Here is a 144,179-nt window from a genome sequence, read left to right as displayed (position 1 = left end):
TTCAGAACTGAAAATAGCCTCTAGGTGTCTTCTTGTCGACGAGACACATGTCCCCGTCGATGATCCCATCAAGCGCGTTCGTCGATGAACGTGCTGTGTTTGTCGACGAGACCCCTGTTTGAATTTTCAAATTACAATTTACTTTTCTTTCTCTTTTCCCTATATTATTTAATTATTATAATTTCTTCAGATCTCTACATTCTCCCCCCATAAAAATTTCTTCCTCGAAATTTACTATCCATATGATTCACTATTTTCGAAAGGCAAATAGTCTACTTATTTTATTACTTACCTTCATTTAAGGCGGAGGAATACCATGATTACCTTCAGAGTTTTGGGAGATTACATATATCTAAAATAAAACTGTCCCAAAACTAAAATACTACTTGCTAACTAAATTATTACATATACTAACTAATCTGCAAAAGAAATATCTTATAACCACTTACACCTTCTTGATTATAACTAAACCCCACTAAATAAATGTGGATATTTCTGCCTTATCTATTTCTCAAGCTCCCAAGAAGCTTCTTTTATTGCGTGATTTCTCCACATGACTTTCACTAGAGGAATCTTCTTATTATGTAATTCTTGTTCTTTCCTATCCATAATCTGTACTGGTACCTCCTCTTAAACTAGTGAATCACTGAACTCCAATTCACCATAACTGATTACGTGAGAAGGGTCTGGATGTATTTCCTCAACATGGAGACATGGAATATGTCATGTATCCAGGACAATAGAGGTGGTAAAGCTAACCTATAGGCAACCGGCCCCACTTTATCTAGAATCTCGAACGGGCCGATGAACCTACGACTAAGTTTACCTTTCTTCCCAAATCTCATAACCCCTTTTAATGGAGCTATTTTCAAAAACACATGAGCGCCGATATCACACTCAAATTTCCTGCTGCAGGTATCAGCATAACTCTTCTGTCGGCTTTGAGCTGCACTAATTCTGTCTCTGATGAGCTGAACTTTACATATGCCTGCCACACTAACTCTAGCCTCACAACTCGTTGCTTACCCATCTCATCCCAATATAAAGGAGAACGACATCTTCTACCATAGAGTGCCTCAAACAGTGCCATGCCAATGCTGGCCTGATAACTATTATTGTACACAAACTCCACTAGCGTCATAAATTGGGTCCAATTATCCCCAAAATCCAACACGCATGCTCGAAACATATCTTTTAATATCTGAATTGTCCTCTCAGCCTGCCCATTTGACTGAGGATGGAATGTCGTGCTAAAAGATGACAGAGACCCTAAAGCTTCCTGCAAACTCCTCCAAAACATGGGTCCCGATTTGACACTATAGACAGAGGCACATTGTGAGAACAGACTATCTCCTAAATATAAATCTCTGCCAGTCTGTTAATGGAGTAGCTGATCTTGATAGGAAGGAAATGGGTGGTCTTAGTCAAGCGACCTATAATCACCCATATTGCATTCTGGCCATGCAATGCTGACGGCAACCCTGAAACAAGATCCATAGATATGTGATCCCATTTCCACTCTAGGATAAAAAGTCACCGCAACTGGCCTATCAGGCTCTGGTGCTCAGCTCTCACTTGCTGGCACGTCAAACACTATGCTACATACTTGACAATCTCCTTTTTCATATCACTCCACTAATAAGACTCTTGTAGATCTCTATACATTTTCCTGCTTCCGGGATGAACTGTGTATAAAGATCTGTGAGCCTTTTCTAATATGGTCTTTCTGATATCAGCATCAGTGGGAACACGTAATCTAGAATAGAATCATAAAGTTCTGTCATCTTTAATAAAAAATTCCTCTCCCTGACCACTCTGTACTTTGACCATTACCTCTGCTAATTTTGAATCCTCCTTTTAAGCAGCTTTAATCCTTTCTAGCAAAGTAGTCTGCACCACTAAACTGGAAATACATGTATGATGATCACTCTTAACCAACTCTGTGTCATGTCTCTCTAGATCCATCATGATTGGATACTAAATCTCCATAGTTACGAGCGTCGGTCCCACATACTTCCTGCTTAGTGCATCAGCTACCGCGTTTACTTTTCCTAGGTGGTAACTGAATCTTTAATAAGCTCCATCCACATTCTCTACCTCATGTTTAGTTCCTTCTGAGTGAAAAAGTACTTTAAACTCTTATGGTCGGAGAAGATTTTGCATCGCTTGCCATACAGGTAATGCCTCCAAATCTTCAATGCATGTACTACTGCAGCCAATTCAAGATCGTGGGTAGGGTAGTTCTTTTCATACTCTTTCAACTGCCTGAAAGTATATGCTACCACCCTACCATGCTGCATCAATAGACAGTCAAGTCCCTTTAAGGACGCATCACTGTAGATAACATAACCCTCACCCCTTGAAGGAATGATCAACACTGATGTCATGACAAGCCTTTGCTTCAATTCTTGGAAGCTCTGCTCACAGTTGTCGTCCCATTCAAACCTGGCGTTCTTCCTAGTCAGTCACGTCAGAGGCCCTGATAACACTGAGAATCCCTCAACAAAATGACAGTAATACCCAGCCAGTCCCAAGAAATTCATGATCTCTTAGACATTCCTCGGTCTAGCCCAATTCACTACCGCATCAATTTTACTAGGATCCACAGAAATTCCATCCCCTAAGATGACATGCCCCAAAAACACAACCCTCTCGAGCTAGAGTTCACATTTGCTGAACTTGGAATGCAACTTCTTTTCTTTGAGCATCTATAAGCTTTACCTAAAATGCGTCTTATGCTCCTCATAACTCCTTGAATAAACCAGTACATCATCAATGAAAACAACAACAAACTGGTCTAAATATTGGTGGAAGATTCTATTCATCAAATCCATGAATATTACAAAAGCATTCGTCAGACCAAACGACATAACGAGGAATTCATAATGCCTATATTTGGTCATGAAAGCTGTCTTCGTGACGTCTTCTGCTTTTACTTTCACCTGATGGTAGCTTGATTTGAGGTCAATCTTGAAATACACTTGTGCACTCTAGAGCTGGTCAAATAAGTCATCTATACGGGGTAGAAGATACTTATTCTTGATTGTCACCTTATTAATTTCCCTATAATCTATGCACATCCTCATGGACTCGTCTTTCTTCTTCACAAATAACACTAGAGCTCCTCATGAAGATACACTAGGCCGGATAAATCTCTTATCAAGAAAATCTTGCAACTGATTCTTTAATTCTGCCAACTCTGCTGGCGCCATTTAGTAAGGTGCTTTAGAGATCAGCACTATACCTGGAAGCAGATCAATAGGAAAATCTACCTTACGTTCAGGTGGCAAGCCTAGTAACTCATCTGAAAAAACATCTATAAACTCTTTTACTATTAGCGTACTAGTGAGCTTCCATTCATTCCTTGACATTTTCTTCACAAAGGCCATGAATCCCTGATAACCACTCAAAAGTAGTCTCCTCACCTAAATATTTGAAACTAACTAGGGTGGGGATTGCACTCGCGACCCTATAAACTTGAATTCTGATCTTGTCGAAGGTTTGAATATTACTTCTTTCAAATGACAATCTATGTTGGGGTAATTGGTTACCAACCAGTCTTTACCAAAAATTACATTGAACCGGTGCATATCCAATACTATCAAATCAGCTAGCAAGACTTTTCCATGAATATCAACTGGACAGCCTCGGGGCATTCTGCTACACCTTACTATAGACCCTGTCGGTGTAGTGACTAACAGTTCGGTGTCTAATAACTGTGTTTCTGGCCCATATAATCAAATACACTCCATAGACATGAACGAATGTGTGACTCTTGAATCAAACAATACAATAACTTTAAATGAAAACATGTTAATCATACCTTCCACCACATTGCTAACTGTCTTAGCATCCCCAGGCATCAAAGCATAGACCCTCACTGGAGCTACATTCCTTTACTGGCCTCCACGGGGTGCCTGATAACCTCCCCGATATGGTCTGGGAGCAAGACCGGTATCTGGTGGTGTAGGGTAGTCTCGTACCACATGTCCCTATCTACCATAGCGATAGTAGACAACTCTCCCCACAAGTCTAACAAACAAGAAAATTCTACACCGCCTGAACCTCACGACCTCCAGTCTCCTGCCTCTGTCCTCTACCATAGTTTCCTTTCCTCCACTATCCCTGCCTAAATCCCTACTAGGAGCTTGAAGGCATAGATCTATTCTCTTGTCCCTACTTCTATGCATCCATGCGCTCACTAGCCTCAACCAAGCTTGCTTTGTCGACTAACTCAACAAAGTCTCGTATCTTCAGCACTACCACTTGCTTGTATATGCCTCACCTCAAACCTCTTTCAAACTATCTTGCCTTCTTTACTTCATAAGGAATAATATACAAAGTAAAGCGGGAAAGTTCTATAAACCACGCCGCATAATGCTGGACCGACTGTTGTCCCTACTTTAAATTCAAGACTCTTCCACCTTAGCTTCCCTGAGAGTGGCTGGGAAATATCTATCAAAGAATAATTCTTTAAATCAGTCCAATGTCATAACTATCGGCATTGTCCTCTGCTAATCCAGAAGTTTCACTGCAGTCCACCACCTCTCAGCCTCCCCTGTTAGTTTATAGGTGGCGAAGAGAACCCTTTGCTCCTCCGTACATTGCATCCAATTCTCGGCGACTGCAAGATCAACTCCTCCTGAAAATGCTGGAGGATTTATTTTGGAAAATTTCTCTATCATGCTCCCATGGCCTGCAGACTGGCCTCCCTGCTCTTTGGAGCTCCAAGCAATCTCAACCATAACCTGCTAACCCACACTGCGTAATACCGCATCAAAATCAGTCCCGCCTGCACTCGAGACCCTTGCTCCATCGCTACCGCTCGCATGGGCACTACCTCCTCCTGGGTCCATCCTGAAAACAATAAACGTGATTTAGAGACCCTAGCCTTATAATTTACGCACCTAACATAGTCCCTTATCTTGACATCCTCATCTTATTTCTAGATCCAGTCCTACGTTTTAGGAACACAACTCGGTAATAGTTTACTATGGTTTTCCTAAAATCGTCACCCCAAGAAAAATGTGAAAACCACCATGGATGTCTTGCCTTTAGACTATATAAAAAAACCTTAAATCCTTTTCCTATACTTTGGTATCGTTTCCATTACACTCTAAAGTCTATAGAACCTAACCACCTAGGCTCTGATACCAAATTGTAAAGACCTACTTATCTTACCAATTTTTTTTCCATAATAATATCCAATATAATAATTCTAACAAATCATAATCAACCTAATAAAACATAACCCACTTGGACCCATGGGTACCAGGGGTATACCTGAAATACAATACTGATACCTAAATAGTGAGAAATGTAAAATCATATACATATCAAATTATCCATCCAACACAATACCAGAGTTTATTACAACCGTCATAAAATACACACATCACAAAATATCCAAAAAGTCTCCTAGGGTCGCCACCCAAAAATCTGTCTGACCCTAGCAAAATGACTTACCCTTCAGGTAGGGTAGGGCAATCGAACTCTAGCGCCATGGAGCTTTATTTGCACTCCTAACCGAGGCTCCTAAAATGTTTATATAGCTGGGATGAGACACCTCTCAGTAAGGTAAATAAACTAATACTAGTGTGTGGTAACATGAATATTTTCGTGTAATACATATAACAGCACAAAAATCATACTTGATAAAACTATTTGTGTCATAACTAGAAAAACATATTTTATCATAACATGGTATCATATACTGAATTTCTATACACATAAATCATCTCATATAAATATACATGGAAAACACCCTGGATGGATAGCTAGCTGGTGTCATGTCTTACCCCCACATAACTGGGTTGTGCGGCCCGAAGGCAAGACTTAGCAATGGTTGGCCGACCACGCTAGATCAACATAAGTCTGTAAGTACGATGGGTCTACCCCTCCTGGTCTAGACACCAGAGGGATGCCTGTGCTACAATAAACCACATCGACTGCCGATCTCCCACTGCCCCTTATGGCAAATGGTAGCACTAATATGAACATGATCGTGATCATATAGCTACGATATTATGCTTCGTGAAAGCCTAAACCAAGCCAATCAGGTTGTGATAACATATAACATATTTCCAAATAATGATACATGACTATTTCATAATAATATCTGTTATATTAATATCGTCATACAACTTTGCATAACATATCATATAAAATTTACGGCTCTTACGACGGCATTTTGTATTTTGTAAATCATGGCCCTTATGCCGGTATTGCATATCATAGAAACCTTCGGCCCCTACGACGGTATTTCATATTAAACCTCGGTCCTTACGCCGACATATCATATAAAATCCTCTACCCTTACGCCGACATATCAAATAAACTTCTTAGTTTGAAAAATCCCTGTATCATTTTAACATTTTCTTGAAAGCAGTAATAACATACTTATTTTGTAAATACAATATTTCATTATCATAATCTCCATGGTAAATATTAATTATGCCACACAAAAGAGATAATAACCTCATTTATGATATTATACATAAAACCCATATTTATGATCAATAGCATTATTTTCAACATAATTTTATAATATACATATTTATGTGAAATTAAATGCTATAAAATAATAAATACATTTTCAGGAAATCCTGGCTTAGTTTATCCCCTTACTTGATTTCTGGAAAGCCCCTAAAATGACTAGTCCTATACCCGTAGGGTTCCCCGTTGAACACCCTAAAAACAACATTACCCCGAACAAAACTTCAGTATTTTTTCGAGTACTACATTTTCTACAACTGTAGGAAAGCTAAATACTAAATAAAAAGTCTTACCCTGAATTTGGGATGGAGTCCAAGTTAGCCCTGCCAACAATCCACTCCATTAGACTTGAAGAGAAACTTCCCAGGAGTGTCGTGGCGGCTTCAGATCGTTGAATCGACGAGAGACCGGCCCAAAATCTTAGAGAGAACGGAGAGGGGATGAACAGGAGAGAGAGAGAGAGAGAGAGAGAGAGAGAGAGAGAGAGAGAGAGAGAGGTTCTTCGCGTGATTTCTACAGAAAAAATTGAGTTTAGTCTATTTATAAACCTGCACTTGTCGACGAGTCACGTCACTTCGTCGATGAGGCCACGAAGGGAGTTTGTCAACGAACGCTTATTTCTGGTTGAAGAAATTCAGAGTTAAAAATAGCCTCTTGGTATCTTCTTGTCAACGAGACACGTGTCCCCATCGACGATCCCATTAAGCGCGTTCATCGACGAATGTGCTAGATTTGTCGACGAGACCCCTATTTGAATTTTCAAATTACAATTTACCTTTCTCTCTCCTTTCCTTTATTATTTAATTATTATAATTTATTTTGGTCTCTACATATACTTTGATTTCTTAAAAATAATTTTTGAGAGTAAGTTTGAAGTTTTCTCCGTTTATTTCATTAAAAAATATTTTTGGGGAGAAATATTCATTTTAGGTTAAATCTTTGAAATATTCATTATATATATTTTTTTCAAAGATTTTTGAAAATATTATTTAGAAAAGCACCCTTTCTCTACTAAGCATTATTTCATATCATATTAGAGAGTGCATTTATTTGAGTTTAAACGTGTATATCTTAGCTTGTATTTTTAGAAGCATTATTTTGTACAAAAATTATTTTAATGTATCGGTTCGATTTAGTCTGGAAATTAAAATGGGGAGTCTCAGTCCCATAAATGAGACCGATTTTGTTCAACCCGAAAATTGAATTGGGGTTTTCGTTACCCCGTAAGGAGAGGATATAAATGGTTTCTACTCCGCCCGTTTAAGTGAGCAAGGATAGTGTAATCCTTGGGGTGTACGTCCAAGGTGGGGGCATAGGCTGGTTTGACCGAACATCGATAATAAATATTATGACGCCCCAATTTTCGTAAAATTTTTTTTCCAATAACAATAAATAATTACACGTCATCCACAACACCCACAAATCGGCCACGTCAACAATCCTACTATCATTCATACGACCCGACCCGCATTAGGTACCGGGTAAAAAGTTATTTTATTATACAACCTAACAGCGGAAGGCAGTATATACATATCAGTCATAATACAATGCCCAGAGTATCAATATGCACATATACACAATACTATCTCATACCCAAAAAAACAATACAACCCTAGTCCAAACTCACCTTGTATAACAGGGTTCCAGCTCCCTACTATCACAGAGCTTTATCACCTGGTCGGTCTCTGTTCCCTGAAAAAATTTAGATAAATTGGGTGAGACACATCTCAGTAAGAAGGAATAAATTATTTACTATGTGTCGCCATATGAGTTCAGTTATAACATGCTTTACTTTTCAAACCATCATTTCATCTGAGAAAATACACTGATATACACATTCTCATACTCATATAGATATACAATACAAGCTTTTATAAGCTTTAAAGCCATTTCTTAAATTCAATAATTTCAACACATAATCATCCACGAAGTTCTCGAGAATAAGGAAGATTACCCGTCCATACAGGTAGCTTCCCTTTGCCCTACCACATTATGCAACCACGTATGAGCACATCTGATACCTATCAGGGCACTTACCTTACTCAGTAAGCCCTCAGGAGGAGAGTTTCACTTCGCCTCATATATGTATATTATCAACTCATATGGTTCCATTTCTCAATTTTATCATTCTTTATTTCTCAATTTCCATTCTTTCTTTCATTTCTCAGTTTAGCCAGTTTTATCATTCCTTCATTTTCCATTTTCATTTTACTTTCCAGCTCATAAGTATCCTTGGTATCAAATACCAACATCGTGTCTATAACTCATGGCCACCCTGAGAATCTTTCTATCCACGCCATGCTTCCCCCCATGGTCAAGGTTGATTGGCCCGAAGGCTGGATCTAACTGCGATTGGCTGACCCGGTTAGATCAAATATCATATCACATATCGCATCTGTAGTATGACTGGCCGGCCTATAACCATGATCTGAACTCAAGGGGCCTAACAACCCTACAAAATGGCTCAGTCGACTGTCACGCCACACGCTCCAAGAGTTCGTGTGGTTGCACTAACACCACTAGCAACGGTACCGTGCTCAATATCATAACCATCCAATAGGGTTTACCACCACATACCCGCATTCATTATGCGGTATTAGCATTTCATCAATCATATTCCAGTATATAACAATTCAGTTTAATATAAATATTCTCATCATTTTCTGTGCACATTTCATCATCTCGTAATATCATATATCATATTTCACGTATTTTTCACATTTTCCCAAAATACTCATATCAACAATTTGTACAAACTCATTTCTCATGCAAATAATTTCCACTCACAAATAAATACCACATTTCATTATTTTCCAACATCAGTAATTCACAAAATCTAATTTTTCAGGTAAAACATTTCTACTCACATATAAATACCATATTTCATTATTTCTCACTAATCACATCAGTAATTCTCATTTCAATATTTTCTCAGAAATTACTCATCATTATATTTTACACTAAAAAATATCACAATTTACAATTACCCAAATGCCACACAATTTATCTGATATTTATATCATACTAATTTTCAGACAAAATATCATATGTTCATTTTCACATATTAATTCAAATAATAATTCTAAAAACACTGTTATAATTTATTCTCCTTACCTGACTTACTGAGAGTCTCGTTAACACCCAAATTCTAAGCCCTTGGCGCCTGAAATTCAACTCCTGAAATTTGTATTTTTCCTAAATTAATTAACTAATTTCCCCCAAAACAATACTCATCTAACCTTACCTAAGCTCCATATACCCAAAATTATCATTTAAACTATTATTTAACACCCCCACTTAATTTTCTGAATTTTACCTGCGGATCCCAAAATTACACCCACGGTGCTCACCCGGGCCCTAAATTCTAGAAATCCTACCTCAACTCCAGATGCTCAATATTTTAGCATTCCTAAATTAATCCTAATTAATTAAAAATAAGCCCCTTAATAATCCCCGTACCCCAAATTTGGGGTTTTGCCCACGACGACCCCACGAGAATTCCGTTCTGCTAGATTTATAGAGAATCATCCTTAGATTCTCATGGTGGTGTCCGTTCGTCGAATTTGCAATAAATTAAAGAAAAAAGGCAATTGGCTTACCCCAAGATATACGTTTATGCCGCTCCTACCACTAATCCGCTCTGGTAGAATTGACGGCAGCGAAGAATGGAATCCAACGGTATCTTCCGATTTTCGATCGGGCAAAAATTCGCCACAAAATCAAGGAGAGAGTAAGAGAGAATGAGAGGAGAGAGAGAGTTCAGTGGGGGGGGGGGGCTCTGGACTGTGTAGGAGCTTACCTGAAGAAGAAGAAAAAAAATCCTTCTTTCCTTCCTTCAGGATCACTCCTGAAGGAAGTATAATAATAATAATAATAATAATAATAATAATAATAATAATAATAATATATTTAATTAATATTAATAGTAATATATTTTATTAATAAAAATAAAAATAAATTTTAATTATTTTTTTTGTTTTTTTCATTTTTTAAAATCTGGTTAATTAATTATTATTATTATTATTATTATTATTATTATTATTATTATTATTATTATTATTATTACTATTTTTTTTTGGAATCATTCCACTAATCTTCTATATCCCTATTTGGGGTTATTACAAATATCGTGTGTTCCTCTCTCCCTATCTCATTTACTTGCCGCACTATAATTTCCTTATGTGTATGTTTGTCCATTTACAGTTATAATTATTCGCATGCACACATTCATTTAAATGAGATATGCTACATGTGTATGTTTGCACTCATAGTTTTATTATTTACATACTTATTATCTTATTAATAATAATAAGATAAGATATGCTACACATTCTTATTATCTTATTAATAATAATAAGATATTATTATTAATATAATTGTTTGTCGTTATGTTGAATGAGATATGATATGCGGTGAATCGGTGTGAATGTTTAAAAAGAAAGTTTAATTGTCCAATTCTCCTCCTCTTGGGATCACACCAATTCCAACAACTGGTTTCAGAGTGAGGTTGCAATAAGCTTAACCGATGTTTGCATAAAGATTGCAACGACTTGTTATTCGGTGTATCCTTGTTTTGAGGGTCAAATCTTTGCAAATCCTCCCTTGATTTTATTGCATAGATTTTACAGTTTGAAATTTGAAAATGCTTTTGTAAAATCAAATGATCAGAAGATTTGGAAAGTGTTTGTCAAAGGAAATCATATCCCAAAGAAAATATTTTAAAATGCATAGTCTTCCTATATCTGAAAATATTTTGAAAAAGCATGACATTACCTTAATGCATATCATTCTAGTGCCATGCATATTTGTTTCTCTTTGCCTTAGTTACTAATGCTCTTATAAAGCTTATTCTTTTGAGTGCTAAGGTCCTTTGGGAAACATAAGAGGTATAAGAAACCGAGAGAGAGAAGAGCACCACCTCGCGTTCAAATGCCTAAGAAGAAGCAAAGTTTTGGTCCTTTGGGAAACATAAGAGGTATAAGAAACCGAGAGAGAGAAGAGCACCACCTCGCGCTCAAATGCTTAAGTAGGAGCAAAGTTTTGGTATATTCTCCTCCTTCTACTTTATTGAAAATCTTATGTCATGATTTGTGTGATATATGTTGTGTTGTTTTTGTATAAATCATGATGTATTTTATCATGCCATCTTATGAGGTGCACTTATAAATATTTTTTTCTCATAAGATTTTTGGATATATATATATATAGGGTTAAAATACTTTAAATGATTAAATAGTGTTTTGTGTTTAAGAGTTTAAATTTTTAGAAAACGCTATTGTTATTTTGAGAACCCTAGGATATTCTAGCCAATTTAAGCTTAATATATACATATCATTATGATTGGATAATATATGATAATATTGGCTATCCCTTTCGAATGGACAAATTGATTTTAATCATCATTATATTCTTAATGCTATATATATATATATATATATGCTATAATATAAAAATCTTAAATATAGCAAAATTTGTCCATCACATTGTATTGAGTTTTAGGAAATTTATCTTACGGTATATAATGTACAATCCTAAAAATCATCATTGAGCTTAAATGATAAATTATTTTTTGTAATAAATTAAAATTAAGGAATTCATAAGCTCATCCCCATTTTAGAAAATATCAGTTATGCCAAATAATGCAAATTGAATATATAATTCTTTGTCTGCATAATTAAGGGGGAGCAGATAATTTAAAACTTCATCCAACAATTACTTTATTACATTATATTTATTATCTAGGGGTTGTATGTTGGAAAATCTTAGTGCTGAATGTCACTATCCTGTAGATGTTAAATGTTTGCATTATTTAATGGATAGTTTATTTTAGTTGTTGCCTACTCTACTAAAAGCATGCTTGATTTGGAAAGCCAACTGTGTTGGCTTTGGTGTATTCTCAAGAGAGGGGGTGAATTGGGTATTTAAAACTTCCTAGGTTGATTTCAATTCCACAAGTAGTAATATAGAACCTAAGGTCGGTCTATATACACATAAATCCAAATGCGCAAATAAATGTAAGATGCAGAAATTAAATCATGCGCAACATTCACACTATAACATACACGTGCAAGAATATAAATTGCGAAAATATAAAGTACACGCACAATATGTTATTGGGGTTTGGCCAACTATGCCTACATCCCTGCCTCTAGCTCGCAAACCCAAAGATTCCACTAATGCTAACTTAACGGGTGGAGCAGCACTATTTACAACCAGGTCAATTAACGGGATTGACCTCAACCTACACCTTACCAGGAAGGTGCACCTAGTTTTCCTAATAGGGTCTAAGTCAATCCGAGACTATTCAAAGAAGCTAGTCTCCCTCTTCAGGCCCACACCTGGAAGACAACAAATTCACACTATAATTTGCGTACACGTAAAATGCTTCTTACACTAAGCAGATATGTACCACTACACATAAGTACTAATCAATGCACACCAATAATGTAGGAACTATAAGCTCTGTGTAGTAAGTGTCCAACTACACTCTTACAACTGTCAATATGCAATAACCACAAAGAGTGTTCAATTAATCTATCTTTAAAATCAAGTATCAATATTGATCAATCATAGCAAGGGTTTCAAAGATTTGCAACAAGAGTGTTCAAAACATCTCACAAATGATTTTCTCAAAAATATAGCTCAAAAGATATTTGAAAAGCATGCTTGTAAAAAATATATTTGCACAATCAAAATACAAGCCCAAATGAAATGCAAAGACCCACTTAGCTATAAGATTTTTCCTACACTTAGATTTATCAAATTAAATCAGTGGAAAAATATTTGCTTAACTCTTAATATGAAAATCAAATATCAACAAATGTAATAAGAGTTTCTAGCAAAGTAGAACAATATATAAACACTCACAAGGCTTTGATTTCTTAAGAAAATGGAAGTGTATAGGTTTTGAATGAACAAAATAGGGCTTAGGAAATTTGAGAGGATTTTTAGTTAATCGTATTTGCTAATCACACTTAATCCAAGAAAATGAGCTCATATGTATAGAGAAGGGAAGGATTATGACCGTTGGGGGACACATAAGGTATTCTTAATTTTGTTTAAAAATGTTTAGGAAAATTAACCCTGTTTAACCCTATTTACCTTGGTAAAAAATTGGACCAACCCGAGAGTTTCGGGTGCCTGACTCACAGTTCGGTCACCCGAACAAATACTTCATAAAAGTCATTTTTGAATTTTGGGTGTCTGAATGTATGTTTGGTTTGCTGAACCGAGGCGATTTCCAAAAGGTCAGCGATTCAGTCGCCTGGTCTAAAGCTTGGTTTTCCAAACTTATGTGTTCGGTAGCCCAAGACATTTTTTAACATGAGAGTTCAGGTTTCCGAGTTGGTGGGAAAAGTCAGAATAGCGATTCGGTCGCCCGAGGACGCTACGGTCAAATTGGTTCGGTTGCCCGAAACCAAGTCAACTTTCTGACTAGTCAAAGGTTCGGTTGCCTGAAGTGTTGTGAACACTATGGGTTCGGTAGCCCGAAACCTCACAATTTTGGCCTTTAAGTCCTAATTAAATTGATTTGGTTTCCCTGATAATATATGTGATTTTGGATATTAAAACTAAGTGTAAGTGCAAGGACCTAGGATTATATATGTGATTTTGGAGATTAAAACTAAGTGTAAGTGCAAGGACCTAGGGTCTTTTCTAAGGCCATTTTGCTTACCAAAAAATTCAGCGTCGGTCGACCGAAGGGTGATCCCTAAGATCTTTCTAAGGTCTTGAGCTTATAGTCCTACATGTATGATATGCATTAATATTACAAATCTTTCCTATTTTACTATTACAGACCCGAAATGAACATACTATAAATTACTATAAATGAGTCTTCAGGGTCTTTAGTCTTCAAGTCTTCACATACCATCAAGCGATCTTACTAATATGAGCTTGCACACAAACTTGATAGACATTAAATACCAAAGTATTTGTCATAATCAAGATAGGGTATGACCCATAGGGTCAACAAGTTGTATGGCTAATGCACTATATTGTGAATTGCATGCTGGTAGAAAATATAGGTTCTTGCATGCTTAAACTGAATTTTGAATTGTTTGCTTAAACCTATTAGGTATTTGGTATATGGTAAAAAAAAAAAAAGAAGGAAAATTGTCCTACTTATAGACGGCATGCTGCCGAAATTTTGGTAGAATTTTTTTCCAAAAATGAAGCCATGTACTAGAATAGATTATGATAAAATGCATGTTAGGTGAACTTTATAATTATTTATATAATGCATGAAAAATAATTAAATAACTAGCTAGTGCATGTTGAATTTTAAAATGGTATGCGCTAAACTGAAAAACATGCACATTCTTCATGCTCATTGTCTAGGATGCTAGATAATTGAATAGGTCAATACGTGTAAAATCCAAACCATTAGATATTTTAAAGACATGTTGTAACGACATGCCTATTTCACCATATATATATATATATATATATATATATATATATATATATATTCCTTTTCCGCATAATAACATATATAATAATCCTACTAAACTGTCTAGTCGTGATCAACCTGGACCCATGGGTACTAGGGATATATCTGTCATACAACTTTGATACCTAAGCAACAGAAAAATATGAAATTACATACATGCCATAAAACACTAGAAACCATACTAGGGTTCTACTAAATCTGTCATATACATATACATACAATCATCCACAAAAAGATCAAAAAGTATTCCTAGGGTCTCAACCCAAAAATCCATCTGACCCTAGCTCATCCACTTACCCTGCAGATAGGATAGCTCAAACCACTTCTACTGCTGCGGGGGTCTGTCCGCCCTCCTACCTGAATTTTCTAAAATGTTTGTATGGCTGGGGTGAGACACCTCTCAGTAAGGGAGACAAATTAATATCAGTGTGTGGCAACATGAGTATTTTTCATGATATACATATAAACAGTACATAATTCATATCAGGGATAAACAATTGTTTCATATCTGAATAAAACATGATTTATCATAACATAGCTTAACATACTAAATTTCTATACTGCAAAATCATCTTATATAACCATATCATACTCGAATTATTACCCAGAATAGATAGTTAGTTAACTATTGTCATGTCTTACCCCTCACATGATAAGGTTGTGCGGCCCAATGGCAGGACCTAGCAATGGCTGGCCGACCATGCTAAGTCAAACATAGGTGTGTAAGTACAATGGACCTGTTCCACCTGTGCCAGACTACTAGGAGAACTACGACACTCCCATAAGGCCACATCGACTGCCATCTCCCACACTCTACATAAGATGTGTGGTAGCACTAACATAATCATAATCGTGAACATATAGCTACGGTACCATGGTTCATAAAACTGAATTAAGCTATTCGGGTTCTAATAACATATAATACATTCCATATTAAAACATAATTATTTCATTATTCAGAGTAATATTTGACATAAACATATTCTATGATTTCTTACATATCATACATAATCAAGTCATCAACGCCGACATAATTCATAACGTAAAAATCCTGGAATTTACGTCGGTATAATTAATAACGTAAAAATCACAGCATTTACGCTAGCATAATTCATAACGAAAAATCACGGCATTTACATTGGCATAATTCATAACATAAAATCACGACATTTATGTCGACATAATTTATAATGTAAAATCACAAAATTTACGCCGGCATAATTCATAACGTAATAAACATAATTTCTTACACTTTTCAACATAATTTGAAAACCATAGTTCCTATGTTATTTTTAGGGTTTCTGAAAATTGCTGCAGCATGTTTATCTTAAAAAACTCATAATATTTCAATATAACATAATTTTAATGAAAATATTGTACTCATGCCACACAAATGTGCATAACCTTATAAACTCATAATTAATTCTGAAATCATATTTCCATATAAAATGTGTTAAAATTGTTTCTCTGTTCAACAACAGTATTCCCAAACATAGTTCTAAATCATACATATTTTCCTGAAAATAAATGCTGCATAATAATAAATAATTTCATGGAAAGAATGACTTAATTTATCCCCTTACCTAACTTACTAAGAAGCCAACAAAATATTCCAAACTTACACCCATGTATTCCCCAACTCAACACCATGAAATTGCATTTTCCTCAACAAAACTTCAATATAATACTATCTAAAGCATTTTCCTTTGTTCACAAACACCAAATAACTTATAAAGTCTAAAATAACCAACTTACCCAGATTTTGGGATGGTGTCCAAGTTGGCCTAACCAATGAACTACTCCAGTAGATTTGAAGAGAATCTTCCCAGGAGTAGCATGACGGCTTCCGATCATTGAACCGGCAAAGGATGAAGCCAAAAACTTAGAGATAAGGAGGGGGAAAGGTTTTAGAGAGAGGGAAAGGGTTTTCTGAAAAAATTCTCATGCTGAAATCCTGAATTTGGCATCTTTATTCAGACGGCTTCGCGACGAGACACGTAACCTTATCAACGAGTCCAGAAAGGAATTTCATTGACGAACTCCTAACCTTCGTCGATGAATTTTAGGCTCTGCTATAACCTCTCTCGGTATTTTCCCATCAACGAGACACGTGGCTTCATCGAGGAAATAAAAAAGGATTTTTATCAACGAAGAGAACAAATTGGTCAAAGAACGTTGCTTAATCTCCTTGAAATTTATCCTTTTTCTCAATTATTTAATTATAAAAATTTTTGGGTCTTACATTCTCCCCTCCTTATAAAATTTCATTCTCGAAATTTACTATTTGTATTGAACACCATCCTTTGAGGAATATGGGCTACTTATTTTATTACTTACCCTCACTTGAGGCGGAGGAATACCATGGTTACATAAAAGTTCTCGGAGATTACAAATACATAAAAGAAAAAATTATCCTAAACCAAAATACTGCCTGCTAACAGAAAATTATTACATATACTAACTAACCTCCACAAAAGAAACTTAATATACTTACCTGCATCTTTTCCTGATTACTGCTGATCCCCTTTAAATAAATACGGGTATTTCTATCGTATTTCTTGCTTAAGTTTCCATGAAACTTCTTCCACAACGTGATTCCTCCACAGGACTTTTACTAATGGAATTCTCTTATTACGTAATTCTTGTTCTTTCCTGTGTAGGATCTGCATTGGTATCTCCTCATAAGCCAGTGATTCTTTGAGCTCTATCTTTGCATAACTGACCACGTGGGAGGGATCTAGGACATATTTCTTCAGCATAGAAACATGAAACATGTCATGTATTTTGAATAAAACTGGTGGTAAGGCCAGTTGGTAGGCAACTGATCCTGCTCTCTTAAGTATCTCGAAAGGGCCACTAACCAAGGGCTCAGCTTACCCTTCCTCCCAAACCTCATAGTACTTTTCAATGGTGGTATTTTCAATATTACATGGTCTCCTACTTTGGATTCCAATTTCCAGCAGCGATTATCTACATAGCTTTTTTACCGACTCTGAGCTGCACTGCTTCTTTCTCTAATAAGCCGAACTTTATTGTATGCCTGCTGCACTATTTCTGGTCCCAAAACTCATCTCTCACCAACCTCATCCTAGTATAGATGAGAACGACATCTCCTACCATATAATGCCTCATAAGGTGCCATGCCGATGCTGATATGATAGTTGTTATTGTATGCAAATTCTACCAGCGGCAGATATTAGGTCCAACTACCCCCAAAATCCAGCACACATGCCTATAGCATATCCTCTAATATATGAATCATCCTCTCTAACTGCCCATCTGTCTGAGGATGAAATGCTATGCTGAATGACAACTGACACCCCAGATCCTCCTGCAAGCTCCTCCAAAATTGTGACGTGAAACGTGGGTCCTAATTTGATACTATAGACACTGGCACACCATGTGAACGTACTATCTCTTGAATATATATTTCTACTAGTCTGTCCATGGAGTAGTTGACTTTAATAGGAATAAAGAGTGGTCTTTGTCAGTTGATCAACGACCACCCAAAAACCATCCTATCCCTGTCGTACCAACGGTAAGCTCATCACAAAGTCAATAGAAATGTGATCCCATTACCATTCCAGGATGCAAATTTGTTGTAGTTGGCCTGCCGGTCTCTGGTGCTCAGCCTTAACTTGCTGGCACATCAAACACTATTACACAAACTCAACAATCTCTCTCTTCATACCGCTCCACCAGAAATACTCTCGTAGATCCATATATATTTTAGTGTTGCTCGAATGAACCATGTATAAGGATATGTAAGCCTCCTCAAGGATCGTCTTTCTGATATCCACATCTGTAGGCACACAAAGCCTGGTACGGAACCACAGAGCTCTGTCATCCGAAATACTAAACTCCTCCCCTTGTCCATCCTGCACCTTCTCCATCAACTCCATCAACTCTACGTCATTCTTCTAGGCTGCTTTAATCTTTTCATATAGCGTAGGTTACACCACCAGGTTGGCAATAAATACCTGGTGATCACTCTCTACTAACTCCATGCCAAGCCTCTCTAAGTCCATCTGGATTGGGAGCTGAATTTCTACTGCTGATAAAGCTACTATCTTGGACTTTTGGCTCAGCACATCAGCCACCACATTTGCTTTACCTGGATGGTAACTGATGGTACAATCATAATCCTTAATAAGCTCTAGCAATCTTCTTTTCCACATGTTCAAATTCTTCTGGGTGAAGAAATACTTTAAACTTTTATGGTTTGAAAATATTTCACATCTCTCTCCATATAGATAATGCCTCCAAATCTTCAGTGCATGAACCATTGCAGCCAATTCTAGATCATGAGTAGGATAATTCTTTTCATATTCTTTCAATTGTCTAAAGGCATATGCTACTACTCTGCCCTGCTGCATCAATACACATCTGAGCCTTCTCAAAGACGCGTCACAGTAGATCACATATCCATCACCTCCCGATGGAATAGTCAATATTGGTACTGTGACGAGCCTTTGCTTCAATTCTTGGAAGCTCTACTCACAACTGTCATCCCATTCAAACCTACCATTCTTCCTATTAGTCGCGTCAAAGGCCCTGATAACATTAGAATCCCTCTACAAACCAACGGTAATAACCTACCATTCTTAAGAAACTTTTGACTTCCTGTACGTTTCTCAACCTAACCCAATTCACTATGGCCTCTATCCTATTGGGATCCACAGAAATTCCATCCCTTGATATAACATGCCTCATAAACGCAACTTTCTCCAACCATAATTCACATTTACTAAACTTGACATACAATTTATTTTCCCTAAGCATCTGAAGTACTAGCCTTAGGTGCGTCTCATGCTCCTCAAAACTCCTCAAGTAGACCAATATGTCATCAATGAAAACCACAATGAACTGGTCTAAACACTAGTGAAAGATTCTATTCATCAAATCCATGAATACAGAAGGAGCATTCATTAAACCAAATGACATAACTAGAAATTCATAATGCCCATACCTAGTCCTGAAAGCTGTCTTCGAAATATCTTCAGTTTTAACTTTCACCTAGTGATAACCTGACCTGAGGTCGATCTTGAAATAGACCCATATACCCTAAAGTTGATCAAATAAGTCATCTATATGGGGTAGAGGATACTCATTCTTAATTGTTACTTTGTTTATTGCCCTATAATCTATGCACATCCTCATAGACCCGTCCTTTTTCCTCATAAATAAAACTGGAGATCCCTAGGGTGATAAACTAGGTCTAATAAACCCTTTATTTAATAAATCCTATAATTGATCCTTTAATTCTCCCAATTCTATTGGGGCCATTTGGTAAGGAGCTTTAGAAATTAGTGTCGTCCCTAGAAGTAAACCAATAGTAAAATCTATCTTATGGTCGAGAGGCAACCTAGGTAATTCCTCTGAAAAAACGTCTGGAAACTCCTTAACCACTGGCGTACTAACATGCTTAAATTCATTATCCATCCCCTCCTTTACATAAGCCATAAACCCCTGACATCCATCCAGAAGTAATCTTCTCACCTGCATGGCTGACACTATTTGAGGTGGGGATTGCACCCGTGATCCCACAAATATGAATTTTGGCTTTCCTAGTGGTCTAAAAATCACTTCTTTCAGATGACATTTGATACTAGCATGGTTAGTATCCAGCCAATCCATACCCAGTATTACATCAAAGCCATGTACATTTAGCATAATTAGGTCAGCTGGTAATACTTTCTCCTGAATTTCTACTGGGTAACCCCTGAGCACTCTACGACACCTCACCACTGACCCTGTCAGTGTCGATATAGACAATTCAACATCTAATAACTATTTCTCAACACCAAAAAATTTAACATATCCCGCAGACACAAAAGAGTGGGTGAAACCTATATCAAATAAAACAATAGCTTGACATGATAAAGCAATAAAGGTACCTATCACGACGTTGTCTACAGCCTCTGTGTCTCCTGGCGTCAAAGCATAAACCATCATCAGAGCTGCATTCCTCTTTTGGCCTCCACGAGGCACTTGATAACCTCCTCAGTGCAGTTTGGGAGCAAGTACAGTACCAGGTGGTGTAGGGAAATCTTGTACTAAATGTCCTAGTACACCGTAGAGATAGAAAATGCCTCTCCCTTCTCGACACTCTCCCAAGTGTCTTTTTCCATATGTCTAACAAATTGGGTAGATCTGTGTACCCTAAGTCTCATGACCTCTCGTCTCCTACCTCTGTCCCTTGCCATAATTACCTCTCCTCCACTAGCTCCTACTAGATCCCTGCTGATAGCCTGAAGGCGTGGACCTCTTCTTCTATCCTTGCTCCTCTTCATCCGTTCGCTCACCAGCCTCAGCCACAACTGCTCTATCTACCAACACTACTACTTGCTTATAAAATTCTTGCCTCGGACCTCTTTCAAATTGCCTCGCCTTCTTTGCCTCATCAGGTATGATGTATGAGGCGAAGCGAGACAATTTTATGAACCTCACCACGTATCGCTGGACTGACTACTGTCCCTACTTCAGATTCAGAAACTCCTCCACCTTAGCCTCCCTGATAGTGGCAAAAAAATATTTGTCGAAGAATAAATCTTTAAACCGGCACCAAGTCATAGCTATAGGCATTGTCCTCTATTCCTCCAATAGTTTTACCACAGTCCACCATATTTCAGCCTCACCTGTTAGTTTATAGGTGGCAAATAAAACCCTCTACTCCTTCATGCACTGTAGCACTTCCAAACTATCTCTATTTCCTCCATCCAATTTTTGAAAACTGCAAGATCAACTCCTCTTGAAAATGCCGGAGGATTCATCTTTGTAAATTTCTCTATCGTACACTCATGGCCTAAAAATGGGCCTCCCTGCTCCCTAGAGCTTTGTGCGATCTCAGCCATGACTTGCTGAGCCACATTGCGTAATACTGCATCTGAATAAGCTCTGCTTGCCCCTAAGGGCCCTGCACCCTCACTACCATTGTCATGAGCACTGTCACTACCCGGGTCCATCCTAAAAAGATAATAAACATAGCTTAGGGACTCCATCCTCATAATATCCCTTCTATCGTGACATCCTTATCTTAATTTAAGATTCAATTCTACACTTTAGAAGCACAACCCGACAATAGTTTACTATGACTTTCTTAAAATCATCACCCCATAAAGGACACAAAAACCACCACGGAAGTCTTGCCTCCAAACTGTAGAACAAAACCTCAAATTCTTTTTCCTATACTTTGGTATTGCTTCCCCTGCACTTTAGAGTCTACAAAACCTAGCAACCTAGGCTATTTTACCATATATATATATATATATATATATATATATATATATATTCCTTTTCAACATAATAACATACATAATAATCCTGCTAAACTATCATAGTTGTGATCAATTTGGACCCATGGGTACCAGGGATATATCTGTCATACAACTCCAATACTTAAGCAGTGGAAAACATGAAATTACATACATGCCATAAAACACTAGAAACCATACTAAAGTTCTACCAAATCTGTCATATACATATACATATCCATACAGTCATCCACAAAAAGACCAAAAAGTATTCTAGGGTCTCAACCCAAAAATCCATCTGACCCTAGCTCATCCACTTACCTTACAGATAGGGTAGCTCAAACCACTTTTATTGCTACGGGGCTTTATCCGCCCACTTACTTGTGTGGATGGGGTGAGACACCTCTCAATAAAGGAGAAAAATTAATATTCGTGTGTGGCAACATGATTTTTTTTCGTGATATACATATAAATAGTACATAATTCATATTAGGGATAAAAAGTTGTATCATATTTGAATAAAATATAATTTATCATAACATAGCTTAACATACAAAATTTATGTACTGTAAAATCATCTTAAATAACCATATCATACTTGAATTATTACCCAGGATAGATAGTTAGTTAGCTATTGTCATGTCTTACCTCCCCCCCCCCCACATGACAGGGTGTGCGGACCGAAGGCGGGACCTAACAATGGCTGGCCGACCATGCTAAGTCAAACATAGGTGTGTAAGTACGATGGGCCTATTCCACCTGTGCCGGACAACTAAGGAAACTATGACACTCTCATAAAGCCACATCGACTGCCATCTCCCACACTCTACATAAGATGTGTGGTAGTACTAACATATTCATAGTCGTGAACATATAGTTATGGTTCCATGCTTCATGAAACTGAACTAAGCTATCCGGGTTCTGATAACATATAATACATTCCATATTAAAACATAACTGTTTCGTAATTCAGAGTAATATTTGACATAAACATATTTCATGTTTTCTTATATATCATACATAATCACGGCGTCAACGCTAGCATAATTCATAACGTGAAAATCCTGGCATTTATGCCGGTATAATTCATAACATAAAAATCATGACATTTACGCCGACATAATTCACAATGTAAAATCATGGCATTTACGCTGGCATAATTCATTACATAAAATCACAGAATTTACTCTGGCATAATTCATAACGTAATAAACATAATTTCTTACACTTTTCAACATAATTTGAAAGCCATATTTCCTATACAGTTGTTAGGGTTTTCCTAAAAACTGCTGTAACATGCTTATCTTGAAAAACTCATCATATTTCAATATAGCATAATTTTCATGAAAATATTGTGCTCATGCCACACAAATGTACATAGTCTTATAAACTTATAATTAATTATGAAATCATATTTCCATATAAAATGTGTTAAAATAATTTCCTTGTTCAACAGCAGTATTCCCAAACATAGTTCTAAATCATACATATTTTCCTGAAAATAAATGTATATAATAATAAATAATTTCATAAAGAGGCTAACTTAATTTATCCCCTCCCAGATTTTGGGATGGTGCCCAAGTTGGCTTAACCAATGAACTACTCCAGCAGATTTGAAAAGAATCTTCCTACGAGTAGCGTGGCGCGTTTTGATCGTCGAATCGGCGAAGGGTGAAGCCAGAAACTTAGAAAGAAGGAGGGGGAGGCATTTTAAAGAGAGAGAAAGGGTTTCCTGAAAAAAATTCTCATGCTGAAATCCTGAATTTGGCATCTTTATTCAAGCAGCTTCGTCAACGAGTCACGTCACCTAGTTGATGAGTCTAGGAAGGAATTTCATCAACGAACTCCTAACCTTTGTCGACGAATTTCAGGCTCTGCTATAACCTCTCTCGGTATTTTCCTGTCGACGAGACACGTGGCTTCGTCGATGAAATAAATAAGGTGGTTCGTTGACGAAGAGAACAAATTCGTCGAGGAACCCTGCTTAATCTCCTTTAAATTTATCCTTTTTCTCAATTATTTAATTATTAAAATTTCCGGGTCTTACACATGTACATATGTTTTTGTGTCTTAGGATGGACTTAGTTCATGGACACCATTTGGTCCTAACCTTGGGATATGAACTTCATGAAGGACCCAAATGGTCAATCATCATGTTATAATATTCAAAGTCCATGTAACTATGAGCAATTGCATGACTTAGGGGGAGACTTCGTATTGTACACACTCATTGTGTATTTTTGAGTTGTGTCATCCTCATAATTAATCCCCTATTGCATTACCTTTGGAGTATAACCTTGATTGGCTATCGTGTATTAAAACGAAATGCAATATGTCATGCGAGTATGTGCTAAATGCTTATATTTGCTGCATGCTGAAAATCCTTTGAAACGATGAATTTTTCATGAATTCTTTTAAATGACTAGCATCCTTGAACTTAATGCAAGTATGTATGCATGCAAATATACAGGGGGAGTTTAGCCCCACTTTTAAGAAAAATGAAATGAATGCCTATAATCTCCTGCATGTTAAGTAATATTAAGAAGGATGAACATGTAATGGATGTGCTTGAATGAAATTCATCCTTGAACGTTAATGCACTTATGTGTGTTTGAGACTATATCGTGGAGTTTAAGCTCCATCCTTGAGAAAAGGATAAAAAATCACCCGCCCTATGGACTCACATTATTACAAATGTTTCTACTTTTCGAGTCCTAAATTTTTGGTACCCTGAACATCATATCCTATCTTCATTGAATTATCTTTGATATGGATTATTCCTAGTACGCATGAACATTGCACATAACTTAATTTTAAATTTCTTGTGCTTGTGTGATCTAGGAATAGTTTTGCTGGTGAAAAACAATTGATTTAACATATATCCAGTAAAATCTATTTAGAATAAAATGTCGTTAACAAAATTTAAGCACATATTCAAATTGATAGGGGAAGCACCTAGAAATTAAATTCCTATCTTGTTGTGCTCACCAACTTTTCTTGTTTAGATTTGATGTTCTAAATTCATTGTGGCATATGCTTTATTGAAATGTTTTTATTGAATATCATAAATGATAATATTTTGTTAGCCACAATTCATTGTTTTGCCATATGATCTCTATTTTTAAAATTTATTGAATATCTTTGGATCTATATGGTTGCATTTTTCTGGTACTTTGTGATTTGTACTTAAATGATAAACCATAAAAATAATGCTTGCTTGTGTTTTGAATTAAAGTTTCCTTTTCAGCAAGCATAAGCCCTTGGCATTTATCGAAAATTATAAGGGAACATATATATATATATATATATATATATATTTATTTATTTATTTATATTTTTAAAAAACAAGAAATGAACTTTTATGAAATATATTTTATGTCTTGCTTGTTTGTTGTAATGCCTTCATGACTTGTGCTTCTTTGTCTTAAATTTGTATGTTACGAAATTTGTTTTAAAGGTGTTGCATAACTGGTTCATGGATCATACATGAAATGAACATGAACTACTTAGAAAAATTTTATGCTCAAACCTACATTTGCTATCATATGTCATGTATGTTAAACTCAAAACTTTTACGGGTCTTACGATATGTTTAAATTGTTATGGTTTGTGTATGCTTCTAATTTGACCATGTTTATCATGACATTTTTTTTTATAACAAGTTATATTGTGTTTTATGAAAAATAAATGCCAAAACCATAAGGGGAGAGTATTATCTAAACAAATTGAAAATTTTTAAAATATTCAAATATTTTCTACTTAGGTCAACCCTTTTTTCTGATGCCAAAAGGGGGAGAATTTTTATGAGCAAAACTTTTTTAACCAAAAAAGGGGAAATATCTTAAGGGCAAATTACATAGGGGCAATTATCTAAGCTTATGCTTAAATGCTAAAATTAAATGCATGATCATTTGAAATGTATTCTTTCGTGAATATGGCTGAACTTTACTATTTATATTTTCTATGCATATTATTGGGGGGAGCCTTTTCAGGCTGTACCCTTTACTCTTATGTGTTTGTCATCATCAAAAAGGGGGAGATTGTTGGCTTTTTGAGTTCGATCTCGGTTTTGATGCTGACAAACACACGTGCTTCTATGTGTGTGTTTTAGTGCGTGAACAGATATTATTCAGGTCACACATAATATCAAGAGAACATGGAAGCCAATGCTGGTCTTAAAGAACAAATTTGGTACATTCCATGATGTCAAAGAGTAAAGGAGAAGAAGAAGACATATTTTGAGTTGTAATTGCATATGATTTTCTTATTTTGGTCTGTAATAAATGCATGCATCTGCATGATATGAACTGTATGCTCAAACAGGACCATAGATTGATCGTAGGGAACCAAACCTGACTTTGGTCGATTGATACCGAATTTTTGGGCTAAATTAAAGAGCCTTGACCTTAGATAGACCCTAGGTCCCTACACGAAACTTTAAACTCAAAATAGGACCTAAAACTTAAAATTAAAAGGGATTCGAGCAACCGAACTAGGCAAGTTAAAAATGCCTCGGTCGACCGAATGGTTGAAACGTCAGAAGGTTGACTTGGGTCGAGCGACCGAACCAAATTGAACTGAGTGTCCTTCATTGACCAAACATGTAATACTAACTTTTACACCTTCCCCGTGCGCCCGAACTTCACATTCAAATTAACTTCAGGCGACTGAATCCTCAAGTTCGGTAGACTGAACTTAGAACCAGGTGACCGAACCTCATGCAGTTTGGAAATTGCATTGGTTCAGCGACCCGAACTTCAAAAAATTGCACTTTTTGTCATGTGTCTATTCGAGCGACCGAACCTAAAGTCCGGGCGACTGAATCTCTAGGGTTGCCCAGAATTAACTACGGTAATTGGGGTTAAAATTTAATTAAACTTTTTCAAAATCCCCAATATGTCCCCAACGGACAAATTTTTAAGAAAAACTATAAATAGTTGTTTCATTTATTTAATTAGCAACTTTGATCAACAAATATTTTCTCTCAAATATTTTTAACCTCTTGTTAATTAAAGTTCCCCTAACTTAATTTTTAATTGCAAAAACTATTTTTTGGGGCAAACTTTTACTCTCCAAAACTCTCTTTCCTTTTATTCATTTTAAAAATTATTTTGAAAGAGGGCATATTTGTTTTGGGTATTTATTTTTAGATCACTTATTCTCATATATACTTTGATTTCTCAAAAATAAATTTTGAGAGTAAGCTTGAAGTTTTCTCCGATTATTTCATTGAAAAGTATTTTTGGGAGAAATATTCATCTTAGGTTAAATCTTTGAAATATTCATTATATATATTTTTTCCAATCATTTCGAATATATTATTTAAAAAAGCACCCTTTTTCTACTGAGCATTATTTCATATCATATTAGAGAGTGCATTTATTTGAGCTTTAATGTGTACATCTTAGCTTGTATTTTCAGAAGCATTATTTTGTACAAAAATGATTTTAATGTACCGATTCGATTCAGCCCAAAAATTGAACTAGGGAGTCTTAGTCCCGTTGATGAGATCGGTTTGGTTCCGTCCGGAAATTTAATTGGGGAGTTTCAGCCCCGTAAGTGAGACTTGTGATGCCCCGATTTTTCATACCATTTTTTTTTTCATATAATTAACACATGTATCACAAATTGGCCACGTCAACCTCTGATACCAAAATACATAACCCGACCCGAAAGTGGGTATTGGGTATACAATCATATTTGTATAGACATACCTAACATCGAATATATATATATACATACATACCACAATGAATACACATACCAAAGCAATACCATCCACATATACAAGTCTAATACAAAACCTTTAGGGGAATCAAACCTCCTTAGCTGAAAACACTTACCTTGTCTACCCAAGGTATCTGCTCCCCCTCTATCTCAGAGCTCTATCACCAGGTATTTCTCGGTTTCCTAAAATATTTAAATGATTGGGTGAGACACATCTCAGTAAGATGGAATAAATTATCTACAGTGTGTGGCAGTATGAGATTCATTATATAATAGCATCATATATTCATTTCAGTAATAATATCTTCTGAGAAAATATACTATTTCCACAATCATAATTACATAGATATACAACACAAGCTTTCATAAACTTTTAATTTCATTTCCAAATCTATTTGTACACAACCCATCTTTACCAGCGAAGTTCCTGAGAAAAGGGAAGCTTACCCGCCCATACAAGTGGCTTCCCTCTACCTTGATATCGTTTGTAGTCTAGCCCGATTAACTCGAGTACAACTATAACTGGTACTTATCAGAACGCTGACCTTACTCGGTAAGCCATTAGGCGGTGTGTTTTGCTTCGCTTTAATTATTTATCAACTCATACTATTTCATTTCTTATTTTCTTTCTTATTTCATTTCCATTTTCATTTCATTTTCATTTTCATTTCCTTTTCATTTCCATTTCCATTTTCATTTCCTTTTTATTTCCATTTCCATATCTAGCTTGTGAGTGTCCCCAGTTACTGATACATCTGTGTCTGTACTCATGGCTACCCCGAGGATATCTCTCCACGTCATGCTTCCCCCCATGAATAGGGTTGTGCGACCTGAAGGCTGGACCTAACCGTGGTTGGCCGACTTGGTTAGGTCAAATATCATATCAAATAACTTGTATCTGTAGTACGATTGGCTGGCCAATAGCCCTGATCTGGAGTCAAGGGGCACAACAATTCTACTATACAGCTTAATCGACTGTCACACCACACGCTCCACGAGTCCGTGTGGTTGTACTAACACCACTAGCAATGGTACCGTGCTCAATATCACAACCCATCATTAGGCTTTCCATATCCATCAAAGTTATCACTGCCACATACCAGCAATCATTATATGGTGTTGGCATTTCATCAATCACATTTCTGTATTCCTATTTCAAAATTTCACATTTCAATTCTCACAATTTAATATTCATATTGTACAATTAATGGTGCAATATTCACATTTCTCATTTCCATATTTCAATATTTGTATTGTTGTATTCACATTACATTACCTACATTCACGTATTCTCAATTTCATATTCTTATATCAGTATTCACATATTATTATTCTCATTGCAGCATTATCATTGCAATGTTCACATTTTTAGTATACTCATAGCACATTCATATTGTAGTATTTTGTGTTACAATATTTTCATTTCTCTTTTTTCACATTTCAAAGTCTGCATTGTAGTATTAACATTGAGATATTCACATAATCAGTATTCTTAACTTAGTTTTCGCAATTCAATATTCACAACTCATTTCATCTCATATTACCATATACATATCGCATAATCATCATTTCTCAGAAGATATACATTTTTCAGTACATTTCACTTTCATCATTTTCCCTATTTTAAATCTCACATCTCAATTTACATTTCATAATCTCATATTCTCAGGGTAAATTAATTAACCCAGTTTAAACATTTATCAATATAAATCATATGCCACATAAAATTTCATCTGATATTTATATCATAAATAAATTTTAGGTAAAATATCATAATTCCATTTCTCATATTTATCAATCCATAATTTTCTGAAATAGACTGCTATAATTTATTTCCCTTACCTAGTTTACTGAGATTTCGCTAAAACACCCAATTTCTACGCCCTTCGGTGTTCGCAGCCCAAAAACCTGCAATTCATATTTTCCCAAATTATTCAACACCACTCCCAGAATAATTTCCATTTAAAACCTCCTACATTTCATATACTCCAAATTAACTTAAAAACCCTGAAATACGCCACTTACCCTGGTTCTGGAATGGTGCCTCAGAACCTCAACTTGAAAATCTACTCTACGTAGGTTTTAGAGAATCTTCCCAGGAACGTTGTGGTGGTTCTTGATCATCAATCCAGGCTTAAAGGAGGTCGGAATCGTAGAAAGATTGAAGAAGGTTCATGGGTTGCATGAGAGAGAGAGAGAGAGAGAGAGAGAGAGAGAGAGAGAGAGAGAATGGGTGTTTGATTAATAAATTGATGCTCTCGGTTCCCCTTATAGCTCCCACTACCTAAAAAAACTACCGCCCATCTTTTATTTAACTGGCCCGATTTTTACCATTTACCCGTTATCGCTCCATAGTAAAACCAAAATTGTCGCCGATTTTCTGGCTCCTCTAGAAACTGTCGCCGTTTTTCTTTCTTTTTAGCCAAAAATCATATTTTTCTATTTTCTTTTATTATTTTATTTTCCCGAGTCTCTACATTCTCCCCTCCTTAAAAAAATTTCATCCTCGAAATTTTCCATTTATCACATTTCCATTATAAATAACAACACCATAATTTTATTAATTACCCTCACTTATGGTGGAGGAATACCGTGGTTATATAAGGGTTCTAGGAGATTACAACCATTAAAAGAAAAATTCTCCCCAAAACCATTAAAACCAAAATACCACCTATACTAAAGTAGATTATGCTTTAACCCTTCAACCACTAGTACATTATCAATTATCAAGGAGGATTCCTTACATACTTTGTCGATGCCGATAATTCTACCTTTAGCATTATCTCTGAAAGTGACATGTCCACCTTTTTTTAGGGTCAACGAGGTGAACTTGGACTTATCTCCAGTCATATATATGCCTTGAGCATCTACTATCCAAGTATCACTTGTCTGTTAATGAAGTGGACCTAAAACATTCCTACAAAAAGGATTTAAGATGTTACTTTAGGTACCCAAACCTTCTTAGGTCCTTTTAGATTTGTTATGGAGGTATTTTTGATTCTCCACACCTTTTTGGTTTTAACATGTTTCCTTTTGAATGGACATTCAAATTTTATGTGCCCCTTCTCCTTACATAGGAAACATGTGGTGCGTGCATATGCATGACATTCTTTGAGATCTTGCAATGCCCCTAAAATATGCTCTAATATAATAAAAATAATAATAATCATAATAATAACGTCATCACATGACATCTCTGATACCGCAGTTGTAACGCCCCCATTTTTATTTTATTTTTCATTTTTCATAATAATCATAAAACATATATTCATAATATTTCAAATATTACATCTGTATGAATCTATTGCTTGCGGAAGCAAAAATAGGTCTTTCCAAAATTATACATACTAGAGTACTACCTCTCAACCATTACTATACCATTTTCCAAGACAAAACTATAACCAAAAAATTACCAAAAACATTTATATACGCTGATTCATATTAGCACTTACCCTATCTGTAATATCTACACCCCGACCTTGAACTCCTAGGCCTGGCGATCCTAAAATGTTGAAATATTTATTGGGGTGAGACACCTCTTAGTAAGACAGAATAAATTATTATCAGTGTGTGTCAAAAGAATTTTAATATAAGCATAATACATCGAATAATTAACTTTAAATGAAATAGTATTTATAAACTGTACTCACACCTATATAATTGCATAACACATATTTCTTTTCAGTTCATAATTTGGTTCAAAAGCCTTATTCATAAAAAAAAATATCTTCGAATTACATGATCCATACATATCAAGCACTCACTGAGATTGAGGCGTTTCGTATCGTTGTCCCCCAATTCAACTATTCATATCAAGAACTCGGTGAGATTGAGGCTTTTCGTATTGTTGTCCCCCAATTAAGCAATTCATATCAAGCACTCGCTGAGATTGAGGCATTTCGTATCACCGTTCCCTAATTCAGCAAGCCCTTAGGCTAAAATCCCGAGAATTGGGGCTTTTCGTATCGACGTCCCCCTTTTCCTTTCTCTACAATTACTTTAACAAACATCCATATGTCCACAATTTCCAATCATTCACGAGATCGTGTCAAACTATCAAATTCGCAACTCGGTATCAAAACATCATATCCATAACTCGGTATGAAACCGTCATTTTTATAACTTGGTATAAATTCACATTTTTGTGTTTAATTACAACTCAGTATAAAATCTCAACTTTGCATTTAATCATAACTTAGTACAAAATCACATTGCTACATAAAATCACAATTTATCTGTATAATATCACAAAAATTCCAACAAATTTATTTATGCATTTATAACCATTTATTCTCATGCCACACAATTTAAATGCTTAAATCATAATCTGATAAACTACCCGAGAAAAAATATATTTTACTGAAAAAAAGGTATGATCATCTCCACAATTTTACTTTAATCCATAATATATATTTTTCACGAAAAATGAGATTATTACCCTATGCACTTGGTTTTTCTCAAATACATATATAATAATTAATTTCCATATGCCTAAATCATTCCAAAAAATCATATACAACATTTCTGTACTAATAATCTCAGTTTTAATTTGTTAAATTTAAAAAATAAGCTGACATAATTTATTCCCCTTACTTTATTCCTCGAGTGGTGCCTACGATGCTCAAACAACGAATCCACTCCAATTAAAATGTTGAGGATCGGAGTTAGGTCCTAGAAATGGTGTTTATTTATCAATTTGGCATAGTTTTGGAAAGAAATTGAAGAGAGAGAGAGAGAGAGAGAGAGAGAGAGAGAGAGAGAATTCATAGCCCCAGAGAGAGAGAATTTTTTTTTAAAAATGAGCTTCTTTCTATTTATGCTGCTAGCCCAGATGAAATTGTCGACGGTTTGGCTTCTAACTAAACTAATTTTTACCGTTTAACATTTACTAGGCCTCGGTAATACGAAACCATTGATGGTTTTCTTGAGCTCCACCAAATCATCGACAGTTTGGTCCTGCACCAACCCAGATTCCCCTTATTATTATTATTATTATTATTATTATTATTATTATTATTATTATTATTATTATTATTATTATTATTATTATTATTATTACTACTACTACTATTATTATTATTATTATTATTATTATTATTATTATTATTATTATTATTATTATTATTTCTGGTCTCCACATCCTCCCCTCCTTATAAAAATTTCATCCTCGAGATTTACTAACTAGTGTACTTATACCAACATCTGGAAATCACTGATATGTTTATCCGACACTAAAAAGAGCCAGTGGCTACCCACATAGCGGCCTTGTCTCAAATTTATCAATAATCCTCACCTATGACGAAAGATTACCGTGGTTACAAAAAAGGTTTCTTTGTGATTACAAGTAAACACATAAAAAAAAACTCTCCCAAAACCACTCAAACATAAAACCATCACATTTAGATTTAGAATCAAATACACCCAACTAGACAATCTACACAAGACATGCTTACATACAGCCAAATACTTACCTGAACAGTCACACTAACCTGTGTTGATTAAGGTGTAATCCCAAGAGGGGGGGTGAATTGGATATAAAAAAAAAATTTAAGCCACTTAATTTTCTTTCACACTTCTTATAAGTTTACCAACTATTTCTAGTTGCTCAATTACGTGTGAGTGTGACAATCCTATTTATGTATGCAATATACTTGATTTTAAATATAATGCGGAAAATAAAAAGTCAAAGGAAGAGAGAAGACAAACACGATTTTATGAGGTTCAGCCAACCCGGCCTACGTCCTGGCCTAGCAACCACTCAAGGATTCACTAAAAACCCTGCTCCTTAAAGTGGGACGGAGCTTCTCGTACAATCCGCTGCTTACAAGAAGTACAGCTTCCTCCTACTTTGCTGCTTACAAGAGATACAACTCTCTCCTCACACACCGGTTCACACACCGATCCGTGTATACAATAGAATCTGTAAAATAACACTCAAAACGATGCTTCTAAGAAAAGCTTGTGAGTACAATTCAAATTCCTAACACATTAGCATATGATATAACTTGAAGCTCGTGAATGTATGAAAACGATACAATCATTTTATGAATGATTATGCATAAACACACAAATCCTGATTTATTCAAAACTCCCAAGTTAGAAAATATTTGAAATGCCTCGGAGTTAACTAGGGTTCTTGGTTCACTTTTGTAAAGATGCAAAAGTATGTTTGAAGTGAACTCGTTAACAAAATCTTTGTCTTCAATACAAGCTTAATCAAAATCACAAATCTTTATTCCATGTATTCTATCACAAACTGAGAATATTAATTTTTAGAAAATATCCCTCAATTTAGAAATATAGTTATAAGTACCAAGGATATTTAATCAAGCTTTAATATATCAAAATATAAATCCTTTGAAGAACACCCACTTGAATAAAAAATCAATCAACCAAGTTAAATAAGTTTTCTCAAGTACTGATCTTCTCAAAAATATATTTTATATGAATTGATACACTCAAGATAAAAAATTTTCAATACTTAGTCAAGAACAAGCAATGAGATGAGAATTTCTTAAGAATATAAACTTGAAAGATCAAACCTCAATACTAGATTGAAGTACAGTAGAGTAAGCAAGTTCCCTTTGTGACTCTGAGTTGATTTTCTCAAGCTTGAAGATTAGAGATTGAGAAGTAAGCAATCGTATAGCACTTAAGAGTAGATTTTCAACGTTCTCTCAACAAGGTGTGTTCTTTTCTTTCTTGTGTGTCTCTTTTCGTTCTAGGGTTTATACATTTAATATATATAGTGTATGACCCTAGGATTGATCTCAAACGTTGGATTAATCAGATAGCTCGCATGTTTTTAATAAAAATCTAATTTTTTAGGCTTTCCCGCAAGTTCAGGCAACCAAACTGGGATTCAGGCTCCTGAAGTGACAACTTCAAGCGTCTGAGGTTCTAGAGTCAGGTGATCGAAGTACCTCTGTCAGGTTCTGTCTTTCCCATTTAATTCTTCAGGCGACTGCACTTAATCTTCAGGCTACCTAACTTATTCTTCAGGCTACTGAAGTAAAGTTTAGGTGACCGAACTCCCCTTTTTCTCAAATTTTCTTTTTCTAAGTTAAAAATCTGCTTTGATTCTCTTTTTGGGTCTTTTGTAAAACATATTTTTCAATGATTTGAAAACATTTCTAAGTTTATACAGGTTCCCTAATGATATGCACGAAATGCATGAAACCTAAAATCACTCTATGTTATATTTGAGCTTCAAAATAAATCATATGACAATGTAAATACATAAGCTCTAAATACCCATTCCCAAGAAATTCTTGAACTTTGCCGCTTGTATCTTGATTCTTGTACTCTTTGAGTTCCATGGTACTTACCAAGATATGTAAGCTTTATTTGAAGGATTCCATGACTCATTATCTTTCCGTGCATGCTTAATATAGTTTCTGTTCACAAACTCGATGCACAGATCAAATACCAAGTGATTTGTCATTATCAAAACAGGATTGGACTTGTAGAGTCAACAACTTGCCTAGTGTTGGGCCTCGTCAAATAAGTGCGGGTACTTCGGGCGTATCTCCTCTTCTAATTCCCATGAGACTTCCTCAACTGCATGATTTCTCCAAAGTACTTTTACCAACAAAATTTTCTTAGTATGCAATTCTTGCTCTTTCCGATCTAGGATCTGAACTGGCACTTCGTCATATGATAAGGTGTCACTTACTTCCAATGACTTGTAGCTTATCATATGCGAAGGATCTGTGACGTATTTTCTCATCATGGATATATGAAACACGTCATGGATCCTAGATAATATTGGGGGTAAAGCCATTCCGTAGGTAACTAGACCAATTCCTCCAGTATCGCGAATGGCCAAATATACCTAGGGCTTAACATACCCTTCTTCCCAAATCTCATAACCCTTTTCATTAGAGCAATCCTCAGGAATATCTTATCCCCTATGTCAAACTCCAATTCTCATCGACGAGTATCAGCATAACTCTTCTACCGAATCTGAGCTGTTTTGATTATATCCCATATGAGTTTGATCTTTTCAGAAGATTGCTGAATAATTTTTGGCCCCAAAATCTGCTGTTTGCTAACCTAATCCCAATACAGTGGAGATTGGAACCTTCAACCATAAAATGCTTCATATGGCACCATCCCAAGACTGGCCTAGTAACTATTGTTATAGGTGAACTCTGCTAACGACAGATACTGAATCTAGTGAAATTAGGATAGCTATCCCAAGAGGGGGGAGGTGAATTGGTTTATTTTAATATTTTGACCTTTTTTGAAACTTTACTTGTTTTAATACAACAATGAGAAAAATAAATCAATCAACTAATAACCACAACCAAAAACCCACACACCACAAGAACTGAAATTTAAACACAAACCAATTTACCAAAGTATTCAAACAATCATGCAAGTTTGTTAAGCCTTTTATTAGCTGCCGTGTAAATGTTGGCAACCTTTTTTGGATGAAACCTTTGTTTGTGATTCTCTTTATTAGGATTTTCACAAATTAACCAACATACTCCCTTTTGGATTTCCGCAAACGGTTAAGCAAAACGTAATTTCTAAATATCAAGAGTCTTCATTTGATTTTAATCTCAAGCCCTATGATCTGCACTTTAGTATACACAAAGATACATTGTGCAGAAAAAAAATGAATAAGGAAGAGAGAGACACACACAAAGATTTTACGAGGTTTGGCTTCAACATAGCCTACTTCCTCGCCCTTGGCAAATTATCGAAGGGTTCCACTATCACAGTTGCTTTACTGGGTGGAATAACACCGATTATAGCACTCCTTTATTAAGGCTAGAGCCCGCTTTCTCCAAATGATGTACTCTTGCTTGGTCAATGATCCAACAACCTGGAATCGTCCAAAAACTACAAGAGAAACAATAAAAGGATTGTGTACAAAGAGTGCTCACACAAAGAGCAAGTTAGTACAATTCAAATCTATGTACTTCAAAAAGTAAATATCAAGAATGAAATACACTTTTGAAGCTTAAGAATAGATTTCACCAAACTCCCTTTTCTCCAGATGAGAAATCAGCAAGTAGAACTTAGGGATTGATGATAAATGATCTCAGAACACCAGCACTTTCAGTTTGCAAAGGATGAGCAAGTTGAGACTTTGAGAGCAAGAGAGCTTAAGGCGGATTTTTCAATACTTCATTGTATTTTGATTTGGAAAACCATGTATTTATAGGAATTCAAACAAGTTTCCTTGTTGGTTAAGTTTCCTTAAAGTATTTCCCAAGATTTTTGAAAGATTGGAACCCAAGCATCTAATATTTAAAAAATAAATTTTGAAAATTTTTGCTCGTTAACAGTGTTCAAACGACTGAACACTTGAGTTCAATCATCTGAAGTTCCTGATCCTTTAAATAAAGTGAACTAGATACAGGATTAGATGACTAAAGTCAAGGTCAGACGATCAAAGTGTCGCGTTCAGACGACCAAAGAGTTAAGTTCAGATGACCGAAGTGCTTATGCCAATTACAATTTTTCTCAAACAATTTTTCAGACGCATGAGCTTATTCTTCAGATGTCCAAAGTAATTCTTCAGTCAACTGAACGTGGAGTTCAGTCATCTGAAGTTGCCACTTCAAACTTAGAGAATTTTCAATCTTTTGATGTTCTGGTTTTCTGAATTTTTTAATCCCTATGCAAAATATGATTTGCTTTCTTTCTTTATCCTTTTATAAAACTTTTTCTGGGGTTTTTAAAATAGGTCTCTAAGTCAAGATAATTCCCTTAAAAAGCTTCAAAAGATATTTCAGTAGATATTTAGACTTTGAAGTACTTACATTGGTTTTCCTAAAACCTTATTTGCTAAGCTTGAGATCATCCACTTTCTTTTTGCTTTGAAATCCCTTTGATGTTTGCTTGAGCTAGTTTTGGCTTCCCATGCTTTGATCAGTATTGTGCTGTGCTAAGCTTCTTTTTGGATCACTTGTTAGTTTATCTATCTTGATGGTCCACAATAATCCTTGTTTTCGCGAAATACCAAAACTCAAACATTCCAAGTTAAAATGTCCTTTTTTTGTTATCACCAAAACTAATTGAAAAGCCTAGCTAAGCCAACATCTAGCTTCCTCCAAAATCCAAAACACATGCTCGTAACATATCTTCTAAGATCTAGATTGTTCTCTCTGATTGTCCATCATTCTGGGGGTGAAATTTTGCATTGAAAGTCGGCTGAGATCCTAAGGCCCCCTGCAAACTTTTCTAAAACTATGAGGTAAACCATGGGTCTCGATCTGATACGATGGACACTGGTATGCCATGAAGTCTAACTATCTCCTGTACATATAGCTTTACCAATCTATTCATGGAGTAGCTGAATTTGATTAGAATGAAGTGTGCAGTCTTTGTTAGATGGTCAACAATTACCCAAATGGCGTTTTGTCCATGCAATGCTGATAGTAACCCTATTACGAAATCCATGGTGATGTGCTCCCACTTCCACTCAGGAATGTGGAGTGGTTGCAATGGTCCAACTAGTCTCTGGTATTCATCTTTCACCTACTAACACGTAAGACCCTACTCCATGAACGGGCAATCTCCCTCTTCATATTGATCCACCAGAAGGACTCTCACAAATCCTGATACATTTTAGTACTTCCTAGATGCACCGTATAGAGAGAGCGATAAGCTTATTCCAAAATTATTCTTTTGATCTCTGTATCATCAGACACACATAATTAGGTGTGAAACCTTAAAACTTTATCATCTGTGATATTAAAATCCGCCCACAATCCACTCCGTACCTTATGCGTGATTTTTACCAACTTTGCATCATTCTTTTGTACGATCTTAATTCGTTATAGCAAGGTCGATTGGATCACCAAATTAGCAAAAAAATATTGATGATTCCCTTTTACTATTTCCACACTACATCTTTCCAGATCCATCCTAATTTGATGTTGACCTACCACTGTCAAGACCGCCGCATTCCCCGACTTCTGACTTAGCGCATCAGCTACCATATTTGCCTTCCCTGGGTGGTAGTTAATGGTACAATCATAATCTTTTATCAGTTCTAACCATCTACTTTGTCTCATATTCAACTCCTTTTATGTGAAGATGTACTTAAGACTTTTATGATTTGTATAAATCTCACACCTCTCACCATACAAGTAGTGTCTCACCTTCTCCCGAAGGAATTGTTAGTACTGGCACAGTGATGAGTCACTGGTTTAACTCCTGGAAGCTCCATTCACATTCATCTTTCCACTCATATTTTACATTCTTTCTTGTCAACTTTGTCAGTGGACCTGATAATTTAGAAAAACCTTCCGCAAATTGGCAGTAATATCTTGACAAACCTAAGAAACTCTTGACCTTGTGAACATTCTTCGGTCTTGCCCAATTTACCACTATCTCTATCTTACTTGAGTCCACAGAAATACCACCACAGGATACCATATGCTCAAGGAATGCAACTTTTTCTAGCCAGAATTCACATTTCTTAAATTTAGAATTCAACCTCCTTTCCCTCTACACTTGAAGTACCATTTTTCAAATGATTTTCATGCTCTTCGAGACTCCTTGAATAAACCAGAATGTCATTAATGAACACCACGACAAACCGATCCTGATATTTATGGAGAAACCTTTTCATAAGATCCGTAAATGTGACTCACTCAAAAAATGAGCAGCTCGAAAGCTATCCCAAGTATAGGAGTTACGTTGTGTAATATTAAGCCCAAGGGCTAGATCATCTCCTCAGGGAATGCGTTTAATCTCAGATTTTACATTCATCCAATCAAAAATAAAAAATGCACTGAACTTGGTTCAGATTCTAGATTTTCAAGATTGTTGAGATTCTTTTTGACCAATTAAAATAACATGCAATTTAAATCCTAAAACTAACACGCATTGAATTAACGAACAAAAAAATGGAAACCCTAATCTACTCAAGGAAACATCGAAGCACACACATTAATTAAAGATGGTAACCTAGAAATCAAATTCAATCACACACTAAAAACCAAACTTTTAATACGGATCAATAATTCAAACCAAGAACTCGAACAAAAATGCAAACACATCAAAAATCTAAACTTTGAATGATACCGAAAAAATAAAAAATACGAAATTTAACAAAATTGAAAAATACGAACTTTGACGAAACTGACCCTAACTAAATTAATTAAATAACTTGGAACATTAAACTAATCTACGGAAAAAAAATTTAACAGAAAGAGAATAAAAAAAAACAATTAAACTTCAATAATAATGAAACACCCCAAATAATATTCAAAATTTAAAAATAACAATAAACTCAAATAAAAAGTTAACAATATTCAACTGATTAATTAGTAATAATAAAAGAAAGAGAAGAGATAAGAGAGAGAGAGAGAGAGAGAGAGAGAGAGAGAGAGAGAGAGAGAGAGAGAGAGAGAGAGAGAGAGAGAGAGAGGGAGAGAGGTTGGCTTGGTTTGTTCTTGAAGAGCCTGAGGAACAGAGGATGGCCTCTGCTGCTGTGGTTCTGGTGCTCGGCTGCAGGCAGGTCCTCGGGTTAGAGATAGAGAAAGGCTCGGAGGCTTTTTGCTGGTCTCGGCAAGCTGATGGTATGGGCGGTGGTCGTGGGTTCTGCTGTGGATTCTGTTGCAGGCTGGAGTGTGGAGCAGAAGGAAGTCCCGGCTGCTGGAGTTTCCAACTTGTGTGGCAGTTCTGATAGTGCAGAGGAGCCGCAAGACTGCTGGTGGCCGAAGGAACTACTGCTACTGCTGGTATACTGTGTGTGGCCAGAGGAGAAGGTTGAGAGAGAAATAGAGACAGATAGAGAACTGTCGGAAGGAGAAGGTTGAGAGAGTTTAGGGAGAGAAACAGAGGAATGAAAAGAGAGTAGTCAAGAGAAAAACCATGGAAGAGAACAGAGAAAGGGAAAAGAGAGAAGGAGAACCCTCAGAGGCTGCCAACTAGAAAGAAGAAGAAGAAGGAAATATAAAAGGGGGGGGGGGGATGCACTGCCCTAGGATCCGTGAAGCCATGACCCGACTTGTCCAACCCGACCCAAATTGTTATATTTTTTTCATTCTCTTTTCATCGCAAATCTGACTCTTCTGGAGCCCGTTTCTCATAAAACTCAAAACACAAAAGTTGTAGATAATCCTTTCCTATTTCTCTAAAAATTTGAATCGTCTTGATCGGAGCTCAGATGGAAAAGTTATGCATGAAATACGAACAGGTGTCGGCTTTAGTTTCTGAGTTTTTTCCTGCAACAAAAAATTATCAAAACTTCATAAATAATGCAATAAAGTTCAAGAATGATGATTTTTCACTTTATTAAAATATTGGACAATTTTGGACATTTAATTAAAAATATAAATCATAAAGCCCGCGTTAAGATGCTCAATTACGTAGTTTTGACGTGTAATCAAAATGCAAGAAGAGCATTAGTCAGTCCGAATGACATAACCAAGAATTCATAATGGCCATACTTAGTTCGAAATGCAGTCTTTGGAACATCCTCTGCCTTAACCTTTGCTTGATGGTACCTGGATCGAAGATCAATCTTAGAGAAAACTCAAGGTCCTTGGAGTTGGTCAAGAAAATCATCTATACGGGGACGTGGATACTTGTTCTTAACAATCACCTTGTTTATTTCCCAATAATCAATGCATATTCTCATTGATCTATATTTTTTTGTTAACAAATAACATTGGTGCTCCCCATGGTGACACACTAGGTTTGATAAATCCTTTATTCAGTAACTCCTGTAACTATTTTTTCACTTCCATTAATTCTACTGCAGCCATTCTTTATGGAGCCCTATAGATTTTTGTCGTTCCTAGAAGTAGATCAATGGCAAATTCAACTTCATGGTTGGGAGGCAACCTAGGTAAGTTCTCTGGAAATAGATAATGGAAATCCCTCATTTGTGCACACACGACCCAACAAATTTGTACTCCTGCTCCCCTGGAGGTCTTAACACCACTTCCTTCTTATTACCAAAAACATTTATATACACCGAATCATAACAACACATACCCTATTCGTAATATCTACACCCCAAGCTTGAGCTCCTAGGCTTGCTTTCCTGGCGATCCTGAAATGTTGAAATATTTATTTGGGTGAGACACCTCCGAGTAAAATGGAATAAATTATTATCAATGTGTGGCAAAATAATTTTAGTATAAGCATAATACATCTGATTATGCGCTTAAATTGCATAATTAGGTGCTTTAATTCGTGCATTGGGACTTATTTTTTCAATTAAATACCTAATTACTCTCAATATTTTAACATGGTGTCCTATTTATAATATTTGAATTTTATTGAGCAATTTATGAATTTTTGGCATTTTTTATCGTAGGAAAAGTATCGGGAGCTAAAACCGACATCAATTTGTAATTCATGCATAATTTTTCCGTCCGAGTTCCGATTGAGATGATTCAAAATTTTAGAGTAAGATGATAAGATTATCAACGACTTTCATGTTTTGATATTTGAGAAATACAGGCTCGAAAAGGATCAAAATTGGCCTCTTTTTCAGAGAAAAAAAATGAGAAAAAGAAAAGAAAAAAAAAATTTAGCCCTGATGTGACCCAGCCATGCAGCCGGGTCCGGTCCTTTTTGTCCAGGTGTCTTGCTGGGCATAGGGTGTTGGCCTTACAAGGATTAATATCCTATTTTGATGCTAACAAACAAGTGGATCTTAACATGCTATGTTAAGTGATGTATTTTCAGGACTAAATGAAGAATGCAAGGTTAAAGAGTTTATGAGAGCTTGTACCTCAGATAAGGAAGGTTATATCAAGCTTGAAACATGGATTTAAAGTTTAAATCCTGAAGATCATGAGAGAATTGATATTAAAGAAAAAGCTTCAAAGAATGAAAGCCCAAGTGATCAACATGGAAAGCTCAAAGAAAGATGAAACAAGTATAAAGACCTCAAGGAATTCAAGGATTGAAAATTTGAAAGAGTCTAGGAAATTTCATGTAAGTACTTCAAAGAATTTCAATATGGATGCCTGAAACTCTTAGGTAAATTTATTGGACCTAGATACCTTTGAACATACTTGGAAAATATTTTTATAAGGTAAAAAATTGTTTCAAAACGGTTAGAATCATTTTTGGAATGAAAAGCACCAAAAAGAGGATTTCTCAAATGCTGTCAAATTTTCTACATTCGCATTGATGTATATTTTTCTCCATCAAAAAATATTTATTTTAAACCGTGTTCAACATGAAAGTTTTAGAATTTTCTCTTAGATTTCATTTGACACCAAGAACGTCAAATGTGGAGTTACACAGAAAACGTTATGATAAAAAGACTGAAGGGTACTCGAAGTTGATAGCTTGGCAAATGACTGTCAAGAACTGAATAGTCGATTGCCAGTGCACTTTAAGGCATCTATGTGGGTTTGAACAGCCGACTGCCACCTTTTTGCCCCTTAAATTTAATTGAACGTATGACTGCCACAAATGGACAGTCTACTACCACGCGACTGTTTTGATATTTTTTTCATAACGGTCAAATTTTTAAAAGAGGTTTGCTTCGGGCTTAAACTTTGTGAAAACATGGGGGATACTCCAAGACACTTGGGGATCAAGTTACATACTTTTTAAAGTCTATAAATAAGCCTCAAAGATCATTGAATCAACACAACCAAGAATTCAAATTCTAAAAAAATTCAAAGTCTTTCTCAATTGCTCTCAAATTCTCAAGGCTTTCTCTTGCTCTCAACTTGCACGAATTCAATTGAGTTCTTGCTGATTCTACTCACCAATTGTGCTACAAATTATAAATCTTTCAATCATTGAAAGAATTAATCGGTGATATACTTCTTCGAGCTTCAAGTTAATTTCCATATTGTTATTTACTTTGAAGTATGTTAGTTGTGTTGTAATTGTTGTACTAACCAGCTCTTTGAGGAGTAAGTTCTTGGTACACATCTATTTGATTTTTATCTTGTAGATTGACGATTCCAAGGGTTGTTTGGATCGTTGGATAAGCCAGGGAATATTGCTTAGAGAGGTGGGCTCTAGTCTAAAGGAGTGACCAGATGAGGTGATATCGTTTGGAGAAGGCGGACTCTAGCCTTAACCAAGGAGTGCTGTAAAGGTATTGTTCTGCCTGTTAAAGGAACAGGTTTAGTGAATCCTTTGGTGGTTTTCCAAAGGCGAGGACATGGGCTGGGTAAAAGCTGAACCTTGTAAAAATCTCTGTCTCACTCTCTCTTTCCCTTACTCTTTTTTTTTTTCAATACATATTTAAATTGCGTGAATGGTTTAAATTGAAAATCAAATATACTATGCATATTTGGAAATCAAGTAAACTTAAAGTTTAATTTTGATTTAGGTTGCGGAAACAGGAAAGGGAGTACGTTTCTTGGTTAAACACTCAAAGATAAATTAACTGAAAGTTTATTTGAGTTTTGAATGTTTGGAAAAAGTGATTGAATGTTGTATTGAATATCATATTAAGCAAATCCATATATACAGAGCTTGATTCAAATTTATATTTAGGGCTGACAACAAAAGCTTTATTGTGTTTGTGAAATGATTGTTGAACATTAAATTACATTCTTCACAAGGTTTTCAAATTCATAACCACAAGGCTTATATAAACAAACAAACTATCTCAAGATCTTATATTACCAAAGTGCTGAATACTTTATATCTTGGTTTGGTTGTTTGCTATTTAACTTGTACTTGGCAAATAAATTAATTGTTTGGCTTGAAGATTGAGTTTAATTGATTGGTTGTTTAATTGTATTATTGATTGGATAAAAGAACTATATTATTGATTGATTAAAGAATTAAACAAACAACTCAAGAATTGGTTAAACGAAATAAAAGAAGTTTAAGGTATCTTAAAAGAAATTAAAAGAAATTTTTAGAATCCAATTCACCCCTCCCCTCTTGGGACTACACCTTACATTTCAATTGGTATCAGAGCGGGGTTATAGCAAATCTTAATTAGTAGCTATAAAAAGATCTTAAAGGCAAACTTAGGCATAGCTCCCTTTGGAGAGGGACAATCTTCAACTAGGCCACCAATCTTTTGTGGACAACTATACATTTTGGAAAAAGAGAATGCAAATATACCTTCAAACCATGGATTGGAAAGCTTGGGAGTTTGTCATGGATGGTGATCTAATTCCTACCACATTAGTAGATGGAAAACAAATAACTAAGTAAAAGAAAGACACGACTGAAAGAGATTATAAAATGTTGCAAATAAACTCTAATGCTTTGAATGCTCTATATTGTGCTTTAGATGCCAATGAATTTAATAGAGTAATGCCTTACAAATCAGTTAAAGAGATATGGGACGAGCTAGAAGTAACATATGAAGGCACTATAGATGTTAGAAATAATATGATCGATATGCTCACAAGTGAATATGAAGCTTTTAAGATGAACCCGGATGAATCCATAACTAATATGTTTACTAAGTTCACTCAAATAATAAATTCCCTAAATGCACTAGGAAAAACCTACACTACTTATGAAATGATAAGGAAAATTCTTAGAGGGCTACCAACCTTATGGGAACCAAAAGCCACTGCAATAACCGAAGGAATAAATTTGAAAAACACTTCCTTAGATGAACTTATAGGTTCCTTACTCACATATGAAATCGCAATGAATGAAAAGAGTGGAAAAACCAAAGCCCAAGAATCAATAGCCTTTAAAGCCTTAAAAGAAAACTCAAGTAGTGAAATGGATGAAGATGAAGAAGCCTTCATATCTAAAGAGCTAGCAAGGATACTAAGAACGAGAAACAAATTTAAAAGAAGAAACCAAGACTTTGAATCAGATGAAGAAGGAGAAGAAATCAGTAAAAAGAAATCTAAAAGTAAAACTCCTACATGCTATAATTGCAACAAAGTTGGACATTTAAAACTGGAATGTCCTCTACTCAAGAAAGAGTCTAAGAAGAAAAAGAAAAAGGCCATGAAAGCCAGTACTTGGGACATGATGAGTACAAGTAGTTCAGAAAATGAATCAAGTGACCAAGGGGTTGCTTATACGTGCTTTATGGCTTGGGATGATGAGGAAAGCTCCTCATCTAAATCTTCAAATAATTCTTGTAGTGATGAATCCGATGATGAAAGCATGTCATCTTATGAAGAACTTCAAAATGACTTATTCAAGGTGCATAAGATGTTAATTACAGTAAAAAAAAAAAAAAACACATCATTAAAAAACAAGAATGAAGGATTAATGAAAGAGTTAGAATCTCTTAGAACTATTGAAAGAGAAAAGGACTCAAGAATCAAGAAAATAGAAAGTAAGAATGAAGCTATAACAAAGGAATTAGAATCCAAACATCTTGCTGAAAAGGAAAAAGACTTGAAAATCAAAGAATTAGAATGCAAGAATAAAAAAATGATAGAAGACTTTCGATCCCTATCCTCTACGGTATATGAGAAAGATATATATATTTTTGAATTAGAGGATAAAATCAGAAAATTATCTCTAGAATTAGAGAAATCACAAAAGAAGGTGGATGACAAGAAAGATAAAGAGATAAATGATCTCAAGAATCAAATTGAAGATAAAGAAAGAATCATTTATAACTTTACAAAAGGAAAAACAAACTTTGACAAAATGGTAGGCTCCCAAAGAATGTCTCTAAACAAAGAAGGCATTGGGTTTAATGGAATTGAAAATAAAAAGAAAAGAAATCTTTTCATGGGTTATTTCTTAAAAGCCTCCAAAGATAACGCAAGCACATCCTTTAATGCTTACACTAACACTATATGCAATCAATGTAAGAAAAAGGGGCATATCAAGTTTGAATGTCATCCAAGAGAAAGGATGTAAAAACTAAACAAATATGGAGAGTTAAAAAAACATCCTTTATCAAACCAACCGGACCCAAGAAAGTATGGGTACCAAGATGAAAGATTAGTTCATAAATGAAAAACTTCATGGATTAAGTCATTCCCCTTTAAAAATTACGAAAGTAACTTAATTCATGATCAACAAATAAGTTTAAGAGCTTATTATAACAAATTCAAAAAAGGCATTGTTGACAAAATCATAGGATGATTTTTTTACAAAGCTTAACTTAAAGAAAATTGAGAAAATATCAAATTGAGCTTATTACATAAGTACTTTAAGTTGATTCAAGTATGATTTTTCATTTTGAAGCTCATTAGGCAAAGAGACTTAGAGACCTTAATATAAAGCTTGGAACAAGTTGTTCAAAGTTAAACAAGTTCATATTATAAGATTGATTGATCAAAGAAGAGAGAACTCAAAAATATGTTGAAATGAGGAAAATTTTCTGGCAGACGATTGTCTTTTCAGAGACAGATGACTGGCATGTTTTGATGTGTTTTAATATAAGTCAAAAGACTAACAGAAGACTGTCAAGTAATGGACAAACGACTGCTAGTGTCTAGTGAGCCGTCTGTGAGTGTTTTTCCAGACGACTGTCAACCTTCTGTGCATATTGAAAAACTAGTTTGTTCATGGACAGACGACTGTCATCATATGGACAGGTGACTATCACCCTTCTGTTCATTTTTAAAAATCTGGTTGTTTAGTGACAGATGACTGCCCCCTATTGACAGGTGACTACATAAATTTTTTAAAAAGATATTTGAGAATGAAATGCTATATGCTCCATGCTTACATGCCTATATGATATGCTATCTGCTACATGCTTACATGCCTATGCTACATGATATGTTTGACTTATATTGAAAATTTATGGCTCACTATGTTGAAAATTTGAGCATGAGATTATTGAGTATAAGCATAAATTTTGATATGAGATTAATTCTTGATCATGCATGCTATTGATGAATTACATGTATAGACTTACTGCTTTTTATATTGATATCCATGAGCTATGAGAGAAATAATGGTTATATTGGTATCCATAAGTTGTGTATAATGTGATAATGACTTTGGTATTTATAGAGTTTTTTTATATCCATGAATATTTTTGGTATCACATTTTGAAAAAATTTTAATTGGTATCACAATTTTACAAAGCTCACTTGGTATCACAATCTAAAAGTTAAAATTTTCTTTTAAGCATGACAAGTATGATTATATCTATGAGCACAATATGACATTGATGATATTAGCATGATATTGATATTTGATACATGATGTGAATCAATGTTTTGAAACATGGGATGATAAAAGCAAAATTGATAACAAAATTGAATGTATTGAATTCAGGGGGAGTGTTATGTCATATTGCTTATATTATGATTGTTTCCTTATTAATCAATTCAAAGAATTTTCAATTGGTATCATGAATTAAATTTTCAATTGGTATCAATTCTCAATTGGTATCATGAATTTTAAATAGATATCATGAATTCAATTTTAAATTGGTATCATAAAATCAACAATTGAAATCTTGAATAATGTCAAAGGAAGAAAAAACTGTTAGTAAAGATATGACTATTAAAACACACTACATATGCTATATTGAAAAATAAATTAAATGTGTACATATGTTGATATGTATGTTTGATGATATGTTCAATATTGTGATTTTACTTGAACTTAATCATTTTTTTTCCTTTTTGAAAATGGGGAGAAGTTTTAAAGCAAAAATTGAGCATAGTATTGCAAATTGCAAAAACTGAGCATGAACATAAGATATTTCAAAAAGGGAAGTATTTGATAGTGATGAGCATGATTATAAAAGAGGTTTTGAAATTGATATTGATCTTACAAAAATTGTTAAGATGATGCTTATTGAAAGGGGGAGTCTTTTTAAGGCTCACTTCAATTTTTGCTTCTTGTTTGTCATCATAAAAAAGGGAGAGATTGTTGGCCTTACAAGGCTTAATATCCTATTTTGATGCTAAAAAACTAGTAGATCTTAACATGATATGTTAAGTGATATATTTTCAAGACTAAATGAAGTATGCAAGGTTAAAGAGTTCATGAGAGCTTGTACCTCAGATAAGGAAGGTTATATCAAGCTTGAAGCATGGATATAAAGTTTAAAGCCTGAAGATCATGAGAACATTGATATTAAAGAAAAAGCTTCAAAGAATGAAAGGCCAAGTGATCAACATGGAAAGCTTAAAGAAAGATGAAACAAATATAAATACCTCAAGGAATTCAAGGATTGAAAATTTGAAAGAGTTTAGGAAATTTCATATAAGTACTTCAAAGAATTTCAATATGGATACATGAATCTCTTAGGTAAATTTATTGGACCTAGATACCTTTGAACATACTTGGAAAATATTTTTATAAGGTAAAAAAATTGTTTTAAAAAGGTTAGAATCATTTTTGGAATGAAAAGCACCAAAAAGAGGATTTCTCAAATGCTATCAATTTTTCTACATCCGCATTGATGCACATTTTTCTCCATCAAAACATATTTATTTTTAACTGTGTTCAACATGAAAGTTTTAGGCTTTTCTCTTATATTTCATATGACACCAAGAAAGTCAACTTTGGAGTTACACATAAAAAGTTATGATAAAAACATAGAAGGGTACTTGAAGCTGACAGCTTGACAGACGACTGTCAAGAATTGGACAGTCGACTGCCAGTGCACTTTGAGGCATCTGTGTGGGTTTGGACAGCTAACTACCACCTTTTTGCCCCTTTAATTTAATTGAACATACGACTACCACAAATGGACAGTCTACTGCCACGTGGCTGTTTTTATTTTTATTTTTCATAACAGTCAAATTTTTAAAAGAGGTTTGTATGCGGCTCAAACTTTGTGAAAACTTAGGGAATACTCCACGAAACTTGGGGATCAAGTTACATACTTTTTAAAGTCTACAAATAAGCCTAAAAGATCATTGAATCAACACAACTAAGAATTCAAATTATGAAAAAATTCAAAGTCTTTCTCAATTGCTCTCAAATTCTCAAGGCTCTTTCTTGCTCTTAACTTGCAAGAATTCAACTGAGTTCTTGCTGATTCTACTCACCAATTGTGCTACAAATTATAAATATTTCAATCATTGAAAGAATTAATCGGTGATATACTTCATCGAGCTTCAAGTTAATTTCCATATTGTTATTTACTTTGAAGTATATTAGTTGTGTTGTAATTGTTGTACTAACCAGCTCTTTGAGGAGCAAGTTCTTGGTACACATCTATTTGATTTTTATCTTGTAGATTGGCGATTCCAAGGGTTGTTTGGATCGTTGGATAAGCAAGGGGATATTGCTTAGAGAGGTGGGCTCTAGCCTAAAGGTGTGACCGTATGAGGTGATATCATTTGGAGAAGGCGGACTCTAGCCTTAACCAAGGAATGCTGTAAAGGTATTGTTCTGCCCTTTAAAGGAACAGGTTTAGTGAATCCTTTGGTGGTTTTCCAAAGACGAGGACGTAGGCTGGGTAAAATCTGAACCTTGTAAAAATCTCTGTCTCACTCTCTCTTTCCCTTACTCTTTTTTTTTCAGTACATATTTAAATTGCGTGAATGGTTTAAATTGAAAATCAAATATACTATGCATATTTGGAAATCAAGTAAACTTAAAGTTTAATTTTGATTTGGGTTGCAGAAACTGAAAGGGAGTACGTTTCTTGGTTAAACACTCAAAGATAAATTAACTGAAAGTTTATTTGAGTTTTGAATGTTTGGAAAGAGTGATTGAATGTTGCATTGAACATCATATTAAGCAAATCCATATATACAGGGCTTGATTTAAATTTATATCTAGGGCTGACCACAAAAACTTTATTGTGTTTGTGAAAGGAATGTTGAACATTAAATTACATTCTTCACAAGGTTTTCAAATTCATAACCACAAGGCTTATATAAACAAACAAACTATCTCAAGATCTTATATTACCAAAGTGCTGAATACTTTATATCTTGGTTTGGTTGTTTGCTGTTTAACTTGTATTTGGCAAATAAATTAATTGGTTGGCTTGAAGATTGTGTTTAATTGATTGGTTGTTTAATTGTGTTATTGATTGGATAAAAGAACTAAGTTCTTGATTGATTAAAGAATTAAACAAACAAGTCAAGAATTGGTTAAAAGAAATAAAAGAAGTTTAAGGTATCGTAAAAAGAATTAAAAGAAATTTTTAGAAACCAGTTCACCCCTCCCCTCTTGGGACTACACCTTACTTTTCATAGGGCATTCCCCCTTCCCCTATTTATCCTTTCTGTCTTCCTAAGCCCCGCACCCCTTCTATTTCTCCCTATCCTGTTGACTCTCTTGGCCCTCTCTAACTCCGTAGGCACCCTCTCCCCTTCTTCTTCCTTCCCTTTGCTTCTCTTTCCCCTTCTCCTTCCTTTCTCTTCTCTTCTCTTCTCTTCTTCTTCTTCCTCTAGTTCTCTTTCTCTTGGATGCTTCCCTTTCTTCTCTCCCAGCTGCTGCTTTATGTGTTGCAGTTGTCTTCAATTCATAGCCAGCCAACCCAAAGACCCTCCATTCTCCTGTGCTGCTGCCGCCACAGCTCTTGCCACCTGTCATGTTGCTGCTCCAAGGGTGCCGCCATCCGGAGAACCACCTGCTGCGGTTGCCCTTGCTTATCCTTCCTCCTTCCTCCTACTCCTGCTACCAGAACTATGTAATGACCTGCTATTTATTTTCCTGTCCTGATGACTTTTTTTTATACTATGAAATTTATAATGCTCTAATACCTACTAGATTAAACCAAACCATCAACCTAAGCAATGAGAAGCCGAATTCATATAAACACAATTAAGTAAATATACAATACCAGAGTGCTAAAATGTTCCAAAAATATACATATATAACTATTTCCCAAAATACCCTCAACTGGGCTAGGGCTATACATAAATACTCCCAAAAATACTCACTCTACTGACAGGGCGATACTGAAGCCCCTCTACCTGCGAGCCTGATCTGCTCGCCTACCTAGATCATCTGAAAAATGTTAAAGTAATGGGATGAGCCAACACTTAGTAAGATGAAATATGCTATTGCTAGTGTGTGACAACTGAGTTGTAATACTACGAAAATTTGTTTCTATATAATCATGTATAACTGAAACCATAAATACAGTGCAGATAATATAAATCACCACCCTTTTCCATGTTGCTTAACATATCTGTATTTTAGGTTCCTATAAATAATACTTTTAATATATATATATATATATATATATATATATTCCATGTTTCTATGAAACTGTACATACATAATAATAACTAAAAACTTCCCTGGAAGGATAATTGTATGTCATGATTTAACCACTCATGACAGGGTTATGCGGCCCGTAGGCGGGATTTACCTTGGCTGGCCGACTAGGATAAACCACTATACTCCATCAGTCTGATCAGCCTTCCTCAACCCATATCTAATGGGGAGCCTGTCCACACGTGGACATTTGATCGACCTACTTACCATGTATTATCTAAAGGTTGCACTCTATACTGTATGTAGCAACGGTACCGTGCTATGTAAACTGTATCTGTAATGGTCCATCAGGGTCTAATACTATATAAGTACATATATATATATATATATATATATATATTTGTTTTTTTCATCATGTTTCCAAAATAACCATAACACTATTATTCTATACTGTAAATATTGTAATATCTGAATAACTGTAGCATCTTGATGCTAAACTGTATAATTTGTCTATATGCTCTATCTGTATAATCATTCTGTATACTCTATATATATATTTGCTTTTTTCATCATGTTTCCAAAATAACCATAACACTATTATTCTATACTTTAAATATTGTAATATCTGAATAACTGTAGCATCTTGATGCTAAACTGTATAATCTGTCTATATGCTCTATCTGTATAATCATTCTGTATACTCTGAGTGTTATGGCATTTAGGAAAACATAGCTTTCTATAAACACTGTATATACTGTTCTATCTGTATACTATTAAATATCTGTCTGTGTAATCATCTGAGTAAAACTGTATATGTATACATATTCTTTTTATATAAAAATCTGTAAAATATCTAACTATATTTGTATAGCTTGCTATACTAAAAACTGTACAAAACTTCATATCAGGTAATATCTACTCCAACCACATATACTTTAAAAACTCATATTCTGTAATATAACTGGTATACATATATATATATATATATATATATATATATAAAAATGTATAAAATTTCTGATAACATAAATGAATCTCCTAGCATAGCATATTTCCCTTACTTGATTCCTGCTAAAAATCTCCTACTATGACGGGTCTTACACCCGCAGGGTTCTCCACTCAACACCCTAAAAAACATATATCTTAGAATGAAACATCACTATTTTTACGTCTACAACATTTCCTACAACTGCTGGGAAGTCAAATTTCAATATAAAGGTCTTACCCTAAATCTGGGATGAAATCCAACATCGTCCCACCGACGATCCACTTCGGCAGACTTGGAGAGAACTTTCCTAGGAGCGTTGTGGTGGCCTTAGATCGTCTATCCGGCAAATGATGGGACCGAAATCGAAGAGGGAGAGAGGATAAACCGTAGGAGAGAGAAAATGAGAGAATTTCGTTGAAAAATTATGCATTTAACCCGGATTTAAGCTATTTATACTGTGGGATTCGTCGACGAGCCACGTCATCTCGTCGACGAGTCCTATAGAAAGTTCGTTGACGAACCTGCACCCTCGTCGACGAATTTCAGACTTCCCAAAAATCCTCTCTCGGTATCTTCTCGTTGACGATACAAGACCTCGTTGACGAGATGCTGAAGAACCCTTTTCGACAAAACCCATGTGTTCGTCGACGAGGCCAGGAAAAATTTCTTGAGATTATTACATCCAAAGTGCAATGTCGTCGACGAACACTTCACGTTCGTCGATAAAGCCGGTTGCCTCCTTCTATTATTGTTTCCATTTTCCTCCCTTTTATTATTTAAATACCTTTGTTATTCGAGTCGTTACACTGTGTGCTACCCAAGAGCAACCCCAGAAGACCCCTGGAAGATCCCTGCTGCTGCTCCTAAGCCATGAAGATCCTCCACAACTACTGCCTCCTCTCCTTTGGCTGCTATTGCTGGTGTGTTGTCAACACAAGAACTCGAGCAGCCATATCCGCAGCTGTTGCACCTCAACCTCAACCCACAATGAGCTTCTTTATCCCTTTTTCCTTCTTTCTTTTTTTTTTTCTTTAGTTTATTCTTGTTGTTAAATACTTAGATAATTTTTATACCTTATTTGGTAGAATTTAAATTTAAGTTTTAATTTTTAATTCTCGTTTGGTTATTATTTTTTAAATCAAGATATTTTCTTTTTTTGTCTTATTTTACATTATCATTAGGATTAATGTTGCTTGGGTTACTTTTTTTTATTAATTAAAGTCTGATTTAGTTCTTGAAAAAAAATATGTGTATATATATATATATATATATATATATATATATATATAAAGAATAAAATACAAAAAAAATGTTTTTGTTTTTAGAAATAAAATTAGTTGTTCTCTTTAAAATTTAAATTTTGTTGAAGTTCGATTTAGTTTAGGGTTAGTCTTATTAAAGTTCTAATTTTTATCGTGTTCAGCTATTGTTTAAGTTGTTAAAGCGTTGAATTTTGTTGAGTTCTTGTTTGCTTTTAAGTTTGATTTTGATTCAAGTTCTTAATTTTGTTAAAGGTTTGATTTTTATCGTTCGCATTTGTGTTTGATTGAGTTTTATTATTGCGTGCTTTAAGTTACGTGTTAAAGTTACCATCTTTAGTTTTCATTCTGAAGTTCAATGCGTATTTCAATTCCTACCTAATTAGATGTAGGATTTCCGTTTCTCGTTATTAAATTCAGTGCATGTTAGGATTTAGAGTTTAAATTGCATGCTCATTTAATTTATCAAAAGAAATCCAAAAAATCTAGAAAACCCTAAATCTGAACTGAGTTCAGTAACTTTTCATTTTCGATTGGAAATACGTAAAATTTGGAATTTAAACGGCATTCCCTAAGGAGACGATATGACCTTTGGGCTGAATATTACAAGATAGAACTCCTATACTTTGGATAGCTTCCAAGCTGCTCAATATTTTAAAATTGTGTCCTATTTATAATATTTTTGTTTTATTGAGTAATTTATGAATTTTTGGTATTTTTTTTATTATAGGGTGACTATTGGAAGCTAAAAACCAACGGTACTTCGTAATTTGTGTGTAACCCTCTCATATGACCTTCAATTCAAATAATTCAAGATGCTATAGAAAAATAAGAAAACACTCTACAATTTTCATATTTTGCATTTTGAGAAATACTGGCTGCATCAAGGTTGAAATCAGACGTGAAGTTACCATGTGCTATTTCACGAACTATTTCGACATTACTTCGTAATCTAAGCATAACTTTCTTATCTGAACTCCGATCAAGACAATTCAAAATTTTTAGGAAAGATGAGAATGAGTTCTACAAATTTTGTGTTTCATGTTTTAAGAGATACAGACTTTTACTAGGTAAAAATTGGCCTTGAAGTGTAGAACCAATTATGTGTTAACAAAAGGAAGAAAAAAAAGAAAGAAAGAAAAAGAGTTTGATGTGACTACATGAGAGCCACATGCAGCAAGCTGGGATGTGCGGGTCTTCTAGTTGCTAGGGCTGAATTTTTTTTAAAAAAAAGGGATATTTATGGGTTATTTTGAAAAAGTCAAAGGGAGGTTGGCTTTTGGGGAACTTTAGATTAGGTTTTCTTGAGCTTTTTTTAGGGGGGCAGTAGCTTGGCAACGGGTTGGGAGGCCGGGGTAGCAGTTGCAGCTGGGTGTGCATCTCTAGTTCTCTCTCTCTCTCTCTCTCTCTCTCTCTCTCTCTCTCTCTCTCTCTCTCTCTCTCTCTCTCTCTCCCTCTCCCTCCCTCTTTCTTTGAATTTAATAGTGTAGAATTAATTTTTGTTAAGAATTTAGTTTATTCAATTTTAAGTTGGGATTAAATTTTTGTTTAAGTTAGTTCTTCAAAATAAGAAAGAAAGAAATAAAGAGTATTGAGGATAAAAGATTATGTCATGATTAACACTGACATATTCCCTTCACATATTTGCATATAATCTAAGAATTACACACTCCAGTCATTTATGCGCAGTTTCTCTTTATATGACTTTGTAACTTCATGCAGAATTGATTGGTAATATGCTCGTGTTAATCTGGTTATATAATCTCTTGCATTTACACGACATCTCATGAGGCTGAATAGACACATTTACGTGATTTATTGCACTTAGGGTTCCTTGTGAGCACTGAGAGAACACCTATGACAACTATGATACCTTGTGAGATATCCTTGAACTATTTATCGTCCTTTTGAGTATTAACATCAAATCAGAATCCACGAAACTCAGTTCTCTTTTCTTTTGGACAATTCTTTGTACACTAGTCTCTGTTTTTGATTTACTAACCTAGAGGTGACATCTAGTGGGGAGATAAAAACCTAAGCCTTATAGCCTACTCAAGATGTGAAAGCTAAACCACCCCTAGAGATAGGCTTAGTTCATGGACCATTGTTCAAGCTTAATTCCCGTTGGTGGTATGAAGATAATGAAAGAAGTGTAATGATTTTCCTAATTGACCAAGAAAAGACAAAAATTGAAGAATGAGGAGAAGAAAGAATAAGAAATAGAAATGCACATGAAATGAAATACTAATGCCTGCCCCACAAAAATACCACAAAAAAAGTCAAGGACATGACACATGTTCTCCACGTATGAAGATTCTTCAACTGTTTAATTCCTTAGATGTATTCATGTCAAGTTTGTGAATAAGTTGATCTAGGGTGGTCTCGGTTGGACATGTCGAGTAGGTGGGAAGATGCTAGGGCAAAGGCCCCAACACCTCATAGATAGGTTAGATCCTTCTCAGACTAGTCCACTTCATATACTTAGTGTTTGTTCATTGTAGTATGTGGGATGTTTGACCGCGACACTCCTCCTCACATATGACGAGTGAACCCATTCTTTTTGAGTGTTTTTGAGGGTATATTAGTTAGGCCAAGTCAAAATGACCGTTCTGTAGGTGTCCACTAGTATCCTAGGTGTAATGAGTCAAACACATCACACATTCTTCAAGATTTTACCTATTTATACTCAAACTTATATGACCGCATTAACTTTGAATTGTACCACCGGTTAACTTCATGTGAGTATACTGTTCGTAAATGCTATATAATGATGTAACTTGCATGAGTAACGTGCTTCAGAGTTGTATGCATTGAATATGAACGAGCTGATGTGAAACTTGGTTATATTCTTGTATGTGAAATGGTATAATTGTGTTGTATGGACATTAATTTCATGTTTTTTGGAGTTAGTAATTGTGGATACTGCCCTGCAATTCATTCATGTTATTTTCCAGAGACTAGCAAAACGTTAGTTGGGGGGGTGTGATTACGCACTTAAACTGTGTAATTAGGTGCTTTAATTCGTGCATTGGGGCTTACATTTTAAAATAAATACCTAATTACTCTCAATATTTTAACACAGTGTCCTATTTATAATATTTGGGTTTTACTGAGAAATTTATGAATTTTTGGCATTTTTTTATCATTGGAAAAGTATCAAGAGCTAAAACCAACATCAATCCGTAATTTGTGCATAATATTTTCGTCTGAGCTCCGATCAAGATGATTCTAAAATTTGAAGAAAGATAAGAAGATTATCTACGACTTTCATATTTTGAGCTTTGAAAGGTACAAGCTCTAGGAGGATCAAAATTGGCCTCGTTCGTAGAGAAAAAAATGAGAAAAATAAAAGGAAAAGAAAAAAAAAATAGATTTGGCCCTGATGTGACCTTGCCATGTAGTCGGGTTGGGTCCTTTTTTTCCGAGTTTCTCGTTGGGCATAAGGCATTCCCCCTTCCCGTATTTATCCTTCCTTTCTTCCTCAGCCCTGCACCCCTTCTCTTTCTCTTTTTCCCTCTAACTCTCTCGGCCCTCTCTAACTCCGCCGACACCCTCTCCCCTTCTTCCTCCTTTCCTTCCATTCTCCTTCCTTTCTCTTCTCTTCTCTTCTCTTCTCTTCTCCCTCTAACTTCAGTTCTCTCTCTCTCTCAGTTGCTTCCCTTTCTTCTCTCCTAGCTGCTGCTCTGTATGCTACGATTGTCTTCAATTCACAGCCAGCAAACCCGAAGACCCTCCCTTCTCCTGTGCTGTTGCCGCCACAGCTCCGGCCACCTATCTTTCTTGTGCTCCTGGAGTGCTGGATCCCAAGAACCACCTACTATGGTTGCCCTTGCTTCTCCTTCCTTCATCTCGCTACTCCTACTGGTAGCACTGTGTGCTACCCGAGAGCAACCTAAGAAGACCGCTGGAAGATCCCTACTGCTGCTCCTGAGCCGTGAAGATCCTCCACATCTACTGCCTCCTCTCTTGTAACTGTTGTTGCAGATGTGTTGCCAACACAAGAACCCAAGGAGCCATCTTCGCAGCTGCTACATTGTTGTACCTGAACCTCAACCCACAGCCAGCTTCTTTCTCTCTTTCTCCTTCTTACTTTTTTTTTCTTTAGTTTATTCTTGTTGTTAAATACTTAGATAATTTTTATACCTTGTTTGGCAAAATTTAAAGAAGTTTTAATTTTAAATTCTCATTTGGTTATTATTATTTAAATCAAGATTTTTTTTTTTTTTTTTGTCTTATTTTACATTATCATTAGGATTAACGTTGCTTGGGTTATTTTTTTTTTACTTATTAAAGTCCGATTTAGTTCTTGAAATAAAAATATAAAAAGAATAAAATAAAAAAGGAAAAAAATGTTTTTGTTTTTAGAAATAAAATTAGTTGTTCTCTTTAAAATTTAAATTTTGTTGAAGTCCAATTTAGTTTAGGGTTAGTCTTATTAAAGTTTTTATGTTCATCGTGTTCAGTTATCGTTTAAGTTGTTAAAGAGTTAAATTTTGTTGAGTTCTTGTTTGCGTTTAAGTTTGATTTTGATTCAAGTTCTTAATTTTGTTAAAGGTTCGGTTTTTATCGTTCGCGTTTGTGTTTTATTATTGCGTATTTTAAGTGACGTGTTAAAGTCATCATCTTTAGTTTTCATTGCGAAGTTCAACGCGTATTTCAATTCCTGCCTGATTAGACATAGGATTTCTGTTTCTCGTTATTAAATTCAATGTATGTTAGGATTTAGAGTTTAAATTGCATGTTCATTTAATTTGTCAAAAGATATCTCACAAATACAGAAAACCATGAATCTTAACTGAGTTCAGTAACTTTTCATTTTCGATTGGAAATATGTAAAATTTTGAATGTAAACCGCATTCCCTGACGAGGCAATCTAGCTTTTGGGCTGAATATTACACAACAAACTCCTATACTTGGGATAGCTTCCAAGCTGCTTTTTTTTTCGAGTGAGTCAACATCTATTAATTAACTTTAAATGAAATAGAATTTATAAACTGTATTCACACCAATATAATTGCACAACACATATTTCTTTTCAGTTCATAATTTGGCTCAAAAGCCTCATTCATAAAAAAAAAAAAAAGTCTACAAATTACATGATCCGTACATATCAAGCACTCGCTGAGATTGAGGCGTTTCATATCGTCGTTCCCTAATTCAGAAATTCATATAAAGTACTCACTGAGATTAAGGCGTTTCGTTTCGCCCCCCCCCCCCCCCCCAATTCAGCAATTCATGTCAAGCACTCACTGAATTTGAGGAGTTTCATATCACCGCCCCCCCCCCCCCCCCCAAAATTCAGTAAGCCCTCGGGTTAAAATCTCGAGAATCGGGGCATTTCATTTCGTCATCCCTCTTTGCCTTTCTTTGCAATTACTTTAACAAACATTAGTATGTCCACAATTTCTAATCATAATGAGATCGTATCAAACTATCGAATTCGCAACTCGGTATCAAAACATCATATCCATAACTCGGTATTAAATCGTCATTTTTATAACTCGTATAAATTAACATTTTTTTGTGTAATTACAACTCAGTATAAAATCTCAACTTTGCATATAATCATAACTTAGTATAAAATCAAATTTCAGCATAAAATCACAATTTATCTATATAATATCACAAAAGATTCCAACCAATTTATTTATGCAATTATAACCATTTATTCTCATGCCACACAATTTATATGCTTAAATCATAATATGATAAATTGCTCGGGAAAAATATATTTTGCTAAAAACAAGTCTATGATCATCTCCACAATTTTACTTTAACCCATAATATACATTTTTTAGGAAAAATGGGATGATTACCCTACTCAGTTTTTCCCAAATACATATATAATAATCAATTTTTGTATGCCTAAATCTTTCATAAAGTCATATACAACATTTCTGTACTCACAATCTCGGTTTTAATCGGTTAAATTTCAAAAATAAGCTAACATAATTTATTCCCATCACCTTATTCCTGGAGTGGTGCATACGATACCTAAACAACGGATCCACTTCAGTTAAAATGCTAAGGATTGGAGTTAGGACCTAGAAATGGTGTTTATTTATCAATTTGGCTGGGTTTTGGAGAGAAATTGAAGAGAGAGAGAGAGAGAGAGAGAGAGAGAGAGAGAGAGAGAGAGAGAGAGAAAGAGAGAGAGAGAAAGAGAGTTTTTTTTAATGAGCTTCTGTCTATTTCTAGGTTGTTGGCCCAAACGAAACCGTTGAAGGTTTCCTTAAAACCGTCGATGGTTTGGCTTTTAACCAAACCTATTTTTATTTTTTTACATTTACCAGCCCTCGGTAATACAAAATTGTCGACGTTTTCCTGAGCTCCATTAAACCGTCGACAGTTTGGTCCTGCACTAAACTAGATTCCCCTTATTATTATTATTATTATTATTATTATTATTATTATTATTATTATTATTATTATTACTATTATTATTATTATTATTATTATTATTATTATATATATTTTTTTTTATTCTCCACAGGTCCAACCAGTTTATCAAAGTTTTCCTTTCATCTTGTGAAATTGTAAATAATTTTAGATTGGTCTTCTATTTTTCTTGCAAGACTGGTTATTTTTGAATCTTTTATATCTTTACAGTTTTCTTGTAACCTCATTAGTTCCCAAGCCATCTTGTTAATTTTACTTTTCAATTCAGTAATAAAAAAATCCTTCTCTTTTTCCTTAGATTGAGTTGACTTTAGTTTATTCATTAACATTTCATTTGGTCCTTTTAATGTGATGTTTCTCTTAGACACCCTAATGTATCTTTTATGCAGTGAAAACAACTCTGTTTGTATTTTAATATGATGGCATGCTTTCACACGAGTCATCACTAGATTGTACAAGTGAATTTGAATAAGAGTTTACCTCATCGTCTATTACCATGAAGTAGAGGTTGGCTACTTTTTGATCACTCGAGTCGGTTTTCGAGCTACTTGAGCTGGATTCATCCTAAGTAATGGCTTTCATTGCTTTCTCCTTTTTAATCTTAGCTTCTCTCATGAGCTGTGAACAATCAAGTTTTATGTGGCCAACATTTTTACAATTATAACAAGTTGGAGGTTCAGCCTTTATTTCTTTCTTACTTGATTCACCTTTATCTACTTTTGATCCTTTAAATTTTCTAGCAAATCTCTTATTCTTTTTAAAGAATCTACCTAGTCGTCTAGTGAATAATGCTAGGTCATCATCATCTATCTTATCATCTTCTTCGTCACTTGATCTTTCTTTGGAAGCTTTAGTGCTACAGATTTCTTATGTTTCCCAACTTCAGTTGGTCTTTCATTTATAGTCATCTCATATGTGAGAAGTGATCCAATGAGTTCATCTAGGCTAGTGTTCTTTAAATTCCTGCCTTCAGTTATAACAGTAGTGTTGGGTTCCTAAATAGGAGGAAGTCCTCTAAGGATTTTCCTAATCATTTCATAAGTCAAATAGTTTTTCCCAATTGCATTTAGGGAGTTTATTATGTGAGTGAACCTAGTGTATATACTAGATATAGATTCCTCTGGATTCATCCTAAAAGCTTCATACTCACTAGTGAGCATGTCAATTCTACTATCCCTAACCTCTACTATTCCTTCATAGGTTACTTCTAGTTTGTCCCAAATTTCCTTTGCATTTTTACATCCCATTATTCTATTAAAATCATTTGCGTCTAACGCACAATATAAGACATTCATAGCACTAGAGTTTATTTGCAATTGTTTCAAATTAGTCTCACTTATTTTGTTTTCTTCTTTGTGAACTACCTTGTTCTCTACAGTATTAGAAGGAACATATTCACCTTGGGTTACTACTCTCCACACTCTCCAATACAATGTTTGCAAAAATATTCTTATTCATTGTTTCCAGAAAGTCTAATTTACACCACAGAAGATTGGGGGTCTAGATGAGGATTGCCCTTCACCGAATGGGGATACACCTATGTTTGCCATTACGATCATTGTGTAACTACCTATTAGGATTTGCTACAACCTATGTCTTGATACCAATTGAAAGTAATGGTGTAGTCCCAAGAGGGAGGGGGGATGAATTGGTTGTTTTAAAATTTATTACGCGGAAGATTGGTTTATTTTAAGCCTTTCAACAATATCAATCACAACACAATCAACTCGAATGACTATACCAATAGGCAATCCTAGGTATATATGAAATTCAAAAACACAATCTAAATTTTACCTTTAGCAAGTTCAACAATCAACCCTGAATTCAAACATTAAGCAAGTATGTATTTAAGGCAAGATTCAATAATATAGCTCAAGCAAATAAGCTTCTTATGTTTAAACAATCAACCCACCAAAATTGCTTCACCTTAGCTAACCAAAAATTAATTTAGAGTTTCAACACTTATATAGCATTTCAATTGGAAACTTAATCCATACAAATCATTAACAAACCAATTTAATTGCTAAAAGTAAACTCAATCAAATCTCGGTAATCAACATTGTTTCTCAATAACTTTAAAACATACACAATAGTTTATAAGTGCAGAAATTAAAGCGAGTTAGGGAAAGAAGATTGAACACGATTTTTTACAAGGTTCAGTTTCCCACTTACGTCCTTTCCCCAAGAAACTTGCTATGAGGGTTTTCCTTTTATCCACCCCATTCAATAGGTGGAGCAACCTCTCTCCATTGGAAGGTGGAGATCCCTCTATAATGAGAACACCCTCTCACCAGGCAACAACTCTCTCTTTGAGTCGTTAGATTGCAAAAAAAGCAAATCAATTTGTTCATACAAGTATAGTATTCTCACATAAAAGTAGATTTTGTGAAATAATAAACACTATGCATTCTTAATCAACAATTTCCAATTGAAGCTCACAAAGAATTTGAAGGTATTATGTTTTTGGTATGAGAATTTCTTAAGTAGAAATCAAAAATCAATTAGGCCTTTAAGAAAACGCACAGCAACTCTTTCAAAATTTGAATTAAAGAGTATATATAGTATGAATTTCAATATGTATGCGTGAGTATGGTTTGCATTGGTTTCCGTAATGCGCACACAAGCCCTTATGTAGTTTAGGTTGTAACCATCAACGGTTTTAGGAAAAATGTTGAGTGTTACTTCTTTCCTTCAAACTGTCGAAGGTTTGACCTAAACTGTTGATGATTTTAGTCGACGCACGTCACATAATTTAAATCAGGAAGCCAGTAGATTGGGCAAATCAAAGATTTTTCCTCCGAGAATCACTACAGGGACGGTTTACATAGGATCCAAGATTCCTGCATGCTTAGGGTTCATATATATATTCAATGTATTGTAACCCTAATATAAGCTTGACATTATTCATAGTGAGAATCAGAGTTGCTGCTCTCATGGACGTAGGAAAATTGCCGAACCAAGTAAATTTTGTGTCTTTTGATTGTGTTTTCGTTCTTCTTATTATTGAGTGTGTGCTTCTTTAGTATTGTTCATCATCGAGTGATTGCATTGTTTGTTTCTTGATTAATTTGTGTGTGAAAAGTGCTTCAACTGCGCATCCATGAACAAGAAGTGGTATCGGAGCCATTGGTTCTTAACGGCTGGGGTCTCTTTGATGAAGTTCAATAGAACTAGTAATTTCAGGCTTTGGTAGAGGAGAGTGAAGGACTTGCTAGTGCAACAAGGGATGGTGAAGGATCTATACAAAAATAATTCAGACAACATGAGTGACACAAGTTAGAAGGAGTTAGAAGCAAAGGTTGTGTCCACTATCTGACATTGTTTGGCCAATGACGTGATGTATCACGTCATAGATGAGGAATCGCCGACTATGGTTGGTTGAAACTTGAAAGCTGGTACATGTCTAAGTCGCTTATGAACAAGTTTTATCTTAAGAAAAAGCTTTATTGGGTTAAGATGATAGAGGGTTCGAACCTAACTCAGCACATCAACACTTTCAATCTTATCATTAGTGATCTGAAGTAAGTTGATGTGAAGTTTGAGAAAAAGGATAAAGCATTGATGCTGTTGAATTCCCTACTGATGTCTCCTATATACGAAAACCTGGTTATGACATTGAATTTGGGGACAAAAACCTTGGAGTTGGAGGACATCACGAGTGCATTGCTGGGGTTCCACCAAAGGAAGAAAACCAGTGATGAGGGTTCACATATTGAAGGGCTTGTGGCGAAAAGGAATCAAGATCATGGGAGGAGTGGTTTCCGAGGTGGATTGAGCAGCCATTGGGCTTAATCCAAGTCTAGGAAGAAGAAGAAGGATGTGTGGTGTTTTAAGTGTAGGAAAAGAGGGCACATAAAACCTGAGTATCTAGAGAAAAGGAAAGGGGTTGCTAAAAGTAAAGAAGGTTCATCAACAACAGTGAATGTAGTTAAAGAAGGAGATTTTGGGAGTAGTGACGGTGATATGCTCTCGATTTCATCGGGGTTGGATGAGTTTATAGATTCTTGGATCTTAGACTCATCATGTTCTTATAATATGATGCCCAATAAGGACTGGTTCACTACGTACAGATTGGTTAGTTCTAGTTTCGTTTTGATAGGGAGCGATGCTGCGTTCAAAGTGATCAAAATGAGGAATGTCAAAATTAGGATGTATGATGGTGTGGTGAGGACGTTGGGTGATGTGAGGCACATACCAGAGTTGAGGAAGAATTTGGTTTTGTTAGGCACCTTGGATTGTAACGAGTTCAGATACAAATCCAAAGTTGGGGCAATGAAGGTGAGCAAGGGAGTTCTGACTGTGATGAAGGGGAAGAGGGTGTCAGGTAATATATATACACTTATGGGTGCCACGGTCATAGGTGGAGCTGCAGCTGTAGAGTTTGAGTCTGACAGTACTATTTTGTGGCATATGCGTTTAGGGCATATAGGTAACCATGGAATGAAGGAACTTCACAAGAGAAATCTTTCGAAGGGTGCAAAATCATGTGAGTTGGAATTCTATAAGTACTATGTGCTTAGGAAGAAGAATCAAGTTTAGTTCATAACAGCCACGCATAAGACGAGGAGAGTACTGGACTACATTCATTCAGATGACTGGGGATTGGTTAGAGTGGCATCATAAGGGGGAAACATTTATTTCATGAGCTTCATTGATGACTACTCATGAAAGGTCTGGGTTTACCTCATGCGTCAAAAGTCAGAGACGTTTGCCAAGTTTAAACTATGGAAAGCAGAGGTGGAAAATCAGACTAGGACAAAGATCAAGTTCTTAAGGACAGGCAATGGAATTGAGTAGACAAACTTGGATTTCAGAGATTTCTGTGAACAACATGGTATAAGGAGGCATTTTATTGTATGTCGAACATTGCAACAAAATGGTGTGGCGGAAAGGATGAACTGAATCCTAGCTGAGAGGACTCGGTGCCTCAGGTTGTTAGCTAGGCTTGCCATGAATTTGTGGGCTGAGGTGGTTAGTATGACTTGTTTCTTAGTAAACAGATCATCAAGGGCATTATAGAATGGGAAAGTTTCTGAGGAGGTGTGGATAGGTAACAAGGTAGACTACTCTAGACTACGAGTATTTGAGTGTCAAGCCTATATGCACATTCCTGGTGAGGAGAGATCCAAACTTGAGGTGAAGTCTAGATGGTGCATCTTTTTGGGATATCAGAATGGCGTGAAAGGGTTCAAGTTATGGGATCCAGTGGTAAATAAAGTGGTGATTAGTAGTAATGTGGTTTTCGATGAGAGAACCACGTTACGATGTACTTACGAAGAAACGAGCATGCAATTAAGGTGAAGTTAGAGACTCGAGGAAAACATGTCAGGAGTCCTAGCCTAAGAAATCAACCGGCGGTGCAGGTGGAGTCTGAAACTTAGGGTGGAGATGACAATCTTTAGAACACATGGAGTTGTAGCTCGAATAACTAGTAGCCGCGTTGTAGCACAGCTATAGGCAGACCCACATGCATTGTCAAGCCACCCCCAGGTATAGATTTGACGATCTAGAGTCTTATGCACTTATCACCAGTGGTAGAGATCCTACTACCTTTTCAGGAGGTCATGTACAGCCAGGAGAAGGGTAGATAGATAGTCGTTATAGTGGATGAGATGGAGTCATTGCATAAGAACCAGATGTGGGACTTAGTGGTGCTTCCATCTAGGAAGCAGGTGATTGGATACAAGTGGGTATATAGGAAGAAGGAAGCAATTTTAGAAATGGAAATAGACAAGTACAAGATTCTCTTGGTAGCGAAAGGATATTGACAAAGGAAGAGAGTAGATTGTGAGAAAATCTTCTCCTCTGTTGTCAAACACACTTCAATCAGGGTAGTGTTGGGATTGGTGGTGCAATATGATATGCATCTTGAGCAGATGAACGTAAAAATGAGATGCCTCCATGGTGATATGGAGGAGTTGATTTACATGACACAACTAGAAGGGTTTAGCCAACCCGAACAAGAGCACTTAGTTTGCAAACTGAAAAAGTCACTATACAGGGTAAAACAGTCTTCGAGGCAATGGTACAAAAGGTTTGATGCCTATATAACCCATATTGGCTATAGGAGGTGTGAAACTGTTGCTGCGTCTATGTGAGGAGTCTTGTGGATGTGTCTCTCATTTTTCTGATGTTGTATGTTGATGATATTCTGATTGCTGCTAAAGATATAACCGAGGTAAATTAGTTGAAGACTCTGTTGGGAAAAGAGTTTGACATGAAAGACTTGGCTGAAGCCGAGAGGATACTTGGTATGGAGATTTCAAAGGACATAGCTATAGGCACTAAAAAAATCTTAGTTTTTAGTAAAGAAACTATTAGTGACGGATTCAATTTCGTCACTAAAAGTGGGTATTAGTGACGGTTTTAGCAACCGTCACTAATAGTGAAGTATTAGTGACGAATTTTAAACCGTCACTAATACTTTCATTACCAAAAACTGGAAAATGTTGTCGGAAAACATTTTTCGTGCAGAAATTATCCCGAGAAAATATTAGCGACGATTTCTAACGTATTAGTGATGAATTCAATCCATCACTAAAACAAATTTATTAGTGACGACTGATAACCATTACTAATATTATTTTAAAAAAAACAAAGAAAAAATTATTTCACAATATTAGTGACGGATTTGCGAACCGTCACTAATATTTTTTTTGAATTTAAAAATTGAAATATTTTATTTCATAGTATTAGTGACAGATTTGGTGATTCGTCACTTTTATCCTCATATTAGTGATGGATTTGGGAACCATCATTAATACTTCTATTATTTTAAAAAAAAATGAAAAAAAAATGTATTTCATAGTATTAGTGACAAATGTGGAGATTCGTTACTACTATCCCATTATTAGTGATGGATTTACGAACCGTCACTAATACTTCTTTTATTTAAAATAAAAATAAAAAAAGATTATTTCATAGTATTAGTGACGGATTTGGTGATTCATCACCATTAGCCCCTTATTGGTGATGGATGTACGAACCGTCACTAATACTTCTTTTATTTAAAAAATAAATTTTAAAAATTATTTCATAGTATTAGTGATAGATTTGGTGATTCATCACCATTATCCCCTTATTAGTGACAAATTTTGGAACCGTCACTAATACTTCTATTAGTTAAATAAAATAAAATAAAAAAGTTTATTTCATAGTATTAGTAATGAATTTGTTGATTCGTCACTATTAGCCCCTTATTAGTGACGGATTTGGGAACCGTCATTAATACTTCTATTAGTTAAAAAAATAAAAATAAGTTTAGTTCATAGTATTAGTGACAGATTTGTTGATTCGTCACTATTAGCCTCTTATTAGTGACGGATTTGGGAACCGTCACTAATACTCCTTTTATTTTAAAAAAAAAATTAAAAAAAATTTATTTCATAATATTAGTGACGGATTTGGTGATACGTCACTATTAGCCCATTAAATCCTAAGGACCAAAGACAAGCTCAAAAATCTAGAACAAACTACAAAAGGCAATCTTAAAACCTTCTAAAAATCATCAGCAAAGTGTACATAAGAAACATACTTCATTCCTGCCAAACAACAAATCTTCCATAAGTTCACAAGTCTCAAACCTAATTAAGACATTTACCACCAAAATGAACAAAAAATGAAATAATATACTACCATGAAGAAAACGGAAGATGTAAGCTAGGATTCCACCACTATCATTGAATAGAAGAAAAACAAACCATAATCCATTTCTTCAATCTATAACCAAAGCTTTTTATGTCCATAACTGAATCCAAGAAACCCCAACTCAATCTATCACAAGCCTTCTCACAATCTAAGTAACAACTTCACGCACAACCCAAGTTGCATCAAGAATGCTTGAGAAGCAACCTTCTAGACAAAACTAGAAAACCTTAGTCAAAATTTTGTCAACAGTAGTCACAAAACCAGTAGGTCTGAAATTCCTTTATATATCCATCCTTCTTAGGCACTTATAAAAGTAGGACTTTTGGCTACATCATCATTAGCATGAAACTTTGGTAGGAGGGACAAAACCTTCGTGTAACATCCTTGACACTTTCCCAACTTAGGATAAAGTCCATCACAAACCTATTAGGTCCAAGAGCTTCATCTCTCCAACTCAAAGATACACTCCCATACCTTTGCAACTACAAAAGTGCTCTCTAACCACCACTTAGCTTCTCAGAAAGAAAATTCCATTCCAAACCTTTTATTCATAGACCTAAAACAATTTTCCTCAAAATCCAATCTTAAAAAAAATATTGCTTATCTCCTTTACAATAACTACAAATTGGACTAACTCATTATTCAAAATCTCCAACTCCTAAATCAGATTCATATGCTTCCTCAGACCAGCCACATGATGAAAGAGTTGCAAAAGGCTACAATCCCAAGGGCAGGACAATCTCACCATTCTCAATCTCCAAATCCTAATCTACATATTCCTAGCAAAACAAATGACACCAGTTTTGGATACTTTGTGAGGCATCTTTAATCATAAAGATAGTAAAGGATTGTGTTCTTCAATTGTTAAAGCCATGTCAACTTGGTTGAAGATGGAACAACGGTAGTAAGGTATATGTATATGTATATATAATTATGTGTCTGTGTATATATATATATATATATACATATGTTATCGACGGGAAAGCATTCAATCTTAATCTGTATATGTATATATATATTTATATGTGTGTGTATATATATATATATATATATATATATATATTTGTATATATGTATGTATCTATGTATGGATGTATGTATGTGTGTGTATATATATTTAAAGAGATCATAGTGTTTCAAATCTTACTTATATGATTGATTGGTAAATAGGTTTCAAAGAATTTTTAAAATACCCAATTCACCCCCCCTCTTGGGATTACACCTTAATCAACATTTAGTATTAGAGCGGGTTTACTTAGACTTGATAGTTAATTTGTAAAACAATCACATGGCACACATTGGTGTAACTCCATTTGGTGAGGGACACTCATCCACTAGACCATCCATTTTCTGTGGTGTAAATTACACCTATTGGAAACGTAGGATAAGCATATATTTACTAAACATAGATTGGAAGGTCTGGAAAATTGTGACTAAAGGAAATCACATTCCCATGAAAGTCATTGATAAGATTAATGTACCTAAAACTGAAGATGAATATACTGAAGAGGATTGGAAGTCAGTTCAAAGTAATGCCACAGCCATGAATATACTTTTCTGTGCACTAGATGTCAATGAATTTAATAGGGTAATGGCATGTAACTCAGCTAAAGAAATTTGGGAAAAATTAGAAGTTACATATGAAGGCACTAAGGAAGTAAAGGATAGCAGGATAGACATGCTTACTAGTGAATATAAAACATTTAAAATGACGGTTGATGAATCCATACAATCCATGTACACTAGATTCACACACATCATTAACTCTTTAAATGCTCTTGGAAAAACTTACCCTTTTTATAAGTTGATTAGGAAAATACTCAGGTGATTACCTCCAGTGTGGGAAGCTAAAGCTACTGCAATAGCTGAAGGGAGAAATCTCAAGGAGATGTCGGTGGACGAACTCATTGGATCACTCATCACCTATGAGCTAGCGATAAACGAGAGGAAAAATGAGCAAAGAAAAGCTAAGAAGGTCACTGCACTTAAGGCATCATCAAGCTATTCAAGTGAAGGAAGCGATTCTGAAATGGATGATGACATGACCTTGCTCACAAAGAAGTTCGAGAAGTTCTTGAAGAAGAACAAAAGGTTTAACAGAAAATTTCGGAACTCTAGATCAGAAAGAGGAGAGCAAAGCATGAAGAAAAATAAGGAGGATCCACCAACATGCTACATTTGCCGAGAAGTTGGTCACATCAAGCCTGAGTGCCCCAAACTCATAAAAGCTTCAAAGAAAAAGAAGAAGGCACTGAAAGTCGGCTGGGATACACACAACACTAGCAGTTTAGACTATGAATCCAGCGACGACGAGGTTGCAAATTTATGTCTAATGGCACATGATTACTTGGAGGTACAATCAACTTTTTCATCATCTTCGTACTATTCTAGTGAATCTGAAAATGAAAATGAACTGATGTCATATGATGAACTGAAACAAGAATACCTATACACTATTAAAATGCTTGAGAAGAAAACAAAGAATATTTCTGAGTTGAGAAGTAAAATCAAAGAACTTTCAAATCTAGTTAAACACCAAAATGAATCCCATGCATCTTTCATAGAAGATAAAGATTTGAAAATTAAAGAGCTAGAAAAGGACTTGAAAGAAAAATCTGAAATTATCTGTAAATTTACCGAAGGACAAAACAATTTTGAAAAGCTCTTAGGATCCCAAAGAAATTCTCTAGAAAAAGAAGGGCTCTATTTTAATGGTAAAGAAAATATTAATAATAGACATCTTTACATAGGGTATTTTACAAAAAAAACAAAGTCATATGTTCCAACTAAGAATTTTTATAGAAACACTACATGTTTTAAATGTAGAAGGTTGGGTCATATACAATTTGACTGCCCTTTGAAAAATAAAGATGTAAAAATCTGGGTATGGAAGGTGAAAGGTCAAACTAGCACTAACCCCCCTAGACCCAAGAAAATCTGGGTACCAAAGCTAGTTGTTTAATTGTGTCTTGCAGATTTGCTTAAGATCAGCATCCTCAAAAGACAAATGGTATATGGATAGCGGAGGCTCACGCCACATAACCGGAGATAAAACAAAATTCACTTCCATCATACTCAAGGATGAAGGGTTTGTTACTTTTGGAGACAATGCTAAGGGAAGGATCATAGGTGTCGGTAAAGTCGGTAAAGATTCCTCACTAATTATTGATGATGTGTTATTAGTTGAAGGTTTAAAGCATAATTTATTAAGTGTAAGTCAACTATGTGATAAAGGCTACAAAGTATCATTTGAACATGACAAGTGCATAGTTGAACACAAAACTGATAATAAGACATTGTTCATTGCTAAGCGTCATGAAAACGTATATACCACAAGCTTTGACAACTTAACTTCACATAGTGTAACATGCTTATCTACTATGAATGAATTAAGTTGGATTTGGCATAAGAGACTAGGACACGCAAACATGGATTTAATCTCAAAACTCATTAAGAAAGAATCAGTTAAGGGACTGCCTAAGACAAAATTTCTGAAAGATAAAATTTGTGATGCATGCCAACTAGGAAAACAAGCAAGAACAAGCTTTAAGAAGAAGAAAAAGATCTCCACTACTAGGCCACTTCAAATGCTACACTTGGACTTATTTGGACCAAACCAAATTCAGAGTCTAGGAGGAAAATCATACACATTTGTCATAGTTGATGATTTTTCACGATACACATGGATACTATTCTTAGGTCATAAAGATGAAGCATGTGAAAAATTTATAAATCTGTGCAAGAAAGTACAAAATGAAAAGGGATACACAATTACTAAAATTCAAAGTGATAGAGGTAGAGAATTTAAAAATCAAGGCATGGAAGACTATTGTAACTCATTAGGAATTGCCCATAATTTTTCAGCTCCTAGAACACCACAACAGAATGGTGTAGTTGAAAGAAAGAATAGATCTATACAAGAAATGGCCAGAACTATGCTTAACGAACATAAATTACCTAAATACTTCTGGGGCGAGGCAATAAATACCGCCTGCTATGTGCTAAATAGAGTTCTAATTAGACCTTCACTTAATAAGACTCCATACGAATTATGAAATGTCCATATACCAAACATATCATATTTTCATGTTTTTGGCTGTAAGTGTTTTGTGCTTAGAGACAATGAGCATTTAGGAAAATTTGATGTAAAATCTGATGAAGGTATCTTTCTAGGATATGCTCTAGATAGTAAAGCCTATAGAGTATATAATAAACGAACATTGACAGTCATAGAGTCTATTCATGTAGTGTTCGATGAGACAAATCCCTTCTCCAAAAGAATTGATGAAGATGAACCTGAATTAAACAAGGAACTAAAAGAACTATCAATTGAGAATGATTCAAAAAAGAAAAATAAACTTAGAGAACTCTCCATTGAAATTGATGAAACTACAACTGAGGTAAATGCACCACCTAGAGAATGGAAATACATAAAGAATCATCCCATAGATCAAATAATAGGAGAACCATTATGTGGAGTAGCCACTCGCTCCTCTCTTAGGAACATGGTTAGTCATTTTGCGTTTCTATCTCAAGAAGAATCTAAGAATGTGAGTGAAGCTATAGAGGATGAATCTTGGGTGCTATCCATGCAAGAAGAATTATATCAATTTGAAAGAAACAAAGTGTGGACTTTAGTTCCCAAACCAGAGGATAAGTCAATCATAGGGACCAAATGGATATATAAGAATAAGAAAGATGAACATGGAGTAGTTGTGAGAAATAAGGCTAGATTAGTAGCTCAGGGATACAATCAAGAAGAAGGTATAGATTTTGAAGAAACATTTGCCCCTGTAGCTAGGATGGAAGCCATACGAATGTTATTAGCATATGCAACTTTTAAAGATTTCAAGCTATATCAAATGGATGTCAAAAGAACATTTTTAAATAGCTACATAAATGAAGAAGTGTATGTAGAACAACCCCTAGGATTTGAAAATCATAAGAATCCAAATCATGTGTATAAACTGACGAAAGCTTTGTACGATTTAAAGCAAGATCCTAGAGCTTGGTATGAAAGGCTAAGCGGTTTTCTTTTAGAAAATGGATTTATAAGAGGAAAAATAGATACAACCTTGTTCATAAAGTCTAAGAAACATGACATTCTCCTAGTGCAAGTCTATGTAGATGATATCATATTTGGTGCTACAAATAAAGAATTATGTAATGAATTTGCCAATACCATGCAAAATGAATTCAAGATGAGCATGATGGGTGAACTAAATTTCTTTCTAGGACTTCAGATCAAACAAGCAAATCATGGAATATCCATAAATCAATCAAAGTATATTAGAGACTTACTCAAAAAGTTCCATATGGAAGACGGAAAAATACTTAGTACACCTATGAGCACTTCATTGAAATTAGATAAAGATGAACAAGGTATACCAGTAGATGTCAAGCTATATCGTGGAATGATAGGTAGCTTGTTGTACCTGACTGCCAGTAGACCAGATATAATGTTTAGCGTATGTTTGTGTGCAAGATTTCAGTCTGCTCCAAAACAGTCTCATTTGCTAGTTGTTAAACGGATACTTAGATATTTGCTAGGAACTGTGGACATTGGGTTATGGTATCCTAAGTACACATCCTTTGAAATTCTTAGTTATTTAGATGCTGATTTTGCAGGTAGCAAAGTGGATAGAAAGAGCACTAGCGGTACTTGTCATTTCTTAGGACATTCCTTGGTCTCTTGGTTTTCCAAGAAGCAAAATTCAATTGCACTTTCCACAGATCAGGATGAATACATAGCGGCTGGTAGTTGTTGTGCTCAAACGCTTTACATGAAGCAACAACTAAAGGATTTTGGATTAAATTATGAAACAATCCCTATAAGATGCGATAACACGAGTGCAATAAATATCTCAAAGAATCTCATATTACATTCACGAACTAAGCACATAGAAATACGACATCACTTTCTTCGTGACCATGTACAAAAAGGGGATGTAAAACTAGAGTTTGTATGCATGGATGAACAATGGGCCGATATATTCATGAAACCACTTGCGGAGGATAGATTTATACATATTAGACGTGAATTAGGTCTCATGCATAGTCGAGAGGTTGCTTTGAATCTTGTTAGATGATATAATTAAGGGGGAGCAACATCACTTAGTAATCATCACTTGGTATTTGCATTACTCAATATTTGGTATCAACAATTGGACACATTTCAAAACCGTAAAATTTCTAAGGGGAGAAGAACATAAGGGTACGTTTACTCTTGATTTAGTTATTATACACCTTTTTGTTGATGTCAAAAGGGGGAAAGATATTGGAAGCAAAAATAATAAAATGGATTCAAATAATAATATCACATTTATCAAGAGCATATTTCATATCTCATTTGGATTCGAGCTAAATATTGTGTATATGAATATGAGCATATTGTCATTTGATGCATTAATTGAGGGGGAGCCTTGTTAGGGGTAACCCATTATATATTTTTGCTCGTGTGTCGCGACGTCCCGGGAGCGCGTGTGCCCTGGGCGGCGGAATTAAAAATCATTTTAATTTTCAATTAAAAATATGAAAGTGTCGGAGTCGCCACTAACCTTTAGTGCGGTTAGAACACGTGATTACTACCCCATTAGGGGTAGAATGAGTCTATGTTACCAGAGTTAGGCTCGGGAGTACGGTTACGCGAGGGGAAGGTACAAGCACCTCCTACGCGCCCGTTCTTACGAACGGTACCTAATTAATTTGAAATTATCCCTAAGTTAAATCTAGTAAGTCTTTAAATTACTCCTTTTTGTGACTTTATAAATAAATATGAAAAATAAATAAATAAATAAATATATACATATATATTTCCTCAGAGCTTAGGGTACGTGATGCCCAAAGGCTCATACCCCCGCAATAAAATCATAGGGATAATAATTAAGAAAATACACTCCCAAAATTTTGAAATTATATATAAATTTTTTATAGGATAATACTAACATGGGAGGTTTTTAATATATGGTAATAGAATAATAAGCCTCACATACCTACTAACATATTATGAATGTCAAAATAAGTAACTAAATACTATATATATTAATATATTAAGGATACTTAATACTAAATATAGTCAGATTCTAATAATGATTAATACTAAACATATTTATATACTAAAAATAGCTGATACTAAAAATACTAGAATACTAATAATTAATACTAACTATATTAATATACTAAAAAAAATAATTGATACTAAACATGTGATTAAAATGCTAATTTACTAAACATATAATATCCATTAAACCCTAAATCACTAAATATATAATATTAAAACAAATACAAAAATGCTAAATATGTAATATTTACCAATGTGCTAATATGTGATATACATATAACTAAAATTATTAATTCACATATAATATCAATAAAACACCAAGCTTAAGATCCTAATTTACTAAATATGTAATATTACCTTACTACTAAACATGTAAAAATCCTACCTTGATAATACATCATTTAACATTTACAATGGATACAACAAAAGTTTAAAATTAAATATTAAGACATATTTTAACCATAACAATTTTGCAATGACAACAATGATTATTAAATAATACACATAGCCGAAATACAAACGTGGATATCAACTTAACAAATATTAAAAATCCTATAACAGTAAAAGTTCAACAAGAAAATTCTACAAATATAATCATAAATACTACAAAAGATACAAACATGAATATCAATTATTAAATATCAATGTTAAATAAATAAGTACAACAATAAGTATGGACATGTAATAGGGTATTTAAAAAATAATAATAATCCAAATAATAATATTATTTAATATGTACAATAAATTTAGACATAAATAAAAACCCCTAAATATACTACATGCAAAAGCACATAGACAATAAATACACAATAAACCTACAAAAATTAATACCATAGGACAATAACACACATATATCGAATGATAAAATATATACCTAATAAATAAAGAAAACACATAGGCTATTACATATCAGTATAAAATAATGAAAATATTAAATCAAGCCACTGCATATATATAAAATAACAACCCAAAACCATGGAACAATAGAATAATGATAAATCATATAAATCTAAATATATATATATAATAACAATTAACATACCTCCTAATAATCATATAAAAAAAAAAACTAACTTTATGTACTGAAATCCACATGATACCAGTATACCTATGCATATATATTTATATATTTGTGTGTGTGTATGTATATAGACAGTGTGCAGCAAAAAAAAAAAAAAACAGAGGGAGGTAGGGGACTCATCGTGGGTGGATGCTCGGGTCTTCTGCGAAGAGCCGAGAGGAGCAGCAGGCGGCGCCTTGGCTTGCTGAATGAGGGTAGCCGGGGCTGTGGTTTGCTGCTGGTGTGGAGCCTGACTACTGGTGGCTAGGTGACTGCTGGAAGCTAGTCGTGATTCATGCTCGGGTGGTTGCTAGAGAGGTAGGTCCACGGCAGTGCTGATGGAGAACAGGGCAGGAGATGTGCTCAGGTTGCTTGGCTGGTGTTGGCCGAGAGGCCTGCTGGAACTGGAATGAAGCTCTCGGGTCTGCTGTGGAGTTGCTGGCCGAAGGTGCTGCTCACAGGTTGCTGGTTGGAAGCTGAGGATGTGTTCGACGGAGTGGAGGGGATTGATGGCTGCAGAGGGTGGTCTGGTTTGGTGGTTCTGTTTGAGCAGAGAGAGGTGAGGAGGGGTTGCTGTGTGGAGAGGATGAAGGAAGAAGACAGTAAGGCTGAGGGATTGCAGGGAATGAAAGAGAGAGCGTGATGGAGAAGGTGGAGTTGTCCGTGTGAGCACAGAAGAGTTTTTTATGGCTGTGCGCTCACCCCGGCTCCCCCTTGAAGAGAAGAAAAGGCCCCTTATATAAAAAACTTTTAGCAACCCTAACCCATCTCTTTTCCTTTTTGGTTTTTTTTGTATTTTATGGTATTTTTTCCATTTGGAAATAATATATGAGTATAACTACTTATTATGGTAATAAGGAAATAATAATAATAATAATAATAATAATAATAATAATAAAGTGAATATAGAAATAATGTTAATAATAATAATAATAAAACAAAAATAATAATAATAGTGATAATAAGCCACTTATAACACTATAGGAAAATAACAATAAAATAATAGTAATAATAATAAATTACTTATATCAATATAGGAAAATAAATAATAATAATATAATAATAGTAATAATACTAAAACAAAATAATAATAATAATAATAATAATAATAATAACAGAAATAAATAATAATAATAATAATAGTAGTAATAAAAAAAATACTAATAATAATAAAAATTAAAAATAATATTAATAATAACGAAAATAATAAATAATAATAATAATAATAAATAACATAGAAGTAAAAATAAAAATAAAAGTAATAATAATAATAATACTAATGAAAAATAATAATAATAATAATAATAATAATAAAATTAATGAAAATTAATAATAATAATAAGAATAATAAAAATACTAATAATATTAAAAATACTAATAATAATAATAATAATAATAATAAATATATTGGGCCTGGGTAAAAATGGGGTGTCTATAGCTGCCCCTCTTTGTAGGCTTCGTCGCTCCAACGTAAAAGTAGGAATTCTCTTACGTTATTTGTAGCAACAAGCCTGCAAAGATAAAAGATGCTGATTTTGGACCGGGCCCAATGTAACAAAAGAGACCAAAATGATTTGTGAAAACAGATTTGCATGTATGATTGAGAGCACATGAGCATTACTTGCGTCGAGTGTAGGAACCCGAGCTATAGTTCACGAAGGGTGACTTGCACCGGGTGTAGGAACCCGAGCTATAGTTCATAGAAGGGTGACTTGCACCGTGTATAGGAACCCGAGCTATAGTTCACGGAAGGGTGACTTGCACCAGGTGTAGGAACCCGAGCTATAGTTCACGGAAGGGTGACTTGCACCGGGTGTAGGAACCCGAGCTATAGTTCACGGAAGGGTGACTTGCACCGGGTGTAGGAACCCGAGCTATAGTTCACGGAAGGGTGACTTGCACCGGGTGTAGGAACCCGAGCTATAGTTCACGAAGGGTGACTTGCACCAGGTGTAGGAACCCGAGCTATAGTTCACGGAAGGGTGACTTGCACCGGGTGTAGGAACCCGAGCTATAGTTCATAAGGGGTGACTTGCACCGGGTGTAGGAACCCGAGCTATAGTTCATAGAAGGGTGACTTGCACCGGGTGTAGGAACCCGAGCTATAGTTCATGGAAGGGTGACTTGCACCGGGTGTAGGAACCCGAGCTATAGTTCACGGAAGGGTGACTTGCACCGGGTGTAGGAACCCGAGCTATAGTTCACGAAGGGTGACTTGCACCGAGTGTAGGAACCCGAGCTATAGTTCACGGAAGGGTGACTTGCAGCGGGTGTAGGAACCCGAGCTATAGCTCACGAAGGGTGACTTGTAGCGGGTGTAGGAACCCGAGCTATAGCTCACGAAGGGTGACTTGCACCGGCTGTAGGAACCCGAGCTATAGTTCACGGAAGGGTGACTTGCACCGGGTGTAGGAACCCGAGCTATAGTTCACGGAAGGGTGACTTGCACCGGGTGTAGGAACCCAAGCTATAGGTCACGAAGGGTGACTTGCACCGGGTGTAGGAACCCGAGCTATAGCTCACGGAAGGGTGACTTGCACGGGGTGTAGGAACTCGAGCTATAGTTCACGAGGGGTGACTTGCACCGGGTGTAGGAACCCGAGCTATAGTTCACGGAAGGGTGACTTGCACCTGGTGTAGGAACCCGAGCTATAGTTCACGGAAGGGTGACTTGCACCGGGTGTAGGAACCCGAGCTATAGTTCACAAAGGGTGACTTGCACCGAGTGTAGGAACCCAAGCTATAGTTCACGGGAGGGTGACTTGCACAGGGTGTAGGAACCCGAGCTATAGTTCACGGAAGGGTGACTTGCACCGGGTGTAGGAACCCGAGCTATAGTTCACGGAAGGGTGACTTGCACCCGGTGTAGGAACCCGAGCTATAGTTCACGAAGGGTGACTTGCACCGGGTGTAGGAACCCAAGCTATAGTTCAAGAAAGGTGACTTGCACCGGGTGTAGGAACCCGAGCTATAGTGTATGCCGTAATAACTCAAACATTAGTGAGACAAAGGTTGTTTAGATAATGATCAAAAGAAATGCAGGACAAGAGGAGTATGACTAGAATGCAGTAGTGCATGAATGCTGTCTATTGTGGTGCCAGAACATGGGGATATATGCAATGCATGAAATGTATGGTAATGAATGAAGGAAATGCCTAAATCTTTTCCCCAGTGTGTCTGTGATCAATAACCTCATCTTTCATCTTGGCCATGTTTTTGATACTTGCCACATTTGAATAGTTCTGTAACTGATCTTGGCTCAATTTTCTTAATTCACCCAATCGTGGAGACGATTGACTTGGCTAAAAGGAAACTTACTAAAAAAATCTGCCTCAGTTGAATGGATCTACAACCAATATTAACCCTGTTTGCTTAATGCAATTGGATAGGGAGACATCTGACAAGTTTTGACACGATAATTGCCTCATTGCAAATGCATCAGTAAAAGCTCTCAGTTTTATATGAAGGCCACAACCTCCCCGGATTCTGCCTCATTTATCGATTGTACACCACATTTCCAAAGGACATCTACCTAAGTCATATTTGCTGATCATGCCTGAAACAGGAAGCATACTAGCGAACTCTTTTGATTACCCTATTCTCGAAACTATGAAAAAGGTGTTTTTTTTTTTTTTTTAAGAAATATCCAACCATGTAATTGTGACATCCCTTTGCTACATCAAAAGATCATGTGTGCAAGATGACTAGTTTACCAGGCTTAATGTCAGTTCAAAGGGAAAACTTTATACCAGTATTCAAAAAGTCGAAGCACATGAATGTTAAGTTGTCAAACTTAATTCTTATTTGACTGATTTTTCCCCTTTTGTTGATGACCCCAAACATTTCTCCCTCCTTTCGCCTTATTCTGTTGTGAACCCCTGTAATTCTCAAGTTGAATTATTGCCTCAGGTTCAGTTCATGTTTTGATCTCAAGATGGTTTTTAAGACTCGGGACGAAACGTAGGCTTGGGGATATAGGTTTTTCTGAAGAAGAGGGAAACTATGGCTCAAAAATCCCAACCCATAATGACATTTTCTGCCCCAGTTTAAGTTGAGGCACTTTGTTTTGGCTTTGACCGAACTTGTCCTTTAAACAAGCTGCCTACGTACCTTTTCAAGATCAGGTCATTACGTAGATCAGACTCAACATTGAGTATGACAAATAATTTGAGATAACAATGTATACCAATCTGGTCAGGACTTTCATTTGGACTGTAATATAGGCTAAGGGTATAGGTTAAAGAAAGAAAGAGTTAAATAAGGCTCAAAATCAGCACTTTTTATCAAGGGTAACTTGGTCAAAGATCACCTGTGTAGCATGTCCCTTACTTTCTTTCTCTTTTTTCTTTATCTTTCCATTTGCTTTTACTGCTCCCTTTTGTTTTTCTCTTTCATGAAGGGATTTCTGTCATTTTTGTTTGGACTTCATTTGGGACTAATCCTTTTGAATTTGCCCCAGTGTGGGGTGTGATCCTTTGACGGGTTAATCAAAAATTGAATTTTCCAGGCTCAAGAAGGGCTTGCAAGGGATCCTTTTTTTTTTTTTTTTTGTTTCTTTTGGGTAGCAAAAAGATGGCCTGCCATCATTTCGAGTAGCCAATTGTTGTCTCATATGACTTGCCAGACCCTAAAGGGCCAATACCCAAGTTAAATTTTGTGAACTGACTTTTGAAAAAAAATACTGATTTATCATTTAGGCTCAACTTGGTTACCAAATGGTAAATCATTATTTGGTTCTTTTACAAGAAATCAGATCGGCCAATGATGGCCATCTATCATTTGATCAAAACATGAATAATGAACAGTCATTAGATTTATGAAGCAAACCATCATCTTATTGAATTTCCTTAAGAGTTTACAGGGTTTCTAAGAAATATATTTCTTTACCGCATCTGAGTTCGTGGGGTGCACCAGATCGGCTCCATCCATGTCTGATAACAATAGGACACCTCCTGAAAATGCTTTCTTTACCACATACGGCCCTTCATAATTTGGGGTCCACTTACCTCGGGGGTCATTATGAATTGGTAAAATCTTTTTCAAGACTAGATCTCCTTCTTGAAACTGTCGAATACGCAATTTCTTGTTAAAAGCTCTCATCATTCTCCTTTGGTACAACTGCCCATGAACTATAGCTGTCAACCTTTTTTCTTCAATTAGATTCAACTGGTCATATCTAGATTGCACCCATTCTGCTTGGTTAACTTCTGCTTCTTTTAAGACTCGTAACGATGGAATCTCAACTTCTATCGGAATTATGGCCTCCATTCTGCACACCAAAGAGAAAGGGGTAGCCCCTGTAGATGTTCGAACAGTGGTTCGATAGGCCAATAAAGCGAAAGGTAACTTCTCATGCCAATCTCTATAGGTCTCTGTCATTTTTTCCAAGATGCTCTTGATGTTCTTATTGGCTGCTTCCACTGCTCCATTCATTTGAGGTCGATAGGGGGCTGAATTATGATGTTTGACCTTGAACTGACTGCACAATTTTGTCAGGACCTCGTTGTTCAAGTTTTTGGCATTGTCTGATATTATCCTTTCTGGGATCCCATACCTGCAAATTAATTCTCTCCTGATAAAACGATTGATTACATTTTGAGTGACATTAGAGTATGATGCTGCTTCTACCCATTTTGTGAAGTAGTCAATGGCCACGAAAATGAATCGATGCCCATTACTGGCCTTTGGGGTTATCGGTCCGATCACATCCATGCCCCATGCTGCAAAAGGCCAAGGTGCAGATAAAACCTGGAGTTGAGTGGGTGGGACTTGTATGCGATCTCCACAGATTTGACACTTATGGCACTTTCGAACATATTCTATACAATCCCGTTCCATGGTTATCCAATAGTATCCACTCCTTAGGGTTTTTCAGGCCAACGAGTGACCTCCTGCATGGGTCCGACAAACGCCGTCGTGTACTTCCTGCATGATTTTTCTTGCCTCTTGCAACTCCACGCACCGTAGGAGGGTCATATCATGGTTCCTTTTATACAATATCTCCCCATCTAAGAAGAATCCCATAGCTAGCCTCCTAATTGTCTTCCGATCGTTATTAGAGGCTCCTATGGGATACTCCTTCCATTGAATGTATGTTTTGATATCATGAAACCATGGCTTTCCATCAGCTTCTTCCGTCATTATACAATATACTGGCTCCCTATGCATCCTTATTCGAATGGGTTCAATCTCTATTCCGGACTCAATCTTAAATAAAGCCGCCAATGTTGCTAGCGCATCAGGGATTAAGTTACTCTCTCTCTCGGTAAATGCGAAAAAATGATAGTATCGAATTCCTGCATCATTTCCTGAATGAACTCCTGATATGGTATTAATTTGGAATCCCGGATTTCCCACTTTCCAGTCAACTGATAAATTACCAAAGCAGAATCTCCTTTTACAATCAATTTTTTAATGCCTCGGTCAATAGCTGCCTGTAAGCCCAATACGCACGCTTCATACTCAGCTATATTATTGGTACACGGAAAGGTGAGTTTGGCTGTGACTGGGTAATATTTACCCTCTGGTGATATGAGTACAGCCCCTATTCCATGCCCCCATACGTTGGTTGCCCCGTCAAATAGCATCATCCACCCAACATTACCTTCCTTTTCTTGATCAATTGAATCAATATCTTGATCCGGGAAGTCAAACTCCATGGATTGGTAATCATTAATAGCCCTATCAGCCAAATATTCTGCTATAATGCTCCCTTTGATGGCTTTTCTCGTTACATATGTAATATCATATTCAGTCAACAGCATTTGCCAACGAGCCATCCGTCCTGTTATTGCAGGTTTCTCGAAAACATACTTAATCGGATCCAGTTTAGAAATCAACCATGTTGTGTAATACAGCGTGTATTGCCTTAATATACTAACCACCCACACCAAAGTGCAACATGTCTTCTCCAGGTTAGAGTACCCAGATTCGTATTCCGTGAACTTTTTGCTTAATATTAGATGTGCGGGGGTTGCTTCCTTTCTATTCCTTTCTTTTCTTATCTCTCTACTCATCGTGTTGTCCTAACACACGCCCCATGGAATTCTTCTGATACTACAAGTACAATAGAAGGAGGCCTTCCAGGTACAAGGTGGGAGAACCAAAACGTAGGAGGGTTTCAAATAGATATTCTTTTTTATTTTTCAAAAGCTTTCTGACAGAGTTCTTCACGTCCCCCATTTTTTCGGGGATATCCTTCTCTTCAGCAGCTAAATAATGTGCTCACAATAGCAGTCAACTGAGATTAAATCGAGCTATGTAGTTCAATTAGCCTATGGTTAACTCGGATTTCTTTTTCGGTTTTTGGGGACTGGCATTTTCTCGAATAGGCTTTAAGTTTTATCTGGGTCTACCTCAATCCCTTTCTCACTTATGATAAATCCCAACAATTTCCTGAAGAAGCTCCGAATGTACATTTTTTTGGATTTAATTTCAGTTGACATTTTCGTAGCCTTTCAAATAGCTTCCTTAAGTTCATCACATGGCTATACTCATCCCGAGAACTTAACAATCATGTCGTCCACATATACTTCTATCTCCTTATGCATCAGGTCGTGGAATACGTTACCATGCTCTCTGATAGGTTGCCCTGCATTCTTTAAACCAAAGGGCATAACCTTGTAGCAAAAGGTCCCCCATAAGGTGATAAATGTGGTCTTCTCTTTATCTTACGGGCGGGCCATCTTAATTTGATTATATCCAGAAAATCCATCCATGAATGAAACACAGGGCATGTCCGCCGTATTGTCTACCAGCACATCTATGTGTGGAAGTGGGAAATTATCTTTAGGGCTAGGTTTATTCAAGTCTCGATAGTCAACACAGACTCTCACTTTTCCATTTTTCTTCATTATTGGAACTACATTGGCTATCCACTCTGGATATTTGGCTACTTCTAAAAAATCAGCCTCAAACTGCTTCTGTACCTCTTCTTTTATTTTGATCAACATATCTGGGCGCATTCTCCTCAATTTCTGTTTTACGGTTTGCTATCTGGGTAAATGGGTATTTTATGTGTTACTAAGTCTGTATCCAAACCCGGCATGTCCTGATATGACCATGCGAAAACATCTTGGTATTCCTTCAGAAGGTTTATCATTTCGCATCTTTCTTTTCCTCCCAACAGTGCCCCGATTTTTACTTCTTTTGGTTCCTCATTAGTCCCCAAATTTACTGTGACCGTGGGGTCACTACTGGTTAAAGTTGGTTTTTCATCTGATTTCAACATTCTTTGCATTTCAGGTGATAAGTCAGTCTCCTCTTCTATTTCAGCTTCTAGGATTAAGTTTTCAAAGTTAACATCAATTTCTGGCTCCTGAATACTGGTATGATTATTTTCCTTATCCCTGCATAAAACAAAGGTAAACAATTCTTTGACAAATGACCCCATGATGCAATAAATGCGAAAGAAATGCATACTGGTTTTATTGATGAAAAAGACAAACGGTCCGAGGCAATAATGTCCACGGATTACAAAAAGAAAGCAAAATGAGCAAAAGCTATTACATGAAGTGAATTGGGTAATCAAAAGATGTCCAGTTCTGAATTTCTGCTCCTGTAGTCAGTGGGTAGATCCATCTACTTGAGTCATTCATGTGGTCCCCTAATTCCAAGGCCAATATGCTCATCTGTTTCATTTCTTCCTCAAGAGTGACTTGATTGCCCTTTCGAAAGGTCTGATTCATTGGCGGGACTTCTACCCCCCATTTGATACTTACTCTTCCTGTGTGCCTCTCGATCCGGAGTATTCTTTTCTCTTCCGTCTTCTCTTATGATCAGCTAAAGTAGGAGTATATCCGATGCCGTATCTCTCATTCATGCCTTCTGGTAACAATGGCATTGCGATGCCCTGAAGATACTTCCCCAACCCTTTTCCCGGGCAAAACCCTGATTTAATCATTTCTGCAGCCACAATACGTGTGGAAGAAGAGATCCGAGGTTGAGGGATAAAAGATCCCTCCATTACAGTAATGACGTTGATGATCTCAAATGCTCGGAATGAATCTTCATGGGCTTCTTCAACTGCTTCCACATAGGGAGTGGAAGAAGATTTAGTAACCATTATATCGGTTTCTCCATAAACACATACCAGTTTATCCCCTACTACAAATTTCACTCGCTGATGCAAAGAGGATGGAACTGCCCCAGTATTATGTATCCAAGGCCTTCCCAAGAGACAACTGTATGAAGGTGTAATATCCATGACTTGAAAAGTGATATTGAAGGTTACGGGTACAATCTGAATAGGGATGTCAAGCGACCCTACTGACTCTCTTCGTGTTCCATCAAAGGCACGCACCACCAAATTGTTTGGTGTCACATAAGATGGATCAATAGGTAACCTTTGCAGTGTAGTCATTGGCATAACATTGAGGGATGACCCATTATCTATCAAGACTCGAGACATCATATGATCCTTACATTTGGTGGATATATGCAACGCCTTGTTGTGCCCCTGGCCTTCTGGCGGAATTTCTTCATCAGTAAAAGTGATGTAGTTGGAGGCTGCCAGACTTCGATCACATGATTGAATTTATCAACGCTGATATCTTGGGGAATGTAGGCTTGATTGAGAACTTTAAGTAACGCCTCCCGATGGGTCTCTGAATTTAGTAGAAGTGACAAAACAGATATGTGAGCTGGCATTTTCTTTAGTTGGTCCACAATGTTGTACTTGCTATGCTTTATTATCTTCAGGAATTCTTCGGCCTCTCCATTGGATATTGGACTTTGCACTGCCTTGTCTGGTTCCCCTGCATTCTGTTGATTTGTTTTAGAAGAATCTGGAATATACACCCTACCACTTCGAGTTATCCCTTTTACCCCCGCTATATTGCTGGTGCTTCCTTCGACATACGCTTCACATTCATATTTCCAGGGTACTGCTTGGTTACTCTTGTATGGGAATGGCCTGGGAGTAAAGATCACCAAGCGAGCTGGCGCTTCCTGTGTGGGAAGAGCCTTGTTCATGGTAGGTATGAATGGTTGATTAGTGCACTGATGATATACTGGTCTGTTTTCCCCAACGACTGCAATCTCTCCACTTTTGCGGGTGCAACCGATCTCTATAAACTTGTTATCCACCATCTTTTGCAAGAACATTCTAAAAGTTACACACTGTTTCACAGATGTTCCTTCTTTACTCTGACATAAACAAAGTGCATTAGTGGGGCAAACGGCCTCCTGCCCTATCCGACCTGCCGCAATAAGTTCATTGAACACCCAATCTAAAGACATTTGTTCAAAATCCACCTCATTTGTCCCTTCTTCTATCATTCCGACATTGTTACCCCCATGATTAGGCAAAGGGTTTCCTTGAATTCCTAGTTGTTTATCATCAAATGCTAGCCATCCGGCTTCTCTTAGTGTTTGAACCTTATTTTTGAATGCCCAACACCGTTCAATAGTGTGCCTTAGCGTGATATGCACACTTGGCTTTGGGGTCATACCATTGCGGAAAAGGTGCCGTAATGACCATTCCAGGAATGACTGAAACTAAGTTCCTTTCCATCAATTGTGGGAATAATTCTGAGTATGTCATTGGAATAGGATCTATCCTTCTCGTATTTCTCTGGATGCCTCTATCATGAGTTCGCACATTCGGTTGGGTGGGCATGGTCCTGGAAGGAACAATTTGGGGTCTACCTCCTGTATGAACTGTCTGATTGACAGAGGGTTCGAAAACAAAATTCCTCCTAGCCCCTGGGCCATGCTCTCTTTGATATTGTTGTCTTTGAACCATCTGAACCTCTTCTTCCTTCTTCTTGCTTGTCCACTTCTTGCCTAGACCAGTCTCTGTACTAATACTTTTAGTTCTCCCGACTTTGATGGTCGTCTCAATCCTCTCTCCGGTAGAAACAATGTCCATGAAGTCATGGGGGGTTGCTCCTAAGAGATGCCCGAAGTAAGGATCTTTCAAGGTATTCACAAATAGGGAAATAGCCTCCCTGTCTTCCACCGGAGGATTGACTTGGACAGACATGTCCCTCCACCTGTATGCATATTCTCTAAATGTTTCGGTGGGCTTCACTTGCATACTCTGCAAGGTCATACGATTGGGTGCCATTTCTATAACATGGCGGTATTGAGCTATGAAAGAATTAGCCAAATCTTTCCATGTGCGGATTCGAGCCCGATCTTGTTGAATATACCACCTGATAGCTGCCCCTGTCAAGCTATCTTGAAAGCAATGCATCATTAGTCTCTCATTATCGGAATGTGCAGCCATTTTTTGGCAATACAGGCGCAGGTGAGTTCGAGGACAATTAGTTCCATTAAATTTTTCAAAATCTGGTACTTTGAATTTCGGTGGCACGGTGACCTTTGGCACGAGACACAGATCATTGGGATCTACAGAGTCGAATGTATTGGATCCCTTAATAGCTTTCAGACGTTCCTCTAGTACGTCGTATCGACGTTCAGTTTCAGATCTGTTCATCCCCAGATCAGAAGCTACTAATAGGGGAGTCCCCACTACTGGAAACCCCTGTGCTGGTATATTGGGGATGAACGGGGGTATACTTGGCATTGAACCCTCCATGACGCCAGGTAGAGGAGCTGACGTTTGTCCACGCACTGGGGTAAACCCTGGAGGATGAGTAGGGTCCATATCTGTCTCTGGATCATTCTGCACTGCTTTTCCTTTGTTCGTTAACAATTCCAGGATCTTGCTCATTTTTTCATTCAATTCTTCTTGTCCTTGCTCTATGCCCAGGACTCTACCTTCCAATTGTTTACTCATTTCTTTTGCCCTTCTCCTGGTATTGTATTGATGCGTGACAGTCTCAATGTTGCTTGCTCAGACAAATTCTGTGGCTAGGCACTGCAAACCAAAACTTTCCCTTTTTAGAATCGTGAATGCATAGGTATCAATGCATGAAATGCAATGGTCTTTTCAAGACATGTGTAAATTTCACAAATATGAAACATATGTATGCAACCTAATGTACTCCAATCAAGGTTCATGGAAGAGATCATCATCATTGTAGAAAATAAAATCTTCTTTTCATTAATAGAATCCTTTCATACAATAACAAATTCAACCGAATATCAAAATCTGCTCATGATTGCACAACCTCTGCATTTTGCTGTGTCGTCTTTTTATGCAAAGCCCGAAACTTGGCCTCCCAGTAGCCCGCTTTCGTTATGCACGGCTCCATCTTTTCCAGTACTTGATTATACTTGCTTCTCTACTCATCCCCCTGCCTCTCCAACTCTTGTATGTAGAGCGATTTCTTTTTACTTTCGGTATAGGCATCTTCTAACATTTGAGATTTCTGTTCAAGTGCCGCTTGAAGCCTTCGTCTTTCCTTTCTTAGAGCCACGACCTCTTCTTCTGATTGTATATACCGGATCCTCTGTCGCTTGATTTCCTTGCGATAGATAGAGGTTAGTGCCTCCTTTTGCTGATTCTTTACTTCTGCTCTTGCATCTCCCTTTTCTACTGGGCATGGATCCCCTTGTGGCTTCAATTGCATGCATGTGCTTGGTGATTTAATATGCTCAATAACGATTTCTAGGATTCTTTTGAGTTGGGGGTTTACCCGGTTTTCTCGCCATGCTTCATAACTTCCTTGGACTGTGGTAATTCCATCACTCGGGTCTATTAGGTTCACATGTTTCCACGCCACCCTGAATTTTCTAATCTGGTTTTGAGTGTCTCCTGTTTCATATGCGAAATCTGAGTCAGCCAATCCGTGAGTCATAGGCACAAACTGAGATGCCCCCAATTGCCTTCTGACCATCAAAGGGGCATATGCTATCCCTCCCCATGGGCCTAGTAATGGGACCCATGGAAGATTTCCACACCGATATATCATGTTAGAGTGGACCATCCATGGCGCCAGCCAAGTTACCCTTGAGTCGATCAAACCACACATTTTTGTGTTCCATTCAAATTTATCTAACTGCTCCTTTAATTGGGTATCCTCAAATTCAGCCAAAGGGATTCGGATCACTGAGAAAATACTACGGAAGCCCCCTTTGTTGGACGATAAGTGACCTACCATCCAGACATATAACAGTTGCACACAACATTTTAAACGTTCTCGCCTCCTGATTCTGCAGTTGTTGAGTGATCTGAAGGTTTCTGCCAGGATGCCTTGAACGGGGTTAATCCCATTTCATACTTGTGCTACAAACGAAACAATAGCTTGATCGATCATGTTTAGTTCTTTTGGAAAAATGATCAAACTGTAAATAGCTAATGCCATTATATGTATCTGAACCTCTTCTTTTTCTTCTTTTTCGATTATTTCTTTCAACTGCTTCCAAGAGATTTTCCTTACTTCTGCACCTCCCTCTGAGAACGTTTTCTGGATTTTGACCCCGACAGCATCGTACATCTCCTTCACGAACGAAACACTAGCATCATGCACATAAGGTTTGTATGGTGTCTGTAACTTGACCAGATGCAAAAGCGAAGTATACTCCTCGATGGTTGGTGTCAAGTCGATACCATTCATTGTAAAGCAACGATATGGTGGATTCCAGAACTCGAACAGTGCTTTTATGGCAGGGATATTTACCGATACATGCAACAAGAAACCCATGTGCCCATATGTTTGAGAGAATTTTAAACGGCGTGCCGAGGTCCATTCCTTCCAAATGACTTTTAGCTCATCTAATGGATTGGATCTTATGTTGATGAAAGTCCGAGCTGGTAGTTCGATGATAGATTTTAGAGTAAGACTGTCACCCCACTTGTTTTGTTGACTTTCTGAATATTGTTGTACTGTGGACTCAATCTCATGGTAAGTCATTGTGTTCTCCATGAATGATTCAGATCTCTTATAGAACTTTGATGAAGTAGACGGGATGCCTATGTGAATGCAGCATGTTAGTAAAGGTATCATACAACTCAAAACAATGCACGCAGTCATGACACCAAACTGAAAATAATGAAACTTATATCCCCCACCCGAGGTAGACTTATATAAAAGATTCTCCAAGGCTCTATCTTATGCATGTGGTGTTTATGCATGTGTGTACCTAGTGCACAAATACATAACAATAGGGATATTAACATGTATGCAACCTATAATGCATGGCTATGCGTGTGCAATTATGCAATTATGCATGGATGCCATGAATGTTTGTGCATGGATGTAACTAGTGCAATTACTTATACAAATAGAGATATGAACATGCATGTGACCTATCGTGCATGATTATTATGCATGAATACATGGATGCAATGTAACCTAACTAACTACTTTATCAGCATTCTAGGAAAAATCCCACTAATGAGGGATTTTAAGACAATCATTGATGTGCCACAATTTCAATTCAATTCTTCCCTCAATCATTATTTTCCTTGATGACGGTCCATGTACCTCAGATTCTATGAAGGGTTAAATTATGATCTGAGGTTGGGGTTAACCCAGGTTAGTCAACCCACTGGATTTGCTGAATACGGGTTTGTGGACTTAAGCATGCACTTGGGCCTCAAGTATATTAAAATATGGGCTTCAATATATTTCATGATGGGATCAGGCCCTAATTTTTAAAGGACTTGGGCTTGGATTTTCTTAGAAAAATGTTGGCCTATATTTTTAGACAATAGGGCCGAAGCCCACTTTTTTGAAATTTGGGTTTTTGAAAATCAGGCCTGGGCTAAGTTTTTACTTAGGAAGAGGTCGGGCCTAAGTTTGCTTTTAAAGAGTTGGGCCCAAGTTATTTGAAAAAGGTTGGGCCGACCCATATTTTAAAATACTTGGCCCAAGTGCTTTATTTTTATTTTTTGAAAGGATGGGTCATGGTCTCATTATTGGGCTTTTTCAGAATACTAACTAAGTAGTATGTATGTCTAAATGTATGTCAAATGCATGATATAATACAAAATATTTCACAACATATATACAATAGACAGCATGGGGATAAGGATGTCCCAACCCAAGGTAGGTATGTATATACAGGGTTCGTCATGACACTATCCTAGTTAGGGAAGACTATAGACAAGCATGTGCGGGTAGGCTCTAACCCTATTGACAAAAGGTTCCCAGTTTGGAATTCCATCCTCCCCCATTGGGGTCCGGATAAAACCCGCACTGAGCGGAGTGGCTCGCGGGTCCCATCAAGCTCTGCCACGAAGGGACTGACGCTATTACACTCCTATCTAGTCCTAGTAAGGAAAGCTCGGGTATAGAGCGTGAGAGTGTGTGAATTTAATTTTTAACCTAATCCCGCTACCCCTACATTTATTCACATGCTATAAACAATATGGAAACAAGATATCTACAATTAATATATATATTCAAAAGATAAAGAAACACAATATATGCAATTAATATGTTTATTCACAAAAAATTTGGAAACAAAAAATAAGGAAACAAAATATCGGTAATTAAGATGCTTATTCAAAATATCTTACAATTAATATGCTTTATTCGGAATATTTGGAAACAAAATATCTACAATTAATATTAACAAAATTAGGAAACAAAATATTTTTACTTAGTTAAGGTTATTTGTAAATTATGGAAGTAAAATATTTACAACTAATCAAAGTTATTTACAGATTACAACATTCATAAAATAAGGAGTAATTAAAAGATTTAATAACTTTAAACTTGGGATAATTTCTAATTAATTAATGGCTCGACTCTCTAAGGTCCCCAGCGGAGTCGCCAAGCTGTCGCGACGTCCCGAGAGCGCGTGTGCCCCGGGCGGCGGAATTAAAAATTATTTTAATTTTCAATTAAAAATATGAAAGTGTCGGAGTCGCCACTAACCTTTAATGCGGTTAGAACACGTGATTACTACCCCGTTAGGGGTAGAATGGGTCTATGTTACCAGAGTTAGGTTCGGGAGCACGGTTACGCGAGGGGAAGGTACAAACACCCCCTACGCGTCCGTTCTTACTAACGGTACCTAATTAATTTGAAATTATCCCTAAGTTAAATCTAGTAAGTCTTTAAATTACTCCTTTTTGTGACTTTATAAATAAATATGAAAAATAAATAAATAAATAAATAAATATATACATATATATTCCCTCAGAACTTAGGGTACGTGATGCCCAAAAGCTCATACCCCCGCAATAAAATCATAGGGATAATAATTAAGAAAATACACTCCCAAAATTTTGAAATTATATATAAAATTTTTATAGGAAAATACTAACATGGGAGGTTTTTAATATATGGTAATAGAATAATAAGCCTCACATACCTACTAACATATTATGAATGTCAAAATAAGTAACTAAATACTATATATATTAATATATTAAGGATACTTAATACTAAATATAGTCAGATTCTAATAATGATTAATACTAAACATATTTATATACTAAAAATAGCTGATACTAAAAATACTAGGATATTAATAATTAATACTAACTATATTAATATACTAAAAAAAATAATTGATGCTAAACATGTGATTAAAATGCTAATTTACTAAACATATAATATCCATTAAACCCTAAATCACTAAATATATAATATTAAAAAAAATACAAAAATGCTAAATATGTGATATTTACCAATGTGCTAATATGTGATATACATAGAACTAAAATTATTAATTCACATATAATATCAATAAAACACCAAGCTTAAGATCCTAATTTACTAAATATGTAATATTACCTTACTACTAAACATGTAAAAATCCTACCTTGATAGTACATCATTTAACATTTACAATGGATACAACAAAAGTTTAAAATTAAATATTAAGACATATTTTAACCATAACAATTTTGCAATGACAACAATGATTATTAAATAATACACATAGCCGAAATACAAACGTGGATATCAACTTAACAAATATTAAAAATCCTATAACAGTAAAAGTTTAACAAGAAAATTCTACAAATATAATCATAAATACTACAAAAGATACAAACATGAATATCAATTATTAAATATCGATGTTAAATAAATAAGTACAACAATAAGTATGGACATGTAATAGGGTATTTAAAAAATTATAATAATCCAACAATAATAATATTATTTAATATGTACAATAAATTTAGACATAAATAAAAACCCCTAAATATACTACATGCAAAAGCACATAGACAATAAATACACAATAAACCTACAAAAATTAATACCATAGGACAATAACACACATATATCGAATGATAAAATATATACCTAATAAATAAAGAAAACACATAGGCTATTACATATCAGTATAAAATAATGAAAATATTAAATCAAGCCACTGCATATATATAAAATAACAACCCAAAACCATGGAACAATAGAATAATGATAAATCATATAAATCTAAATATATATATATATAATAACAATTAACATACCTCCTAATAATCACATAAAAAAAAAAAACTAACTTTATGTACTGAAATCCACATGATACCAGTATACCTATGCATATATATTTATATATTTGTGTGTGTGTATGTATATAGACAGTGTGCAGCAAAAAAAAAAAAAAAACAGAGGGAGGTAGGGGACTCACCGTGGGTGGATGCTCGGGTCTTCTGTGAAGAGCAGAGAGGAGCAGCAGGCGGCGCCTTGGCTTGCTGAATGAGGGTGGCCGGGACTATGGTTTGCTGTTGGTGTGGAGCTGGACTGCTGGTGGCTGGGTGACTGCTGGAAGCTAGCCGTGATTCATGCTCGGGTGGTTGCTAGAGAGGTGGAGGTCCACGGCAGTGCTGATGGAGAACAGGGCAGGAGATGTGCTCGGGTTGCTTGGCTGGTGTTGGCCGAGAGGCCTACTGGAACTGGAATGAAGCTCTCGGGTCTGCTGTGGAGTTGCTGGCCGAAGGTGCTGCTCACAGGTTGCTGGTTGGAAGCTGAGGATGTGTTCGACGGAGTGGAGGGGATTGATGGCTGCAGAGCGTGGTCTGGTTTGGTGGCTCTGTTTGAGCAGAGAGAGCGTGATGGAGAAGGTGGAGTTGTCCGTGTGAGCACAGAAGAGTTTTTTATGGCTGTGCGCTCACCCCGGCTCCCCCTTGAAGAGAAGAAAAGACCCCTTATATAAAAAACTTTTAGCAACCCTAACCCATCTCTTTTCCTTTTTGGTTTTTTTTGTATTTTATGGTATTTTTTCCTTTTGGAAATAATATATATGAGTATAACTACTTATTATGGTAATAAGGAAATAATAATAATAATAATAATAATAATAATAATAAGGTAAAAATAATAATCATAATATTAAAGTGAATATAGAAATAATGTTAATAATAATAATAATAATAATAATAATAATAATAATAATAATAAAACAAAAATAATAATAATAGTGATAATAAGCCACTTATAACACTATAGGAAAATAACAATAAAATAATAGTAATAATAATAAATTACTTATATCAATATAGGAAAATAAATAATAATAATATAATAATAGTAATAATACTAAAACAAAATAATAATAATAATAATAATAATAATAATAGTAGTAATAAAAAAATACTAATAATAATAAAAATTAAAAATAATATTAATAATAACTTAAATAATAAATAATAATAATAATAATAAATAACATAGAAGTAAAAATAAAAATAAAAGTAATAATAATAATAATACTAATGAAAAATAATAATAATAATAATAATAATAATAAAACTAATGAAAATTAATAAATAATAATAAGAATAATAAAAATACTAATAATATTAAAAATACTAATAATAATAATAATGATAATAAATATATTGGGCCTGGGTAAAAATGGGGTGTCTACATCGTGCATTTATCATCATCAAAAAGAGGGAGATTGTTGACTCTATGAGTCCAATCCGATTTTTAATAATGACAAATCACTTGATATTTGATGTGTGCATTAAGTTTGTGAACAAGACTTACACTGAGCATGCACGGAAAGATAACGGGTTATGGACGCCATAAAGTAAAGCTGATACGTATTAGAAAGTACCATGGAACTTAAAGAGTATGAGAATCAAGATGCAAGCGGCAAAGTTCAAGAATGTCTTGGGAATGGGTATTTAGAACTCATGTACCTACATTTTCGTATGACTTATCTTGAGGCTCAATACAACTTAGAATGATTTTAGGATTCATGCATTTCATGTACGTCATTAGAGTACTTACAAGGGCTTATAAATGTGTTTAAAATCATGGAAAACTTGTTTTATAAAAAACCCAAGCAAAGAATTAAAGTAGAATTTTAAATTGGAAATGAATATGTGTGAAAGAGGGGACTTCGGTAGCCTGAAGTTATCCTCAGGCGCCTGAAGAATTTCTTCGGTAGCCTGAAGATTAAGTATGGTAGCCTGAAGAATTAAATGGAAAAGACAGAACCTGGCAGAGGTACCTCGGTCGCCTGACATTGGAACCTCAGGTGCCTGAAGTTGACACTTTAGGAGCCTGAAATCGAGTTCGGTTGCCTGAACTAGCAGGAAAGCCTAAAAATCAGTTCTTTATTAAAAAGACACGCGAGGTATCTTATTGATCCAACGGCTGAGATCAATCCTAAGGGTAATATACTATATATTATGAATATCTAAACCCTAGAACAATGAAGGAAACACACAAGAAAGAGAAGAACACACACCATAAAACAAATAATGATCTTCTTTAAAATAGCTTGGTATATATAAATAGCTCTGATACCAAATGTTGATTAAGGTGTAATCCCAAGATGGGGGGGTGAATTAGGTATTTTAAAAATTCTTTGAAACCTATTTACTAATCAATCCCTATATCTAAGTTTGACTGGTCACTTATGAAGTTGGTATGAAATTATTCAACATACACAAGCAAGATGGAAATTGAAATACGATGCGGAAAATAAAAAAGATAAGGGAAGAGAGAATACAACCACGATTTTACGAGGTTCAGCCTACTTGGTCTACGTTCTCGCCTTGAGCAACCACTCAAGGATTCACTAACCCTGCTCCTTAAAGTGGGACGGAGCTTCCCTTACAATCCGCTGCTTACAAAAGGCACAACTTCCTCCTACTCTGCTGCTTACAAAAGATACAGCTCTCTCCTCTCACACTGGTTCACACACCAAACCATGTATACAATAGAATCTGAAAAATACACTCAAAAACAATGCTTCTAACAAAAGCTGGTGAGTACAATTCAAATTCCTAAAACATTGACATACGCTATAACTTGAAGCTCGTGAATGAATGAAAACGATAAAATCGTTTTATGTATGATATGCCTCAACACACAAATCCCTTTTTAACCAAAACTTTCAAGTAAAGAAAAATTCAAAACGTTTTGGAATAATCTAAGGTTCTTGATTCACTTTGCAAAAATGCACACTTATATAATTGAAGTGAACTTGTTGGAAAAAACGTTGTCTTGAATATACACTCAATCAAAATGACAAAGTTTTATTTCAAGTACTCAACTACAAAATTGAGTATATTAATTTGCAGAAAAATATCCCTTAATTAAAATTATAGTTATAAGTATCAAGGATATTAAATCAAGTTCTAATGTATCTAAAGATAGATCCTTTTAGAAACCACACACTTGAATCAAACTTTTCAATGAGTCACACACCATAAAACAAATAATGATCTTGTTTAAAATAGCTTGGTATATATAAAGATACTTTCAAGATCACTCTTTTAATCAAAACTAGGTTTTTCAATAAGAAGCCCTTTGACAAAATATATGTATATTTATATGCTCTTGAACCAAAATTTAATCTACCAAGTTAGATAAACTTTCTCAAGTAATGATCTCTTAGAAAATTAATTTTTATACGAAAGGTACACTCAAGATCAATACTTTTCAATACTAGTCAAGAACAACCAATGAGATGATATGTAAAAATCACAAGACTAATAACTTGAAAGATCAAACCTCAATACTAGATTGAAGTAAAGTAGAGTAAACAAGTTTCCTTTGAAAATCTGAATTGATTTGCCCAAGCTTGAAGATATGAGATTGATGTATAGGCAAATGAATAGCACTAAGAGTAGATAATCAACAAACTTGCAACAAGGTGTGTTCTTATCTTTCTTGTGTGTCTCACCCTTGTTCTAGGGTTTAGATATTCATAATATATAGTATATTACCCTTAGGATTGATCTCATCCGTTGGATCAATAAGATACCTCGCGTGTCTTTTTAATAAAGAACTAATTTTTAGGCTTTCCCGCGAGTTCAGGTAACCGAACTCGACTTCAGGCTCCTGAAGTGTCAACTTTAGGCACCTGAGGTTCCAATGTCAGGCGACTGAGGTACCTCTGCCAAGTTCTGTCTTTTCCATTTAATTCTTCAGACTACCAAACTTAATCTTTAGGCTACCAAAGAAACTCTTCAGGCGTCTGAGGATAACTTCAGGCTACCGAAGTCCCCTCTTTCACACATTCATTTCCAGTTTAAAATTCTACTTTAATTCTTTTCTTGGGTCTTTTATAAAACAAGTTTTCCATGATTTTAAACACATTTCTAAGCCCATGCAAGTACTCTAATGATGTACATGAAATGCATGAATCCTAAAATCATTCTAAGTTGTATTGAGCCTCAAGATAAATCATACGAAAATGCAGGTACATGAGTTCTAAATAACCATTCCCAAGACATTCTTGAACTTTGCCGCTTGTATCTTGATTCTCATACTCTTTGAGTTCCATGGTACTTTCTAGTATGTATCAGCTTTACTTTATGGTGTCCATGACCCGTTACCTTTCCATGCATGCTCAGTGTAAGTCCTGTTCACAAACTCAATGGACAGATCAAATATCAAGTGATTTCTCATTATCAAAAACTGGATTGGACTCATAGAGTCAACATATATCTTCTTCTTTTTTTTTGTTTTCTACCACTTATATCTTTCAGACATAAATTGAATTAGTTGATTGGGCCTTTCATTCGGCTGTCTAGTCCTTTTACCAAAAAGGACAAATCACCCACTCGCCAGTTGCCACTTAAAAAAATCACCCCAGCCTTTAATTCCAAAAACAGCTTCTTCCGAGCCTCAACCTTTGCCTCAACTCTCACGAGCCTTCTCACCTTCATGAGAGCTTCTCGAAGACCACAATAACCTCTTGCATCCCTCATTCCTCCTCTTTTCCCTATAGCTCGTTACTCTATTATCCTATTTCAAACTAATGATCATCCCTTTAGAATCTTTGTACTTTTTCTCCAAGCCTTCCAATTGTTTTTCAAGTAAGGGTTTGCTAAGCGTCAACTCTCCTTTCTACTCTCTGATTGTATATGTTCTTCTAGTGAAGTTCACTCATGAATGGAGAGCAGAATGGAGAGCTGGCGCTTAGTAAATCCTTGCTTAAAGATCAATTGGAAGACTTGGAGAAAAAGTACAAAGACGCTAAAGAGACAATCATTTGTTTGTGAGAGGATAACAGAGTAACGAGTTATAGGGAAAAAAGGAGGAAGGAGGGATGTGAGGTGTTATTAAGGCCTTCAAAAAGTTCTCATGAAGGTGAGAAGGAGGTTATTGCTTATGTGAAGAATAAGCTAAATGAATCGGAGTTCTCGTGAAGGCGAGAGCCGAAGCAAGGGTTGAGGCTTGGAAGAAGCAGTATGTGGAATTAGAGGCTAGGGTGATTTCTTCCTGGAAGAGGATACGACTTTGTTGATGAGGTTCAAGGTTAGTTGAATTGTGTTTTAACTTTTTCTTAGTAATATTTTCTTGATGGATGGTATTATGTTATATGAATTTTATATTGAACTACTGGAATACATGCTTGTGTTGAATGCCAACTGCATAACTGATGCAGTATATTGTGAATTACATGCTGGTAGTGGATTTAGGTTGTTGCATACTTAAATGTTTTATTTTGTGAAAAGAACCATGTTTTAGGTACATATTTTATGGGAAAATGTCCAATTTACAGACAACATGCTGTCGAAATTTCGTTAAAATTTTTTCAAAAAAAAAAAAAAAAAAAAACCATGTATAAAGATAATTATGATAAAATGAATGTTAAAATATTTTTGAAAGGATGAGTGAATGTTAAAAGAAAAGTCATTTCATTAAGCCCTAAATTTGCATCTATTAACATACATGGCATATTATTTGCTTTCAACTATGAATAAACATTATCATTTGTCCACCACCAGGGATATTCTGTTTTGAGAACGAGTTAAAGTGTTTATGTGCGTGGTATGATGCATGCAACTATATATATTCATACGTACACCATTCACATTTATTTTAGTTATTCGTTTAAGGTTGAAAATTATTGTATGACACACTCTCTATATTTTTCCTCCTGTTTATATTGAGCGTTAGCTCTCCATTTGTATACTAATTTTTATTTTATGATTCTTAATATATACGTTCACGGCTGTTATAACATCAGCACGATACCATGCATGCACTACAGTCGTTGGATGCAACTCTTGATTTTTTTTTTTGTAATTTTTATTGTGATTTGAACAAAAGGAATTTTTGTATTTTAATTTCAATTTCTATAATGTATTTGTATTTTAATTTTAATTTTGAATTTTTTGAAATTTTTTTTTGTTATCTGAATAGATGTTATTTCTTTATTTTAATTGAATTTGTATTTAAATTCAAAATTTTGAATAATTTATGAATTTTGTAGTAATTATGGTTTCAGGTTATGTATGTGAAAATGTAATTACAAATTTTTATAGAAACTGATGATTAAAAAAATTAGTATTAATTTTTTTTTAATTTTTTGATTATTAGTAAAGGATTAAAATTCGCCACTAATAGTAAGGTAATAGTGACAAATTACAAATTCGTCACTAATAGTATGTTATTAGTGACGAATTTAAATCCTTCACTAATATTGCACTATTTATGACGAATTTGTAATTCATTACTAATACCCTACTATTAGTGATGAATTTTAATCCTTCACTAATATTGCACTATTAGCGACGAATTTGTAATTCGTCACCAATAGTAGGGTATTAGTGACGAATTTGAGCAAAGTCAATGTAGGATTTATGGGGATGGTATTAGGGTTTTAGTGATGGTTATAATCCATCACTAATATTGTATTATTAGCGACGAATTTAAAATTCGTCACTAATAGTTAGTAGTAATGGCAGATATAACAACTAATTTAAAACCGTCACTAATACTTATAAATTCGTCGCTAATACTATTAGTGACGAATTTATAAGTATTAGTAGTATTAGAGATTTGATCCTTCTCTAAGACACTTATTTTTTGTAGTGAGGGAGACTATATGTAATGACCTCAAATTCTCAATATATAATGTAACAAATTAAATGAAAAAGTCAACCCAAACACATGAGTAACGAGGACACTTGTCAATCACAGCGGAAACTTAAGCAGCAGCAAACATAAAATCTCAAACATCTAATCATAAAACATAGTACTAGAGTTTACTATATCATCAAAATACTGTTACTATATACAATCTCAAAAAAGTCAAAATAACACTAGGATCATATAACAAAATCTCCCGATCCTAGTTCAACGCTTACCCTTCATGTAGGGAAGTTCCAATCACTCAACGGCGGCCCTGACCCACCGGTCTCTCTGGGTTTCCTAAAAATCATTTAATGTTCGGGGGTGAGACACTTCTTAGTAAGGGAAAATAAACTAAATACAGTTGTGTGGTAACATGAATATTTAATGTAATTATACATATACAGTACATTTCATATATCTATAGACATTTACCATCACATACTGAATAATCATATACTTTCACAATTGCTGATAAAGCATATCGTATGTAAACATCTGTTATACTGATAATACTGAAAACATACGCAGGATGAATAGATAGCTGGTGTCATGTATTACCCCCCATGGCGAGTTGTGCAGCCCGAAGGCGGGACCCAACAATGGCTGGCCGACCACTGCCGAGTCAAATATGTCTGTAAGTACGATGGGCCCACCGCACCCTGGTCCAGACTGCTAGGTGGACGTCACACTTTACCGAAAGCCACATTGACTATCCATCTCCCACCCCCTCATGGGGTGGTTAGCACTAATTTGATTATAAACATCTGATCTATAAGCTATGGTACCAAGCCCCTGAACTGAACTAAACTAACATCCGGATTTTGATAACATATAGTACATGATAATACAGCATCTTTCATAAGTTTATAAATATGGCCTCGCGCCAAACATTTCACAATTATGGCCTCGTGCCGAATATTTCATAATTATGGCCTCGTGCCGAAAATATCATAATTACAGCCTCACGCCAAACATATCATAATTATGGCCTCGTGCCAAATATGGCCTCGCGTGGAACATATCATACATATCATTCTGAAAATAAATCATTTATCATGCATTTCAAAATCATCATAATATACTGTACTCTTTCATAATTTCACAAAACATATTTCATTCGTATCATTATATTCTTACATGGAAAATAATATTCATGCCGCACATTTGCCGTATAAAACCATACATTATATTCTAAAAATCATACTTTCTAGCATCTCATACATATATATACGTTTCATCACATTGGCAGTATTTTTCTCAAACATACATTCATTCTATAATATTCAAATATCGTAAATATTCAGTGTACATCATTTCTTATAACTACCATAAGACCATATTTGGCTTAAAAAGCCTTTACCTCAACTTAGGGATGATTTCCAACTTGCTTTTACCAACAATCCGCTCCTGCAGATTTGGAGAGAACTTCCCCAGGAGCGTCGTGGTGACTTCGGATTGTCGATCCGGCATAAATCTGGCCCAAAATCAATGAAAGAGAGAGAGAGAGAGAGAGAGAGAGAGAGAGAGAGAGAGTGTGTGTGTGTGTGTGTGTGTGTGTGTGTGAGTTAGCTTAATGGGGAAGTTAAAATCCAGATTTTTCATATTTATAGAACTGGATTCGTCAACGAGCCACATCATTCGTTGACGAGTCCTTCAATAATTTTGTTGACGAAATTCAGTCCTCGTCGATGAAATTTAGTCGGTTCAAACCTCTCTCGATATCTCTTCGTCAACGATTCCCATGTATTCGTCGATGAATTTTCTGAAACCCTCGTCGACGAATGCCATGTATTCGTCAAAGAATTTTCTAAAACCCTCATCGACGAATCCTTTGTATTCGTCGACGAAGCCCTGATGTTTCCCCTCGGTTATTCCTTCCAAAGTACAATGTCATCGATGAACGCGAAGCGTTCGTCGACGTACTCGACTTCCTCCTTCTGTTATTGTTTCCATTTCTCTTCCTCTTTATTATTTAAATCCTTCACGTTCGTTGACGAAGTCGACTTCCTCATTTTGTTACTGTTTCCATTTCCCTTCCTCTTTATTATTTAAATGCCATTATTATTCAGGTTGTCACACTATAGTTATCTTAGGGTGACTATATGGAGAAGGTGCTGGAGAGGTTTAGCGTGAATAATGCTCTTTGGCGAGTCATTTCGGGCTATCTACCTCCCAATGACCAAGGACGAATGATGAGGTTTGTGATTCGTCGAAGGTCCCCTATACTAGTGCAATGGGGTGTCTAATGTATGCCATGGTGTGTACGAGGCTGGACCTAGCACATGCTGTTAGCATGGTAAGCAAGTTCTTCTCGAATCCGGGTTGACAACACTAGGATGTTGTGAAGTGGATTCTTAGGTACTTAAGGGGTATGACCAGATATGACATCATGTTCAGTGCACAACAGAGTGATCCTTTGGTGCTTATATACGTAGATACTGACTATGCAGTAGACATGGATGACAAGGGGTCTACCACAGGGTACATATTTACCTTTTTGTGGGAGGCCTTATTTGTTGGAAGTATATAGTGCAAGCGCTCGTAGCTTTGTCTACTATTGAATCAGAGTACGTGGATGTGACTGAGATTGCTAAGGAAGCATTGTGGCTTACGGGATTGGTCAGAGAAATAGGTGTCTAGTAAGGTGCAGTTCGGTTGCAGTGTGATAGTTAAAGTGCCATCTATGTGGCGAAGAATAAGGTGTGCCATGCGAGGAGAAATCATATTGATGTTTTGTATCACAGGGTCAATGAACTGATTACTTCAAGAGAACTTCTTCTTGAGGAGGTTCATACATCTGAAAATGTGGCTGATATGCTGATGAAGCTGGTCACAACAAATAAGTTCAAACATTGCTTGGACTTGATCAATGTCTCCACGTGCTAGATGGAAGATGGTCCCAATCTACTATTTTGGGGGGAGCAATGATTATGCTTTTGTATTTCGTAAGTGGTGAATATTCACCAAGGTGGAGATTGTTGGGGATGTAACTCATATTTTGAGTGGAAATACATGCACAAGGAAGGCTACGTGAAGCGAGGAACAAGAGCATGAGAGAAGGCTGTAGACAGAGGGATAACCATCGAAGGTTTGGGCTATAACCGTCGATGATTTCAGGCCAAATACAGTGCGTTACTTCTCGACTTCAAACCGTTGACAATTTGGCCTAAGCCATTGACATTTTTAGTCAGCCCACGTCATGTAATTCAAATCGGGAGGCCAGTAGATTGTGCAAATAATTGGTGTTTCCTTTGGGCATCACTACAAGGATGGTTTAGATAGGATCTAAGGTTCCTATACACTAAGGGTTCATATATAATCAATGTATTGTAACCCTAATATAAGCTTGACATTATTTATAGTGAGAATCAGAGTTGCTACTCTCATGGACATAGGCTAATTGCCGAACCATGTAAATCTTGTGTCTTTTGACTTTGTTTTCATTCTTCTCATTAATGAGCATGTGCTTCTTTAGTATTATTCATCATTGAGTGATTGCATTGGTTGTTTGTTGATTAATTAGTGTGTGAAAAGTTTTTTTGCTGGGCATTCTTGAAAAACAATATATTAGGATGGATATAATTCATTAAATGCAACAATCTTACAATTATCTTAGCATATTCAAATTGGTATGCACTATCACCTTTATTCTTCTTTAATAGTGAATGCATATCAAAGGCATGGAAACAAGTAATAATGTGCAAGACAACATCCTTTATTGACATATGTTTTCATTTTGTATTTCATATGCTACTTTTAATATTCCAATATTTTGTTGATTTTTCAATGAGACACTTAGCCAGAAAGGCAACTAGGAATTTTTAGGCCGTCCAATAATCTGCAGCAGTACTACTCATTCCTATTATTAATCAATTCATTAAAAGAGGAGAGAGAACTTATATGGCTAAATCTCAATGCTTACTAAAAATAATCTTGAATTTAGACCGAACATTCACTTTCAAATAAAATATATATATGCTATAGCATTTTATAAATCTTCATAATTGAAAAATATTTTCAACTAAGTATTGAGAAAAGAAAACTCTTATAGTTACTCGAAAACTTCATCTCATTTCATTACTTTGCAAGTATATATGTGTCAGTAGATTATATGATAGTAATGGTCTAATATATATTAATCATCTACAACATTACATTTGCAAAAAAAAACTTACAACTATCTTAGACAAAGGGTTGTAATAATCTAGGAAAGGTTTATATGTTGGAATTAATGTATTCCCAAGACCAGGGGAGGGGGGTGAATTGGGTATTTAAAATAAAAAAAATTTCTTCCTAAGTATAACTAATATAGGAGTAGCATATCACAACCTAGGGTCTGCCTAGAACATATACCAATTCAATATATAAACGGTATAATCAAAGTAATGAAAAATATCATACAGGTGCAAAAAGTAAATTGCACGTAAAGAAAGCTGACACTAGATATGATATCAAGCTCATAAGCAAGAGGATTCCACTAGTTGCTCAGTTGTGGGTGGAGCGACACCATTTACAACACCTTGCAGGCTGGTGCATCTAATTCTCCTAATCGGGTCTGAACTAGTCTGGTGCTCTCCTAATCCGGTTTGAGCAAGTTCGGGACTATTCACAGGGCTAGTCTCCCTCTTCCGACCACACGTCGGGAATACAATAGATATTCAAATAATTTTTGTGTACAAAGAAATGCTTCTCCTACAAGTAGATGTGTACAACAATAAGCACAGAAATACACTCATGTATAATACACAAATAAGCTCAATGTGAGTATGTGATTTTCATAGAAATAATCTTTAAATAAAATTGTGTATGATGAGTGCTCAAGGATTTTATACCCAAATAAGAAATTTCTCCAAAAACATTTTTCTAAATAAGGTGTTGGAGAATCTAGGCTTTATGGCTCAAAAATATTTTCACAAGCAGAAGAAAATGAGCCTTTAAATCTTGCAATGGATGTGTAATATTCACAAGCAAATAATATTAACTCCCAAGAATATTTATCAAATGAAATATGTGGGAGAAACTGAGATAATACTCTCAAATTAAGGTATAAAAGACATGTGCAAGATGAGAGTAAAAACGACTTTGATTTGTAAAATGAATGCCCAAACCAAGGTTTAAAACTATGCTCTCTTGAAAGATTCATTAAAGAAATAATAAAAGAGAGTATAAGTAGTATGCTTTGAAAAGATTGAAAGAATTTGAGCAATAAGAGGAGTATGAAAATTTTAGAGAATTTTTCTTAATGATTTTTGCTAATCATGTGCTAATCAAGACAATGAAGAGGTATATATAGATATTGCTAAAAATATAACCATTGGGGACATCAAGGGTTTTTTGGAAATTGTTTAATTATGTTCAATGACCATTAACCATGATTTATTGTGATAAAAATTTTACCAACCCGAGAGGTTTGGTCGATCATATTCAAGGTTCGGTTGACCATATTATTGAGTTTGGTCGACCGTGACCATTTTGAACTGGAAATATGGTCGACTATCACAAGGCAATTTCAAACTCTTTATAGGTTCGATCAACCAAGGCAAGTTCGGTTGACCATTTTCTAAGGTTCGGTCGACCAAGGCTGTTTTGAACTAATGGTTCAGTCGACCAAGTTGTTGGGGTTCAGACACGAGTCAGTTTGGTCAACTGTGCAAGGCATGTTCATTTCAGAACGGTCGACTGAGTGAAGTTAATATGTTAACTTTTGGTATATTCGGTCGATCGAGGCATTTATACTGCCAAGGGTTCGGTCAACTGAAGCTTTGACTTTGGTCAACTTTCTCAATTCGGTCAACCAAGGTCAAATGACCTTGCAATGGTCGATCGATCAAAGCTGTCAATTAAGCCCAAAAACCTGGTTTTGGTCAACCAAAGGTCGACGAACGTTTTTGTAAACTTAATTTTAACCCTAATCTTTAACCATAACCAGTTAGTTATTTAAAAAATGAGTTTCTATGTAAAGTGTTGGTCCCTAGGGTCAGTCTATGGTCATTTGGAGCTTACATCCACATCATGCATGTCATGCAGTTATTACAAACCAAATTAAAACAAAATGCAATACAATTGACAGTAAATGTCTTCTTTTTCAGTCTTGCTCTTCAAGCCTTATAGAATATGCCAGGATGTGTGATTTTGAGGTCCTTTTGGCTTCCATTTTCCTTTTACCTCATGTGCATGTTAAAATATAGACATGTTCACACACTAAATGTACACATGAGATACAAACATTTTGTCAACATTAAAATAAGGATCGAACTCAAAAAGTCAACATTATATATTAACCTTCCAAATCCCATGAATTTTAGTTTCAATGCTAATAAAATATTAATTTGAAATCCCCCATCAACAAAGTTAATGACCCAAATATTCATTTATCTTACTTCATAGTTGTTAAGAAAGTAAATAAATAATAATAATAATAATAATAATAATAATAATAATAATAATAGTATTTTCATCCTGTGTTTTGTGCCTAAACTATCAAGAAATGAAAAATAGATCAGCTAATCTTAGGATCAAATGAAAATGAAAACACAAGTTATAGTTTGTAAATTGAAAAACACAATATAGCCAACAAATTCAACTTTTAAAACTTGTAAATCAATTCAAACCCAAGTCACAACACATATTCATGTACTTTGTCGGTCATCATGCATCAATGTTAAAAAAATAGTAGCAAAAATGGTAAGAAGTTCTTATCAACATTTAATACTACTTGAATTAGGTTAGTTAAAAGAACTAACAGTGTAAAAAAAGAAATTGTACTACATGTATGAACAATAAAATATATACAATGCTCCAAAATAAAAAATTAGCACAATCTAAGGATTAAGCAGTTTTATTTTATTTTTCCTTTTCAAATGTTCAAATAGATCAACATTTTGCATGCCGTTGAAACCAAGTGCTTTCTAAATTTATGAAAATTTATACCACACACCCATTACAATTAATACAACAAAATTCAAACAGACACTAAACCTAAAGAACAATAATTAACTTCTAAAAACAAATTATCAATCGCCGACATTTAAAATATATGTCATTAAAGAAGAATGAGACTCCTTTTCTTTTTCAAAAAATTTTGAAAAATTTTTATATTTATTTTTTAAATCATCATTTTTCTTAGTCAAATTTTCAAGCAATTTATGAACACGAATATACTCATGCTGCAATTCTTTATATGTAGGCATGCTATCAACATCGAAATCATCACTAGAATAATAAGATGATAAAGATTATGATGAATATACGTCATGGTCGTTGTGTGCCATTAGGCATAGATTAGCAACTTCATTGTCACTAAAGTCAGTGTTTGAACCACTGGTACTATGTGTATCCCAAGAAGTGGCCTTCATCGCCCTCTTCTTCTTTTTTGAATCCTTTTTTAGCAGTTGTCATTCTGGTTTGATGTGGCCAACTTCATTACATTTGTAGCATGTGGGAGGATTTGATTTTTTCTTTCTTCTGCTTGACTCTCCCTTTTCTGATTTTGAGCTCTGGAACTTTTTGTTGGGTCTCCGGATCTTTTTGAAGAATTTGCTGAACTTTTTGATTAGCATGGCAATATCCTCTTCTAGCTCCAGATCACTATCTTCACTCGAGCTATTGGCAAATGCTTTTAGAGTTGTTACTTTCTTTGCTTTGATCTCCTCGCTCATCCTCTCATTTATTGTCATTTCATACGCGATGAGCGATCCAATAAGCTTATCCAGTTTCATTGCCTTTAAGTTCCCCCCTTCAGCTATGGCAGTAGCTTTGGGCTCCCAAATTGGAGGAAGACCCCTGAGAACCTTCCTGATCATTTCATACGTGGGGTAAGTCTTACCAAGAGCATGCAAAAAATTAGTGATGTGTGTGAACCTAGTGTACATGGCTTGTATCAATTCACTAGCAGTCATTCTAAATGCCTCATATTTACTAGTTAGCATATCAATCTTATTATCTTTTACATCTCTAGTACCCTCACAAGTTATTTCTAATTTATCTCATATCTCCTTAATTAGTAGTTGTGCATACCATGACTCTATTAAATTCATTAAGATCTAATGCACAGTATAAAGCATTCATGGCAGTGGCATTTACTTGAACCCTTTTCATATCATCATTAGTAAATTTCTCTTCATCTATAGGAACATTTTTTCCTTTTACAGTTTTCATAGGGACATAATCTCCTTTGGAGACAACCCTCCACACCTTCCAATCAATATTTTGAAGAAAAATGTGCATCCTTTGTTTCCAGAAGGTGAAGTTAACACCACAAAAAATCGAAGGATGTGTGGACGATTGTCCCTCACCAAAAGAGGTTACACCAAAATGAGTCATTGCGATCTTTTACAAAAATGATTAAGTCTAATGCAATGAGGCTCTGATGCCAAACGTGATTTTTGTTGTAATCCCAAGAGGGGGTGAATTGAAGATTTTAAGACTTCTAGGTCAAGTGTGTCCCATTTTAAAATCACAGTCAGTATTACATAGCCTAGGGTCTTTCTAATCAATTACAAATCCATCAGATATATGAAAGTCCAAATAATTTAAACAAGCATGACAATTTCAGTATTTTCCCAATTAATCACAAACCAAGATTTGAACACAAATGCAGTAATATCAGCAAGTAAATATAAACATGCAAATACAAAAATATAAAGAGTATAGGGAAAGAATGACATTGGGTTTTTACAAGGTTCAACAAACCGTGCCTACGTCCTCGTCTCAAGCCAACCTGCTTGAGGATTCACTATCTAGCTCACTTAACCAGGCGGAGTTATGTCATTTACAAATTCTCTTTATAAGGTGGAGTCCCCCTTTACAAATTCTCCTTACAGGATGGAGTCCTCCTCTTCAGGCGATACCCCATGCTTGGAACCCAGTTCACTACTCGAACCATAGGAATACAAGATATGGAAAAAAATTTTATTTTGTGTACAACAAGGTGCTTCTCAAATAAGCTAGTGTGTTCAATATAAAATCAATGCACTATTATATGATAGGATTTATGCTCAATAGAATTTTTAGGATTTCCTCTCTCAAAAATTGATTTGCGATAAAATGAGAGGAGATGTGAATATATGATCTTTGATTCAAACATAAAGTATGCACTAAATGCTTTTCAAAGATCTAAAAACCCAAATATGATCTCTCCAAAGAAATGTTATTCAAAAATATAGTATAGGAGATGATAGTGTTTTTACTCTCAATAAAAATTTCAAATAAAAGCAAGTGAGAGAGTAGATGATGTTATGTTGAGAAAATAAATGCCCCAATCCAATGTTTCTTCAACAACCCTCAAGAGCAATAAATTTGCAAGTGAAGGGAGTGAAGGAAAATCAAAGCTCTTTTAAAAGATGTATTCAAAAGAAAGAGAGCAAGAGAGTAGATGATCTTGTTTGCTTTTGAAAAGTAGAGAGAAATGAAGCTCAAATACTTAAGAGAATATTCAAGAAGATCCAAAGTTATTAAATGAGCCTTGAGAGGGCTATTTATAAAGTTTTTGAAACTATGGCCATTAAGTGACCGCTAGGGAATATTTTAATATTAAAATTTGAATTTTGACCATTTGGGAGCTTAAAATTAGTTCAACCTGAGAGGTCCAGTCGACTAGGACTTGCACCAGTCGACTGGGCCAAGGCGATATTCAAATAACTAAGGTTTGATTGATTGGGGCTCAATATTTGGTCTGTCAGATCATCTGGCCAATTGACTGGGCTTCTTTAGTTCATTTAGGGTCGGTCGTTTGGGCCTTTGAATTTTGGCCAAAAGCATGGTCCAGTCGAATGGGGCTTCTCTAGTTCATTTAGGGCCGGTTGACTGGGCCTTTGAATTCATGCCAAAAGCATGGTTTGGTCAACTGGGGCTTATAAGGCATTCATATGCCAGTCAACTAGGGTCCTTTGTAAAATGAGGTTTTGGCCATAAGGACAAGGTCGATCGACTCACCTTCTTGGCCGGTCAACTGGGCTTAGTTAAAATCATGATTTTAGCCCTATTTTTGACCTTAAAACTTTTCAAATTTTTTTGTATGAGTATGACATTTTATGAAAAGTTTTATTAGAAAAATTTTGGTTCCCTATGATTAGTCTATGGTCCATATTAAGCATCCAATCACATTAGGTAAGATAGGCAAATACAGTCCAAACTTAATACAAATATAACTTAAAAAGGAAAGTGTCTTCATCCTTTTTACTCTTCAATCTTCAATAGAGTGTGTCAAGTGATATGAGTTACAAGTTCTTATGGCTTCCATTTTCTCTTTATCATATGTGCTTTCTGAAACATGCATCTATTCAAAAAACTAAGTGCACTCATGAGATTCTTAGGATTTGTCATAATCAAAACGGGATCGGACTCATAAAGTCAACAACTATATAATACTATCCATATCTTCCCAAAATTGTCTCTTAAGATTTTCTACTAAGCCGACTTGAGGAGTATAAGCACTAATGATATTTATTATCTCTTGCCCCAACACCATCTTGATTTTTAAAAATTCTATCCCTCACTCCATTTACATCAACAACGCTTTTGTCTATAATAATTCCTACTCCATTCTTATATTTTTCTTTTCCAGTGTACCAAAGTTTAAATCCTGATTTATCAATTTCTCTACCTTTCTCCCCCACCCACTTAGTTTATTGACGGCAAATTATATTAATTCTTCTTATGATCATTGTGTCCAAAATTTCCATACTTTTACCTGTAAGTGTCCTTGTATTCTAAGTTTTTAATTTAACCCTAATTTCCTGAACTAACGTCTTTACCAGCCCACTTCCAAAGTGATGCAGGAACCCTCACATATTTTACTCAAAATTTCGAATCCTTTAAATAGAGAAATTTAGAGGTTGTTTGGTATACTTGTTCAGAATTAATTATGAAAATAAATTAAAATTTTTAAATTTAAATTTAAACTAAAAACTAGCAACCTATTTTATTAAAATTTAAAAAAAAATTAAAAATCTAATTGAAATCATATTCATCTTTTTCTTTGAATTAAGAAACAATTAAAAAAATATGATTAAAACAAAAATGTGCAAAATAATATAAATTAAAAAATACAATAATAAAAATAAGAATATATTAATTTTATTAATTTTTAAATTTAAACTCACCTTTGAGTGCATGAAGAACAATCATATTTTACTTGAAAATTAAAATTAGAAAAAAAAATATTTATAAAATAAATTTTTTATTTTTTTCAAAATTTTAGAAAAATATGAATATTTTTATTTTAACTATATTTAAAATTCACAAGCTTATTTAATTTAATGTTAATTAAAATTTTAAATAAAAATGAATGATTTAAATTACAATGATGTTAAAGTAATAGGTAGCAAATTTGGCTCACACTGTCTACAATTAAAAGGAATATAAAATATAATTTTTACTTTTTGCAAAAATTAGTAATATTTTGTACTTTATGAAAAAAAAAAATTTCCTTATCTTTTAAAAGAAATACTAAAAATTCCTAAAAGATTTAACTATAAATAAAATTTATTTACAAAAGTACCCTTATTTTTAAAAATAAATTTTTATAAGGCCAACTTTTTTAAAGAAAAAGTAAGTTCAGATATATATATATATAAGTATGGATAGTATAAATTATTATATTAACAAAATTTTTCTTATTTTTTGTAAGTAAGACTAAATAATTTTAAAAGAAATAATTTTTCTAATATATATAGAAAGTAAATTAATCAAAGTAAGATGAAATTACGTTTAAAATGTCTTAAAGTTGAAAAGTAAAGTGTACTCCCAAGAAGGGGATGAATTGAAATTTAAAAAATTCTTTGGAAACTTTAATCTAACATAACTTTTTTAAGTTAATTGCAATCACAACTCAATTTAACTTGATATTGATATAATTATTATCAACCACCTTATTTATATTATCAAACAATTAAATCACTCAAGATCTCAACAAACTAGCTTAAATAGAGTAATTTACTTTACAAGATTAAAGTCAACAACTCCACAAGTACAACCAACTATCCTTTGTATGATTAGATACTCAATCAAATTTAATCTTGTATGGATGAACAATATTAGTTTGTCAAAATTCCTTTCAGCTGTAATATTCAAAATCAGAGAATTACTTCTTAAATATGTTAATCCAATCAACAAGATAAGCTTGATTTTATAATATGAAACAAATCAGAAATTTCAGCAAGCTTTTAAATTTGGTTCCGCAAAGATCAATCAATGTACTCCCTTTTTGGTTTCAGCAAAGATTAATCAACGTACTCCCGTTACAATTCCCAATCGTAAGTTAATTTTCAAAAATTAAACATTCATCCACGTAATTTATATATGTGCAGGAAATTAAAGAGATATAAGGAAAAGAAAGAGACACCGGGATTTTTACAAGGTTCGACTATACCTACCTACGTCCTCGCCTTAGGCAACACACCTAAGAATTCCACTATACCACTCCTTTACGGGTGGAGCAAACCTTATACAACACTCCTTCAATAGGATAAAGTCATTCTCTTTAAGCGATATCCCACACTCGATACACTCCTTCAAGTAAGGTGGAGCCCCCTCTTCAAGCAATACCCCACGCTCGGTACAATGATTCAACACTCCTGAACCATCATGAAAACAAGAAACAAATTCGGTGTATAAAGGCACCGTCACACCCCCAACCCACCAAGTGGGGCCTGAGGTGTGACGAGACCAACCACCGTCTCTGATACCATTCATGCAGTGAAAAAATAAAATAAAGAACAACCTAAAATAAAATGCCAGAGTACTATATACAACCCAAAAGAAGTATCCATCCACATATATTACATAACCAAGAATTCTAAAGCATTATTATACATATTTCAGTTCTACTACCACTCACAAGTCTCCAAAATTCTAAACCCGGCACGGGAGCTTTCTAAGCGTGATCACCTGAAGGACTTGAAAAGTTAATAAATCCTCAGGGTGAGACACCTCTTAATAAGGAAGAAATAAACTATAATAGTGTGTGGCAAAAGAGTTTTAGTATATATATATAAAATATAAACTCATCACCTAATCAACAACAACTGGCAAGGCACTTACAAACTGTAGTCACACAAACAAAACCAATATTTATAGTGAAAGTTCTCGAGGATTAGGAAGACTACACGCCCATACATGTATCTTCCCTTTGCTCTAATAACTTTACAACTACCAGGGCACTCACCTTACTCAGTAAGCCTACGAGGTTATATTTATAAGCGAAGTCTTTAAGAATAGAGAAATTTACATGCTTATACATGTAGCTTCCCTCTACTCTGATACCAGACTATAATTACTAGGGTACTCGCCTTTCTCAGCAAGCCCTTGGGTGGAGAGATTTATTTCGTCATAAATATTTATACATTTAAGTTCATGTACCAGTATATACACATATTCACATCAATCATTCCACATAGTCGGCAAAGATATACACCACACTTCCTTCACACAAGATACAACACCATCCACTTAACTCAATATGTGGCCTACCTCGGGCAACTACATACCTCACAGTATGTGGCCCATGTAAGGTAGCTACGTACCTCATTGTACGTGGCCCACATAGGGCAACTACGCAACTCACAATACGTAGCCCATGTAGGGCAACTACATATCCCACTATACGTGACCCACGTAGGGCAGCTGCACACCTCACTATACGAGACCCACGTAGGGCAACTGCGTACTCCACTGTATGTGGCCCACATAGGGCAACTATGTATTTCACTGCACATTTACACTCACAACAGACATTATACACAATCAACCCATATTCACCATCAAACAATGCTCACAGCCAAGCAGTATTCACAATCAGATAACATCCACAACCAATTAGTATTCACAACCAGTCAGTGCTCACCTCCAGAGAGCACTAGCAAGCAGGCGATATTCACATCTGTACAATATTTACAACCACGTAATTAAGAAAGAATATTTTCATGCCACACAGTTTTTCTCAATTATGATTTATAATCCAAATTATTATTTTCATTTGCCTAAACTGTTTAGAAAATCATACTATAATTATACAATTCCTAAACTTGAAAATAACTTATTCAAATTTAAATAAAAACCTAGTATAATTTTATTTCCCCTTACTTGCTTCTCAAAATTTTGCCCAAATTAAAATAGAAAATGGAACTCTATATTCCAAAAATCCTAACTTAATAAGTTTAATCCCAGAATATTTATCATTTAACATCTCCTAGGCCAACACACTTCCAATAATTAAATTAATATTAAAAATATCCTACTTATCCTGGTTTTGGAGTGGTGCCCAAGTACTCAAAATCATATTTTTGCCCCGACTAACTTGAAGAGAAACTCCCCAGGAACCTTGTGGTGGTTTCCGATCGTCGAATCGGTATAAATCCAAGATGGATTCAAAGGAAAAAGGTGGTAGGGCCGAACCCTGGAGAGAGAGAGAGAGAGAGAGAGAGAGAGAGCGCGAGCAAGAGAGGAGAGAGAATTCGTGGAAGAAAATATCCAGGGCCTATTTATAATCTAGCCTTCGTTGACAAATTTAAAAGGTTCTTCGACGAGCCGAAGAAGGACATTCATCGACGAGGACATTAGATTCGTCGACAAATCCACTACAAATATGAATTTTCCCTGCTCTTGGGTATTCCTCATCAATGAGACACGTGTATTCATCGACGAGACCAAGAAGGGCATTCGTCGATGAATAAAACAAGTTCGTCGACGAGTCCCTTTTTGAGACCCTTATAAAATTTCTTTTCTCTCTCTTTATTTATTTCCCCTTTTCCTTTTATTTATTTTTCTTTTATTTTATGGGTTCGGGTTATTACATTCCCCCCCCCCCTTACAAAATTTCATCCTTAAAATTTGTTAATCAACATATATTTTATCACACATTTCACACATTTCAATTTATTCTAGCATATGAACCACTACATCATCTAGAATTAAATAAAACTATTTTTTATTCCAAACATAAACACATTACCTGCACCCCTAGTAGTGTTTGTCCCAGCTGGGGCAAGTGTGTAGACATGCGTTGCGTTGGTTCGCCACATGGCATCCGGTTATTTCCTTGATTCTAATCTAAAGCACGTGCGTTGCTCGGCGGTCTCTGGTTTTGACCTAGTGGCTCGTGACAATCCTGAGCTATGTGATTGTACTTGCCACACCAATAGCACATAGGACCCCTACCCCAGCATTCTCCCCAATGCCTCTGAGTACACCTTACTCAATAAGGGCGTATAAAGTTACCTTGATGGCCTTGATCACTCCTAATTGGCCTCTGACCCTTAGTGTTTCTATCTCCCCTCCATTAACCCTATCTGGCATTATCATGGTAACTGGGAGACATAGGTATCTTTCTTTGATCTGACATCCCTACAATTCCCTATAGGCTCAACTCTGCCACGGTGGCTTTATCCACCAATTCTGAAAAGCTCTGTATCTATAAACATGCCACATACTCATGGATCCTCTATTTCAGGCCTCTCTCAAACCACCTCACTTTTTCATATGCATCTGAAACCATAAAAGGAGCGAAATGAGAAAGGTCCACAAACCTAGCAGTGTACTGCTGTACAGTGAGATTCCCTTGTGTCAAGTTGAAAAATTCCTCCGCCATTGCATTCTTGGTGGTGGCGGGAAAATACTGGTCATAGAATACCTCCTTGAAACGCTTCCATGTCATAACAGTAGATGCTGCTTGTTGTTCTTCCAACATCTTCACTATCAGCCACCACCGCTTGACCTCTCCAGTTAGTTTGAAAGTGGAGAAGAGGACCTTATATTTCTCAGTGCAATCTTGCACTGTCAGTATCTTCTCCATTTCCTGCACTCAATTTTTAGCTACGATTGGGCCAGAACCTCTCGCAAAAGAAGAGGGTTTCAGACGAGTGAATTGATCGATTGAACAGCTCTAGTTCACTGGTGGGTAGCTCCTTCCCTCGGGTTCCCCCTCATCTCTTCCCTTACCTACCGAGCTATACCTCGCAATAGTCTAGAGGTTTCAATCTCATCTCCACTGGAAGCCCCCAACTAGTTTCCACCTCCACCATCCACGCCTTTACCTCTGGGATCCATCTTGAAGATATAACAGAGGCATGTTTAAAATTTCTACATCTTAACATAATTGACATGATCATAAAACAAGAAACCAAATTAATATTCAAATCCTCCATTAAACATCCAAAACCCAATTCACCACAATGATCTTAATCTTCAAGTTCTAAATCAAAATTTCAGTTTCTTTACTTTGAAACATCACTGCCAATGGATTTACTGTGGTTTTTTGAAACCATCGACTGATTCAGAAAATCACTGAAGTACGTCAAGAGATTTTTGCCTCCAAGCAATGAAACAATACTCAAATTCCTATCGAAACCTTAATTTACCCCCTTTTTTTTTTACTCTCATCTTAACTCGAACCTATACTCCCGTATTAATCCTCCTAAAGTCTGCAGAATTTATAACCTAAAGCTCTAATACCACTTTGTCACACCTCGAACCCGGTAGGTGGGGCCCTGGGTGTGATGAGATCAACCACCGTCTCTGATACCATTCACGGAGTGGAAAAATAAAATAAGTAACAACCTAAAATAAAATACAAGAGTACTATATACAACCCAAAAGGAGTATCCATCCACATATATTACATAACCAGAAATTCTAAAAAATTATTATATATATTTCAGTTCTACTACCACTCACAAGTCTCCAAAATTCTAAACCCTACACCAGAGCTTTCTAAGCTCGATCACCTGAAGGACCTGAAAAGTCAATAAATCCTCAGGGTGAGACACCTCTCAGTAAGGAAGAAATAAAATATAACAGTGTGTGGCAGAAGAGTTTTAGTATATATATAAAATATAAACTCATCACCTAATCATCAACAAATAGCAAGGCACTTACAAACTGTAGTCACACAAACAAAACCAATATTTATAGTGAAAGTCCTGAGGATTAGGAAGATTACATGCCCATACATGTATCTTCCCTCTGCTCTAATACCTTTACAACTATCAGGGCACTCACCATACTCAGTAAGCTTTCGGGGTTTTATTTATAAGCGAAGTCTCTGAGAATAGGGAAATTTACATGCCCATACATGTTACTTCCCTCTGCTCTAGTACCAGACTATAATTACCAGGGCACTTGCCTTTCTCAGCAAGCCCTTAGGCGAAGAGATTTACTTCGATATAAATATTTATATATTTAAGTTCATATACCAGTATACACACACATTCACATCAATCATTCCACATAGCATATACACCACATTTCCTTCACACAAGATACAATACAATCCACTGAACTCAGTACGTAGCTCACCTAGGGCAACTACATACCTCACAGTACGTGGCCCACGTAGGGTAGCCGCTTACCTCACTGTACGTGGCCCACATAAGGCAGCTACATAACTCACAATACATGGCCCACGTAGGGCAGCTATGTATCTCACTGTACGTGACCCACGTAGGGCAGCTGTGTACCTCACTGTATGAGACCCATGTAAGGCAACTTTGTACTCCAGTGTGCGTGACCCACATAGGGCAACTACGTATTTCACTGCACATTTACAATCACAATAGACAGTAAACATAGTTAACCCATATTCACCATCAAACAATGCTCACAACCAAACAGTATTCACAATCAGATAACATCCATAACCAATCAGTATTCACAACCAGGCAGCGCTCACCTCCAGAAAGCACTAGCAAGCAGATGATATTCACATTCGTACAATATTTACAACCAGGTAATTAAGAAAGAATATTTTCATGCCACGCGGTTTTTCCCAATTATGATTTATAATCAAAATTATTATTTTCATTTGCCTAAATTATTCGGAAAATCATACTATAATTATACAATTTCTATACTTGAAAATAACCGATTCAAATTTAAATGAAAACCTAGTATAATTTTATTTCCCTTTACCTACTCCTCAAAATTCTACATAGATTGGATGGAAAGCGGAACCCTATATTCCAAAAATCCTAATTTGTTAAAATTGGTGTATTCCCAAGAGGAGGGGGGGTGAATTGGAAATTTACACTTTTCTCCTAGGTTGAACTAGATGTTAGCTGAATATTACAGCCTAGGATCTTTTTATGCAGTTCCAAATACGCCGATAAATATACTATACGAAAATTTAAATTGTGGCATTCACATAATAACATACACGCGCGGTAAATATGAAGTGCGGAAATATGAACAAACACACGATATGTTATCGGGGTTCGGCCAACTATGCCTATGTCCCCGCCTCTAGCTCGCAAGTTCGAGGATTCCACAAATAGCTCACTTAAGGGTAGAGCGGCACCGATTACAACTAGGTCAATTAGCACAGGGCTGACCTCAACCTTAACTAGGTCAATTAGTGGGGCTGACCTCAACCTACACGCCTTAACAAGATGACGTGCCTAACTTTCCTAACCGGGTCTAAGCCAATCTGAGACTATTCCAGGGCTAGTCTCCCTTTTCAGGCCCCTGCCTGGAATATAACAGTTTTGCTCAATAAATGAAGCGGTACAATGATTATGCTTTTAAGCAAAGCAAATGTGTACCCAACTATGCGCAATTACATGCACCACAATATGATTTAATATGTAAGCTCAGTGTGGTATAATGTTTTAGCTCTCAAATATATTTTCTATCATTGTGATGAGTGCGTGAGAGTATCAACATGAAATCTTTGTATCTCAAGATATTCAATCAATAAGTTCACACAAAGATATCAAGTCTCAAATATTTCAATCAGGAGGATGTCTCGAGCATGTAAATATCAAATAATGTATATGCTTAGTTTGCAAAAGATGCGTAATCTTTGTATTCAGAAAATAATATGTGAGTGAATGAATATTGCAACAAAGATCACTATCACATAAACAAATCTCTTTTTAAAGTTATATCAAAATAAATCCCACAAGATATTTGGAAATATTTTGAAGAGATTTTGCAATCCACAAACAAATACAAACTTCACAAGATATTGCAATGGATATGCAATACTCAAAAGTTTAATACAAGTTTTCTTAGGAGAGACTTATTAACAAAGTCCCCTAAGACTACTTAGGTTTAGCTCTCAAGAAAAATCATATCAAATAATCACCAAATAAGGAGCAAACCTTTCAACACAAACACTTAATCAACTTACAAATGATGTAGGTAATAATAGAAGGTAAGTATGAGTGGTTGGGGCTTAGATATGAGTATTATAGGTTTTGGGAATTTCATAGAATCTCTCCTAATCAAAGTGGCTAATCCCATGATAATTATCCCAAATGAGAGAGTATTTATAGACACCCCTTGAAATATAACCGTTAAGGACATATTGAGAATAATTAGAAAAGTTTTAAATCATTTTAAAAGAATTAACCCTGTTTAAAATATTTTAACCACGGTAAAAAATCAGGGCAACCCGAGAGGTCCAGTCGACCAGATCCACTTCGGTCGACCGAAGTTCATATGGTTCGGTCGACCAAGACATTTTTGAACTTGGGACTCGGTCGACCGAAAGCGCATGTCCGAAGGGCAATTTTCCATTTTACCGAGGTTTAGTCGACTAGGCCATTTTGAACTGAATGGTTCGGTCGACCAGATAGTTGGGATTTCTCCCAAGAACCCTCGGTCGACCAGGTAGTTGGTATTCAATTTTGGCTCGATCGACCAGGTGGTCAAATTGTTGACCTCAAGGGGTTTTAGCCGACCGGGGAATATAAACTACAATGGTTCAGTCGACCGGGACATTGATCAACCGTTGACTTGGTCCTAGGTTCGGTCGACTGGGGTAGAATGAACTGCCAAGGTCAGTCGACCGAAAGTGCATGTGCATTTCGGTCCTGTTTTGAATCACACAAACCCTATTCAAATGCCTAACATTCATAGGTGCAATGGTGTGTGTCGTAGTGTCATTTTTGGGTCCTTTTGAAGACACCAAAAATAGTCGATGTTGGTCAATCGAATGGGTAAACCCTAAGGTCTTTCGAAGGTCACTTTAGGTTGTATTTGGTTTGAGCTTACATATTATATCATGCATGTGATGTGTGTGTGCTTATTACAAACCAAAGATCCTAATTAACTATTACAGACCAATTTTACAAATGAGATATATATTACAACACTGAATATAAATTGGTCTTTATTCATCATTTGCTCCATGTGCATGTGCATTATGATCTTTCAATCTGAGTTCCTACACACAACCTCAAACACGCATTAGATAAAATGAGTATTTGTGATAATCAAAACCGGGCATGACCAATAAGGTCAACATTCTCCCCCTTTTTAATGATGACAAATACGACAAGCAAAAATATAGGGTTAAGCCTACGAAGGCTGCCCCTCTCAATATGCATCCAACTTATTTTTAAACAAATTCATTTTACCCTTTTTTTTTTGCTCCCCTTTCCATCTCCCCCTTTTGGAAACAGCAAAAAGGGTCATATGAGTTAATAACCTAGGCAATGGGTAAGTATTACAGTTATACATGACAAATTTTGGAAAGATTTTAAAAATTTTCAGCAGAGTGCCATTTGTAAATCGGACTTTCCAAAATAAAACATGTATAAGTGTAACCTGTTTGAGTTTAAAAGTGTCCTAGTAGTTTATCCACAACTACTCAAACAGTCCAGTAAAGTCCAATCAAGCAAATAAAATTTCAATGCGATCATGAAGTGGACAAGTTGTGCATCACAAACGATAATCAATATAATCATGCTATAGAAATATGAAGTGTGCACACATAGACATGAGTCTCTTTACAAAGTCTAAACCAATGAGAAATACCAACAATGATAGGTTCGTTAGACTTGTAAATTTCACTCAAGATTCCTTAAATAGCTGATGATTATGTGAAGATGAGATTTAAATTTTCTTTAGGTTTTCACTCATCCTTTCAAAAAGATTTTAAACTCAATTTTATCATAATCATGTTTGTGGCCTTAACAAATCCATATTTTCAAGCAATACATAGTAATGAGAGCATGATGGCCTAGTAGCAAGTGTTACAAATATACAGTTAAGAATACATATTTGTTTCTCAAGGCCTAATGATTTTAATGCTAAGTGACTCCCCCTAAGAGTATGTGTTTTGATCCAATTACTTTAAATGTATATATGCACAATCAACCCCAAGGAATGTAACATTTCAATGCAAATGAATCAACTATGACATATTAAGATTTTGCACACACAAAAGAGTATTGTTTTAGTCATTTGGGCAAATGTCTACAGGAAATTCGGCAGCATGCTGACTGTAAATAGGACATTTCCCAAAATTTACCTGCACAAAAATGATTCTCAAACAAGCAGTATCTCAAAAGTAAGGCATGCGAGAACCTATCATCTACCAGCAGGCAATTCTTATCAACTACATCCGCCATGCAGGAGACATTCTATACTAATCATGCATTTTAATAGAGCAGTCATTTAACCACAAGCACAGACACATCAAAGTAGTGTTGATATATATATCATAATCAAAACGGGTAACACATGATAGTATCATCATGAAAATATAAAATGAAAGCAAAAGCTATTTTATTTAGGTACAGACCAGATGATATAGAATAATATAAAATAAATCAAGGCCACACAATCTGATCTGTAGGCAACTCCTAAGTCTAGAACTCCCCTCGATCATCACCTCCATCACCACCATCAACTCCATCGAAGTCAAAGTCCATGGTTATCCGGTCTCCCTCATCTTGCATCTCTTGAATGCAACCGTTCAGCTCACTGAAGCTGAGTGTCATGGACCTCTCTAGATCAGTAAAACGACTGGAAGTAGAGATAGAGAACTCCGGAACTCTTCACGAAGCACAGTGGATGACGATGCCAATTCTCGTACGTTTGACTGGACTGATCCTCGAAACTGTGTGAATGAGTCAGACAAACTGGTAATGGCAGCCATAAAACCCACGTTTGATAGCTGCGTGGGCTATGGTGTCTCCTTCGGGGCCTCTTCCTGTGCTGCTGCACCCCTAAAAGGCAACCAGATGTTGCCGAAGAGCTCATATTCCATTAGTCTTAGGGTCACGCCAGAGAAGATATCAGTAGGTCGTCTTCTCTTTAGTGAAGCCACATTTAAGCGAGTGACTCCAATGGATCTAAACAACTTGTTCAATATACCCCCATATGGCATTATAATTCGGTGGCCAATTGTTTTGGCCATCATCCATGGAATTATCAGGATGGGCAGATCCTACTTCCTCCGGGCAAACAGACACCACATAATAAAACAGTCTAGGAAAGACATGTGCACTCTAGACCCTGCCTTGGGCAGGACATTATACGTGATCAAGTGGTTGACAACTTTGGCCTCTAATGTAAACTGTCTATATTGTGGGGGATGGTTTTGGATGGCCATGCCTGGATCAGATAGGGTCAGGTTTGCAAATGTGGCAACTGTGAATTTCTGTTCATAGATCTAGGAATTTACCACATCTGGGCACTCGAAATCTCCAAAGTCAATATCAAGGGGATCTGAAAGGTACTGTGCGTCGAAACGTACATCGATCCTCAATACTCGGGAGAAGTACCCATTATCATCATTACCCAAATTTGCATAAAACATCCTAACGTACGTTGGGTAATGACCCCTAGGCTGATAGGAAATAAATGTTTTCCAGCCTTGATATTCAAACATGTTTGTTGGCCTTACAAGGCTTAAAATCTTGTTATTTTGTTTTGATACTAACAAACAAGTGTAATTTGGCATATTTTTGTGAGTAATGTTATTCCAGCACTCATATATGAAAAAGTAAGGTGAAAGTGCTCACAAGGATCAAATGAAGCTTTAAATGAGTCAAAGCATGGATTTAAAGATGATATGTGAAACCTTGAAGAATATGAGGACATAAATGAGTTGTTGAAAGCCAATGCATATTAAAGTCCAAAGAGCCAAAGTAAGGCAAAGTGAGAAAGCTTAAAGAATATGGAAGCTAGAAGAAAAGATGGACTCAATCCAAGGACAAAGCATGAAGACTCAAGAACTTAGAATGTTAATATCTTAAAAGTCTCATGTAAGTGCTTTAATGTTTAAAATATCGTTTGAAATATTTTGAAACTCTTAGGTTAACTTCTTAGACCTAGATACTTTTAAAATACCTGGAAAATATTTTTATAAGGTCAAAAATTATTTTAAAAAGGTTAGAATCATTTTTCGAATGAAAAGCACCAAAAAGAGTTTTCCCAAATGCTGTTAGTTTTTATACATCCATATTGAGGTGAATTTTTCTCTATCAAAAGTTAATTATTTTAAAATGTGGTCAACATGAAAGTTGTAGCATTTTCTCTTAGCTTTATTTTGACACCAATAAAACCTAATTTAGAGTTATAAAGAAAAAGTTATGGTTAAAACAATGAAGTAGGGTCATTGCTATCAGACATCTGAACATTATTCACGCGAGGGACTTCAACTGTCTAAACAGCACACAGAACCACTTCAAACGTCTAAAATTGACACCTTAGATGTTTGAAGATATTTTGGACAGAATTGCAAGAGGTAGTAGCTGTTCAGACATCTGAACCTAGCACCTTAAACGTCTGAACCCTCATTTCAGACATCTGACCCTGTGTCCAGTACATTTTTAAAGGGGTTTTAGGAACTTCAAACACCTGAACTCAAATCCTTAGACATCTAAATACTATTCAACGGGAAAAATTTTTAAAATCTAATTTTTTAAAAATGTAGCCATTTGAGCTCCAAACTTTCTAAAAATTTGGGAAACTCTCTGAGGAAACTTTTGTAACATGGAAACAAGTTTGAAAGCCTATAAATATATGGTTTTTCAAATCAAAACTCATCCAAGAATTGAAAATTATGTTTTGAGAAGCTGAAAGCACTCTTGTTCTTCCAAAGTTCTCTTACTCACTCATTGAAAAATTCTTTTGCTGAGATATTTTGAAGTGCTAATCCTTCCTCCTCTGAATTTCTACTATTAATCCTCATCTAAGAAGGATATTGGTGAATTCTACACTTGAGCTTCATTCTATTTCCTATTGATATTTTACATTGAAGTATATAGTTCTGAAATTGTACTAACTTGCTCTTTGAGATAGTATACTTGTATGCAGATTTTATCTTGTGTTTCTTGTAGTTCATTGACGTTTCAAGGTGTTTGGATCGTTGGCTAAGCAAGGGAATATTTCTTAGAGAGGCGGGATCTAGCCTATGTAAGGAGTGACCGAATGAGGGAATATCGTTTGGAGAAGGTGGACTCTAGCCTTAACCAAGGAGTGTTGTAAAGGTTTTTTCCACCCATCAACGGAACAGGTTTAATGAATCCTTTGGTGGTTTTGCCAAAGGTGAGGACGTAGGCTGTGTTGAAGCCGAACCTCGTAAAAATCTCCGTCTCACTCTCTCTTTCGCTATTCTTTATTTTCAGTGCATATTTAAATTGCGTGGATAGTTTAAATTTGAAAATCATATAAACTATGTATATTTGGAAATCAAGTAAACTTTAAGTTTGATTTTGATTTGGGTTGCGGAAATCGAAAAGGAGTACGTTGGTTGAACCATTCTTTGCGGAAACCATACAAGAGTACGTTACTTGGTTAAACACCCAAAGAAAGATTAACAGAAAGTTTATTTAAATTCTAAGTATTTGGGAGTGTGAATGTGTTGTTGAAAAACATATTGAAGAAGCAAATCTATATCAGCGAAGTATAAATTATAATTCAACCACAGGGCTTACAATTTCATATCCAGGGCTGACAACAAAAGATATATTGTGATTGAATGGTATAAAACTTGAGATTGATTGGATAGTGTTTGTATTCCAAGAGTGTTAAATCTTGAATGATTTCATCAATCTAATAATGCTGCAGTGAACTTATATTTGATAAATAAATTGTGGTTGTGATTGTGATTTATTGTTTGAATGTTTTATTAGCTGTGTGGTTGATTAAAGAGATTAAGTTGTTGTGTGATTGGTGAAATTAAACAAACAAGTTAAATAATTGGTTAAGTATTTAAAGAAGTTAAGGATTCTTAAAAGAAGTTAAAAGAAAGTTTTAAAAGCCAATTCACCCCTCCTCTTGGGAAGCTATTCCTAATTTCAATGTCCATTACGTTGCCAAAATATTGATTTATAAAATCCAAGTTTAGGATCTTACCTAATATCGCCTCCTTAGGACAAAACTCCCATATGTATCTGACCTTGCATCGTTCTAAAATGAAGTACTTATCCTCGGCGTGTGCTATGTCATGAGCTTCAATATGTGCCATGACTGTGGGGTGAAATGTGAGGCTCAAAATCAAAGTTTTCTTGGTAATGGTAGGGAAAGGTGAAGGATCTCTCAATATTTTCGCACAAATGAGCTTTGATGGAAGGAGAAGTATACATATATCGCAACTCGGTTGACCAAAAGCAGATACGGTCGACCGACGATTGAAGTTCTCCATGCACCAACACTGTTCGGTCAATAGGGGAGAATTTGAACTGAGATGGTCGATCGACCGAAAGGGAGTACTATATCCATGTTCGGCCGACCATAAGGAATATGTTCACTTAGGTTCGGTCGACCGGGAATGTCAAAGTCAACGTGTTTCGATCGACCGGGACACTTTACTCATACAATGCTTAGTCAATCGAGCATAGTGAATTTTCGGGATTTTTCTTCATTTTGATCCAAAGTTTTCCCTCATGTCCAGATTTGATATATGGCAACATAAACATGATTGTTAGGGATTTTTGGTGACGAGATGTTGCACAATTGAGGTACATACCCTGACTTATTGAGCGTAGATTACTTCCCAGTTTTGCAATTGCTTTGACTGTACTTCCCTTTAAGTCCTAACTATTTTGGCACCATGAACTAAGGAGTATATGACTTTTCTTGAATTATGCTCTTTGGTGATTGGAGATTATCCTTCAGAAATGATGACATAGATGAGCAAGAATACAAACCGAGAAATGGGTGAAACCTCACTAAGTATGATCGTGGTTTGGTAAGGAATTCCTATGGATGAGATAAATCAGAATTAAAGGTATTGCAATTTAAACTCAAAGGGACCAATTCCCTAGAAGATACCTCTTATTTGGTTATAGCTATGAGAAGCACTCAATATATATATTGGTCATTTATCATCAATAGTGCTTTAAGCCTAGAGTGATGACTTGATTTCGATTTAGGCTTTTCATGTTCAAAAGTGAGTTTAGGATATGGTGATATAAGATATAAGATGGAACCCTAACACTTAATTTTGTGCAATGGACATTTGTTGCTTAACTTTATGATTTTCATGTTGCCATGGGTTAAGCATTTAGAATTAAGTACTAGGCATAGATGCCATGTCCATTTGGAAGTGTATAAAGAGTCTTAGTATAACAAGATAGTTTAGTGAGTGTGTATACTAAGATTTTCATTTTAAACAACTATCACTTCCCAAGCCTACAGTCATCACAACCCCATAACCCTAAGCCTAGGATCTAAGGAAACATTTAAAACAGTAATATTAATTTAAATCCATTTTTCCTTAGGACCTACGGGGTTTGCTTTCATGATTACCCACATCATTTCCTTTTCTAGCCCTCTAACACTTCTAAGTGAGCAATTAAACCATATGTGCCACACAGTTTTGCAAAATAAGTAGGTATTGAATATATGTAAGGGATTGTGCTTATTTATTCCATTTTTCTTCAATGAGGCTAGACTGTTGGTTCTATGTGAGCAACCTAAACCCTTTTTGAAAAGAGTTTTCTTTTTAGATCCGAAGGGGTTGTTTAGGTTGTCTTTATCACTTGGGGATTTGAAAAACATTTCAGAATAATTTTTACTTTTTCTTTCTGAGCAAATGATTTTCAAAGCCTTCTCCATTTTTCTCCTTTCTAGTGTGGCCCGATATTCCTTCAAATCATTTAAGTGCTTTGCCACCTTTTCATTTTCATCTTTCAAAAATGTTTTCTTCTCTGATATTTCAACTAGAATTCTATGCATTTTAAATGAGGTCTTTTCTAGTTTTCCATATGAAGGCATCTCATCAAATGATTCATCATATGATTTATCAAAATGAAAGATACATGAATCATTGCATTCATTCATACCATTATCATCACAAGAAACATTTGAAGATTCATCACAAGATATATTATAGGAATCAACAGATAAATCATCACATGCAATATTAACAGAACTATCATTATGTTCAATAAATGATTCACCATGCGACACAACATAGCATTCAACATAGGGATCATCGAAAGAGATAGAATGGGAATCATATACCTCATTAACTGTAAATGTTATATACTTGTGTTTACCTCCTCCTGATCTTTTGAGCTCGGAGTATTCAGAGGAGTGATCTCTTTCTCCTGGATTCTTCATATTTCTTTTCTAATTCATCCCAAATTTCTTTTGCAGTCTGACATGCCACAAACTCAACAAAAATATCAGAATCTAGCGCAAGATATAACATGTCCATGGCATTAGAATTAGTCATATTAAATTCATTTTCATTTATTTGTGCACATCTTCCTTTAGCAGTCACAAGCCAGACCCTTCAGTCCATAGATTTCAAAAATATGGTCATTCTAACTTTCCACGTGGTGTAGTCGACACCACAAAATAATTGAGGACTGGAAAGTGACTGTCCCTCACCGAATGGGGATACACCAATGTGAGCCATTGCAATCTTTTTGCAAAAACGTTTAAGTCAAGTGCAATGAGACTCTGATACCAATTGTTAGAATTGATGTATTCCCAAGAGGTGGGGTGAATTGGAATTTTACACTTTTCTCCTAGGTTGAACTAGATGTTAGCTGAATATTACAACCTAGGGTCTTTTTATGCAGTTCCAAATACGCCGATAAATATACTATATAAAAATTTAAATCAAGTGCATCATTCACATAATAACATACACGTGCGGTAAATATGAAGTGCGGAAATATGAACAAACACACGACATGTTATCTGGGTTCGGCCAACTGTGCCTACGTCCCCGCCTCTAGCTCGCAAGCCCAAGGATTCAACTAATAGTTCACTTAAGGGTAGAGTGGCACCAATTACAACTAGGTCAATTAGCATAGGGCTGACCTCAACCTTAACCAGGTCAATTAGCAAGGCTGACCTCAACCTACACACCTTAACAGGGTGACGCATCTAGATTTCTTAACCAGGTCTAAGCCAATCTAGGAATATTCCAGAGCTAGTCTCCCTCTTCAGGCCCATACCTAGAATATAACAGTTTTGCTCAATAAATGAAACAGTACAGTTATTATGCTTTCAAGCAAAGCAGATGTGTACCCAACAATGCGCAATTACATACACGACAATATGATTTAATATGTAAGTTCAGTGTGGTCTAATATTTTAGCTCTCAAATAAATTTTCAATCAGTGTGATGAGTGCGTGAGAGTATCAATAGGAAATCTTTGTATCTCAAGATATTCAATCAATAAGTTCATGCAAAGATATCAAGTCTCAAATATTTCAATCAACAGGATGTCTCAAACATGTAAATATCAAATAATGTATAAGCTTGGTTTGCAAAAGATGTGTAATCTTTGTATTCAGAAAATAATATATGAGTGAATGAATATTGCAACAAAGATCACTATCACATAAACAAATATCTTTTCAAAGTTATATCAAAATAAATCCCACAAGATATTTGGAAATATTTTGAAGAGATTTTGCAATCCACAAACAAATACAAACTTCACAAGATATTGCAATAGATATGCAATACTCAGAAGTTTAATACAAGTCTTCTTAGGAGAGACTTATTAACAAAGTCCCCTAAGACTACTTAGGTTTAGCTCTTAAGAAAAATCATATCAAATAATCACCAAACAAGGAGAGCAAACCTTTCGACACAAACACTCAATCACTTACAAATAATGTAGGCAATAATAGAAGATAAGGATGAGTGGTTGGGGCTTAGATATGAGTATTATAGGTTTTGGAAATTTCAGAGAATCTCTCCTAGTCAAAGTGGCTAATCTCATGCTAATTATCCCAAATGAGAGGGTATTTATAGACACCCCTTGAAATATAACTGTTAGGGACCTATTGGGAATAATTAGGAAAATTTTAAATCATTTTAAAATGATTAACCCTATTTAAAATATTTTAACCTTGGTAAAAAATCAGGGCAACTCGAGAGGTCTGGTCGACGAGAACCACTTTGGTCAGCTGAAGTTCATATGGTTCGGTCGACCAAGACATTTTTGAACTTGGGATTTGGTCAACCGAAAGTGCATGTCCGAAGGGCGATTTTCCATTTTACTGAGGTTCGGTCAACCAAGCCATTTTGAACTGAATGGTTCAATTGACCAGACAGTTGGGATTTCTCCCGAGGACCCTCGCTCGATCAGGTAGTTGGTATTCAATTTTGGCTCGGTCGCCTAGGTGGTCAAATTGTTGACCTCAGGGGGTTTCATTCGACCGGGGAATTTGAACTATAATGGCTCGGTTGACCGGGACATTGGTTAACCGTTGACCTGGTCCTGGGTTCGGTCGAATAGGGCAAAATGAACTTCCAAGGTCGATCGACCGAAAGTGCACAAAGTGTGCATTTCGGTCCTATTTTGAATCACACAAACCCTATTCAAGTGCCTAACATTTGTAGGTGAAATTAAGAATAACTTCCCAAAAGCGGGGGTGAATTGGCTTTTAAAAATTTTCTTTTAATTCATTTTTAGAATTCTTAAACTTATTTTATTTCTTTTAACCAATTCGTGACTTGTTTGTTTAATTTTTTAAGCACTTAAGAACTTAGTTTCTTTATTGAATCCTTAACCATTCAAACATTCAATCATTCAACCAAACCAATCAACTATAATTAGAATGAAAACAAACAAGTCAATACACAACACTTATGTAATATAAAAACTCAAGATGGTTGTTTGTTTATATTGGCCAAATTTGAACCAAGCCTTGTATAAATGAATTTGCTTCTTCAATATGATGTGCAATATAAAATCCAATCACTCTTTACAAATATTTAGAATTCATATAAACTCTTAGTTAATTTCTCTTTGGGATGTTTAACCAAGTAACGTACTCCCGTAAGGTTTCTGAAAGATATGGTTTAACCAACATACTCCCTTTCGGTTTATACAACCCAAATCAAAATAAAACTTTAAGTTTACTTGATTTCTAAATATATGTAGAATATATGATTTTCAATTTAAACCATCCATGCAATTTAAATATGTACTAAAAATAAATAGTAGAGAAATAGAGAGTGAGACGGAGATTTTTACGAGGTTCGGCTTATACCCAGCCTACGTCCTCACCTTTGGTAAACCACCAAAGGATTCACTAAACTTGTTCCTTTAACGGGCGGAACAAACCTTTACAACACTCCTTGGTTAAGGCTAGAGCCTGCCTTCTCGAAACGATATCCCCTCGTCTGGTCACTCCTTAACTAGGTTAGAGCCCGCCTCTCTAAACAATATCCCCTTACTTAGCCAACGATCCAAACAAATCTTGAATCGTCAATCTACAAGATACAAATCAAATAGATGTGTACAAAGAATCTTTCAATGAAGTATATCACCGATTAATTCTTTCAATGATTGAAAAATTTAGAATCTGTAGCACAATTCTGGTGGAAGAAGATCAACAAAATCTTAGTTGAATTCGTGCACAATATGTGAGCTTAAGAGCAAGAGAGAGCCTTGAGAATTTGAGAGCAATTTGAGAGAGACTTTGAATTTTTTTAGAATTTGAATTCTTGGTTGTGTTGATTCAATGATCTTTGAGGCTTTTTTATAGACATTAAAAATTTTATAACTTGATCCTCAAGTGGCTTGAAGTATTCCCCAAGTTTCCATAAGTCTTGAGCCACAAACAACCCCATTTAAAAATTTGACCGTTATGAGAAAATTCATAACAGCCGCATGACAGATGACCATCCATTTTGGGCAGTCGTATGTCCAATTAAAACAAAGGGGCAGTAGGGTGTCAATCGTCTCTCCAAACACGCACAGACGTCTCATTTTGCTCTAACAATCGTCTATCATGCTGTCAGCTTTGAGCACCCTTTGGTTTTTGGTCATAACTTTTTCTTTATAACTCCAAATTTGATGATCTTGGTGTCAAATGAAAGATACGAGAAGGTCCTACAAATTTTATGTTGAACATATTTTAAAATAAAGACTTTTTGATGGAGACAAATGTGCATCAATGCAGATGTAGAAAAATTGACAGCATCTGAGAAATCCTTTTTTTGGTGCTTTTCATTCCAAAACTGATTCTATCCTTTTTGAAACAATTTTTGACCTTATAAAAATATTTTCCAAGTATGTTCAAAGGTATCTAGGTCCAATAAATTAACCTAAGAGATTCATGCATCCATATTGAAATTCTTTGAAGTACTTACATGAAATTTCCTAAACTTTTTCAATTCTTGAATTCCTTGATGCCTTTATACTTGTTGCATCTTTCTTTGAGCTTTCCATGTTGATCACTTGGGCTTTCATTCTTTGAAGCTATTTCTTTAATATCAATGCTCTCATGATATTCATTTTTTAAACTTTAAATCCATGCTTCAAGCTTGATATAAACATCCTTATTTGAGGTACAAGCTCTCATGAACTCTTTAACCTTACATTCTCTATTTAGTCCTGAAAATACATCACTTAACATAGCATGTTAAGATCCACTTGTTTGTTAGTATCAAAATAGGATATTAAGCCTTGTAAGGCTAACAATCTCCTCCTTTTTGATGATGACAAATAAGAAGCAAAAATTGGAGTGAACCTTAAAAAGACTGCCCCTTTCAAAAAGCATCATCTTAACAATATTTGCAAGATCAATATCAATTTCAAAAACTCTTTTATAATCATGCTCATCACTTCATTTTACAATCATGCTCATCACTTTATTCAAGTTCAAGTTTATCAATCAACATCAAGTACTTCTCCTCCATTTGATATATTATGTTCATGTTCAATTTTTGCAATCTCATGCTCAATTTTTGCTTAAAACTTCTCCCCCTTTTGACATCAATCAAAAAGAGAAAAAAATAATTAAGTTCAAGTAAAAACACCTGTTGAGCATATCATCAAACATACGTATCAAAAATTTGAACACAATCAATTTATAGTTTTTCAATATAGCATGTGTAGTGTGTTATAACATTCAAGCATATGAGTTGTAACTTCATTACTAACAGCTTTTTCCTTTAGACAATATTCAAGATTTCAATTGTTGACTTTATGATACCGATTTAAAATTGAATTCATGATATCTATTTAAAAATCATGTTACCAATTAAGAATTGATACCAATTGAAAATTTAATTCATGATACCAATTGAAAATTCTTTGAATTGATCAATAGAGAAACAATCATAATATAAGCAATATGACATAACACTCCCTCTGAATTCAATACATTCAGTTTTCTTATCAATTTTGCTTTTATCATCCCATGCTTCAAAACATTAATTCACATCATGTATCAAATATCAATATTATACCAAAATCATTAATGTCATACTATGCTCATAGATATAATCATACTTGTCATGCTTAAAAGACAAATTTAACTTTTAGATTGTGATACCAAGTAAGCTTTGTAAAATTGTGATACCAATTAAAATTTTTAAAATGTGATACCAAAAATATTCACGGATACCAAAGACTTTATAAATACCAAAGTCATTATCACATTATACACAGCTCATGGATCCAAATATAACCATTATATCTCTCATAGCTCATGGATATCAATATAAAAAGCAGTAAGTCTATCCATGTAATTCATCAATAACATGCATGATCAAGAATTAATCTCATATCAAAATTCTTGCTTATACTCAATAATCTTATGCTCAGATTTTCAACATAGTGAACCATAAATTTTCAATATAAGTCAAGTATATCATGTAGCATAGGTATGTAAGCATGTAGCATATAGCATATCATATAGGCATGTAAGCATGGAACATATAGCATTTCATTCTCAAATATCTTTTAAAAAAAAATTTATACAGTCGCCTATCAACAGAGGGCAGTCGTCTATCACTAAACAATTAGGTTTTTAAAAATGAACAAAAGGGTGACAATCGTCTGTCCATATGATGATAGCCGTCTGTCCATGAACACATCAATTTTTCAATATACACAGAAGGTTGACATTCGTCTGGTAGAACACTCACAGATGGCTCACTAGTCACTGGTAGTCGTCTGTCTATTACTTGATAATCGTCTGTCAATCTTCTGACTTGTATTAAAACACTTCAAAACATGCCAGTCGTCTATCTCTGAACAAACAGTCGTTTGTCAGTAGATTTTCCTCATTTCAACATATTTTTGAGTTCTCTCTTCTTTACTCAATTAATCTTGGAATATGAACTTGTTTAACTTCGAAAAACTTGTTCCAAGTTTTATACTAAGGTCTCTAAGTCTCTTTGCCTAGGGAGAATCAAAATGAAAAATCATACTTGAATCAACTTGAAATACTTATGTAATAAGCTCAGTTTGATATTTTCTTAATATTTTCTTAAGTTAACCCTTGTAAAAAATCATCCTATGATTTTGCCAACTATGTCATTTTGAATTTGTTATAATAAGCTTTTAAACTCATCTTTTAGTTTTTCTACTAGTTCGTTTGTTGATCATGAATTAAGTTACTTTCTCAATTTTTAAAGGGGAATGACTTAATCTATGGAGTTTTTTATTTATGAACTAGTCTTTCATCTTGGTTCCCATACTTTCTTGGGTTCGGTTGGTTTGATAAAGGATGTTTCTCTAACTCTTCATATTTATTTATTTTTCACTCCTTTTCTCTTAAATGGACATTCAAACTTTATACGCCCCTTTTTCTTACATTGATAGCATATTGTATTAGTGTAGGCATTACTAGATGTGGTAGCATTATCTTTGGAGGCTTTTGAGAAATAATCCAAGTAAAGATTCCTTTTCTTTTTATTTTCAATTCCATTAAATCCAATGCCTTCTTTGTTTAGAGACATTCTTTGGGAGCCTAGCACTTTGTCAAAGTTTGTTTTTCCTTTTGTAAAGTTATAAATGATCTTTTCTTTATCTTTAATCTAATTTTTGAGATCATTTAACTCTATCTCTTTCTTGTTATCAACCTTCTTTTGAGATTTCTCTAACTCTAGAGATAATTTTCTTATTTTATCCTCTAATTCAAAAATATATATATCTTTCTCATATACCGTAGAGGATAGGGATCTAAGGTCTTCTATAATTTTTTCATTCTTGCATTCTAATTTTTTTCATTGCAACATCATAATTATTTTCAATTTTCTTGATCCTTGAATCCTTTTCCCTTTCAGCATTCTTAAGGGATTCTAATTCTTTCATTATACCTTCATTCTTATTCTTCAATGAAGCATTTTGTTTATATACTTTGATCAGCATCTTATGTACTTTGAATAGATCATTTTGTAGTTCTTCATAAGATGGCATACCCTCATCATTGGATTCATTTGAAGAATTACTACAAGAATTATCTAAGGATTTGACTGAAGAGCTTTCCTCACCGTCCCAAGCCATAAAGCACGTATAAGCAACCTCTTAGTCACTTGATTCAATTTCAGAACTACTTGTACTCATCGTGTCCTAAGTAGTGGCTTTCATGGTCTTTTTCTTTTTCTTCTTAGACTCTTTCTTTAGTAGTGGACATTCCGATTTTATATGCCCAACTTTGTTGCAATTATAGCATGTAGGAGTTTTACTTTTAGATTTCTTTTTGTTGATTTCTTCTCCTTCTTCATCTAATTCGGAGTCTTGGTTTCTTCTTTTAAATTTATTTCTCCTTCTTAGTATCCTTGCTAGCTTTTTAGATATGAAGGCTTCTTCATCTTCATCCATTTCACTACTTGAGTTTTCTTTTAAGGCTTTAAAGGCTATTGATTCTTGGGCTTTGATTTTTCCATTCTTTTCATTCATTGTCATTTCACATGTAAGGAGAGAACCTATAAGTTCATCTAAGGAAGTGTTTTTCAAATTTCTTCCTTCGGTTATGGTAGTGGCTTTTGGTTCCCATACGATTTGTAGCCCTCTAAGAATTTTCCTTATCATTTCATAAGTAGTGTAGGTTTTTCCTAAAGCATTTAGGGAATTTATTATGTGAGTGAACCTAGTAAACATATTAGTTATGGATTCATCTTAAAGACTTCATATTCACTTGTGAGCATATCGATCCTATTATCCCTAACATCTATAGTGCCTCCATATGTTACTTCTAGCTTGTCTCATATCTCTTTAGCTGATTTGCAAGCCATTATTCTATTAAATTCATTGGCATCTAAAGCACAATATAGAACATTCATGGCACTAGAATTTACTTGCAGCATCTTATAGTCTAAGTCTGTCATATCAATTTTCTCCTTAGGGACTTGTTTTCCATCAACTATCTTAGTGAGAATTTGGTCACCTTCAATGACAACCTCCCATGCTTTCCAATTCATAGTTTGGAGATATATTTGCATTCTCTTTTTCCAGAAAGTATAGTTCAAACCACAAAAGATTGGTGGCCTAATTGAAGATTGTCCCTCTCCAAAGGGAGCTATGCCTAAGTTAGCCATTTAGATATTTTTATAACTTCTTGTTGACCCTATGAGTCATATCCTATTTTGATTATAACAAATACTCTGGTATTTAATGATTGCCGACTTGATGTGCAGGTTTATGTTAGTATCCTATGATGGCACTCAGAGATCCGGAGGAAAACGAAGACCCTGAAGACCCTAGATATAATTTATTTGTTGTAATTTATATTCAGGTCTGTAATATTTAAGTAGGAAAGGTCTATAATAGTAAATAGGGCTTTGATTATAATAATTGCATGCATCACCTACATGGCTTAATACGTAAGTTCAAAATGAAAATGACCTTAGACAAACCTTAGGGAACACCGGTCGACCGACACCGGAGTTTTTCGGTGTCTTCAAAAGGACCCAAAAATGATCCTAGGACACTCACCTTTGCACTTGCATGTATTAGGAACTTGAATAAGGTGAATGTGTATTGAAACGGGACCGAAATGCACATTTTGTGCACTTTCGGTCGACCGGCCAAGGTAGTTCATTCTGCCCAGTCGACCGAGTCAGACCTGGGTCAACAGTTGACCAAGGTCCTGGTCGACCGAACCATGTTGTTCAAAAAGCCCCTGTTAGAATCGGTGTATTCCCAAGAGGGGGGGTGAATTGGAATTTTCAAGTTTATCACCTAGGTTAAATAAAATGCTTGTATAAAACAACTTAGGGTTGGTCTATATAATTCCAAATGCGCAGATATAAAAGATATGTGGAAATTTAAGTTAAGCGCATCATTCACATAATAACATACGCGTGCGGTAAATGTAAAGTGCAGAAATGTAAACAAACACACGATATGTTATCGAGGTTCGGCCAACAGTGCCTACGTCCCCGCCTCAAGCTCGCAAGCTAGAGGATTCCACTAATAGCTCACTTAAGGGTGGAGCGGCACCGTTTACAACCAGGTCAAATTAACACAGGGCTGACCTCAACCTTAACCAGGTCAATTAGCGGGGCTGACCTCAACCTACACGCCTTAAGAGGACGACGCACCTAGCTTTCCTAACCGGGTCTAAGCCAATCCGGGACTATTCCAGGGCTAGTCTCCCTCTTCAGGCCCGTGCCTGGAAATACAACCAAAGTGTATTACAATGAAATGGTACAGTGATTGTGCTTTCAAGTAAAGCAGATATGTACCCAAATTCGCACAATAATATACTCCACAAATATGAAATAATTTGTAAGCTCAGTGTGGTCTAAGATGTCAACTCTCAAATAGATTTACTATCAGTGTAATGCGTACGTGAGAGTGCAAACCTAAATGATCTTTGTATCACAGGATATTCAATCTAAGTGCTCAAACAAAGATATCATCCAGACTTCATATATTTCAATCAACAAGTTTTCTCAATACACATATGTATATGAAGCTCTAGCAACGTATAAGTTTGGTTTGCAAAAGGATATTCAATCTTTGTATTCAGCAAGAGATATATGAGTTAACGAGTATTGCAACAAAGATTTTATCACACTATCAAATATCTCATCAAATATTTTCAAGATTAATAACACAGTAGATATTTGAAAATGTTTTGCAACCAAAATACAAATACTATCTTCTTAAGATGTTGCAATGGAGGTGCAAATCTTAGAAGATCTATCAAAGTTTTCTTAGGATAGACTTATTAATAAAGTCCCCTAAGAATACTCAAGGTTTAGCTCTCAAGGATAATAAAACAATCAAATATGAATGGGAGAGCAAACCTACTTAGACTAGCACTCAATCAACTTACAAAGGGTTTAATTTGTATAAGAAGGTAAGTATGAGTGTAGGAGGCTTAAGAATGAGTATTATAGGGATTTGGATTTTCAAAGAATTTTCCCTAATCAAAGTGGCTAATCACCCTTAATCTTTGCAAATGAAGACATATATATAGGCAAGGGAGAAAATATGACCGTTGGGGACCTATAGGGTATTATTAGAAAAATTTAATGGAGTTTAATGCATTTTAACCCTGTTTAGAAAAATATTAACCACGGTAAAAATGGGAACAACCCAAGAGGTCCGGTTGACCAAAAGTGGTTCGGTCGACCAGGACTCAAGTAGCTCGGTCGATCGGGAGCATTTTGAACTGAGTGGTCGGTCGACCGGAAAAGGGCGATTTTCAAAAATACCGCGGTTCGGTCGACCGAGGCCTTTTTGAACTGCTCGGCTCGGTCGACCGGGTTGTTGGGAATTTTTCCTAGACCCTTCGGTCGACCAAGTTGTTGGAGAACAAAAATGATCGGTCGACCAGGAGGTCAAACTGTTGACCCCCAGGAGGTTCGGTCGACCGAGGTCAAATGACCTATAAGTGCTCGGTCGACCGGGCCTGGGTCAAATAGTTGACCCGAACCGGTTTCGGTCGACCGGGCCAAATTGAACTGAGTTGGCCGGTCGACCGAAAGTGCACCAAGTGTGCATTTCGGTCCCTTCTTGCAACATTCAAACCCTATTCAAGTGCCTATTACATACAAGTGCAAAGGTGAGTGTCCTAAGGTCACTTGGGGTCCAATTTTGAAGATACCGAAAAAGTCCGGTGTACACCCTAAGGTCTTTCTATGGTTCGGTTTGAGCTTACAAAGTAAATCATTCATGTGATGTGTGTGAGCTTATTACAAACCGAAAAACCCTAATTACTATTACAGATAATTTCACTGGAAAATATTATAATTAAGAGTTTATGAAATTGTCTTCAAGCCTTTCTTGCTTTGTGCACATCTTGATCTTATCATTCTTGATTCCTGCACAAAAACTCAACTACTCATTAGATACAATGAGTATTTGTCATAATCAAAACCGGGCGTGACCAATAAGGTCAACAGCCCCGATCAACCAAAACCTCCCTATGTCAACATTTTGACCATCTAGTCGACCGAGCCATTTTTGTACACCAACTACCTGATTGACCGAGGGTCCTCGGGAAAAATCCCAGCGGTCTGATCGACCGAACTAGCTAGTTCAAAGTGGCCTGGTCGATAGAACCTCAAAAAATTGAGAAATTGCCCTCTCCTAGTCGACCGAACCCTCAGTTCAAAATCCCCCTAGTCGACCAAACCATATGAGACCTGGTCGACCGGACCTCTCGGGTTGCCTTGATTTTTACCGCGGTTGAATATTTTTTAAACAGGATTAAAAGGTTTTAAATGTCATTAAACTTTTCCAATAATTCCTAATAGGTCCCCAACGGTTATATTTCCCCCCATGTCTATATATATGAGATCATTTGTGAAAATTATGGGGGATTAGCTACTTTGATTAGGGAAGAATTCTTTGAAAACTCAAAAGCCTATACTACTCATTTTTTAGCCTCATTTACTCATGCTTACCTTCTATTAGTGCCTACATCATTTGCAAGTGGATTGAGTGTTTGTTTCCATAGGTTTGCTCTCCTTGTCTTGCTTGGCTGATACGATTTTATTGAGAGAAAAACCTAAGTACTCTTAGGGGACTTTGTTAATAAGTCTCTCCTAAGAAGACTTTTATAAAACTTCTGAGTATTGCACACTCATTGCAATATCTCAAGAAGTTTGTATTTGTTTTTGGATTGCAAAAACTTCTCAAACATTTTCAAATATCTATTGTGCTTTATACTAAAAATATACTTGAAGAGATATTTGTTCGTGTGATTGTGATCTTTTTTTTCAGTATTCACTCACTCATATATTATTTGCTGAAAACAAAGATTGCACATTTTTTGCAAACCAAGCATATACACCATTTGATACTTACATGCTTGAGACATCTTGCTAATTGAAATACTTGCGACTTGACATCTTTGTGTGAACTTATTGGCTGAATATCTTGTGATACAAAGATTGCTTGTTTGACACTCTGACGTATGCATTACATTGATAGGAAATACCTTTGAGAGTTGAAATATCTTAAACCACACTGAGCTTACATATTATTTCATATTGGTGGTGTATGTCATATTGCGCGTATTTGGGTACATATCTGCTTTACACGAAAGCACAATCACTGTACCATTTGATTGTAATACACATTTGTTGTATTTCCAAGCACGGGCCTGAAGAGGGAAACTAGCCCTAGAATAGTCTCGGATTGGTTTAGACCCGGTTAGGAAAGCTAGGTGCGTCATCCTGTTAAGGCATGTAGGTTGAGGTCAATCCCGCTAATTAACCTGGTTAAAGTTGAGGTCAGCCCTGTGTTCATTTGACTTGGTTGTAAATGGTGCCGCTCCACCCTTAAGTGAGCCTTTAGTGGAATCCTCGGGCTTGCGAGTTAGAAGTGAGGACGTAGGCATAGTTGGCCGAACCCCGATAACATATTGTGTGTCTGTTTACATTTCTGCACTTTATATTTACCGCACGTGTATGTTATGGTATGAATGATGTGCATGATTTAAATTCCATGTATTTTATTTATCAGCACATTTAGAATTGTGTAGAAAGACCCTAGGTTACCAAATCATATTGTCTATTAACTTAACCTAGGAGAAAAGTTTAAAATTTCCAATTCACCCCCCCCCCCCCTTCTTGGGAATACACCAATTCTAACACTTCTAGTTAAGAGTTGCTATAACCCGCTCTAATACCAAATGAAATTAGGAATAGCTTCCCAAGAGGGGGGTGAATTGGCTTTTAAAAAAAAAATTAATTCCTTTTTAGAATTCTTAAACTTATTTTATTTCTTTTAACCAATTCATGACTTGTTTGTTTAATTTGTTAAGCACTCAAGAACTTAGTTTCTTTATTGAATCCTTAACCATACAAACATTCAATCATTCAACCAAACCAATCAACTATAATTAGAAAGAAAACAACCAAGTCAATACACAACACTTATGTAATATAAAAACTCAAGATGATTGTTTGTTTATATTAGCCAAATTTGAACCAAGCCTTATATAAATGAATTTGCTTCTTCAATATGATGTGCAATATAAAATCCAATCACTCTTTCCAAATATTTAGAATTCAGATAAACTCTTAGTTAATTTCTCTTTAGGATGTTTAACCAAGTAACGTACTCCCGTATGGTTCTGAAAGATATGATTTAACCAACGTACTTCCTTTCGATTTCCGCAACCCAAATCAAAATAAAACTTTAAGTTTACTTGATTCCCAAATATACGTAGTGTATATGATTTTCAATTTAAACCATCCACTCAATTTAAATATGTACTGAAAATAAATAGTAGAGAAAGAGAGAATGTGACGGAGATTTTTACGATGTTTGACTTATACCCAGCCTACGTCCTCACCTTTGGTAAACCACCAAAGGATTCACTAAACTTTTTCGTTTAATGGGCGGAAAAAACCTTTACAACACTCCTTGGTTAAGCCTAGAGCCTGCCTTCTCCAAACGATATCCCCTCGTCCGATCACTCCTTAACTAGGTTAGAACCCGCCTCTCTAAGCAATATCCCCTTGCTTAGCCAATGATCCAAACAACTCTTGGAATCGTCAATTTACAAGATACAAATCAAATAGATGTGCAGAAAGAACTTACTCCTCAAAGAGCTGGTTAGTACAACAATTACAGCACAACTAATATACTTCAAAGTAAATCACAATATGGCATATAACTTGAAAATCAATGTAGTATATCACCGATTAATTCTTTCAATGATTGAAAGATTTAGAATTTGTAGCACAATTCTGGTGGAAGAAGATCAACAAAATCTCAGTTGAATTTGTGCACAATATGTGAGCTTGAGAGCAAGAGAGAGCCTTGAGAATTTGAGAGAGACTTTGAATTTTTTCAGAATTTGAATTCTTGGTTATGATCTTTGAGGCTAATTTATAGACTTTAAAAAGTGTACAACTTGATCCTCAAGTGGCTTGAAGTATTCCCCAAGTTTCCATAAGTTTTGAGCCACAAACAACCCCATTTAAAAATTTGACCGTTATGAGAAAATTCATAACAATCGCGTGACAGATGACTGTCCATTTTGGGCAGTTGTATGTCCAGTTAAAACAAAGGGGCAGTAGAGTGTCAGTCGTCTATCCAAACACGCACAGACGTCTCATTTTGCTCTGACAGTCGTCTGTCATGCTGTCAACTTTGAGCACCCTTCGGTCTTTTGATCATAACTTTTTCTATATAACTCCAAATTTGATGATATTGGTGTAAAATGAAAGATAAGAGAAGTTCCTAAAAATTTTATGTTGAACATATTTTAAAATAAAGACTCTTTCATGGAGACAAATGTGCATCAATGCAGATATAGAAAAACTGACAGCATTTGAGAAATCCCTTTTTTGGTGTTTTTCATTCCAAAGCTGATTCTATCCTTTTTGAAACAATTTTTGACCTTATAAAAATATTTTCCAAGTATGTTCAAAGGTATCTAGGTCCAATAAATTAACCTAAGAGTTTCATGCATCCATATTGAAATTCTTTGAAGTACTTACATGAAATTTCCTAAACTTTTTCAATTCTTGAATTCCTTGATGCCTTTATACTTGTTTCATCTTTCTTTGAACTTTCCATGTTGATCACTTGGGCTTTTATTCTTTAAAGCTATTTCTTTAATATCAATGCTCTCATGATCTTCAGTTTTTAAACTTTAAATCCATGCTTCAAGTTTGATATAATCATCCTTATCTGAGGTACAAGCTCTCATGAACTCTTTAACCTTACACTCTTCATTTAGTCCTGAAAATACATCACTTAACATAGCATGTTAAGATCCACTTGTTTGTTAGTATCAAAATAGGATATTAAGCCTTGTAAGGCCAACAATAGGTGCAATGGTGTGTGTACTAGGGTCATTTTTGAATCCTTTTGAAGACACCGAAAATATTCGGTGTCGGTCAACCGAAGGGTGAACCCTAAGGTCTTTCTAAGGTTCCTTTAGCTTGTATTTGGTTTGAGCTTACGTATTATATCATGCATGTGATGTGTGTGTGCTTATTACAAACAAAAGACCATGATTAACTATTACAGACCAATTTTACAAATGAGATATATATTACAACATTGATTATAAATTGGTTTTTATTTATCATTTGCTCCATGTGCATGTGCATTATGATCTTTCAAATTGAGTTCTTGCACATAACCTCAAACACGCATTAGATAAAATGAGTATTTATCATAATCAAAACCGGACATGACCAATAAGGTCAACATAACTTAATCAGTTCAATCCTAGAATATTTATCATTTAACATTTCTTAGGTCCATACACTCCCAATAATTAATTTAATATTAAAAATATCCTACTTCCATGGGTTTGGAGTGGTGTCCAAGTACTCTAAATCAAGTTTCTGCTCTGACTAACTTGAAGAGAAACTCCCCAGAAATCTCGTGGTGGTTTACAATCGTCGAATCAGACTAAATCCGGGCCGGATTTGAAGAAAAAAGGTGGTAGGGCCAAACTAGAGAGAGAGAGAGAGAGAGAGAGAATTATCAGAAGAAAAGAACTAGGGCCTATTTATATCCTGTCCTTCGTTGATGAATTTAAAAGGTTCGTCCACGAGCCAAAGAAGGACATTTGTCAACGAGGACATCAAGTTCGTCGATGAATCCACTAAAAATATGAATTTTTCCTACTCTCGGTAATTCCTCATTGACGAGACACGTATATTTGTCGATGAGACCAAGAAGGGCATTCATTGATGAAGAAAACAAGTTCGTTGACGCGTCCTTACTTGATACCCTTTTAAAATTTCTTTGCACTCTCTTTATTTAATTTCCCTTTTCCTTTTATTTATTTTTCTTTTATTTTCTAGGTTCAGGTTATTACAAACACTCTCAACAAGAGCTTATTAATACAACAATAAAGCACAACTATATACTTCAATTCAAAATAACAACAGAGAGAATTTGAAACTTTAGAAGTATATCACCATGAGCTTCTTTCTTAATGGAAATAATTCAGTATATGCTCAAAGATTTGTGAGGATTTCATAGCAAAACTCAATAGAGAACTTGAGCAAGTATGTGAGCAAGAGAGCTTTAAAAGTATTGTAAGCAAGAAAGCTTTGATTGCTATGTATTGCTTTGTATATTCAAAAACTTTGTCTTAGGGGGTATTTATAGAAATAAAAAAGGTTAATTTCATGTTCCCCAAGTGACTTGGAGTGTTTCCCAAGTTTTCATAACGAATACTTTTTAAAAACTCAATTTTGGAAACTTCCCGTTAACTTTAAAATTTGAATTTTCGAAGAGTCGATCGACTGGATCACAAAGGGTCAGTTGCGTGGGTCATTAAAAACACTGAAAATTCAAAGGCAGTAAGGTGTTAGACAACTGGG

The sequence above is a fragment of the Malania oleifera genome, chromosome 3, assembly GCF_029873635.1.
Source record: "Malania oleifera isolate guangnan ecotype guangnan chromosome 3, ASM2987363v1, whole genome shotgun sequence".
NCBI classification, from domain to species: domain Eukaryota; kingdom Viridiplantae; phylum Streptophyta; class Magnoliopsida; order Santalales; family Ximeniaceae; genus Malania; species Malania oleifera.
This window is presented reverse-complemented; position numbering follows the sequence as displayed.